This window comes from Ascaphus truei, chromosome 11 (genome assembly GCF_040206685.1).
Source record: "Ascaphus truei isolate aAscTru1 chromosome 11, aAscTru1.hap1, whole genome shotgun sequence".
NCBI lineage: Eukaryota > Metazoa > Chordata > Amphibia > Anura > Ascaphidae > Ascaphus > Ascaphus truei.
This window is the reverse complement of record NC_134493.1, coordinates 43620034-43743287: the sequence shown is the minus strand read 5'-3', so window position 1 is coordinate 43743287 and position 123254 is coordinate 43620034. Positions and strand designations below refer to the sequence as shown.

The 123254-nt window shown below is 46.7% G+C and overlaps 4 protein-coding genes across 7 annotated transcripts in view; all 4 read left to right on the top strand.

Moving 5' to 3' along the window:
- The first annotated feature begins 2140 nt into the window (after positions 1 to 2140).
- LOC142463340 (cytochrome P450 3A29-like) lies at positions 2141 to 27477 on the top strand. Of its 2 annotated transcripts, XM_075565965.1 has the most exons (13): positions 2148 to 2508; positions 7394 to 7487; positions 8582 to 8634; positions 9695 to 9794; positions 15723 to 15836; positions 16386 to 16474; positions 17678 to 17826; positions 17998 to 18122; positions 18867 to 18948; positions 19719 to 19879; positions 20591 to 20817; positions 21178 to 21340; positions 24120 to 27477. In XM_075565965.1, the coding sequence occupies exons 1-13, from the start codon at positions 2438 to 2440 to the stop codon at positions 24213 to 24215; spliced, it is 1524 nt and encodes a 507-aa protein (XP_075422080.1). In that variant the 5' UTR covers positions 2148 to 2437; the 3' UTR covers positions 24216 to 27477. The 2 variants fall into 2 exon arrangements, with proteins under 2 accessions (XP_075422081.1, XP_075422080.1); XM_075565966.1 differs by lacking the exons at positions 18867 to 18948; positions 19719 to 19879 and having other exon boundaries at positions 2141 to 2508.
- Positions 27478 to 27915: 438 nt separating this feature from the next.
- On the top strand, positions 27916 to 50680 carry LOC142463341 (cytochrome P450 3A24-like). The gene is made up of 13 exons (XM_075565967.1): positions 27916 to 28101; positions 30451 to 30544; positions 31465 to 31517; positions 32593 to 32692; positions 38490 to 38603; positions 39153 to 39241; positions 40808 to 40956; positions 41128 to 41252; positions 41987 to 42068; positions 44340 to 44500; positions 45206 to 45432; positions 45793 to 45955; positions 47552 to 50680. Exons 1-13 carry the CDS (start codon positions 28031 to 28033, stop codon positions 47645 to 47647), a joined length of 1524 nt encoding a protein of 507 aa, XP_075422082.1. The 5' UTR covers positions 27916 to 28030; the 3' UTR covers positions 47648 to 50680.
- Positions 50681 to 51252: 572 nt separating this feature from the next.
- Positions 51253 to 100847, top strand: LOC142463339 (cytochrome P450 3A29-like). 2 transcript variants are annotated; one of them, XM_075565963.1, is made up of 13 exons: positions 51254 to 51430; positions 55879 to 55972; positions 57036 to 57088; positions 57403 to 57502; positions 83528 to 83641; positions 83998 to 84086; positions 85274 to 85422; positions 85588 to 85715; positions 87250 to 87337; positions 90147 to 90307; positions 90791 to 91017; positions 97791 to 97953; positions 100618 to 100847. In XM_075565963.1, exons 1-13 carry the CDS (start codon positions 51360 to 51362, stop codon positions 100717 to 100719), a joined length of 1539 nt encoding a protein of 512 aa, XP_075422078.1. In that variant the 5' UTR covers positions 51254 to 51359; the 3' UTR covers positions 100720 to 100847. The 2 variants fall into 2 exon arrangements, with proteins under 2 accessions (XP_075422079.1, XP_075422078.1); XM_075565964.1 differs by lacking the exons at positions 87250 to 87337; positions 90147 to 90307 and having other exon boundaries at positions 51253 to 51430.
- Positions 100848 to 109185: 8338 nt separating this feature from the next.
- LOC142463335 (cytochrome P450 3A24-like) overlaps positions 109186 to 123254 on the top strand; it is a 17029-nt gene continuing 2960 nt past the window's right edge. Inside the window, exons 1-9 of one of the 2 annotated variants that reach the window (XM_075565958.1) lie at positions 109186 to 109789; positions 112094 to 112187; positions 112766 to 112818; positions 115037 to 115136; positions 116005 to 116118; positions 116638 to 116726; positions 118851 to 118999; positions 119282 to 119409; positions 122469 to 122550. In XM_075565958.1, coding sequence (XP_075422073.1) covers positions 109719 to 109789; positions 112094 to 112187; positions 112766 to 112818; positions 115037 to 115136; positions 116005 to 116118; positions 116638 to 116726; positions 118851 to 118999; positions 119282 to 119409; positions 122469 to 122550 — 880 coding nt within the window. In that variant the 5' untranslated portion in view covers positions 109186 to 109718. The remainder of the gene's footprint in view (positions 109790 to 112093; positions 112188 to 112765; positions 112819 to 115036; positions 115137 to 116004; positions 116119 to 116637; positions 116727 to 118850; positions 119000 to 119281; positions 119410 to 122468; positions 122551 to 123254) is intronic. The other variant, XM_075565959.1, reaches the window with a different exon arrangement.

Genomic DNA, 123254 nt, shown 5'->3' with positions numbered 1-123254 from the left:
CCTTCACCATAGGAATAGCGTTATTATTTACATTCACTCATCACTTTTCCCCTCCTGTCAATGAATCCGGTGTGTGTGACACAATTGTCAGGAAGCAGGGCTCACGCAACACCTCCTTACCTGCCTCGGAGGTTGTTGCTGTCGCCCCTCGCTCCCCGCTGGTGTATCCCCGGCGTGGTGCCCGGCCACCATCTTGTCGGGGCGCGCGCAGGAGGAACTTACACAGCGCGCGCCTCCGACGGTAATTTATTCACCCCTCTGGGCTTCTGGCCACGCCCCCCTTCAACAGCTGCAGTCCCGCTCCAGCCTTTACTTTCCACAGCTGAACACAGGCAATGATTACTGCCTGCACCTATCGCAAAGCGCTCCAAACCTTTATATTTAATATTCAAGGACTCCATTTCTACAGGCTCAGAACCACAAGATTGGCGTAAAGCAGATGTGGTGCCTATATTTAAAAAGGGAGCTAGATCACAACCAGGAAATTACAGACCTGTAAGCCTGACTTCAATAGTAGGGAAACTACTTGAAGGTTTAATACGGGATAATATTCAGGAATACCTAATGGAAAACAAAATTATTAGTAATAGTCAGCATGGATTTATGAAGGATAGATCTTGCCAAACTAACATTATTTGTTTCTTTGAGGAGGTAAGTAGGAATTTAGACCAGGGTAATGCAGTTGATGTGGTCGACTTAGATTTTGCATAGGCTTTTGATACGGTTTCACACAAGAGGTTGGTGTACAAAATAAAGAAAATTGGACTCAGTAATAATATATGCACCTGGATTGAAAACTGGTTAAAAGACAGACAACAGAGAGTTGTCATAAATGGAACTTTTTCAGGTTGGGCTAAAGTCGTGAGTGGAGTGCATTTGGGATGCAAGAATAAAAAGGCGACTTACAAATTAAATGGGGATAAATTGGGGGAATCCTTGATGCAGAAGGATTTAGGAGTGCTTATAGACAAGGCTTAGCAATAGTGCCCAAAGTCATGCAGTAGCTGTAAAGGCAAACAAGATCTTATCTTGCATCAAACGGGCAATCAATGGAAGGGAAGTAAACATAATTATGCCCCTTTACAAAGCATTAGTAAGACCACACCATGAATATGGAGTACAATTTTGGGCACCAATCCTAAGAAAAGACATTATGGAACTAGAGAGAGTGCAGAGAAGAGCCACCAAATTAATAAAGGGGATGGACAATCTAACTTATGAGGAGAGGCTAGCTAAATTAGATTTATTTCCATTAGAAAAGAGGCGTCTAGGAGGGGATATGATAACTATATACAAATATATTCGGGGACAATACAAGGAGCTTTCAAAAGAACTATTCATCCCACGGGCAGTACAAAGGACTCGGGGCCATCCCTTAAGGATGGAGGAGAGGAGATTTCACCAGCAACAAAGGAAAGGGTTCTTTACAGTAAGGGCAGTTAAAATGTGGAATTCACTACCCATGGAGACTGTGATGGCAGATACAATAGATTTGTTCAAAAAAAGGTTGCACATCTTTTTAGATAGGAAAGGTATACAGGGATATACCAAATAAGTATACATGGAAAGGATGTTGATCCAGGGAGTAATCCGATTGCCAATTCTTGAAGTCAGGAAGGAATTTATTTTTCCCCATTGGATGATATGACTCTGGGGTTTTTTGTTTGCCTTCCTCTGGATCAATAAGTAAGTATACAGTAGATATAGAATAAAGTATTTGTTGTCTAAATTTAGCATAGGTTGAACTTGATGGACATACATCTTTTTTCAACCTCATCTACTATGTAACTATGTAACCATGTAACTATATGTAACCATGTAACATGTCAAAGTTCCTATAATTGAACTGCTACCAGTCCCTCAGCATGAGAGGCGTGTGTACTGGTTACTGTGTGATGTTTGTTCTTGTGCTTTTCAGTTACTTTGTAATTTAGAGATAATAAACATACTCAGGATAATAATCATTAGAAATTAAACAGAAGGGGTATGGCTGTGTGTTTTCCTTCATTGCAGCCTCACTATTTGTTGCTATGTAGGACTGCACGTGTTTCATGCCAACTCCAGACTCCAGTCCTCAAGTGCCACCCTGGAGTTGGCTCCCTGAACTACACTGTATCTCCTGCTCTTTCCCCTGTGCACACACCCAGCTAAAGTCCAGCCCAGAGAGTTACAACATAGCAAGAGCAGGAAATCTCCAACACAAACACTCAGGAGACGCAGAGAGAAATACACAGGAGGCGCAGAGAGAAATACACAGGAGGCGCAGAGAGAAATACACAGGAGGCGCAGAGAGAAATACAGAGGAGGCGCAGAGAGAAATACACAGGAGGCGCAGAGAGAAATACACAGGGGGTGCAGAGAGAAATACACAGGAGACGCAGAGTAAAATACACAGGAGACGCAGAGGTAGCAGAGTGAGAGCTCTGGAAGCAGAAAGATGAATCTCTTTCCAAACTTCTCTATGGAAACATGGACTCTGCTAATCTTATTCCTGACACTTCTATCTCTGTAAGTATGTGTGATGTGTACTTGTTCTTAATCTATTCAAAGTCTAATGTATGTATACGTTAATTAAAAACAGCAAGCACAGAGCTATAGAATAACGTTTAGGTAAAAAAAAAGACTTTTATATAAGAAATCAATGCTGGAATTATAATGTTATATAGAGAAGGCATTGGGTTGCCATGTGTCCAGTATTGAACCGAACTGTCCTGTATTTGGACACTCCATCCAGTACAAAATGAGAGGTAATACTGGACATGTACAGAATGTGTATACCAGTATTAACTCTCTGGGTGTGTATGTGTATACCAGTATTAACTCTCTGGACATGTATGTGTATACCAGTATTACTTCTCTGGGCGTGTATGTGTATACCGGTATTACCTCTCTGGGCGTGTATGTGTATACCGGTATTACCTCTCTGGGCGTGTATGTGTATACCGGTATTACCTCTCTGGGCGTGTATGTGTATACCGGTATTACCTCTCTGGGCGTGTATGTGTATACCGGTATTACCTCTCTGGGCGTGTATGTGTATACTGGTATTACCTCTCTGGGCGTGTATGTGTAAACTGGTATTACCTCTCTGGGCGTGTATGTGTATACCGGTATTACCTCTCTGGGCGTGTATGTGTATACCGGTATTACTTCTCTGGACGTGTATGTGTATACCGGTATTTCCTCTCTGGGCGTGTATGTGTATACCGGTATTACTTCTCTGGGCGTGTATGTGTATACCGGTATTACCTCTCTGGACGTGTATGTGTATACCGGTATTACTTCTCTGGGTGTGTATGTGTATACCGGTATTACCTCTCTGGACGTGTATGTGTATACCGGTATTACTTCTCTGGGCGTGTATGTGTATACCGGTATTACTTCTCTGGGCGTGTATGTGTATACCGGTATTACCTCTCTGGGTGTGTATGTGTATACCGGTATTACTTCTCTGGGTGTGTATGTGTATACCGGTATTACCTCTCTGGGCGTGTATGTGTATACCGGTATTACTTCTCTGGACGTGTATGTGTATACCGGTATTACCTCTCTGGGCATGTATGTGTATACCGGTATTACTTCTCTGGGCGTGTATGTGTATACCGGTATTACCTCTCTGGACGTGTATGTGTATACCGGTATTACTTCTCTGGGCGTGTATGTGTATACCGGTATTACTTCTCTGGGCGTGTATGTGTATACCGGTATTACCTCTCTGGGCATGTATGTGTATACCGGTATTACTTCTCTGGGTGTGTATGTGTATACCGGTATTACCTCTCTGGGCGTGTATGTGTATACCGGTATTACCTCTCTGGGCATGTATGTGTATACCGGTATTACCTCTCTGGGCGTGTATGTGTATACCTGTATTACCTCTCTGGGCGTGTATGTGTATACCGGTATTACCTCTCTGGACGTGTATGTGTATACCGGTATTACCTCTCTGGGCGTGTATGTGTATACCGGTATTACCTCTCTGGGCATGTATGTGTATACCGGTATTACCTCTCTGGGCGTGTATGTGTATACCTGTATTACCTCTCTGGGCATGTATGTGTATACCGGTATTACCTCTCTGGACGTGTATGTGTATACCGGTATTACCTCTCTGGGCGTGTATGTGTATACCGGTATTACCTCTCTGGGCATGTATGTGTATACCGGTATTACCTCTCTGGGCATGTATGTGTATACCGGTATTACCTCTCTGGGCGTGTATGTGTATACCGGTATTACCTCTCTGGGCGTGTATGTGTATACCGGTATTACTTCTCTGGGCGTGTATGTGTATACCGGTATTACTTCTCTGGGTGTGTATGTGTATACCGGTATTACCTCTCTGGGCGTGTATGTATATACCGGTATTACCTCTCTGGGCGTGTATGTGTATACCGGTATTACCTCTCTGGACATGTATGTGTATACCGGTATTACCTCTCTGGGCGTGTATGTGTATACCGGTATTACCTCTCTGGGCGTGTATGTGTATACAGGTATTACCTCTCTGGGGATGTATGTGTATACCGGTATTACCTCTCTGGGCGTGTATGTGTATACCGGTATTACCTCTCTGGGCGTGTATGTGTATACCGGTATTACCTCTCTGGACGTGTATGTGTATACCGGTATTACCTCTCTGGACGTGTATGTGTATACCTGTATTACCTCTCTGGGCGTGTATGTGTATACCGGTATTACCTCTCTGGACGTGTATGTGTATACCGGTATTACATCTCTGGGTGTGTATGTGTATACCGGTATTACCTCTCTGGGCGTGTATGTGTATACCGGTATTACTTCTCTGGGTGTGTATGTGTATACCGGTATTACCACTCTGGGCGTGTATGTGTATACCGGTATTACCTCTCTGGACGTGTATGTGTATACCGGTATTACATCTCTGGGTGTGTATGTGTATACCGGTATTACCTCTCTGGGCGTGTATGTGTATACCGGTATTACTTCTCTGGGTGTGTATGTGTATACCGGTATTACCTCTCTGGGTGTGTATGTGTATATCGGTATTACCTCTCTGGGCGTGTATGTGTATACCAGTATTACCTCTCTGGGTGTGTGTGTATACCGGTATTACCTCTCTGGGCGTGTATGTGTATACCGGTATTACCTCTCTGGGCGTGTATGTGTATACCGGTATTACCTCTCTGGGCGTGTATGTGTATACCGGTATTACCTCTCTGGGTGTGTATGTGTATATCGGTATTACCTCTCTGGACATAGTGACCTGACCGGCTTGGGGGGCAGCGGGATTTCCCTGAGCAGGGTGAGAGCAGGGCTGTTGTTAGGAGGCTGGGCAGCTTCCTCCATCCTGATTGGCTGCTGCTGGGTAACGCAGCCAATCAGGAGAAGTTGTCAGGAGCCTGGGGGTGGGACCAATGAGAGGAGCAAACAGCATGGAGCAGCGAGTGGAGAGAGAGGTGTGTGTGTCTCGAGCGTGTGTTTCTCTCAAGCGTGTGTGTCGAGCGCGTCGCACCTTTCACTATTGTGTCCAGTACTTTTGGAGAAGCCGCCTGGCACCCTAAAGGCAATGCAGCTTCTACACTGCATGTTACAATTTGTCATTAACAACTGTTACCTTATGTGCCCCCGCCCCTCCACCCAAAAAATGTCGGTTCCAGATTTGGGGTAGAAATTGAACTTTAAACTATATCTGAACAATTCGGACACTCCGGCGGTTCGGTTTCACTTCACTTTTTTAAAAGGCAGAATCCAACAATACTAGCGATAATGAACAGATATGCGGGTTTCCTGTGGGCTCAGTGATATCACACTGCATTCTATATTAACCAGCCTTTGTAGAAGGAAACCACAAGATGCATTACAATATTACACCTGCACCTGACACTAATATATATATATATATATATATATATATATATGTAGCGGTCATGTAAAATGCCTACAGTCATCTCTCCTGCTGGCAGTAAGGCCTGGTAAGTATGGGCATGCCAGTATTAATCATGGAGGTTTTCCCTCACACCCTGGTGGGGTGCCCTGTGTATGGCTGGGACTGGTCACATGCTCTGACTCCATGGTTAGTGATGTCAGAGGTGTGTCAGCCTCAGAAGCTTACATAAGGCACAGCACTGTGTTCTAAAGTTAGTTGAGGAAGGAGTTCAAGTCTGGGAGGAGTTAGGGTTCAAGTTCTACTAGCATGCAAGTTATGTTATAGTAACTCCATGGGAGGCTGTGTCCAGGGACCTGGCACAGGACAGTGATTCCTGCGGGAATAGTGAATCCCTGATCTAGGTGACCTACCTAACTAAAGGGAGCACTGGCGAGATGAGCGGCTGAATATACCCCATTGTGGAGGGCAGCTGGCCCACCGAGTCAATAAAGATGTGTTCAGTCAGAAACCCTCTCGTGTACCTGTGTGGAATGAGTGTACAGAGAGGAGCACCACGGAGGAGTTCCTCGTCAGGATCATCCCTTTGCGAACGCAGGGACCCTGGTGAGGTGGAGGCGCTGCACTGGAACTAGGTGAGACTCAGCACACTACCTCAGCTGCCTGTCTGGACGGGTCCTCCCCACACACCATCATGCGGGAGACTCAGGAGTCCTGTAGCCAACAGGTGCACCACCAGACATACCTACACTGTAATGGGGGCTGGTTAGACCACAGGGGCCAATGTGAGATTGGGTGGGTCAGACCAGAGTACAAATACCGTTACATATATATATATATATATATATATATATATATATATATATATATATATATATTATATTCCAGTTTGCATTGTCTGCTCATCTCACACCTTGTCCTCATCTGTCTGACTGTAACAAAGTATTGGATTATATCGGTAACAGCCAGTAACACAGGGATTAGGACATCGTTAGCACTATATTGGATTATATCAGTAACAGCCAGTAACACACAGATTAGGACATTATTAGCACTATACTGTATCATATCAGTAACAGCCAGTAACACACGGATTAGAACATTATTATCACTATATTGTAACATATCGGTAACAGCCAGTAACACAGGGATTAGGACATTATTATCACTATGTTTGCTCTAACAGTTTGAGCTTCATTTCTTATTTTCATGCATAGTCTTGTATGTCTAAGCTCTGAAATCTTTCCTCTGTGGGAGACTGAACACACAATATATCTGTTGAATCAAGAAATAATAACTCTGCTCAGCAGCATTCATGAGGTTATCTGACACGATTTCCAGAGGCAGCAGAGTATCAGTTATTAGCTGTTATAAGACTGTCCACGTAAATATAACACCAGGAAGAGGAGAATGAATTCTGTACGAGTGAGCAGCATGTCGTCTGTGTCTTTTCTATGTCAGTTTTCTTTCTCTGACCATGCACATTTTCTGCTTGTAACGCTTGTTTATCTTCTGTTTCCTCCTCAGTTACGGGATCTGGCCATATGGGTTCTTTAAAAAGTATGGGATCCCTGGCCCCCGGCCCCTGCCTTTTATTGGGACCTTTCTTGAAAATAGGAAAGTGAGTATGAGACACCTCCTCGCCCTGCTCACAGGCACATTATGTTCCTGTCACTCTGTGTGTGTCCTGAAAATAATTAGCCATGAGGAATAACAATGCCTATTATCAAATAATGAATGATGTATTTGGGTTATGTATACTGTATTAAGAACTACTGTTAATAGTAATAATGACAACTAAAACAATACAGCTGTAATCTACACTACACAATCAGTTTTTATTATCTAACTGGGGAAATGTCAATATTTGATAATGGTTATGATGTGTATCGTATTACAAAATTCTCCTCCTCACTTTTAAGGCTATCTAGGGTGACCAGATGTCCCGGTTTAGTCGGGACAGTCCCGTTATTTTTGTCCCCTGTATTTTTATTATGTATTGGGGAGGGGGGGGTGTGTATTTTATTATGTATTGGGGAGGGGGTGTATTTTTATTATGTATTGGGAAGGGGGTGTATTTTTATTATGTATTGGGGAGGGGGTGTATTTTTATTATGTATTGGGAAGGGGGGGTGTTTTTATTATGTATTGGGAAGGGGGGGTGTTTTTATTATGTATTGGGGAGGGGGTGTATTTTTAATATGTAATGGGGAGGGGGGTGTATTTTTATTATGTATTGGGGAGGGTGTGTATTTTTATTTATTCGGGAGGGAGGTGTATTTTTATTATGTATTGGCGAGGGGTGTGTGTTTTTATTATGTATTGGTAGGGGGGGAGAGATGATGAGGGATGATGAGGAGGAGGGATGGGGAGAGATGAGAGAGAGGATCAGGGAGAGGATGGGGGGAGGGAGATCAAAAATTGCAGTCTGTATTAATATTAATGGGGTCCTGAAATTGTTTTGTCTGGGGGCCCGTGCATATCTAGCTACGCCACTGCTCCTACTGTCTCTGTAAGCTCTTCCTACGCACCACTTAGCCTGTAAGCTCTTTGGGATAAGGACTTTTTCCTATTGTTTGTCTGAAGCGCTTATTCGCATTCTGTGTTATATTATTATGTCACGTGTGTTACTGCTGTGAAGCGCTGTGTGCATGGATGTTGCTATATAAAGAGATATTTATATATATACCTAACTTTATTTGTCTTGTTTCGCAGGGCCAATTTGAATTCGACATGGAATGTTTCAAGAAATATGGAAATCTTTGGGGGTGAGTTCAGGTCTCATTTCCCATCTCCTTGGAAGGGAGAGGGGGGAGGGACCGGGTGGAGAGAGGGGGGTTTGGGGAGCCCTGGGGGTGAGATGGTGGATCTGGGGGAGAGGGGGATGGGGGGCCTGGAGGAGAGAAGGGGGATGGGAAGGAAGAGGAGGAGGGGCCTCGGGAGTGAGTGGGGATGGGGGGGGGGGAGAAGGGGGATAGGGAGCCTGGGGGAGAGAGGGGTGACGGGAAAGGGGGGAGGGACCTGGGGGAGAGAGTGGGGATTGGGGATGAGTTCAGGTTTCTTGTCCCATCTCTTTGCCAATCCTACATACAATGATTACTCTGAACACACAGGGCAAAAGAAGGGTGTATCACAGAGGCATACATCCCCTCTAACAGAAGAATGTGGTGTGTGAGGATAGGTACAAACTGAACTTGTTTTTTAAAATATTTACCAGAAATATAATTTAGCAGAAATACTGTCTGGAAAAAAAATATTATACAATCTGTGGGCCTCAATTATAAAAAGAATGGAAAAAAATGACTGTAAGCTCCGGTGGGGCTGGGGGAACCTCTGTAATAATTATCTGGTATTCACAATTGATTTTACTTTTAACTAATGAAAATGTATTTAATCCCAATACAAGTCAAAGGAATAGTATGAGCTCCTTGTCTACCTGAAATCAGCCAACAGGAGTTGTTCCAAACCACAGAGTAATCAAATTAACAGTGAGGAACTTCAGGAGCCAGAGAGGGGAAAAGGGGTATTAGTGGTCATCAGTGGCGTGGCCGGTTGCCACAATGACACAGCGTCACCTGATGCCGCAACGTCATGGCGGAGGGCGGCTCTGTTACAGAAACCCGCGCTCTCCCCGGCAATCCGTTTCATTGCTGTGGGGAAGCACACGGGGTGCCTGTAATCGCTTGGGGGGGGGGTCATCAAAAGTCCGGAGGGAGGGTCCCGACTCCCTTCGGGCCCCTCCCTGAGCTGGGGCCCCCGGGACATGTCTAGAGGGAGGAGTGGTGTATATTCTGTGTCTAAATAAGGAGAACTTTGGTTTTCCCCCAGGATTTATGATGGCCGGAAGCCGGTACTCGCCATAATGGATCCTGTAATCATTAAAGCTATTCTAGTGAAAGAATGCTTCACCCTCTTCACTAACAGAAGGGTACGTCCCACCCGAGGCTGGATTTCTGTTTTCATTTTTTATTTCAGAATCAAACCGGTTAAAGTCCCAAGGACCTTCCAGCATTACGGCACAGATCCAAAATCTCCGTTACGTGACGTAACGTCATGTTAAGCCTTACCGCAGATCTTCAACGGACAATAATGTAACATGGAGCCATGGTTTCTCACATGACGAGCATTGTGTTCACTATGGCGCCCGTTAGTTATAATGACATGCAAAGGTGCCCTAATATTGAGTATCCACTGAAGGCTTTTAAGGTTAATGCAAAGACTTAATATTTAAGTCATTCCTAAACAGCGTCACTCCCATCCAGACCCTGAAATAGGAGAGAGAGAGTTTGGGATAGAAGTATACAGAATAAGTCAATGGGTTCTTTACTCAAATAGACTCTTCTCTCCTTCTTTCTCTCTCACCTGCAGTCTCTTGCTCTCCCTCCTCAATCTCCCCTCTGACCCCCACTGTTCTTTCCTCCCTACTCTCTCTCCTCTTTCTCCCTTCTCTTTCTCTCCCTCTCTCTTCTGCTGTCTCCCTCTCTCCCTCTTCTCTTTCTCTCCCTCCTCTCTCTCTCTCCCTCCTCTCTTTCTCTCCCACCTCTCTCTATCTCCCTCACACTCTCTCCTCTCTCTCTCCCCCCTTTCTGTCGCTCCTCTCTCTACCGCAATGTTCTTTTCTCTCTCCTCTCCCCCTCTCTTCTCTCTATCTCCTGCTGTCTCTCTCTCTCTCTCTCTCCTCTCTTTCTGTCCCCCCTCTCTCCTCTCTCTCCCTCGCCATTCTTTTCTCTCTCCTCTCTCTATTAGCTTTGTGTATATGTGTTAACCTCGAAAAATAACGTCACATATTTCTAATACATGGTAATAGCTCTGTAATGGTCTTAAGTACATAAAAAAAATAGTTCACTTCTGAAGTTGCACCAAGACTTCAGAAATGGATTAGAATGCATTACCTTAAAGTGGCATTACGTCTTGACTAGGTGGGAAGAAGTTGGTCCCGGAAGCTGACCCGCGTTCATTTCAGCTCTGGGAAACTCCTGCTTTTCGAGATATTTACACCTCAGGGGGCTGCAGGCCAATAGGAAGCTGTGACATCATCCCTTGCAGCTTCCTATTGGCCCACGTGATACGGGACCTTTAAACAGCAGTTACATAGTTACATAGTTATATAGAAGATGAGGTTACAGTTACATAGTTACATAGTAGATGAGGTTGAAAAAAGACGTACGTCCATCAAGTTCAACCTATGCTAAAATTTAGACAACAGATACTTTATCCTATATCTATACTAACTTATTGATCCAGAGGATGGCAAACAAAAAAACCCAGAGTCATATCATACAATGATATCTCATAAGGGGAAAAATAAATTCCTTCCTGGCTCCAAGAATTGGCAATCGGATTAATCCCTGGATCAACATCCTTCCCATTTATACTTATTTGGTATATCCCTGTATACCTTTCCCATCTAAAAAGATATCCAACCTTTTTTTGAACAAATCTATTGTATCTGCCATCACAGTCTCCATGGGTAATGAAATCCACATTTTAACTGCCATTACTGTAAAGGACCCTTTCCTTTGTTGCTGGTGAAATCTCCTTTCCTCCAACCTTAAGGGATGGCGCCGAGTCCTTTGTACTGCCCTTGTAATGAACAGTTCGTTTGAAAGCTCCTTGTACTGTCCCCGAATATATTTGTATATAGTTATCATATCCCCTCTTAGACGCCTCTTTTCTAATGTAAATAAATCTAACTTAGCTAGCCTCTCCTCATAAGTTAGATTGTCCACCCCCTTTATTAATTTGGTGGCTCTTCTCTGCACTCTCTCTAGTTCAATAATGTATTTTCTTAGGATTGGTGCCCAAAATTGTACTCCATATTCAAGGTGTGGTCTTACTAATGCTTTGTAAAGGGGCATAATTATGTTTACTTCCCTTCCATCCATTGCCCGTTTGATGCAAGATAAGATCTTGTTTGCCTTGGCAGCTACTGCATGACTTTGGGCACTATTGCTAAGCCTGCTGTCTACAAGCACTCCTAAATCCTTCTCCATCAAGGATCCCCCCAATATATCTCCATTTAATTTGTAAGTCCCCTTTTTATTCTTGGATCCCAAATGCATAACCTTACATTTATCTGTATTAAACCTCATCTGCCATTTACCTGCCCACGTTTCCAGTCTCTCCAAGTCCTTCTGGAGAGAAATTACATGCTGCTCTGATTCTATTACCTTACACAATTTAGTATCATCAGCAAAGATGGAGACTTTGCTTTCGATCCCAACCTCAAGGTCATTAATAAACAAGTTAAAAAGCAGGGGTCCCAGTACCGATCCCTGAGGTACTCCACTCACGACTTTAGCCCAACCTGAAAATGTTCCATTTATGACAACTCTCTGTTGTCTATCCTGCAACCAGTTTTCAATCCAGGTGCATATATTATTACTGAGTCCAATTTTCTTTATTTTGTACACCAACCTCGTGTGTGAAACCGTATCAAAAGCCTTTGCAAAATCTAAGTAGACCACATCAACTGCATTACCCTGGTCTAAATTCCTTCTTACCTCCTCAAAGAAACAAATAAGGTTAGTTTGGCAAGATCTATCCTTCATAAATCCATGCTGACTATTACTAATAATTTTGTTTTCCAATAGGTATTCCTGAATATTATCCCGTATTAAACCTTCAAGTAGTTTCCCCAGTCAGGCTTACAGATCTGTATTTTCCCGGTTGTGATCTAGCTCCCTTTTTAAATATAGGCACCACATCTGCTTTACGCCAATCTTGTGGTACTGAGCCTGTGGAAAGGGAGTCCTTGAATATTAAATATAATGTATATAGACGGGTGAACAAGGAGTTAACCCACCAGGTGCTCAGAAGTATAAGAGTAGCTGTTGAATGTTGCTTGATACAGTTTTAGGGATATTCGTCATGGCAAACTCCAAACAAGTGAATATGAATAGTCTTTTCCAGCAACTGGCTCTTGATGAGCACTAATGAGGTTGAGATAAAAAGACTCACGTTTGAATGGAGTATATGGCGCCTTGCCCTTGCGATTCTCATGTAGCCCAACCAGCCGCTAACCCTCTCGTAATAGCTCCGTCACGGTGGGTGGTCACATGACCGGCGGGGACTGCGGTATGGATGAAATGTATGGCGCTGTATCATCACGATCCTCAGAAGATTCGTTCAACCGCCAACCCTCCTGCAGCAGCTCAGTCACAGTGGGTGGTCACATGACCGGCGGAGACTACGTTGCTTCCGGAATAGCGGAGAGAACAGCAACGGCCCGGCGTGCTATCGGCAATAGACAGGAACACACAGGAACTCCTCCCACAGGAGGCATAGACGAAGCACAGCCGGAATAGAAGAACGATGGAAGGCTGATGAAGTGACGGAAATTTTTTATTTAGCACAGTGTACTGACGGATTCTCTGACGCGTTTCAGCCCATCAGGCCTGTTTTTCACAGGAGGCATAGACGAAGCACAGCCGAAATAGAAGAACGATGGAAGGCTGATGAAGTGACTCAAAAACTTTATTTAGCACAGTGTACTGATGGATCCTCTGACGCGTTTCAGCCCATCAGGCCTTTGACAAAGGCCTGATGGGCTGAAACGCGTCAGAGGATCCGTCAGTACACTGTGTTAAATAAAGTTTTTGAGTCACTTCATCAGCCTTCCATCGTTCTTCTATTTCGGCTGTGCTTCGTCTATGCCTCCTGTGGGAGGAGTTCCTGTGTATTAAATATAATGGTTTGGCTATTACTGAGCTTAACTCCTTGAGAACTCTTGGATGTATGCGATCGGGGCCAGGTGCATTATTTACTTTAATTTTTTCAAGTCGCTTATGAACTTCTTCCTCAGTTAACCAATTGGTCATTAATATGGAGGTTGTGGCTTCCTCCTGCGGCACTACTATTGAACTTAATTCTTCCCTGGTAAACACAGAGGCAAAGAATTTGTTTAATACCTCTGCTTTTTCCTTATCTCCAATTATCTGCCTACCCATCTCACACTGAAAGGGTCCTATATTTTCTTTTCTCATTTTTTTGCTATTAAGTTACTTAAAGAACTTTTTAGGGTTGACCTTACTTTCTATTGCAGTCCTTTTTTCATTATCCATTTTTGCTAATTTGATTGCCTTTTTGCAATTTTTGTTACATTCCTTATAATTCTGATACGATGTCTCCGTCCCTTCTGACTTCAAGAATCTAAACGCCTTCCTCTTCTTGTTCCTTTCCTCCTCCACCTGTTTATTTAGCCACATTGGTTTTGACTTATTTCTTTTATACTTATTAGCCAAGGGTATACACTGATAAGTGTGCTTTTCTAACAATGTTTTAAAGACTGCCCATTTATCTTCTACATTTTCCCTGCAAAAACATCATCCCATTGTATTACTTGTAGATTAGACCTCAGTTTATTAAAATCTGCCTTTCTAAAGTTTAAGGTCTTTGTTGAACCCAAGTAATCTGTTTTTTGATCATTTATTCCAAATGAGACCATGTTCTGATCACTGTTACCCAAATGTTCCAGGACTTGAATATTTGTTATTACTTCTACATTGTTTGATATGACCAAATCCAGAACTGCCCCTCTCCTGGTTGGTTCCTCAATAATTTTGGTCATATAATTGTCTTTACGCACCCCCAAAAACCTGTTTCCTTTTGTTGTAATGCTTATCTCATTGCCCCAGTCTATGTCTGGATAATTAAAATCCCCCATTATGCAAACATGATCCAGTTTTGAGGCCTTCTCCATTTGCAAAAGTATTTTAGCTTCCTCAATCTCACAGATATTTGGTGGTTTATAGCATATTCCCACAAACATTTTCTTTATACTTTTACCTCCACTGCTAATTTCCATCCACAAAGTCTCTACATTTTCATCATTCCCTTCATAGACATCATCCCTTATAATAGGTTTTAGATCCGGTTTAACATATAGACATACTCCACCTCCCCTTCTATTTGTTCGATCCTTCAGAAAAAGAGAATAACCCTCTAAATTAACTGTCCAGTCATGAGTTTCATCCCACCATGTTTCAGTAATGCCTATGATATCATACTGCTCTTTTGCAGCTATTAATTCAAGCTCTCCCATTTTATCTGTCAGGCTTCTTGCATTAGCAAGCATGCATTTAAGTTTTTTTTCAGCCTGTACTATTATCTTATCTGCTCCTTCCTTTCTGCGCCCACTTGGTTTAGTCTTTAGAAGTTTTCTAGTATTATCTGTATTTACTATGGGTGTCTCACTGCTTGTCAAACTTGCACTTGCCCCCATTCTACCTCCATACCACCTTGTATCCTCCTCTATTCCATTTAGTTAATTATCTGTTTAATTCCCCTCCCCCCTTCATCCTAGCTTAAAATCTCCTCCAACCTTTTTAGCATTCTCCCCCCTAGCACAGAAGATCCCTCTTCATTGAGGTGCAATCCGTCCCTAGAATATAGATGGCACCTCTCAGAAAAGGAGTCTCAGTGCTCTAAAAGCCCAAACCCCTCCTTCCTGCACCACTTTCTTAGCCATGCATTAACCTCCCTGATCTCTGACTGTCTCCCTGGGGTAGCGCAATCAACGGGTCAGGTTTTCAGGATATCCCTGCTTCAGCACAGGTGGCTCAGTCTAAGACTGAGCCTCTGATTGAGCCATCTGTGCTGAAGCTGGGAATCCTAAAAACCTGACCTGTTGGGGGGCTTGAGGACTGGAGTTGAGCACCCCTGCACATTACTGCCCCCTTTCTTCAATGAGGAACCAACACCGATTAATAGCAGGGTGTGTTATATACTCAGAAATAATCATGGTTAGGTTTCAGGGTGTACATGACTGTGGTTTCATGTTAAAGCATAAAAGTGAAGATATTGAACTTATAATTGACATCATTCGCCATTTGACACCCCTCCTCTGCGCTCTCAGAGTTTCGGTCTGAACGGGCCCCTGGAATCTGCCCTCTCTTTCGCTGAGGACGAGCAGTGGAAGAGAATCCGCACTGTTCTCTCCCCCGCCTTCACCAGCGGCAAACTCAAGCAGGTAATAAATATATATCCCATTACAGATATGTATTGACAATACGACCAAGTGTGTATCCAAAATACTCCCAACGGGGTCTGTTTTAGTGCAAAAGTAGCCTGTAATATAAGAGACTTGTTTTAATGGTTACGATGGGCTGTGTCTCTTCTCTTTTACCAGGTACATCACAATATACATGTATATACACAACAAGAAGTCAGTGTATGATGAAATGTATGAAAATATGAAAACTCTAAAATTAGGGGTGGCCAACTCCAGTCCTCATGGGCCACCAAAAGATCAGGTGTTCAGGATATCCCTGCTTCAGCACATGTGGCTCAATCAGTGGCTCAGTCTTCAGATGTACTGAAGCAGGGATATCCTGAATACGTGACCTGTTGGTGGCCCTTGAGGACTAGAGTTGGCCGCCCCTGATCTAAATGTTTAACTAACCTGCTTTCAACATCTTGGGTTACGGGCAAAATAGACTCACACCCACAATACTCTGTGGTGTATTCTTTATTTTACTGGTAACAGGAAGCATAGATCCTCTCCCATGCTGTATTTCAGATGTTCCCTTTGATGAAGCACTATGGAGACCTTTTAATGCAGAATGCCACGAAGAAAGTAAATAACAAAGAGACGATCGTTATGAAGGAGTAAGTATATAGCGAGCAAGAATGATACGGTGAATCTTGCCTTGGGAAGGTCTCACAGCCTATATATATATATATATATATATATATATACAGTGTTCGACAAACCTATACATTTGCTCGCCCCGGGCGAGTGGATTTAACCCCCGGGCGAGTAAATATTGGCCCAAGCAGCACACGTTTGGTACTAGGTGGCGAGTAGATTTTTTGGTGATTTGTCAACCACTGTATGTATATATATAAGGCGGGGTTGCAGACCTGCCTAAGACATGCAGATGAGCATACAGTTATATTTGCATATTTGCTTTCCTGTGGAGGGTTTTTGTCACTTTTTTTACTCACCATAACTTAACTCGGTATATATATATATATATATATATATATATATATATATATATATATATATATATATATAACTGTAACCTCATCTACTATGTAATTGTAAACTCATCTACTATGTAACTGTAACCTCCTCTACTATATATATATATATCCCAATACTGTATTTCCAAACCAAATGCAAAGTTTTACAGTCATTTTGGGTGGGATTGGGGGGGGGGAGTTCTGAGAGGAAAAGAGAAAGTGAATGTTTTTATAGTGAAATGATATACTGAGAACAAACAGGGCAAGATGATTTGTTACTGTTGTTACATTGTTACATAGTTACATAGTAGATGAGGTTACAGTTACATAGTTACATAGTACATGAGGTTATAGTTATATAGTTACATAGTAGATGAGGTTACAGTTACATAGTTACATACTGTAGTAGATGAGGTTACAGTTACATATTTATACTGTAGTAGATGAGGTTACATAGTAGATGAGGTTACAGTTACATAGTAGATGAGTTTACAATTACATAGTAGATGAGGTTACAGTTACATAGTTACATAGTTACATAGTAGATGAGGTTACAGTTACATAGTTACATAGTAGATGAGGTTACAGTTACATAGTTACATAGTAGATGAGGTTACAGTTACATAGTTACATAGTAGATGAGGTTTAAAAGAGACATACGCCCATCAAGTTCAACCTAGGCTAACTTTAGATGACAGATACTTTATCCTATATCCGTACTTACAGTATATTGATCAAGAGGAAGGCAAACAAAAACCTCTGTAAAATATCTTATCAGTGATATGTCATAAGGGGAAAAATACATTCTTTCCTGACTCCAATATTGGCCTTTTGTCTGTTCAGTATCTTCTCAGCATACAGCATGGACGCTGTCCTAGGTACCTCGTTCAGTGTGAATGTCGATTCCATAAACAACCCCAATGATCCCTTCGTCATCAACGGCAGGAAGCTATTTGACTTCAGCTTTTTAAGTCCTCTGATCATATTGACGGGTGAGTTTCTGCCACGTCATCGTCTCCTTGCCAAAATTTCCACATGTGGATCCTGTCTTTCGATATTCTCGTGTTACTCTGAAGTAATTTTCAACACCGGCTGTTATTTCAGATTCTAAATCGCGACAGGTTTGCGGGTGAATATTAAATCCTTTCCCTCTTCCTTCCCAGTGCTGTTTCCATGCATCATCCCTGCTTTGGATAAAATGAATTTTTGTTTCTTCCCAACGAGTGTTATTCAGTTTTTCACGGACGCCATCAAACGTTTCAGAAACACTCGGCAGAAAGGCATCCAGGTAAGCTGTAACCGTATGTTCATTACACTCACAAAACACGTGTTATTGAACTTTTCATCTGAGATATTAAAGATCATTTAATTGCCATTATTTGGAGTCAGGAAGGAATTTTTTTCCCCTTATCAGAGAGCATTGGATAATGTGTTACTGTGTTACTGGGGGTTTTGTTTGCCTTCCTCTGGATCAAAATACTGTAATACAAATATAGGATAAAGTATATGTCATCTAAATTTAGCATAGGTTGAACTTGATGGACGTATGTCTTCTTTCAACCTCATCTATGTAACTATGCAACTATATTTAATTTGGCCAAATATTCAAAGCCACGTAGGACTAGTTAAAACTGGATGATCTCTTAACTAGATGGAAGAATGAAGTATTTTTTTGTTTTTTGGTAAAGATTGCCGTGACAATGTTTGTAAATTTAAGGTGAACATTTTGGTCTTAATCTGTGCCACTTTTTTAATCCTGACCCTAAAACGTGGTCTGGGATTCCAGACATCTCATTAACCTTCCACTGAGGAGGACCAGACAAGAGCGACAATCACCCCCCTTACCCTGTTCAGAGAACCCGGTGTAATACTTAGCGGGGCCCCTGTGTTAGGTGTAATAGGACTTCATTGTCATAAGTGGGACTTCACCTTTATTCTGCCCATGCTCCATACCTAATCTGAATCGGTGACCCCTGAGTGTATCCTTTCATTCCACACTGTGCACATCCATCACTCCCCTTCCCTCCTTCAGGAGCGAGTGGATTTTCTGCAGCTCATGATTGATTCTCAGACCAATGAAAACGATTCAGAGGAGGAAAAGCATGGCTATAAAGGTAATCAAATGCAGAGATTTGATTGGCTGCTGCTTCTGTCAATTGTGCAAAATAAGGCGGGGCCAACACAAGTTAAATCTCGGAGGGCACAAACTGTGCAGCAGAAAAAGAAAATGCACTGAAATTAGTATTTCAATGTTCTGCTCTACAGATTAAAAGATTGAGGGTAGAAAGGAGCCTCCCATTGGAGAGGGCGTTTGGTTCATTCAAGCTGTTACCAAAACATGCCAAGGTACTGTCAAGGGACTTCAAACACTGGTAACAGAAGCAAAAGCCATGTAAGGCCAGATCCCTCGCTGGGACGCTTAGTGTGAACATCACAACAAGTTCTGCACAATTTGGAACTACTAACGTCACAATAACCAACCAACGCCCTGGCCAGGGCCACTTACTCCGAACTTTTGTCATTCCAATCTGAAGATCCGGTTACATTGTATTAATAACAGGGACTCGATATCATTCATTCCACATGGGAATAAATGAGCATCTGTTCATAACTTGTTTCCGGGACCCAAGAGCTCGCTGATTTAGCAAGACAATAGTGAGTTTAGTGAGTCACTAAACATTAAAAGCTGCCAGTGATGGTTCGTGACTGAAGCCATAGTGGGCACCATAAATGAAAAGTGAAGAATAATAACATGAATAAAGTTGCTTCCTCCACATTTCATGAAGAAGGGCTTTGTTGTTGGGAAATATAACTAATACAAGCACAGTGGAATTATGGGTGAATAGGATTCCCAGACACACTTCCTGCCTTCATGCTCCTGCAGAACTGACGGACACTGAGATTACGGCTCAGGCGCTCGTCTTTATTCTGGCTGGATTCGAGACGACCAGCACTACACTCATGTTCTTGGCATACAACCTGGCAACCCACCCTGATGTCCAGAGGAAGCTGCAGGATGAGATAAATACATTGCTACCCAATAAGGTCAGAGAGCAGCGGGGATCCCAGGGTTTTCAGCAGGGTATGAGAATAGGAAGTCTCGGAATTTAACATGGGTTGAACATGATGGACATATGTCTTTTTTCAACCTTATCTACTATGTGACACGAGGCAACCCTGGTGTCCCGCACGATATCACCCTGCTAGTGGGTCAGAACAACTGTATGCTAAAGCAGTGGCAGAAAATTCTGAATATAAGAAAATGACAAGGATTTGTCACCATAAGATTTTTTATTAAATGTCTAGAATAGATGCAGGTCTAAGACAAATGACAGCTGGCATTTAGCCGCAAGTGACCTCGCTGCAGGGACACTCAGCCACCGGGCGTTTTGCCACCAAGGTAAATCCCTAACTTTAGCCCTCACCCTAAAACCCCCTAATCTTAACCCCTAATACTAATGCTACCACTTGCACTAAAAACCTTAACCCTTTACCCTAAACCCATGCTCCCTTATCCTAAACCCTTACCCTAAACCATTCCCCTAAGCCCTTAACCTAACCACGCAACCAAATGTCCCGTTTCGATAGATTCAAACTGCACATGGAGTCAAAAGGTGATATAGCAGGTGCATTACAAGGGGGGAGATTCTTCCTAAAATGCAGTGTAGGCCAAGCTTCAAACTGCGTTTAATACAGGCTGATCATACACAGAGCAGGGCAGAGCCTAATAAGGATTCTGCGATTATTTCTCCGCAGGCTCCTCCAACCTACGATGCTCTGACGCAGATGGAATATCTCGATATGGCGATTAACGAGACTTTGAGACTCTTTCCAGCAGCTGGAAGAATTGAGAGAGTTTGCAAACGCACAACCGAGATAAACGGACTAACCATCCCGGGTGGCGTCGTGACCATGATCCCAGCCTATGTTCTGCATCGGAACCCCGAGTTCTGGCCAGAACCGGAAGAATTCCAACCCGAAAGGTACCATAAACCATGAGGAAGTTATTGGGTTTGAAGTCCTGGTGAATTGAATTTGTTCTTAGAATCGAAGACTGAGCCTCTGATTGAGCCACCTGTGCTGAAGCAAGGATATCCTGAAAACCTGTCCTGTTGGGGAATGTTAGAGAACTGGAGCTGAGCACTCTCTGTCCATACTATACTTTATTTTAGCATTCATTTTTCTTTATATAGAATTCTGTATATTTGGCATGGAATGTGCAGAATGGCATTTAATGAGTGTGCAGAACATCTTGGAATACAGACTCAGGATTTGGGGAGTTTCATTTTTTAAGACCAGCCGTAACCGCACAGTTTAGATTCACTTTCTCTCCCTATTCCCAGGTTCAGTAAAGAGAACAGAGAGACCCAGGAACCGTACACCTTCCTGCCCTTCGGAGCTGGACCCAGGAACTGCATCGGGATGAGATTCGCTCTCCTGAACATGAAAGTGGCCATCACTGTCCTGGTGCAGAACTTCACCTTCCAGCCTTGCAAGGAGACTCCGGTGAGACTACGGACATTACGCATACAAATTCTTAAAGTAGACATGCATGTGAAGTTCCCGGTGATAAAGTGGTTTTCAGCGTTGCATGATTCTAGTAATCATTATTCTACCATCGCAAACACCAACAGTTCTATACAAGAAAAGGACATTTCAATAATACCAAGGCAGACCACCTACCCCCACTAATACCCTACATGGGCCGCTCTAGCAAGTACAGGATTTTCTATTAGACCCTAGTGTGGGTTAAAGGGCAGAGTGTGCTGGCAGAAGGTCAGACAGGTGACCTTGGCAAGAGTATGTGTGTCAGAGCTTGAACAAAAGAAGCTTATGTTTACATGTATGTACAGTATGTATGTTTGTTTGTATGTATGTATGTATGTTTATGAGCAAGTAGGTATAGTGGCACTCCACTGCAAAAGCCTTTATCTGCCTGGGTGCTGACTGCAAACACAAATAGTAATACAGATGCGTAGAAGAAACGCATACCAGGTCTTGTAGTAGAAGGTACAAATAGTTTATTCAAATAAATCAACGCTTTGGCCCGCTACGCACCCTTTCTCAAGAGGGTACGTTGTATCGTCTACAACTACAAGACCTGGTGTGCCTGCTTTCTACTCGTCTGTATGGGATGAATGAAGTTCAAATCAATAGTTCTAAAGGATATAATAAGTGCAGTGACAGGTCCGCAACTTCTGAGGGTATGAACCACATCCACGGATATCTAAGTGAAAAGAGAAGAAAGAAGCACGTGCCACATTGAATAAATCTGGGGTGACATTTATTATCACAGTAAATAGGCGTCTAAATACGACTCACAATTGAACCAAGAACAAGCGTATCTGAGAGATATAAATTCTCACGATGGTGGTGATCTTCTCACGGTGCCGTATGGAGAGCTGACGTCCCGCTTGGTGATCCGGTGTCCTTTCACTCAGTCGGGCCCTGATGAAATTACGTTGTGTGATGAAACGCGTTGGACCCTGTTGATTGCGTGCTATGTCACCACGCTGTTGGGAGTGGCTGTGCTCAGACATACTAGCACCACCATCTGTGGTTAATCAGCTGCCTTCGATTGGTTGGACACTTTTCGCTATAAACAGTGTGTCACTTTCCCTTGGACGGCCTGGGGGTAACCCCTATCCCACTGACTGAGTGGAAGGACCCCGGATCACCTAGCGGAACGTCGGATCTCCATGTGGCTCCGTGAGATGATCACCACCATCGTGAGAATTCATATGTTCTTGGTACACTTGTGAGTTTGCCTATTTAGACGCCTATTTATTTAGATAATAAATGTCACCACAGATTTATGCTACAGTGTCACACGCTTCTTTCTTCTCTTATATATCGAGAGAGAGAACAAAGAAGCGCATGCTCCATAGATGAAGCACATATTGTAATCACTGTTTTCATGTTTGTACTGACACAGTATTGCATTTGTATTTATTTACCCAGGCTCATACATGTGACTGCACTCATTCAGTATATATAATATAATACAAACAATATTAGCGCAAATAAATATACACTCAATGAATATATTGGAGAAACAAGAGAAAAAGCGCCCGATCCATGTGTAAAATCTGCTAACAAAATTTTAATAAAAAATCACAAGACAAATGCACACTCACAATTTGTCAATGCAAAGTAAGCATTGTATGGGTAAACCCATGCGCCAACAAGTAGCTGCTCGCCGAATGTTTACTTCAGTACATCAGACCTCACTGCTACCGGTGCAACACAGTCAGATGTCCCTCCGGAAATTCAGGTATACAGTCTGTTGTTCCAGCATTAGATGCTGTGTATGGTTCAGGGAACGTCCTCCCTCTCCTTTCATCAGGGGATGAAATCCGTCAATCGGAAGAAACACGTAGGGCACGTGGTTTCAAGGAGCTACGTTTGGTGGAATAGCTCGTGCGTCTGCTGCCAGGAGAGGGAGGACGTTCCCTGAGCCACGCACAGCATCTAATGCTGGAACAACAGTCTGTATACCTGAATTTCCGGAGGGACATCTGACTGTGTTGCACCGGTAGCAGTGAGGTCTGATGTACTGAGGTAAACATTCGGCGAGCAGCTACTTGTTGGCGCATGGGTTTACCCATACAATGCTTACTTTGCATTGACAAATTGTGAGTGTGCATTTGTCTTGTGATTTTTTATTAAAATTTTGTTACCAGATTTTACACATGGATCGGGCGCTTTTTCTCTTGTTTCTCCAATAGAATTTGCTGGGAGGTTGCTGACCCCAAAGAAGAAGCTGCCCGGACGTTGTAATCTCCATACAAAATCATCTACTTTTTTTGTGGAAAACATATTTTTTTAGGTTTTTTTTAGTTAATTTTGTATACGGTTTTAATCATATTTTTTTAGTGTTTTTTGCAATAATAGTTCATCATTCATCATTTTTTATTCAATATATTTTTTTTAACACACTACAAATATACATATACAATTTTTACATTTTTTATATTTTACACACACTCACCATCATTACGTATGACCACCATCTGAGTTCCTATATATATTTTATAACAATACAGCTTTACAATTGTTTTATACGGGTCATCTGTGCTAACATTTGTTGCGGTCTGTTTGTTGTCAGGAGTTTACTGTGGGGCTAGTGCACAGCCAGGCGCTGTTGAATCTTTCAATTAATGTGTGTGTGTGTGTGTGTGTGTGTGTGTATCCCCACATATATATACATACACACACCGTGTCGACCTGTTTAAGGACCTGTAGATCACTCTTATTTACGCCGCTATGTGATGTTCTTGTGCAGATCCCTCTGGAAATTGACTCCCTGGGAATCCTGAAGTCCAAGAGGCCGATTATTTTGAATCTAGTCCCTAGAACAGCCCAGGACACGGAGGAATAAATCAGTAGGAAGCATCAAAAACAACGAAACATGAAGCGGATTCTCCATTGTGGACATTCCTGATCATTTGTGCTGAGAATAATGGGAAATATGGGAGAATGAGCGTGTAAATCTTTAGAATGCAATGGAATGGTGCAAAAAGAAATGCTTTCTATAAAGAAGTTCATATGTAATAGTTAAAATGAAAGCAGTGTGGCTACAAAAGTGATGGTATGTACTAAAAATGGTGAAAATCAGTTTAAAAAACACAATTAAGGGATAACAATTATCCAGAGAAAAATAGTGACTATCATATATCAACAGCCTAAAAACATATATAAAGTCCTTTGAAAAAGATATTAATCAAATGGTGATCTTATCTGTGGGGATAAAAAGTTCCAATTCTGAAATAGAAGCGAGTCCCGGACGTGTGCTTCTCTCCGGGGAGGTTTTCCACTCCTCCAATGCGAGAGAAAAGAGGAACTGCACAAAACGCCCATGGTATAACAGGGATTTAATCAAATATCACTAAAAAAACAAGTCATATTGCATTCGCAAGGTTTTGCCATTAAATGATTACAAATATCTCATTTCATAATATACCAAGAGAGTAAAGTATTGCAGAAGCTGCCACACACATACAGTACGCATAGAATTCATATAATAGACCGTCCCAAAAATGAGTTTTGCACACAAGAAAATCAGACAGAAAATGATTCTGAAGGATAAAGACATCGGGCCATGTTTGCTAAGTGGTGCCCTGGCAGCTGGCGTCTTTACACGAAACAGGAGGGACAAGGAGGCAGAGTATCCGAAAATTAGGGAAAGGAACGGGGGGGATTGTAAAATGGGACTCTTTCATGTTTTCTGCTAAAAGGATAAATGTGTGTCTAATTTAATCACCATTGGGAAGTGTGCGGTCTGCTTTTGTTGTGACGTCCCGGAGAACTGAACAGTTGATCATGTTCTCTCGTTTACAACGGTTTTAATCTGAAGATAAAGATACTGGTGTGTTTTTTTCCCCGTTAGCTTTTCAGACGGCTCCTCCAAGGAGAGACTTACCTGAGTGCACCTTCCTTTGAACAATTAACATTATGGGAGATCTATGTACAGTATTTGGGTAGGATGAAGTATCAAACTCAAATCTAAATAGGAGAACGCAAAGTCCTTGGCGCAACCAGGGGTATAAAGGCCACTCCCGAACAGGTGTTGTAATCCGTCCAGGTACAAAGTCCTTAGATACACTTGATGTCCTCAGGATACGATATTTCCGCCCTCTTTGCGAGCCAATCAGCAATCGGATGTATGAGGTAGAAGGGTAAAATGGAGGGAGCTCCACCTGGGGGGCCCGAGGTAGCCAGGTTGCTCAGTAACTGCCCCTCGCTGTCAGGGGCCAATTGTCTGATGCATGTATCTAAGGACTTTGTACCTGGACGGATTACAAGTCCTGTGCGGGAGGAGTATTTATTCCCCTAGTTGCACCAAGGACTTTGCCTTCTCTTATTTTTATATCAGTTTTTCAGGCCATTGGATAGATTTGTTGTATTGGTCTTCGGCCGCCGTCCTATTTTTTCCAATTATAAATAATTAGGCTTTGTATCACACTAACACTTATTGATTGTTATTTTAGTAGTTTAGTCACTTTGCAATTCACTGTGCGCTCAATCTTTATATCACTTTATCACTCATTCAGTGGCAGTTAGCATTTCACCATTTTTGTATTAGGTAGAGAGCTTATTGTATGTTTTATTTAGTATTAGTTTTCAAATCTAAATAGGATGGAAACCAGTGACAACCACTAATTCAGCCACAAAACAAGGCTGTCTCACATGGAACGTGACCACTACACAGCAGGAAGTACCACACAAAATCAATTGGAACAATGTAGGAACGTGGAGGGATCAGGATGAGATAAAAGAGGGCGTTTGGGTCTCTGCGAGGTAACTCGGATACATCTCTGCTCAAAGTAACATGCAACTGCAGCTGAATCTCCCTCCCACGGCTTCACCTCCTTCCATTATTATATTGTCCATTTGTTTCCAATAAAAACTACACATTAGATGGACACCGTTTATTAATTTAAAGGAGCAATCCAAGCAATATCTTCCTACATGTTTTATTTTTTATTTTAAATAAATGCGGTCCTGTCGTATTAGATAATACTTACTACATTATTAGTAAGAAACAGATACATCAGAGCGCTCACCCTAGGTATCGTCCTGGTAGTTTAAATGTAGCAGGTGCAAGGAGGTGAGTATTTACCCGACAGAATACACCCAAGAAGGGTCAAAAGATTCCCCACATAATTGCACGCAGTGCTAGGACAAATAATATCAGCCTGCAATGGTTATATCAGACCATTGCAATGGTTATATCAGACTGCAATGGTTATATCAGACTGCAATGGTTATATCAGACTGCAATGGTTATATCAGACTGCAATGGTTATATCAGACTGCAATGTTTATATCAGACTGCAATGTTTATATCAGACTGCAATGGTTATATCAGACTGCAATGGTTATATCAGACTGCAATGGTCCATGCAGTCTGATGATAATTTGTCCTAGCACTGAGTGCAATTATCTGGGGAATCTTTTGACCCTTCTTGCGTGTATTCTGTTTGATACATTATTATTATTATTATTTAATTCAACTTGTAATGCCAATTTTAATGAGTTTTCATATACTGAGCACCCTTTGATTTCTATAGCAGGTTTTATCACACCTCCCCAGCAAATTTCCTGTTTGTGATCATTTGTTGCCAATATCCCCAGTAGTTTGAGCTGTAACAATAATGTCCCGTATTAAAATCAGGATACATTGTAGCTGCTGAGTCACACTGATTGAAGGAAGTGATTGAAATTGAAAGGCAGCCATTTAGAGAACCCTGGAAGCAGGATCATTGCTGATCAATCATGGGGAAACCAGTCAATCGACAGCTTAGATAATTAGTTTTCAGCAAAGGTAAACAAAGGCTGCATATATTAAAACAAATATCTCTTAAAGTGTTAATTGGATTGCCTCTTTAACATGGGAATAGCGTTATTATTTACATTCACTCATCACTTTTCCCCTCCTGTCAATGAATCCGGTGTGTGTGTGACACAATTGAGCAGGTGTTCATATGTTCTCCTAATTGTGTAATTTGCCCATTAAGCACTTTTTACCAAAAAAGCACTTTGCCAAACCAGAGATGACGCATCATGTGGTCAAAATACTGAGGAACAACAGTGATATTTCCACACACAAAATATTGCTAAATAAAACATTTTGTGCAGAACTTAAGTGTCCAAATTGTAATTTTCTAAAATGGCTTTAGAAATGCACTGTAACTTTGTCATCTGCTTTCATGTCAAATTTCTTATATCTGAGCTGCTTAATCAGTCCCTCAGCATGAGAGGCGTGTGTACTGGTTACTGCTGATATTTGTTCTTGTGCTTTTCAGTTACTTTGTAATTTAGAGATAATAAACATACTCTTGATAACAATCATTACAAATGAAACAGAAGGGGTATGGCTGTGTGTTTTCCTTCATTGCAGCCTCACTAGTTGTTGCTATGTAGGACTGCACGTGTTTCATGCCAACTCCAGACTCCAGTCCTCAAGTGCCACCCTGGAGTTGGCTCCCTGAACTACACTGTAGCTCCAGCTCTTTCCCCTGTGCACACACACAGCTAAAGTCCAGCCCAGAGAGTTACAACATAGCAAGAGCAGGAAATCTCCAACACAAACACTCAGGAGGAAGCAGAGAGAGAGAGAGTGAGAACTCTGGCAGCAGAGAGTGAAAGTCCAGGAAGCAGAGAGACAGAGAGAGAGACCCTGGACGCAGAAACATGAATCTCCTCCCAAACTTCTCTATGGAAACATGGACTCTGCTTATCTTATTCCTGACACTTCTATCTCTGTAAGTATGTGTGATGTGTACTTGTTCTTAATCTATTCAAAGTCTAATGTATGTATACGTTAATTAAAAACAGCAAGCACAGAGCTATAGAATAACGTTTAGGTAAAAAAAAAAAGACTTTTATATAAGAAATCAATGCTGGAATTAGAATGTTATATAGAGAAGGCATTGGGTTGCCATGTGTCCAGTATTGAACCGAACTGTCCTGTATTTGGACACTCCATCCAGTACAAAATGAGAGGTAATACTGGACATGTACAGTATGTGTATACCAGTTTAACCTCTCTGGGCGTGTATGTGTATACCGGTATTACCTCTCTGGGCGTGTATGTGTATACCAGTATTACTTCTCTGGGCGTGTATGTGTATACCGGTATTACCTCTCTGGGTGTGTATGTGTATACCGGTATTACCTCTCTGGACATGTCTGTGTGTACAGGTATTACCTCTCTGGGCGTGTATGTGTATACCGGTATTACCTCTCTGGGCGTGTATGTGTATACCGGTATTACCTCTCTGGGCGTGTATGTGTATACCGGTATTACCTCTCTGGGCGTGTATGTGTATACCGGTATTACCTCTCTGGACGTGTATGTGTATACGGGTATTACCTCTCTGGACATGTATGTGTATACCGGTATTACCTCTCTGGGCGTGTATGTGTATTCCGGTATTACCTCTCTGGGCGTGTATTTGTATACCGGTATTACCTCTCTGGGCGTGTATGTGTATACCGGTATTACCTCTCTGGGCGTGTATGTGTATACCGGTATTACCTCTCTGGGCGTGTATGTGTATACCGGTATTACCTCTCTGGGAGTGTATGTGTATACTGGTATTACCTCTCTGGACATGTATGTGTATACCGGTATTACCTCTCTGGGCGTGTATGTGTATACCGGTAATACCTCTCTGGACGTGTATGTGTATACCGGTATTACTTCTCTGGGTGTGTATGTGTATACCGGTATTACCTCTCTGGGTGTGTATGTGTATATCGGTATTACCTCTCTGGGCGTGTATGTGTATATCGGTATTACCTCTCTGGACGTGTATGTGTATACCGGTATTACCTCTCTGGACATAGTGACCTGACCGGCTTGGGGGGCAGCGGGATTTCCCCCAGCAGGGTGAGAGCAGGGCTGTTGTTAGGGGGCTGGGCAGCTTCCTCCATCCTGATTGGCTGCTGCTGGGTAACGCAGCCAATCAGGAGAAGTTGTCAGGAGCCTGGGGGTGGGACCAATGAGAGGAGCAAACAGCATGGAGCAGCGAGTGGAGAGAGAGGTGTGTCTGTCTCCAGCGTGTGTGTCGAGCGCGTCGCACCTTTCACTATTGTGTCCAGTATTTTTGGAGAAGCCGCATGGCACCCTTAAGGCAATGCAGCTTCTACACTGCATGTTACAATTTGTCATTAACAACTGTTACCTTATGTGCCCCCGCCCCTCCACCCAAAAAATGTCGGTTCCATATTTTGGGTAGAAATTGAACTTTAAACTATATCTGAACAATTCGGACACTCTGGCTGTTCGGTTTCACTTCATTTTTTTAAAAGGCAGAATCCAACAATACGAGCGATAATGAACAGATATGCGGGTTTCCTGTGGGCTCAGTGATATCACACTGCATTCTATATTAACCAGCCTTTGTAGAAGGAAACCACAAGATGCATTACAATATTACACCTGCGTCTGACACTAATATATATATATATTATATTCCAGTTTGCATTGTCTGCTCATCTCACACCTTGTCCTCATCTGTCTGACTGTAACAAAGTATTGGATTATATCGGTAACAGCCAGTAACACAGGGATTAGGACATCATTAGCACTATATTGGATTATATCAGTAACAGCCAGTAACACACAGATTAGGACATTATTAGCACTATAATGTATCATATCAGTAACAGCCAGTAACACACAGATTAGGACATTATTAGCACTATATTGTATCATATCGGTAACAGCCAGTAACACAGGGATTAGGACATTATTATCACTATGTTTGCTCTAACAGTTTGAGCTTCACATGCATAGTCTTGTATGTCTAAGCTCTGAAATCTTTCCTCTGTGGGAGACTGAACACACAATATATCTGTTAAATCAAGAAATAATAACTCTGCTCAGCAGCATTCATGAGGTTATCTGACACGATTTCCAGAGGCAGCAGAGTATCAGTTATTAGCTGTTATAAGACTGTCCACGTAAATATAACACCAGGAAGAGGAGAATGAATTCTGTACGAGTGAGCAGCATGTGGTCTGTGTCTTTTCTATGTCAGTTTCATTTCTCTGACCATGCACATTGTCTGCTTGTAACGCTTCTTGATCTTCTGTTTCCTCCTCAGTTACGGGATCTGGCCATATGGGTTCTTTAAAAAGTATGGGATCCCTGGCCCCCGCCCCCTGCCTTTTATTGGGACCTTTCTTGAAAATAGGAAAGTGAGTATGAGACACCTCCTCGCCCTGCTCACGGGCACATTATGTTCCTGTCACTCTGTATGTGTGTCCTGAAAATAATTAGCCATGTGGAATAACAATGCCTATTATCAAATAATGAATGATGTGTTTGGGTTATGTATACTGTATTAAGAACTACTGTTAATAGTAATAATGACAACTAAAACAATACAGCTGTAATCTACACTACACAATCAGTTTTTATTATCTAACTGGGGAAATGTCAATATTTGATAATGGTTATGATGTGTATCGTATTACACAATTCTCCTCCTCACTTTTAAGGCTATACTGTGGGTGACCAGATGTCCCGGTTTAGCCGGGACAGTCCCGTTATTTTTGTCTCCTGTATTTTTAATATGTAATGGGGAGGGGGGTGTATTTTTATTATGTATTGGGTACGGGGTGTATTTTTATTATGTATTGGGGAGGGTGTGTATTTTTATTTATTCGGGAGGGAGGTGTATTTTTATTATGTATTGGCGAGGGGTGTGTGTTTTTATTATGTATTGGTAGGGGGGGAGAGATGATGAGGGATGATGAGGAGGAGGGATGGGGAGAGATGAGAGAGGATCAGGGAGAGGATGGGGGGAGGGAGATCAAAAATTGCAGTCTGTATTAATATTAATGGGGTCCTGAAATTGTTTTGTCTGGGGGCCCGCGCATGTCTACCTGCGCCACTGCTCCTACTGTCTCTGTAAGCTCTTCCTACGCACGACTTAGCCTGTAAGCTCTTTGGGATAAGGACTTTTTCCTATTGTTTGTCTGAAGCGCTTATTCGCATTCTGTGTTATATTATTATGTCACGTGTGTTATTGCTGTGAAGCGCTGTGTGCATGGATGGTGCTATATAAATAGAGATATTTATATATATACCTAACTTTATTTGTCTTGTTTCGCAGGGCCAATTTGAATTCGACATGGAATGTTTCAAGAAATATGGAAATCTTTGGGGGTGAGTTCAGGTCTCATTTCCCATCTCCTTGGAAGGGAGAGGGGGGAGGGACCGGGTGGAGAGAGGGGGGTTTGGGGAGCCCTGGGGGTGAGATGGTGGATCTGCGGGAGAGGGGGATGGGGGGCCTGGAGGAGAGAAGGGGGATGGGAAGGAAGAGGAGGAGGGGCCTCGGGAGTGAGTGGGGATGGGGGGGGGGTGGGGGAGAAGGGGGATAGGGGGCCTGGGGGAGAGAGGGGTGACGGGAAGGGAAAGGGGGGAGGGACCTGGGGGAGAGAGTGGGGATTGGGGATGAGTTCAGGTTTCTTTTCCCATCTCTTTGCCAATCCTACATACAATGATTACTCTGAACACACAGGGCAAAAGAAGGGTGTATCACAGAGGCATACATCCCCTCTAACAGAAGAATGTGGTGTGTGAGGATAGGTACAAACTGAACTTGTTTTTTTAATATTTACCAGAAATATAATTTAGCAGAAATACTGTCTGGGAAAAAAATATTATACAATCTGTGGGCCTCAATTATAAAAAGAATGGAAAAAAATGACTATAAGCTCCGGTGGGGCTGGGGGAACCTCTGTAATAATTATCTGGTATTCACAATTGATTTTACTTTTAACTAATGAAAATGTATTTAATCCCAATACAAGTCAAAGGAATAGTATGAGCTCCTTGTCTACCTGAAATCAGCCGACAGGAATTGTTCCAAACCACAGAGTAATCAAATTAACAGTGAGGAACTTCAGGAGCCAGAGAGGGGAAAAGGGGTATTAGTGGTCATCAGTGGTGTGGCCGGTTGCCACGATGACACAGCGTCACCTGATGCCGCAACGTCATGGTGAGGGCGGCTCTGTTACAGAAACACCGCTCTCTCCCCGGCAATCCGTTTCATTGCTGTGGGGAAGCACACGGGGTGCCTGTAATCGCTTGGGGGGGGGGGGGGGAGATCATCAAGAGTCCGGAGGGAGGGTCCCTACCCTTCGGGCCCCTCCCCGAGCTGGGGCCCCCGGGACATGTCTAGAGGGAGGAGTGGTGTATATTCTGTGTCTAAATAAGGAGAACTTTGTTTTTCCCCCAGGATTTATGATGGACGGAAGCCGGTACTCGCCATAATGGATCCTGCAATCATTAAAGCTATTCTAGTGAAAGAATGCTTCACCCTCTTCACTAACAGAAGGGTACGTCCCACCCCAGGCTGGATTTCTGTTTTCATTTTTTATTTCAGAATCAAATCGGTTAAAGTTCCAAGGACCTTCCAGCATTACGGCACAGATCCAAAATCTCCGTTAAGTGACGTAACGTCATGTTAAGCCTTACCGCATGTCTTCAACGGACAATAATGTAACATGGAGCCATGGTTTCTCACATGACGAGCATTGTGTTCACTATGGCGCCCGTTAGTTATAATGACATGCAAAGGTGGTGGTACCCTATTATTGAGTATCCACTGAAGGCTTTTAAGGTTAATGCAAAGACTTAATATTTAAGTCATTCCTAAACAGCGTCACTACCATCCAGACCCTGAAATAGGAGAGAGAGAGTTTGGGATAGAAGTATACAGAATAAGTCAATGGGTTATTTACTCAAATAGACTCTTCTCTCCTTCTTTCTCTCTCACCTGCAGTCTCTTGCTCTCCCTCCTCAATCTCCCCTCTGACCCCCACTGTTCTTTCCTCCCTACTCTCTCTCCTCTTTCTCCCTTCTCTTTCTCTCCCTCTCTCTTCTGCTGTCTCCCTCTCTCCCTCTTCTCTTTCTCTCCCTCCTCTCTCTCTCTCCCTCCTCTCTTTCTCTCCCTCCTCTCTCTATCTCCCTCACACTCTCTCCTCTCTCTCTCTCCCCTTTCTGTCGCTCCTCTCTCTACCTCAATGTTCTTTTCTCTCTCCTCTCCCCCTCTCTTCTCTCTATCTCCTGCTGTCTCTCTCTCTCCTCTCTTTCTGTCCCCCCTCTCTCCTCTCTCTCCCTCGCCATTCTTTTCTCTCTCCTCTCTCTATTAGCTTTGTGTATATGTGTTAGCCTCGAAAAATAACGTCACATATATTTCTAATACATGGTAATAGCTCTGTAATGGTCTTAAGTACATAAAAAAAATAGTTCACTTCTGAAGTTGCACCAAGACTTCAGAAATGGATTAGAATGCATTACCTTAAAGTGGCATTACATCTTGACTAGGTGGGAAGAAGTTGGTCCCTGAAGCTGACCCGCGTTCATTTCAGCTCTGGGAAACTCCTGCTTTTCGAGATATTTACATCTCAGGGGGCTGCAGGCCAATAGGAAGCTGTGACATCATCCCTTGCAGCTTCCTATTGGCCCACGTGATACGGGACCTTTAAACAGCAGTTACATAGTTACATAGTTATATAGAAGATGAGGTTACAGTTACATAGTTACATAGTAGATGAGGTTGAAAAAAGACGTACGTCCATCAAGTTCAACCTATGCTAAAATTTAGACAACAGATACTTTATCCTATATCTATACTAACTTATTGATCCAGAGGAAGGCAAACAAAAAAACCCAGAGTCATATCATACAATGATATCTCATAAGGGGAAAAATAAATTCCTTCCTGACTCCAAGAATTGGCAATCGGATTAATCCCTGGATCAACATCCTTCCCATGTATACTTATTTGGTATATCCCTGTATACCTTTCCCATCTAAAAAGATGTCCAACCTTTTTTTGAACAAATCTATTGTATCTGCCATCACAGTCTCCATGGGTAATGAAATCCACATTTTAACTGCCATTACTGTAAAGGACCCTTTCCTTTGTTGCTGGTGAAATCTCCTTTCCTCCAACCTTAAGGGATGGCCCCGAGTCCTTTGTACTGCCCTTGTAATGAACAGTTCGTTTGAAAGCTCCTTGTACTGTCCCCGAATATATTTGTATATAGTTATCATATCCCCTCTTAGACGCCTCTTTTCTAATGTAAATAAATCTAACTTAGCTAGCCGCTCCTCATAAGTTAGATTGTCCACCCCCTTTATTAATTTGGTGGCTCTTCTCTGCACTCTCTCTAGTTCCATAATCTCTTTTCTTAGGATTGGTGCCCAAAATTGTACTCCATATTCAAGGTGTGGTCTTACTAATGCTTTGTAAAGGGGCATAATTATGTTTACTTCCCTTCCATCCATTGCCCGTTGGATGCAAGATAAGATCTTGTTTTCCTTGGCAGCTACTGCATGACTTTGGGCACTATTGCTAAGCCTGCTGTCTACAAGCACTCCTAAATCCTTCTCCATCAAGGATCCCCCCAATATATCTCAATTTAATTTGTAAGTCCCCTTTTTATTCTTGGATCCCAAATGCATAACCTTACATTTATCTGTATTAAACCTCATCTGCCATTTACCTGCCCACGTTTCCAGTCTCTCCAAGTCCTTCTGGAGAGAAATTACATGCTGCTCTGATTCTATTACCTTACACAATTTAGTATCATCAGCAAAGATGGAGACTTTGCTTTCGATCCCAACCTCAAGGTCATTAATAAACAAGTTAAAAAGCAGGGGTCCCAGTACCGATCCCTGAGGTACTCCACTCACGACTTTAGCCCAACCTGAAAATGTTCCATTTATGACAACCCTCTGTTGTCTGTCCTTTAACCAGTTTTCAATCCAGGTGCATATATTATTGCTGAGTCCAATTTTCTTTATTTTGTACACCAACCTCGTGTGTGAAACCGTATCAAAAGCCTTTGCAAAATCTAAGTAGACCACATCAACTGCATTACCCTGGTCTAAATTCCTTCTTACCTCCTCAAAGAAACAAATAAGGTTAGTTTGGCATTATCTATCCTTCATAAATCCATGCTGACTATTACTAATAATTTTGTTTTCCAATAGGTATTCCTGAATATTATCCCGTATTAAACCTTCATGTAGTTTCCCTACTATTAAAGTCAGGCTTACAGGTCTGTATTTTCCCGGTTGTGATCTAGCTCCCTTTTTAAATATAGGCACCACATCTGCTTTACGCCAATCTTGTGGTACTGAGCCTGTGGAAATGGAGTCCTTGAATATTAAATATAATGTATATAGACGGGTGAACAAGGAGTTAACCCACCAGGTGCTCAGAAGTATAATAGTAGCTGTTGAATGTTGCTTGATACAGTTTTAGGGATATTCGTCATGGCAAACTCCAAACATGTGAATATGAATAGTCTTTTCCAGCAACTGGCTCTTGATGAGCACTAATGAGGTTGAGATAAAAAGACTCACGTTTGAATGGAGTATATGGCGCCGTGCCCTCGCGATTCTCATGTAGCCCAACCAGCCGCTAACCCTCTCGTAATAGCTCCGTCACGGTGGGTGGTCACATGACCGGCGGGGACTGCGGTATGGATGAAATGTATGGCGCTGTATCATCACGATCCTCAGAAGATTCGTTCAACCGCCAACCCTCCTGCAGCAGCTCTGTCACAGTGGGTGGTCACATGACCGGCGGAGACTACGTTGCTTCCGGAATAGCGGAGAGAACAGCAACGGCCCGGCGTGCTATCGGCAATAGACAGGAACACACAGGAACTCCTCCCACAGGAGGCATAGACGAAGCACAGCCGGAATAGAAGAACGATGGAAGGCTGATGAAGTGACGGAAATTTTTTATTTAGCACAGTGTACTGACGGATCCTCTGACGCGTTTCAGCCCATCAGGCCTTTGACAAAGGCCTGATGGGCTGAAATGCGTCAGAGGATCCGTCAGTACACTGTGTTAAATAAAGTTTTTGAGTCACTTCATCAGCCTTCCATCGTTCTTCTATTCCGGCTGTGCTTCGTCTATGCCTCCTGTGGGAGGAGTTCCTGTGTATTAAATATAATGGTTTGGCTATTACTGAGCTTAACTCCTTGAGAACTCTTGGATGTATGCCATCGGGGCCAGGTGCATTATTTACTTTCATTTTTTCAAGTCGCTTATGAACTTCTTCCTCAGTTAACCAATTGGTCATTAATATGGAGGTTGTGGCTTCCTCCTGCGGCACTACTATTGAACTTAATTCTTCCCTGGTAAACACAGAGGCAAAGAATTTGTTTAATACCTCTGCTTTTTCCTTATCTCCAATAATCTGCCTACCCATCTCACACTGAAAGGGTCCTATATTTTCTTTTCTCATTTTTTTGTTATTAAGTTACTTAAAGAACTTTTTAGGGTTGACCTTACTTTCTATTGCAGTCCTTTTTTCATTTTCCATTTTTGCTAATTTGATTGTCTTTTTGCAATTTTTGTTACATTCCTTATAATTCTGATACGATGTCTCCGTCCCTTCTGACTTCAAGAATCTAAACGCCTTCCTCTTCTTGTTCCTTTCCTCCTCCACCTGTTTATTTAGCCACATTGGTTTTGACTTATTTCTTTTATACTTATTAGCCAAGGGTATACACTGATAAGTGTGCTTTTCTAACAATGTTTTAAAGACTGCCCATTTATCTTCTACATTTTCCCCTGCAAAAACATCATCCCATTGTATTACTTGTAGATTAGTTTATTAAAATCTGCCTTTCTAAAGTTTAAGGTCTTTGTTGAACCCAAGTAATCTGTTTTTTGATCATTTATTCCAAATGAGACCATGTTATGATCACTGTTACCCAAATGTTCCAGGACTTGAATATTTGTTATTACTTCTACATTGTTTGATATGACCAAATCCAGAACTGCCCCTCTCCTGGTTGGTTCCTCAATAATTTTGGTCATATAATTGTCTTTAAGCACCCCCAAAAACCTGTTTCCTTTTGTTGTAATGCTTATCTCATTGCCCCAGTCTATGTCTGGATAATTAAAATCCCCCATTATGCAAACATGATCCAGTTTTTAGGCCTTCTCCATTTGCAAAAGTATTTTAGCTTCCTCAATCTCACAGATATTTGGTGGTTTATAGCATATTCCCACAAACATTTTCTTTATACTTTTACCTCCCCTGCTAATTTCCATCCACAAAGTCTCTACATTTTCATCATTCCCTTCATAGACATCATCCCTTATAATAGGTTTTAGATCCGGTTTAACATATAAACATACTCCACCTCCCCTTCTATTTGTTCGATCCTTCAGAAAAAGAGAATAACCCTCTAAATTAACTGTCCAGTCATGAGTTTCATCCCACCATGTTTCAGTAATGCCTATGATATCATACTGCTCTTTTGCAGCTATTAATTCAAGCTCTCCCATTTTATCTGTCAGGCTTCTTGCATTAGCAAGCATGCATTTAAGTTTTTTTTCAGCCTGTACTATTATCTTATCTGCTCCTTCCTTTCTGCGCCCACTTGGTTTAGTCTTTAGAAGTTTTCTAGTATTATCTGTATTTACTATGGGTGTCTCACTGCTTGTCAAACTTGCACTTGCCCCATTCTACCTCCATACCACCTTGTATCCTCCTCTATTCTATTTAGTTAATTATCTGTTTAATTCCCCTCCCCCCTTCATCCTAGCTTAAAATCTCCTCCAACCTTTTTAGCATTCTCCCACCTAGCACAGAAGATCCCTCTTCATTGAGGTGCAATCCGTCCCTAGAATATAGATGGCACCTCTCAGAAAAGGAGTCCCAGTGCTCTAAAAACCCAAACCCCTCCTTCCTGCACCACTTTCTTAGCCATGCATTAACCTCCCTGATCTCTGACTGTCTCCCTGGGGTAGCGCAACCAACGGGTCACGTTTTCAGGATATCCCTGCTTCAGCACAGGTGGCTCAGTCTAAGACTGAGCCTCTGATTGAGCCATCTGTGCTGAAGCTGGGAATCCTAAAAACCTGACCTGTTGGGGGGCTTGAGGACTGGAGTTGAGCACCCCTGCACATTACTGCCCCCTTTCTTCAATGAGGAACCAACACCGATTAATAGCAGGGTGTGTTATATACTCAGAAATAATCATGGTTAGGTTTCAGGGTGTACATGACTGTGGTTTCATGTTAAAGCATAAAAGTGAAGATATTGAACTTATAATTGACATCATTCGCCATTTGACACCCCTCCTCTGCGCTCTCAGAGTTTCGGTCTGAACGGGCCCCTGGAATCTGCTCTCTCTTTCGCTGAGGACGAGCAGTGGAAGAGAATCCGCACTGTTCTCTCCCCCGCCTTCACCAGCGGCAAACTCAAGCAGGTAATAAATATATATCCCATTACAGATATGTATTGACAATACGACCAAGTGTGTATCCAAAATACTCCCAACGGGGTCTCTTTTAGTGCAAAAGTAGCCTGTAATATAAGAGACTTGTTTTAATGGGTACGATGGGCCGTGTCTCTTCTCTTTTACCAGGTACATCACAATATACATGTATATACACAACAGGAAGCCAATGTATGATGAAATGTATGAAAATATGAAAACTCTAAAATTAGGGGTGGCCAACTCCAGTCCTCATGAGCCACCAACAGGTCAGGTGTTCAGGATATCCCTGCTTCAGCACATGTGGCTCAATCAGTGGCTCAGTCTTCAGATGTACTGAAGCAGGGATATCCTGAATACGTGACCTGTTGGTGGCCCTTGAGGACTAGAGTTGGCCGCCCATGATCTAAATGTTTAACTAACCTGCTTTCAACATCTTGGGTTACGGGCAAAATAGACTCACACCCACAATACTCTGTGGTGTATTCTTTATTTTACTGGTAACAGGAAGCATAGATCCTCTCCCATGCTGTATTTCAGATGTTCCCTTTGATGAAGCACTATGGAGACCTTTTAATGCAGAATGTCACGAAGAAAGTAAATAACAAAGAGACGATCGTTATGAAGGAGTAAGTATATAGCGAGTAAGAATGATACGGTGAATCTTGCCTTGGGAAGGTCTCACAGCCTATATATATATATATATATATATATATATATATATATATATATATATATATATATATATTGTGACAAACGGCTTACTCCGGGGCTCCGCCGTCTGTCCGGGACTGTTAGAACACGGTCTTTTAGGGTAGGTTAAATGATGAGACGTCACGTACTGTTCCTTTAAACAGGCTATACCTGGTTTATTCAGTCCCAGGCACTGAGACTGCCACAGTGTAAACAGAAAACAAAGCCAAACAAAAAGCTGCTCGTCTGAGCGATAACTTAAAACTTAGATGTCCCTGACTCAGAGTTGGAAGTGGCTTGTCCACTTCCACCAACAAAATAAGTACCTTTGCAGTCTTTAGACAAACGAACAGAATGATTGAAGCGGTTTGGGAAAGAGGCTTTCTCTCCCCTCTGCAGTTCAGCAGCCTTCCAGGCTCTTGGGGAGGGGCAGAGGAAACAGGAAACAGGTCTTATATACCTGAACTCTAATCAGCATGACAGGTGACAGAAAATAGGCAGCAGACAAACTGTGGAATGGAGTGCCTGTACTACGAGGCTGCCCTGTTCAGCTTAGACAGGACAGAAACTGTTCAGTATCCTGGGAGCCCTGTATATGGAGCTTATTACCAACCCCTGGTTTCTGTCACAATATATATATATATATATAATATATATATATATATATATATATATATATATATATATATATATATATATATATATATAACTGTAACCTCATCTACTATGTAATTGTAAACTCATCTACTATGTAACTGTAACCTCATCTACTATATATATATATATCCCAATACTGTATTTCCAAACCAAATGCAAAGTTTTACAATCATTTTGGGTGGGATGGGGGGGGGGGGAGTTCTGAGAGGAAAAGAGAAAGTGAATGTTTTAATAGTGATGTGATATACTGAGAACAAACAGGGCAAGATGAGTTGTTACTGTTGTTACATTGTTACATAGTTACATAGTAGATGAGGTTACAGTTACATAGTTACATAGTACATGAGGTTACAGTTACATGGTTACATAGTAGATGAGGTTACAGTTACATAGTTACATACTGTAGTAGATGAGGTTACATAGTAGATGAGGTTACAGTTACATAGTAGATGAGTTTACAATTACATAGTAGATGAGGTTACAGTTACATAGTTACATAGTTACATAGTAGATGAGGTTACAGTTACATAGTTACATAGTAGATGAGGTCACAGTTACATAGTTACATAGTTACATAGTAGATGAGGTTATAGTTACATAGTTACATAGTAGATGAGGCTACTGTTACATAGTTATATAGTAGATGAGGTTTAAGACATACGCCCATCAAGTTCAACCTAGGCTAACTTTAGATGACAGATACTTTATCCTATATCCGTAGTTACAGTATATAGATCCAGAGGAAGGCAAACACAAACCTCTGTGAAATATCTTATCAGTGATATCTCATAAAGGGAAAAATTCATTATTTCCTGACTCCAAATATTGGCCTTTTGTCTCTTCAGTATCTTCTCAGCATACAGCATGGACGCTATCCTAGGTACCTCGTTCAGTGTGAATGTCGATTCCATAAACAACCCCAATGATCCCTTCGTCATCAACGGCAGGAAGCTATTTGACTTCAGCATTTTAAGTCCTCTGATCATTTTGACGGGTGAGTTTCTGCCACGTCATCGTCTCCTTGCCAATGTTTCCACATGTGGATCCTGTTTTACGATATTCTCGTGTTTCTCTGAAGTCATTTTTAACACCGGCTGTTATTTCAGATTCTAAATCGCGACAGGTTTACGGGTGAATATTAAATCCTTTCCCTCTTCCTTCCCAGTGCTGTTTCCATGCATCATCCCGGCTTTGGAAAAAATGAATTTTTGTTTCTTCTCTTCGAGTGTTATTCAGTTTTTCACGGAGGCCATCAAACGTTTCAGAAACACTCGGCAGAAAGGCATTCAGGTAAGCTGTAACCGTATGTTCACTACACTCACAAAACACGTGTTATTGAGATTTTCATCTGAGATATTAAAGATCCTTTAATTGCCATTGTTTAGAGAGAAAAAAATTCCTTATCAGAGAGCATTGGATAATGTGTTACTGTTTTACTGGGGGTTTTGTTTGCCTTCCTCTGGATCAAAATACTGTAACACAAATATAGGATAAAGTATCTGTCGTCTAAATTTAGCATAGGTTGAACTTGATGGACGTATGTCTTCTTTCAACCTCATCTATGTAACTATGTAACTATGTTTAATTTGGCCAAATATTCAAAGCCACATAGGACTAGTTAAAACTGGATGATCTCTTAACTAGATGGGGGAATTAATTATTTTTTGTTTTTTGGTAAAGATTGCCGTGACAATGTTTGTAAATTTAAGGTGAACGTTTGGGTCTTAATCTCTGCCACTTTTTTAGTCCTGACCCTAAAACGTGGTCTGGGGTTCCAGACATCTCATTAACCTTCCACTGAGGTGGACCAGACAAGAGCGACAATCACCCCCCTTCCGCTGTTCAGAGAACCCGGTGTAATACTTAGCGGGGCCCCTGTATTAGGTGTAATAGGACTTCACTGTCATAAGTGGGACTTCACCTTTATTCTGCCCATGCTCCATACCTAATCTGAATTGGTGACCCCTGAGTGTATCCTTTCATTCCACACTGTGCCCATCCATCACTCCCCTTCCCTCCTTCAGGAGCGAGTGGATTTTCTGCAGCTCATGATTGATTCTCAGACCAATGAAAACGATTCAGAGGAGGAAAAGCATGGCTATAAAGGTAATCAAATGCAGAGATTTGATTGGCTGCTGCTTCTGTCAATTGTGCAAAAGAAGGCGGGGCCAACACAAGTTAAACCTCGGAGAGCACAAACTGTGCCGCAGAAAAAGAAAATGCGCTGAAATTAGTATTTCAATGTTCTGCTCTACAGATTAAAAGATTGAGGGTAGAAAGGAGCCTTCCATTGGAGAGGACGTTTGGTTAATTCAAGCTGTTACCAAAACATGAACAAAACAAAGAAAATAACCCCTCCAAAAGTGCTAACCTACACTAAACTAAGTGCTAACAATATTGTGCTAAACAATGATAGGTGCTCGTGCAACATCAAATTAATATCAAAAGTGACTTACACAATGCTGTGAGAAAAAAGCAGCTAAGTGACAATAATAACAGGTATTTCCAAACCTGATATACACAGTGAACAAACAAACATAAAGTCCCCAGCGCTAAAGTCCAAGATACCGTGATCTTTAAGGCAGTCTCTAGTCTTTAAGGTGGTAGTTGGGCTCTGATATAGATGCTCCAGATGGGATGATGTCCTTGATGTAGATGGATACACCGTCTGAAATAACAGATAAACAGACACTCCTGATTGCGCAGTGTGTTACAGCAATCAGAGCCCTATCTGGATTGTGAAAGAATCCTACTCACATAATGAACGCCAATATATTCAGTGGAGAGGATCTGTGCTTGCTCCCCTTCTAATCAGCTCCTCACACCAACCCCACGTGGAGACAGCTTACTGGAGACAGCTTACAGGATACACCCTCTATCCTCAATGGCGTCGGGGATGCGTCCGTTACGACACCTCCTCCACCAATGTGAGACAGGAATATGTACAAGATAGTGTAGTATGAACAGACCTTTATTTCTTAAAACACTATAAAACGTGATAAAATACACTCACATGGTGCAATAACAGATGGTATTGCTCAATATACCGTCCGCAGCTTGCATTTCCTGATACCACACCGGAGAGGATCACTGCACACAGACACGCTGTCGACTTGGCGTGTGACGTCAGTGCTATAGGAAGCTCTCCCTGCGGCAGGACTACAGTGGCCGGAGGAGCTTAGTCTTTTGAACCATCCCGGCCACTGTAGTCCTGCCGCAGGGAGAGCGTCCTATAGCACTGACGTCACACGCCAAGTCGACAGCGTGTCTGTGTGCAGTGATCCTCTCCGGTGTGGTATCAGGAAATGCAAGCTGCGGACGGCATATTGAGCAATACCATCTGTTATTGCACCATGTGAGTGTATTTTATCACGTTTTATAGTGTTTTAAGAAATAAAGGTCTGTTCATACTACACTATCTTGTACATATTCCTGTCTCACATTGGTGGAGGAGGTGTCGTAACGGACGCATCCCCGACGCCATTGAGGATAGAGGGTGTATCCTGTAAGCTGTCTCCAGTAAGCTGTCTCCACGTGGGGTTGGTGTGAGGAGCTGATTAGAAGGGGAGCAAGCACAGATCCTCTCCACTGAATATATTGGCGTTCATTATGTGAGTAGGATTCTTTCACAATCCAGATAGGGCTCTGATTGCTGTAACACACTGCGCAATCAGGTGTGTCTGTTTATCTGTTATTTCAGACGGTGTATCCATCTACATCAAGGACATCATCCCATCTGGAGCATCTATATCAGAGCCCAACTACCACCTTAAAGACTAGAGACTGCCTTAAAGATCACGGTATCTTGGACTTTAGCGCTGGGGACTTTATATTTGTTTGTTCACTGTTACCAAAACATGCCAAGGTACTGTCAAGGGACTTCAAACACTGGTAACAGAAGCAAAAGCCATGTAAGGCCAGATCCCTCACTGGGACGCTTAGTGTGAACATCACAACAAGTTCTGCACAATTTGGAACTACTAACGTCACAATAACCAACCAACGCCCTGGCCAGGGCCACTTACTCCTAACTTTTGTAATTCCAATCTGAAGATCCGGTTACATTGTATTAATAACAGGGAATAAATGAGCATCAGTTCATAACTTGTTTCCGGGACCCATGAGCTCGCTGATTTAGCAAGACAATAGTGAGTTTAGTGAGTCACTAAACACTAAAAGCTGCCAGTGATGGTTCGTGACTGAAGCCATCGTGGGCACCATAAATGAAAAGTGAAGAATAACAACATAAATAAAGTTGCTTCCTCCACATTTCCGGAAGAAGGGCTTTGTTGTTGGGAAATATAACTAATACAAGCACAGTGGAATTATGGGTGAATAGGATTCCCAGACACACTTCCTGCCTTCATTCTCCTGCAGAACTGACGGACACTGAGATTACGGCTCAGGCGCTCATCTTTATTCTGGCCGGATTCGAGACGACCAGCACTACACTCATGTTCTTGGCATACAACCTGGCAACCCACCCTGATGTCCAGAGGAAGCTGCAGGATGAGATAAATACATTGCTACCCAATAAGGTCAGAGAGCAGCGGGGATGCCTGGGTGTTCAGCAGGGTATGTGAATAGGAAGTCTCGGAATTTAACATGGGTTGAACATGATGGACATATGTCTTTTTTCAACCTTATCTACCCTGGGTCCCGCACGATATCACCCTGCCAGTGGGTCAGAACAACTGTATCCTAAAGCAGTGGCAGAAAATTGTGAATAGTAAGAAAATGACAATGATTTGTCACCATAAGATTTTTTCTTAAATGTCTAGAATAGATTCAGGTCTAAGACAAATGACAGCTGGCATTTAGCCGCAAGTGACCTCGCTGCAGGGACACTAAGCCACCGGGTGTTTTGCCACCAAGGTAAATCCCTAACTTTAGCCCTCACCCTAAAACCCCGTAATCTTAACCCCTAATACTAATGCTACCCCTTGCACTAAAAACCTTAACCCCTTACCCTAAACCCATGCTCCCTTATCCTAAACCCTTCCCCTAAGCCTTACCCTAAACCCTTCCTCTAAGCCCTTACCCTAACCACGCAACCAAATGTCCCGTTTCGATAGATTCAAACTGCACATGGAGTCAAAAGGTGATATAGCAGGTGCATTACAAGGGGGGAGATTCTTCCTAAAATGCAGTGTAGGCCAAGCTTCAAACTGCGCTTAATACAGGCTGATCATACACAGAGCAGGGCAGAGTCTAATAAGGATTCTGCGATTATTTCTCCGCAGGCTCCTCCAACCTACGATGCTCTGACGCAGATGGAATATCTCGATATGGCGATTAACGAGACTTTGAGACTCTTTCCAGCAGCTGGAAGAATCGAGAGAGTTTGCAAACGCACAACCGAGATAAATGGACTAACCATCCCGGGTGGCGTCGTGACCATGATCCCAGCCTATGTTCTGCATCGGAACCCCGAGTTCTGGCCAGAACCGGAAGAATTCCAACCAGAAAGGTGCCATAAATCATGAGGAAGTGATTGGGTTTGAAGTCCTGGTGAATTGAATCTGTTCTTAGAATCGAAGACTGAGCCTCTGATTGAGCCACCTGTGCTGAAGCAAGGATATCCTGAAAACCTGTCCTGTTGGGGAGTGTTTGAGAACTGGAGCTGAGCACTCTCTGTCCATACTATACTTTATTTTAGCATTCATTTTTCTTTATATAGAATTCTGTGTATTTGGCATGGAATGTGCAGAATGGCATTTAATGAGTGTGCAGAACATCTTGGAATACAGACTCAGGATTTGGGGAGTTTCATTTTTTAAGACCAGCCGTAACCGCACAGTTTAGATTCACTTTCTCTCCCTATTCCCAGGTTCAGTAAAGAGAACAGAGAGGCCCAGGACCCGTACACCTTCCTGCCCTTCGGAGCTGGACCCAGGAACTGCATCGGGATGAGATTCGCTCTCCTGAACATGAAAGTGGCCATCACTGTCCTGCTGCAGAACTTCACCTTCCGGCCTTGCAAGGAGACTCCGGTGAGACTACGGACATTACCCATACAAATTCTTAAAGTAGACATTCATGTGAAGTTCCCGGTGATAAAGTGGTTTTCAGCGTTGCATGATTCTAGTAATCATTATTCTACCATTGCAAACACCAACAGTTCTATACAAGAAAAGGGCATTTCAATAATACCAAGGCAGACCACCTACCCCCACTAATACCCTACATGGGCCGCTCTAGCAAGGACAGGATTTTCTATTAGACCCTAGTGTGGGTTAAAGGGCAGAGTGTGCTGGCAGAAGGTCAGACAGGCGACCTTGGCAAGAGTATGTGTGTCAGAGCTTGAACAAAAGAAGCTAATGTATGTATGTATGTATGTATGTATGTATATGAGCAAGTAGGTATAGTGGCACTCCACTGCAAAAGCCTTTATCTGCCTGGTTGCTGACTGCAAACACTAATAGTAATACAGATGCATAGAAGAAAGGCATACCGGGTCTTGTAATAGAAGGTACAAATAGTTTATTCAAATAAATCAACGCTTTGGCCCGCTACGCACCCTTTCTCAAGAGGGTACGTTGTATCGTCTACAACTACAAGACCTGGTGTGCCTGCTTTCTACTCGTCTGTATGTGATGAATGAAGTTCAAATCAATAGTTCAAAAGGATATAATAAGTGCAGTGACAGGTCTGCAACTTCTGAGGGTATGAACCACATCCACGGATATCTAAGTGAAAAGAGAAGAAAGAAGCACGTGCCACATTGTATAAATCTGGGGTGACATTTATTATCACAGTAAGTAGGCGTCTAAATAGGACTCACAATTGAACCAAGAACAAGCGTATCTGAGAGATATAAATTCTCACGATGGTGGTGATCTTCTCACGGTGCCGTATGGAGAGCTGACGTCCCGCTTGGTGATCCGGTGTCCTTTCACTCAGTCGGGCCCTGATGAAGTTACGTTGTGTGATGAAACGCGTTGGACCGTGTTGATTGCGTGCTATGTCACCACGCTGTTGTGAGCGTCTGTGGTTAATCAGCTGCCTTCGATTGGTTGGACACTTTTCGCTATAAACAGTGTGTCACTTTCCCTTGGACGGCCTGGGGGTAACCCCTATCCCACTGACTGAGTGGAAGGACTCCGGATCACCTAGAGGAACGTCGGATCTCCATGCGGCTCCGTGAGATGATCACCACCATCGTGAGAATTCATATGTTCTTGGTACACTTGTGAGTGGGCCTATTTAGACGCCTATTTATTGAGATAATAAATGTCATCACAGATTTATGTTACAGTGTCACACGCTTCTTTCTTCTCTTATATATCGAGAGAGAGAACAAAGAAGCGCATGCTCCATAGATGATGCACATATTGTAATCACTTTTTTCATGTTTGTACTGACACAGTATTGCATTTGTATTTATTTACCTAGGCTCATACATGTGAGTGCACTCATTAATTGAGTGTATATTTATTTGCGCTAATATTGTTTGTATTATATTATATATTGTGTGTGTGTGTGTGTGTATATCCACACATATATATATACATACACACACCGTGTCGACCTATTTAAGGACCTGTAGATCACCCTTATTTACGCCGCTATGTGATGTTATTGCGCAGATCCCTCTGGAAATTGACTCCCTGGGAATCCTGAAGTCCAAGAGGCCGATCATTTTGAATCTAGTCCCTAGAACAGCCCAGGACACGGCGGGATAAATCTGTAGGAAACAACGAAAACAACGAAACATGAAGTGGATTCTTCATTGTGGACATTCCTGATCATTTGTGCTGAGAATAATGGGAAATATGGGAGAATGAGCGTGTAAATCTTTACAATGCACTGGAATGGTGCAAAAAGAAATGCTTTCTAGGAAGAAGTTCATATGTAATCGTTAAAATGAAAGCAGTGTGGCTACAAAAGTGATGGTATGTACTAAAAATTGTGAAAAACAGTGTAAAAAACACAATTAAGGGATAAGAATTATCCAGGGAAAAACAGTGAATATCATATATCAACAGCCTAAAAACATATATAAAGTCCTTTGAAAAAGATATTAATCAAATGGTGATCTTATCTGTGGTGATAAAAAGTTCTAATTCTGAAATAGAAGCGAGTCCCGGACGTGTGCTTCTCTCCGGGGAGGTTTCCCATTCCTCCTTCAATGCGAGAGAAAAGAGGGACCGCACAAAACGCCCATGGTATAACAGGGATTTAATCAAATGTCACTAAAAAAAACAAGTCATATTGCACTCGCAAGGTTTTGCCATTAAATGATTACAAATATCTCATTTCATAATATACCAAGAGAGTAAAGTATTGCAGAAGCTGCCACACACATACAGTACGCATAGAAGTCATATAATAGACCGTCCCAAAAATGAGTTTTGCACACAAGAAAATCAGACAGAAATTATTCTGAAGGATAAAGACATCGGGCCATGTTTGCTAAGTGGTGCCCTGGCAGCTGGAGTCTTTACACAAAACAGGAGGGACAAGGAGGCAGAGTATCTGAAAATTAGGGAAAGGAACGGGGGGATTGTAAAATGGGACTCCTTCATGTTTTCTGCTAGAAGGATAAATGTGTGTCTAATGTAATCACCACTGGGAAGTGTGCGGTCTGCTTTTGGTGTGACGTCCCGGAGAACTGAACGGTTGATCCTGTTCTCTCATTTTTAGTTGTAAATGTTACAACGGTTTTAATCTGAAGATAAAGATACTGGTGTGTTTTTTTCCCCGTTAGCTTTTCAGACGACTCCTCCAAGGAGAGACTTACCTGAGTGCACCTTCCTTTGAACAATTTACATTATGGGAGATCCATGTACAGTATTTGGTTAGGATGAAGTATCAAACTCAAATCTAAATAGGCGAATGCAAAGTCCTTGGCGCAACCAGGGGTATAAAGGCCACTCCCGAACAGGTGTTGTAATCCGTCCAGGTACAAAGTCCTTAGATACACTTGATCTCCTCAGGATACGATATTTCCGCCCTCTTTGCGAGCCAATCAGCAATCGGATTTATGAGGTAGAAGGGTAAAATGGAGGGAGCTCCACCTGGGGGGCCCAAGGTAGCCAGGTTGCTCAGTAACTGCCCCTCGCTGTCAGGGGCCAATTGTCTGATGCATGTATCTAAGGACTTTGTACCTGGACGGATTACAAGTCCTGTGCGGGAGGGGTATTTATACCCCCAGTTGCACCAAGGACTTTGCCTTCTCTTATTTTTATATCAGTTTTTCAGGCCATTGGATAGATTTCTTGTATTGGTCTTCGGCCGCCGTCCTATTTTTTCCAATTTTGAATAATTAGGCTTTGTATCACACTAACACTTATTGATTGTTATTTTAGTAGTTTAGTCACTTTGCAATTCACTGTGCACTTTAATCTTTATATCACTTTATCACTCATTCAGTGGCAGTTAGCATTTCACCATTTCTGTATTAGGTAGAGAGCTTATTGTATGTTTTATTTAGTATTAGTTTTTCAAATCCAAATAGGATGGAAACCAGTGACAACCACTAATTAAGCCACAAAACAAGGCTGTCTCACATGGAATGTGACCACTACACAGCAGGAAGTACCACACAAAATCAATTGGAACAATGTAGGGAAGTGGAGGGATCAGGATGAGATAAAAGAGGGTGTTTGGGTCACTGCGAGGTAACTCGGATATATCTCTTTGTTTCTCAATAAAAACTACACTGTTGGGCACCGTTTATTCATTTAAAGGAGCAATCCAAGCAATATCTTCTTATATGTTTTATTTTTTATTTTAAATAAATACGGTCCTGTCGTATTAGATAATACTTGCTACATTATTAGTAAGAAACAGATACATCAGGGCACTCACCCCAGGTATCGTCCTGGTAGGTTAAATGTAGCAGGTGCAAGGAGGTGAGTATTTACCCGACAGAATACAGTACACCCAAGAAGGATCAAAAGATCCCCCACATAATTGCACGCAGTGCTAGGACAAATGATATCAGACAGCAATGGTTACATCAGACAGCAATGGTTACATCAGACAGCAATGGTTATATCAGACTGCAATGGGCCATCAGACCATTGCAATGGTTATATCAGACTGCAATGGTTACATCAGACTGCAATGGTTACATCAGACTGCAATGGTCCATGCAGTCTGATTATAATTTGTCCTAGCACTGAGTGTAATTAGGTGGGGAATATTTTGACCCTTCTTGGTTATATTCTGTTTGATACATTATTATTTAATTCAACTTGTAATGCCAATTTTAATGAGTTTTAATATACTGAGCACCCTTTGATTCCTATAGCAGGTTTTATCCCACCTCCCCAGGAAGTTTCCTGTTTGTGATCATTTGTTGCCAATATTCCCAGCAGTTTGAGCTGCAGACTGTAACAATAATGTTACCGTAGTAAAATCAGGATACATTGTAGCTGCTAAGTCACAGTGATTGAATGATTGATTGAAATTGAAAGGCAGCCATTTAGAGAACCCTGGAAGCAGGATCATTGCTGATCAATCATGGGAAAACCAATCAATCGACAGCTTAGATAATTAGTTTTCAACAAAGGTAAACAAAGGCTGCATATATTAAAACAAATATCTCTTAAAGTGTTAATTGGATTGCCTCTTTAACATGGGAATAGCCTTATTATTTACATTCACTCATCACTTTTCCCCTCCTGTCAATGAATCCGGTGTGTGTGACACAATTGAGCTGGTGTTCACATGTTCTCCTAATTGTGTAATTTGCCCATAAAGCACTTTTTTTTCCAAAACAGCACTTTGCCAAACCAGAGATGTTGCATCATGTGGTCAAAATACTGAGGAACGACAGTGATATTTCCGCACACAAAATATTGCTAAAAAAAAAACATTTTGTGCAGAACTAAATGTGTCCAAATTGTAATTTTCTAAAATGGCTTTATAAATGCACTGCAACTTTGTTATCTGCTTTTATGTCAAATTTCTTATATCTGAGCTGCTTAATCAGCCCCTCAGCATGAGAGGCGTGTGTACTGGTTACTGTGTGATATTTGTTCTTGTGCTTTTCAGTTACTTTGTAATTTAGAGATAATAAACATACTCAGGATAATAATCATTACAAATGAAACAGAAGTTGTATGGCTGTGTGTTTTCCTTCATTGCAGCCTCACTAGTTGTTGCTATGTAGGACTGCACGTGTTTCATGCCAACTCCAGACTCCAGTCCTCAAGTGCCACCCTGGAGTTGGCTCCCTGAACTACACTGGATCTCCTGCTCTTTCCACTGTGCACACACCCAGCTAAAGTCCAGCCCAGAGAGTTACAACATAGCAAGAGCAGGAAATCTCCAGAGAGAAATACACAGGCGGTGCAGAGGAAGCAGAGAGAGAGTGAGAGCTCTGGAAGCAGAGAGTGAAAGTCCAGGAAGCAGAGAGACAGAGAGAGAGACTCTGGAAGCAGAAACATGAATCTCCTCCCAAACTTCTCTATGGAAACATGGACTCTGCTAATCTTATTCCTGACACTTCTATCTCTGTAAGTCAATGAAATGGTTAATTGTTCTGTATTTCTTCAGGCTGTCCACTTCATAAGAGTTAGTTAATAACAGAGTGATCACTGATCTAAACCACTGATTTAAAGGTTTCTCTGATATTTGTGGGGAATTTCTGCATTTATTTTTTTTCACATGAATATTTTATGCATACCAGCTCTAATTAGAAAAAGATGGGTCAGCAAGGTTGAAAACAACAGAAAAATAATTTAAATGACTAATTCTGATACCTTTTTGTTCAGTGTGAACACAACCAGATACTGTATCTGAGAGATTAGAACAGGCTGGGAGGGTTATATGAGGACACAGCTTGTGTGTTTATCACTGCTGCACTTTCTTTTGTATATATGAGGTGAAAGATGATTGGAAACACTGCCAGTTGCTGTTCTGCCTGGGAGCGCAAAGGGTTAAAATCGTTTGACCAGATTTTCAAAAGCAGAAACCGGGACACATGAAAGGAATTATTTATAAAGCAAATGACATCACTTAAAAATAAATATTATAATTGCATTAGTCTACAAGCGTCCCCAATCAAGCTGTAATATTGATTTATTTCAGTGTCCTCACATAACACGAACTCTCGGTTTGGTTTATATTAATAAATCATTTAATTAGACTTACCAATATATTTAAAATGTTTACTCTCATATGATTGATCACATGAACACATGCCATGTCTACTTTTCCAGTTTTAAAGCTGCAGTTCAGTCAATATCCTGCATGTGTGCTTTTTTTAAATAAATCAGTTCTGTAGTAAGAAAAAATACTTTTAGCATTTTCTGTTTTAAAAAAAACAACTTTGAAAGACCAATTTTCTTGTATTCTATTTTAACAAGCATGCTTGTTCCTATAGCAACGATTTACATTCCCCATATTTAAAGATGTCGCCAAACTTTGCCGATCAATAGACGGAGAACGAATTGACCGGCAGCTATGCAGTTCTTTAGGTAATTAGAGATTGCCCACATCAAACTATTGAAGTAAAAAAAAAAAAAAAATAAAAAAAGACTGAACTGCAGCTTTAAGTGATTTCCACCAGGGAAAAGCTTAATTTAAAAAAAAAAATCACGGACATTTGAACTATTTTGAGAAAATTGGCGGGACAGCGGGATGTTTAATGAAAATGTGGGACTGTCCCGGCTAATCCGGGAATGGTGGTCGCCCCAGGTTAACGAGTTGGTATCTTGAATTGTTTTTCTATAGTGCAGAAAGAGGCACCTGTGGAGGAGAAACCCCATTCTCCTTCTCCTGACAAGGAGACAAACTCAAAGCGTTGAGGTTTCATTGTTTCCGCCAATGGATTTGCCCGCCATAAACATACCAAGCCCTCCAACTCTTCCCTGCTCACCTCTTCCGAGACGTTGAGTTCCACCAAGGCCTTTTTGTGCCGAGGGAACATGTTTGTTTTGTTATATTTGTTTAATATGATCTTTGATCCACTCATTTTGCTTCTCACTCCCACATATCAGTATCAGTTCCCAATCATAGTTTTCCTCAGACACTCACTGTCCAGGCTAAAGAGTATTCATGTTTTCATTTTCTAAATTTTCCACTTGTTTAACATTGTTTCCCTTATCTGATCCTTCCCCAGCTCTATTGCTGCTGCATACTGAGTATTCATCCTTTTTTCCCCAAGCCACCATGGATAATTATCCATGTATATTTGGGGTCCTTCTTCCTAAAGTACATAATTCACTCCAATATTCGTAGTCATATTTTTTCTTATCATTGGGTTCTGCCTATTCCGGAAATCTTCAACACTTCTGGAATTTGTGTGTCAAAAACTGTATGTTATATTGTGTTATTGGTTTATAGTCATTTGTTTAAAAATATTGCTTCATTCTGTGGGCTGGATTCACTAAAAGTTGCTATAGTGGCATTCTTAAAAAATAGGATTGCAGCAATTTAATTTTTTGGGGGAATTAACGCCACGTTCACTAGGAATTTTGTATCGATTTTGAAATGGGTTTGCGATGCGCAGCTCACTTGCAAACGTGAAAAATGCATGAACTCTGCGGTAAATATAACGATACAAATAAGCATGGACTCACTGAGATCATTGTACATCATCAGCGGTAGCGATGCAGTTATGTGTGCGGGGGGGATATCACACTTATGTACCATAGGGTTAGGTAACAGGATTTCTTACGAAACCTTATGGCAGGAAATAATTTAACCTTATGCCTGAGGCTACCAATACATTGCAAAGGACGGTCTCCAGCACAGAAGGGGTTAACTTACAACAAATGAAACCCCAAAAGCCTAACCCGCATACATGCAAATATTAACTACCCTAGCTGCGCAAGTGGGCCGCTAGTCATTGGGATGACCATGGTTAGTTGACCGGTTAAGGGGTTAATACATAAAAAAAGGTTGTACTTTGTTAATATGTAATTTTATCGGCTATTCTCGGGTCTTATCTTGCCTATGTATACAGTGGTCATTATATATAAATGCACAATAGGCTTACTGCCAGCATGGGGCAGGCGATGATAATAATTGGCAGGGCTTTGTGGCGCTAGTCTGATCTCTCCAGATATCGAAGTATACTAAGAAAAATAGAAAAGCAGCGCCAGACCAATCACACAATGCAAGCATAGGTGAAATATTAAAAAAATTTAAAAAATAATAAAAAAATAAAATAAAAAAACATATATATATATATATATATATATATATAATATATATATATATATATATATATATATATATATATATATATATATACAGTCCCGCAGCTAGAGTCCAAGGAGGTTATTCAAACTCATCCACAAATAAGACGTGTAGAAAAACAGATTCCTCCAGCGCTTGGTTCAATTTTTCTTCATCTCCAGTGTATCTGTAGGAGAGAAAACACAGACCACAAACGAGTGGTGTAATATAGGTAGGTGTCACGTTAAACACTTGCCTGTGCTTAGTTCCCACTAGATGTACTCCTCCACGTTACTCTTAGTGGTGACTTGAAAATACAGAGGAGGAGAAGAATATAGCATAATAACGTTTTAATCAGGTTTATTTTTTTGTGTGTGTCATTTAAAGTGATTCCTACCTATATTACACCACACGTGTGGTCTGTGTTTTCTCTCGTTTCTCTCCTACATATACACTGGAGATGAAGAGATAGAGCCACGCGCTGGAGGACTCTGTTTTTTCTAGATATACTAAGTATAGTGGCTAGCATATGAATGAGTCATTTGACATTTAACTGCATTAAAAATAATAGTGACCTATTGCAGAGGTAAAAAGCCCCTTATCACTGCTATACTGCTGGCAATATGGCTTTAGCGATTAGGTTAATAAAATTGACTTAATAAATAAACACCATTTCCTCCTCCCCCCCCCCCCTCCCCATTTATTGACCTTTAGTGAATCTAGTTTATAAATGCAATGTTGGTTGTAAAACTAAGAAAAGTAAAAGAAAATTCTGACACGATTATTATGAGGACAGGAGTTCAAAGAATGGGGGAAAATACCGGGGAACTCCAAATACAAATACATTTACTGTGTGAGCTCACAATAGAAAATGTGAAAAAACGCACCTACGCGTTTCGTGCGCAAGCACTTTATCACTTCACAAAGTGCTTGCGCACGAAACGCGTAGGTGCGTTTTCCCCCCCACCTTATCCATTGTGAGCTAACACAATAAATGTATTTCTTTTTGAAGTTGCCCTGGTATTTTTCATTTTTTTTCCATTCCTTGGACTCTGGCTGTGCTCCTGTAACTCTACACTTCTTCCTGTCTACTTATCAATGGAATGCACGCCCTGGGGTGACTGGATTACCTTGGCAGGTAATGGGCTATAGCCCTGCATCGCCTTGTGCTGATTACTCATAGCATTATCCCTTATGGAGGAAAGTATTGTGGCCAATTGTTGTGGTTGTCAAGTGGACACCATGCGGTCCTTATCTCTCCTGGGCTATATATTATATGGACTGCCTTATTTGGGATATCTACACAGCACTTACGGATCTAACATCATTATTTGAATAGAGTATATGTGTGATTTCTGAGCACTGTCTTCCAAACAAACGCACGATTATTATGAGTATCAATTATTAGGGGTTAATATGTCTTTTCACGTAAATATAACACCATTAAGAGGAGAACTAATTCTGTACGAGTGAGCAGCATGTAGTGCAGCGGTGGGGAACTCCAGTCCTCAAGGGCCAACAACAGGTCAGGTTTTCAGGATAACCCTGCTTCAGCACAGGTCACTCAAAGACTGAGCCACTGATTCAGCCTCCTGTGCTGGAACTGGGACTGATTGAGCCACCTGTGCTGAAGCAGGGATATCCTGAAAACCTTACCTGTTGGTGGTTCTTGTAGACTGGACTTGCCCACCCCTGATGTTTTCAATGTCAGTTGTATTTCTCTGACCATGCACATTTTCTGCTTGTAACGCTTGTTGATCTTCTTCTGTTTCCTCCTCAGTTACGGGATCTGGCCGTATGGGTTCTTTAAAAAGTATGGGATCCCTGGCCCCCGGCCCCTGCCTTTTATTGGGACCTTTCTTGAAAATAGGAAAGTGAGTATGAGACACCTCCTCGCCCTGCTCACGGGCACATTATGTTCCTGTCACTCTGTGTGTGTCCCGGAGATCGTGAATGACAGTCTGGTAATACGTACAGATGAAACCAACATTACTGCAACCCCTGACACATTCCGTGGGTGAAACAGTGATAGCCCAGCCCCCTTTAATGGCCACCTGTGCGCTGTGTATGTCCCGCTGCAGAGCACCACGGGATCCAAAAATGTTGGCTCAAACTTACTACGAGGCACGAGTTCATGCGCGGCACGGTTTCATGCGCGGCACGGTTTCATGCGCGGCACGGTTTCATGATGTGAAGGTGATGTTCTTAATTATTACACACGCACACGCACGCACAATCACTCGCACACCACTCCGAATACTATAACAATACATTGCACAGCAATGACGATAGAAAGGTGGCGCACAGCACAATGAAACGTCATATACAATGCACAGGCAGACTTTCCAGAGATGCCTACAATTAAAGCAGCAAAACATGTGAAATCTTGTGGGTTTAAAAAAAAAAATTTATTTTAATAAATCAGTTCTGTAGTATTAGATAATAGTGACTTTTTTTAAATTCAGCTCTTACTGCCATTTTGAATTAGTTTTAATATTCTGGGCATCCTTTGATTTCTATAGCAGGCTTTATCCCACCTCCCCAGCAGTGCAAGATATTTGCAACACTTTCCTGTTTGTGATAATTTGTTGCCAATGATCTCAACAGTTTGAGCTTTAAACTGTAACAATAAAGTTAGCAATATCAGGATACATTGTAGCTGCTGAGTAACACTTACTGAAGGATTGATGGAAACTGAAAGGCGGCCATTATGTTAAGCACACAATCGGGATTTTGACAGATTTATAACAGGCTTAGGTAAGAATGCAGAATTATACATTGTCACGTGTTTTACATATACAAATAAGAAGTATTGCTGAGTTTTTATTATAGAGTGTGTGTGTGTGTGTGTGTGTGTGTGTGTGTGTGTGTGTGTGTATGTGTGTAATGATACTGTGTATATTGTTTGTATCTGACTTTGTGAAACCACTTTTTCAGGGTCTCCTGCATTTTGACATGGAGTGTTTCAAGAAATATGGGAAATTCTGGGGGTGAGTTCAGTCTGTCTCAACGTTCACACCGATTTATTAAAATTCGCCACCAAACCTCCACTCCCTCCTTCCTTCTGCCGTGTGGCCTTGTGAGGGATATTGTAACTCAACATGTGCATCAGAAGGCCATGAGTACAAGAACGGAGTAACTGTGTTGGTGTTCTGCAAAGACAATATGCTGGCAGATGAGATGTCATCCTTGTAAATGAAGAATTTGTTTAAAGCGCCCATATCATATAAATAATGTAACATTAAACACCTGTTTTACAATGTAACGTTATGAAGGCTGTCGGCTGTTTTTTGTTTTTTCCCAGGATTTATGATGGACGGAAGCCGGTACTCGCCATAATGGATCCTGCAATCATTAAAGCTATTCTAGTGAAAGAATGCTTCACCCTCTTCACTAACAGAAGGGTACGTTCCATCGTATTTCAATATTGCAGCACTACCCCCGCTTATTTTCCTACGCCTCCAGCAGGGAAGGAGATCTCCGCTCTGTTTTATTTATAAAAATGTTTTACCAGGAAGTTAGAGGCTCTCTGTGTTTGGGACGAGAGTACAATGTCCCGCACACACGCAGCGTTAGAGGCTCTCTGTGTTTGGGACGAGAGTACAATGTCCCGCACACACGCAGCGTTAGAGGCTCTCTGTGTTTGGGACGAGAGTACAATGTCCCGCACACACGCAGCGTTAGAGGCTCTCGGTGTTTGGGACGAGAGTACAATGTCCCGCACACACGCAGCGTTAGAGGCTCTCGGTGTTTGGGACGAGAGTACAATGTCCGCACACGCAGCGTTAGAGGCTCTCGGTGTTTGGGACGAGAGTACAATGTCACACACACACGCAGCGTTAGAGGCTCTCGGTGTTTGGGACGAGAGTACAATGTCCCGCACACACGCAGCGTTAGAGGCTCTCTGTGTTTGGGACGAGAGTACAATGTTCCGCACACACGCAGCGTTAGAGGCTCTCTGTGTTTGGGACGAGAGTACAATGTCCCGCACACACGCAGCGTTAGAGGCTCTCGGTGTTTGGGACGAGAGTACAATGTCCCGCACACACGCAGCGTTAGAGGCTCTCGGTGTTTGGGATGAGAGTACAATGTCCCGCACACACGCAGCGTTAGAGGCTCTCAGTGTTTGGGACGAGAGTACAATGTCCCGCACACACGCAGCGTTAGAGGCTCTCAGTGTTTGGGACGAGAGTACAATGTCCCGCACACACGTAGCGTTAGAGGCTCTCGGTGTTTGGGACGAGAGTACAATGTCACACACACACGCAGCGTTAGAGGCTCTCTGTGTTTGGGACGAGAGTACAATGTCCCGCACACACGCAGCGTTAGAGGCTCCCTGTGTTTGGGACGAGAGTACAATGTCCGCACACGCAGCGTTAGAGGCTCTCGGTGTTTGGGACGAGAGTACAATGTCACACACACACGCAGCGTTAGAGGCTCTCTGTGTTTGGGACGAGAGTACAATGTCCCGCACACACGCAGCGTTAGAGGCTCTCTGTGTTTGGGACGAGAGTACAATGTCCCGCACACACGCAGCGTTAGAGGCTCTCTGTGTTTGGGACGAGTACAATGTCCCGCACACACGCAGCGTTAGAGGCTCTCTGTGTTTGGGACGAGAGTACAATGTCACACACACACGCAGCATTAGAGGGTCTCTGTGTTTGGGACGAGAGTACAATGTCCCGCACACACGCAGCGTTAGAGGCTCTCTGTGTTTGGGACGAGAGTACAATGTCACACACACACGCAGCATTAGAGGCTCTCTGTGTTTGGGACGAGTACAATGTCCCGCACACACGCAGCGTTAGAGGCTCTCTGTGTTTGGGACGAGAGTACAATGTCACACACACACGCAGCATTAGAGGGTCTCTGTGTTTGGGACGAGAGTACAATGTCCCGCACACACGCAGCGTTAGAGGCTCTCTGTGTTTGGGACGAGAGTACAATGTCCCGCACACACGCAGCGTTAGAGGCTCTCGGTGTTTGGGACGAGAGTACAATGTCCCGCACACACGCACTGTTAGAGGCTCTCTGTGTTTAGGACGAGAGTACAATGTCCCGCACACACGCAGCGTTAGAGGCTCTCTGTGTTTGGGACGAGAGTACAATGTCCCGCACACATGCAGTGTTAGAGGCTCTCGGTGTTTGGGGCGAGAGTACAATGTCCCGCACACACATGCAGCGTTAGAGGCTCTCGGTGTTTGGGACAAACGTACAATGTCCCGCACACACGCAGCGTTAGAGGGTCTCGGTGTTTGGGACGAGAGTACAATGTCCCGCACACACGCAGCGTTAGAGGGTCTCTGTGTTTGGGACGAGAGTACAATGTCACACACACACACGCAGCGTTAGAGGCTCCCTGTGTTTGGGACGAGAGTACAATGTCCCGCACACACGCAGCGTTAGAGGCAGTCTGTGTTTGGGACGAGAGTACAATGTCCCGCACACACGCAGCGTTAGAGGCTCTCTGTGTTTGGGACGAGAGTACAATGTCCCGCACACACGCAGCGTTAGAGGCTCTCTGTGTTTGGGACGAGAGTACAATGTCCCGCACACATGCAGTGTTAGAGGCTCTCGGTGTTTGGGGCGGGAGTACAATGTCCCACACACACGCAGCGTTAGAGGCTCTCTGTGTTTGGGACGAGAGTACAATGTCCCGCACACACGCAGCGTTAGAGGCTCTCTGTGTTTGGGACGAGTACAATGTCCCGCACACACGCAGCGTTAGAGGCTCTCTGTGTTTGGGACGAGAGTACAATGTCACACACACACGCAGCATTAGAGGGTCTCTGTGTTTGGGACGAGAGTACAATGTCCCGCACACACGCAGCGTTAGAGGCTCTCTGTGTTTGGGACGAGAGTACAATGTCACACACACACGCAGCATTAGAGGCTCTCTGTGTTTGGGACGAGTACAATGTCCCGCACACACGCAGCGTTAGAGGCTCTCTGTGTTTGGGACGAGAGTACAATGTCACACACACACGCAGCATTAGAGGGTCTCTTTGTTTGGGACGAGAGTACAATGTCCCGCACACACGCAGCGTTAGAGGCTCTCTGTGTTTGGGACGAGAGTACAATGTCCCGCACACACGCAGCGTTAGAGGCTCTCGGTGTTTGGGACGAGAGTACAATGTCCCGCACACACGCACTGTTAGAGGCTCTCTGTGTTTAGGACGAGAGTACAATGTCCCGCACACACGCAGCGTTAGAGGCTCTCTGTGTTTGGGACGAGAGTACAATGTCCCGCACACACGCAGCGTTAGAGGCTCTCGGTGTTTGGGACGAGAGTACAAGGTCCCGCACACACGCAGCGTTAGAGGGTCTTTGTGTTTGGGACGAGAGTACAATGTCCCGCACACACGCAGCGTTAGGGGCTCTCTGTGTTTGGGACGAGAGTACAATGTCCCGCACACACGCAGCGTTAGAGGCTCTCGGTGTTTGGGATGAGAGTACAATGTCCCGCACACACATGCAGCGTTAGAGGCTCTCGGTGTTTGGGACAAACGTACAATGTCCCGCACACACGCAGCGTTAGAGGGTCTCGGTGTTTGGGACGAGAGTACAATGTCCCGCACACACGCAGCGTTAGAGGGTCTCTGTGTTTGGGACGAGAGTACAATGTCACACACACACACGCAGCGTTAGAGGCTCCCTGTGTTTGGGACGAGAGTACAATGTCCCGCACACACGCAGCGTTAGAGGCACTCTGTGTTTGGGACGAGAGTACAATGTCCCGCACACACGCAGCGTTAGAGGCTCTCTGTGTTTGGGACGAGAGTACAATGTCCCGCACACACGCAGCGTTAGAGGCTCTCTGTGTTTGGGACGAGAGTACAATGTCCCGCACACACGCAGCGTTAGAGGCTCTCGGTGTTTGGGGCGGGAGTACAATGTCCCACACACACGCAGCGTTAGAGGCTCTCTGTGTTTGGGACGAGAGTACAATGTCCCGCACACACGCAGCGTTAGAGGCTCTCGGTGTTTGGGACGAGAGAACAATGTCCCGCACACACGCAACGTTAGAGGCTCTCGGTGTTTGGGACGAGAGTACAATGTCCCGCACACACGCAGCGTTAGAGGCTCTCGGTGTTTGGGACGAGAGTACAATGTCCCGCACACACGCAGCGTTAGAGGCTCTCTGTGTTTGGGATGAGAGTACAATGTCCCGCACACACGCAGCGTTAGAGGCTCTCGGTGTTTCGGACGAGAGTACAATGTCCCGCACACACGCAGCGTTAGAGGCTCTCTGTGTTTGGGACGAGAGTGCAATGTCCCGCACACACGCAGCGTTAGAGGCTCTCTGTGTTTGGGACGAGAGTGCAATGTCCCGCACACACGCAGCGTTAGAGGCTCTCGGTGTTTGGGACAAACGTACAATGTCCCGCACACACGCAGAGTTAGAGGGTCTCGGTGTTTGGGACGAGAGTACAATGTCCGCACACACGCAGCGTTAGAGGGTCTCTGTGTTTGGGACGAGAGTACAATGTCACACACACACGCAGCGTTAGAGGCTCTCGGTGTTTGGGACGAGAGTACAATGTCCCGCACACACGCAGCGTTAGAGGCAGTCTGTGTTTGGGACGAGAGTACAATGTCCCGCACACACGCAGCGTTAGAGGCTCTCTGTGTTTGGGACGAGAGTACAATGTCCCACACACACGCAGCGTTAGAGGCTCTCTGTGTTTGGGACGAGAGTACAATGTCCCGCACACACGCAGCGTTAGAGGCTCTCGGTGTTTGGGACGAGAGTGCAATGTCCCGCACACACGCAGCGTTAGAGGCTCTCGGTGTTTGGGACGAGAGTACAATGTCCCGCACACACGCAGCGTTAGAGGCTCTCAGTGTTTGGGACGAGAGTACAATGTCCCGCACACACGCAGCGTTAGAGGCTCTCTGTGTTTGGGACGAGAGTACAATGTCCCGCACACACGCAGCGTTAGAGGCTCTCTGTGTTTGGGACGAGAGTACAATGTCCCGCGCACACGCAGCGTTAGAGGCTCTCAGTGTTTGGGACGAGAGTACAATGTCCCGCACACACTTAGCGTTAGAGGCTCTCGGTGTTTGGGACGAGAGTACAATGTCCCGCACACACGCAGCATTAGAGGCTCTCTGTGTTTGGGATGAGAGTACAATGTCCCGCACACACGCAGCGTTAGAGGCTCTCTGTGTTTGGGACGAGAGTACAATGTCCCGCGCACACGCAGCGTTAGAGGCTCTCGGTGTTTGGGACGAGAGTACAATGTCCCGCACACACGCAGCGTTAGAGGCTCTCGGTGTTTGGGACGAGAGTACAATGTCCCGCACACACGCAGCATTAGAGGCTCTCTGTGTTTGGGATGAGAGTACAATGTCCCGCACACACGCAGCGTTAGAGGCTCTCGGTGTTTCGGACGAGAGTACAATGTCCCGCACACACGCAGCGTTAGAGGCTCTCTGTGTTTGGGACGAGAGTGCAATGTCCCACACACACGCAGCGTTAGAGGCTCTCTGTGTTTGGGACGAGAGTGCAATGTCCCGCACACACGCAGCGTTAGAGGCTCTCTGTGTTTGGGACGAGAGTACAATGTCCCGCACACACGCAGCGTTAGAAGCTCTCAGTGTTTGAGACGAGAGTACAATGTCCCGCACACACGCAGCGTTAGAGGGTCTCAGTGTTTGGGATGAGTACAATGTCCCGCACACACGCAGCATTAGAGGCTCTCTGTGTTTGGGACGAGAGTACAATGTCCCGCACACACGCAGTGTTAGAGGCTCTCGGTGTTTGGGACGAAAGTACAATGTCCCGCACACACGCAGTGTTAGAGGGTCTCGGTGCTTGGGACGAGAGTACAATGTCCCGCACACACGCAGCGTTAGAGGCTCTCGGTGTTTGGGACGAGAGTACACTGTCACACACACACGCAGCGTTAGAGGCTCTCGGTGTTTGGGACGAGAGTACAATGTTTCGCACACACGCAGCGTTAGAGGCTCTCGGTGTTTGGGACGAGAGTACAATGTCCCGCACACACGCAGCGTTAGAGGCTCTCTGTGTTTGGGATGAGAGTACAATGTCCCCCACACACGCAGCGTTAGAGGCTCTCTGTGTTTGGGATGAGAGTACAATGTCCCGCACACACGCAGCGTTAGAGGCTCTCTGTGTTTGGGACGAGAGTACAATGTCCCCCACACACGCAGCGTTAGAGGCTCTCGTGTTTGGGATGAGAGTACAATGTCCCGCACACACGCAGCGTTAGAGGCTCTCTGTGTTTGGGACGAGAGTACAATGTCCCGCACACATGCAGCGTTAGAGGCTTTCTGTGTTTGGGACGAGAGTACAGTGTCCCGCACACACGCAGCGTTAGAGGCTCTCAGTGTTTGGGACAAGAGTACAATGTCCCGCACACACGCAGTGTTAGAGGCTCTCGGTGTTTGGGACGAGAGTACAATGTCCCGCACACACGCAGCGTTAGAGGCTCTCGGTGTTTGGGACGAGAGTACAATGTCCCGCACACACGCAGCGTTAGAGGCTCTCGGTGTTTGGGACGAGAGTGCAATGTCCCGCACACACGCAGCGTTAGAGGCTCTCAGTGTTTGGGACGAGAGTACAATGTCCCGCACACACGCAGCGTTAGAGGCTCTCTGTGTTTGGGACGAGAGTACAATGTCCCGCACACACACAGCGTTAGAGGCTCTCTGTGTTTGGGACGAGAGTACAATGTCCCGCACACGCGCAGCATTAGAGGCTCTCGGTGTTTGGGATGAGTACAATGTCCCGCACACACACAGCGTTAGAGGGTCACTGTTTGGGACGAGAGTACAATGTCCCGCACACACGCAGCGTTAGAGGCTCTCTGTGTTTGGGATGAGAGTGCAATGTCCCGCACACACGCAGCGTTAGAGGCTCTCGGTGTTTGGGACGAGAGTACAATGTCCCGCACACACGCAGCGTTAGAGGCTCTCGGTGTTTGGGATGAGAGTACAGTGTCCCGCACACACGCAGCGTTAGAGGCTCTCTGTGTTTGGGACGAGAGTACAATGTCCCGCACACACGCAGCGTTAGAGGCTCTCGGTGTTTGGGATGAGAGTACAGTGTCCCGCACACACGCAGCGTTAGAGGCTCTCTGTGTTTGGGACGAGAGTACAATGTCCCGCACACACGCAGCGTTAGAGGCTCTCAGTGTTTGGGACGAGAGTACAATGTCCCGCACACACGCAGCGTTAGAGGCTCTCGGTGTTTGGGATGAGAGTACAATGTCCCACACACACACAGCGTTAGAAGCTCTCGGTGTTTGGGACGAGAGTACAATGTCCCGCACACACACAGCGTTAGAGGCTCTCTGTGTTTGGGACGAGAGTACAATGTCCCGCACACACGCAGCGTTAGAGGCTCTCAGTGTTTGAGACGAGAGTACAATGTCCCGCACACACACAGCGTTAGAGGGTCTCAGTGTTTGGGATGAGTACAATGTCCCGCACACACGCAGCGTTAGAGGCTCTCTGTGTTTGGGATGAGTACAATGTCCCGCACACACGCAGCGCTAGAGGCTCTCGGTATTTGGGATGAGAGTACAATGTCCCGCACACACGCAGTGTTAGAGGGTCTCGGTGCTTGGGACGAGAGTACAATGTCCCGCACACACGCAGCGTTAGAGGCTCTCGGTGTTTGGGACGAGAGTACAATGTCACACACACACGCAGCGTTAGAGGCTCTCGGTGTTTGGGACGAGAGTACAATGTCCCGCACACACGCAGCGTTAGAGGCTCTCGGTGTTTGGGACGAGAGTACAATGTCCCGCACACACGCAGCGTTAGAGGCTCTCTGTGTTTGGGATGAGAGTACAATGTCCCCCACACACGCAGCGTTAGAGGCTCTCTGTGTTTGGGATGAGAGTACAATGTCCCGCACACACGCAGCGTTAGAGGCTCTCTGTGTTTGGGATGAGAGTACAATGTCCCGCACACACGCAGCGTTAGAGGCTCTCTGTGTTTGGGACGAGAGTACAATGTCCCGCACACACGCAGCGTTAGAGGCTTTCTGTGTTTGGGACGAGAGTACAGTGTCCCGCACACACGCAGCGTTAGAGGCTCTCAGTGTTTGGGACAAGAGTACAATGTCCCGCACACACGCAGTGTTAGAGGCTCTCGGTGTTTGGGACGAGAGTACAATGTCCCGCACACACGCAGCGTTAGAGGCTCTCTGTGTTTGGGACGAGAGTACAATGTCCCGCACACACGCAGCGTTAGAGGCTCTCGGTGTTTGGGACGAGAGTGCAATGTCCCGCACACAAGCAGCGTTAGAGGCTCTCGGTGTTTGGGACGAGAGTACAATGTCACACACACACGCAGCGTTAGAGGCTCTCGGTGTTTGGGACGAGAGTACAATGTCCCGCACACACGCAGCGTTAGAGGCTCTCGGTGTTTGGGACGAGAGTACAATGTCCCGCACACACGCAGCGTTAGAGGCTCTCTGTGTTTGGGATGAGAGTACAATGTCCCCCACACACGCAGCGTTAGAGGCTCTCTGTGTTTGGGATGAGAGTACAATGTCCCGCACACACGCAGCGTTAGAGGCTCTCTGTGTTTGGGATGAGAGTACAATGTCCCGCACACACGCAGCGTTAGAGGCTCTCTGTGTTTGGGACGAGAGTACAATGTCCCGCACACACGCAGCGTTAGAGGCTTTCTGTGTTTGGGACGAGAGTACAGTGTCCCGCACACACGCAGCGTTAGAGGCTCTCAGTGTTTGGGACAAGAGTACAATGTCCCGCACACACGCAGTGTTAGAGGCTCTCGGTGTTTGGGACGAGAGTACAATGTCCCGCACACACGCAGCGTTAGAGGCTCTCTGTGTTTGGGACGAGAGTACAATGTCCCGCACACACGCAGCGTTAGAGGCTCTCGGTGTTTGGGACGAGAGTGCAATGTCCCGCACACACGCAGCGTTAGAGGCTCTCAGTGTTTGGGACGAGAGTACAATGTCCCGCACACACGCAGCGTTAGAGGCTCTCTGTGTTTGGGACGAGAGTACAATGTCCCGCACACACGCAGCGTTAGAGGCTCTCTGTGTTTGGGACGAGAGTACAATGTCCCGCACACTCGCAGCATTAGAGGCTCTCGGTGTTTGGGATGAGTACAATGTCCCGCACACACGCAGCGTTAGAGGCTCTCGGTGTTTGGGATGAGAGTACAGTATCCCGCACACACGCAGCGTTAGAGGCTCTCTGTGTTTGGGACGAGAGTACAATGTCCCGCACACACGCAGCGTTAGAGGCTCTCGGTGTTTGGGACGAGAGTACAATGTCCCGCACACACACAGCGTTAGAGGCTCTCGGTGTTTGGGACGAGAGTACAATGTCCCGCACACACACAGCATTAGAGGCTCTCTGTGTTTGGGATGAGAGTACAGTGTCCCGCACACACGCAGCGTTAGAGGGTCTCTGTGTTTGGGACGAGAGTACAATGTCCCGCACACACGCAGCATTAGAGGCTCTCTGTGTTTGGGACGAGAGTACAATGTCCCGCACACACACAGCGTTAGAGGCTCTCTGTGTTTGGGACGAGAGTACAATGTCCCGCACACACGCAGCGTTAGAGGCTCTCTGTGTTTGGGACGAGAGTACAATGTCCCGCACACACGCAGCGTTAGAGGCTCTCAGTGTTTGAGACGAGAGTACAATGTCCCGCACACACACGCAGCGTTAGAGGCTCTCTGTGTTTGGGATGAGAATACAATGTCCCGCACACACGCAGCGTTAGAGGCTCTCGGTGTTTGGGACGAGAGTACAATGTCCCGCACACACGCAGCGTTAGAGGGTCTCAGTGTTTGGGATGAGTACAATGTCCCGCACACACGCAGCATTAGAGGCTCTCTGTGTTTGGGATGAGTACAATGTCCCGCACACACGCAGCGTTAGAGGCTCTCGGTGCTTGGGACGAGAGTACAATGTCCCGCACACACGCAGCGTTAGAGGCTCTCGGTGTTTGGGACGAGAGTACAATGTCACACACACACGCAGCGTTAGAGGCTCTCGGTGTTTGGGACGAGAGTACAATGTCCCGCACACACGCAGCGTTAGAGGCTCTCGGTGTTTGGGACGAGAGTACAATGTCCCGCACACACGCAGCGTTAGAGGCTCTCTGTGTTTGGGATGAGAGTACAATGTCCCCCACACACGCAGCGTTAGAGGCTCTCTGTGTTTGGGATGAGAGTACAATGTCCCGCACACACGCAGCGTTAGAGGCTCTCTGTGTTTGGGACGAGAGTACAATGTCCCGCACACACGCAGCGTTAGAGGCTCTCAGTGTTTGGGACGAGAGTACAATGTCCCGCACACACGCAGCGTTAGAGGCTCTCGGTGTTTGGGACGAGAGTACAATGTCCCGCACACACGCAGCGTTAGAGGCTCTCGGTGTTTGGGATGAGAGTACAATGTCCCGCACACACACAGCGTTAGAGGCTCTCGGTGTTTGGGACGAGAGTACAATGTCCCGCACACACGCAGCGTTAGAGGGTCTCGGTGTTTGGGACGAGAGTACAATGTCCCGCACACACGCAGCGTTAGAGGCTCTCTGTGTTTGGGACGAGAGTACAATGTCCCGCACACACGCAGCGTTAGAGGCTCTCAGTGTTTGGGACGAGAGTACAATGTCCCGCACACACGCAGCGTTAGAGGCTCTCGGTGTTTGGGATGAGAGCACAGTGTCCCGCACACACGCAGCGTTAGAGGCTCTCTGTGTTTGGGACGAGTACAATGTCCCGCACACACGCAGCATTAGAGGCTCTCTGTGTTTGGGACGAGTACAATGTCCCGCACAAACGCAGCGTTAGAGGGTCTCGGTGTTTGGGACGAGAGTACAATGTCCCGCACACACGCAGCGTTAGAGGCTCTCAGTGTTTGAGACGAGAGTACAATGTCCCGCACACACGCAGCGTTAGAGGGTCTCAGTGTTTGGGACGAGAGTACAATGTCCCGCACACACGCAGCGTTAGAGGCTCTCTGTGTTTGGGATGAGAGTACAATGTCCCCCACACACGCAGCGTTAGAGGCTCTCTGTGTTTGGGACGAGAGTACAATGTCCCGCACACACACGCAGCGTTAGAGGCTCTCTGTGTTTGGGACGAGAGTACAATGTCCCGCACACACGCAGCATTAGAGGCTCTCGGTGTTTGGGACGAGAGTACAATGTCCCGCACACACGCAGCGTTAGAGGCTCTCTGTGTTTGGGATGAGAGTACAATATCCCGCACACACGCAGCGTTAGAGGCTCTCTGTGTTTGGGACGAGAGTACAATGTCCCCCACACACGCAGCGTTAGAGGCTCTCGTGTTTGGGATGAGAGTACAATGTCCCGCACACACGCAGCGTTAGAGGCTCTCTGTGTTTGGGACGAGAGTACAATGTCCCGCACACATGCAGCGTTAGAGGCTTTCTGTGTTTGGGACGAGAGTACAATGTCCCGCACACACGCAGTGTTAGAGGCTCTCAGTGTTTGGGACGAGAGTACAATGTCCCGCACACACGCAGTGTTAGAGGCTCTCGGTGTTTGGGACGAGAGTACAATGTCCCGCACACACGCAGCGTTAGAGGCTCTCTGTGTTTGGGACGAGTACAATGTCCCGCACACATGCAGCGTTAGAGGGTCTCGGTGTTTGGGACGAGAGTACAATGTCCCGCACACACGCAGCGTTAGAGGCTCTCGGTGTTTGGGACGAGAGTACAATGTCCCGCACACATGCAGCGTTAGAGGCTCTCTGTGTTTGGGACGAGAGTACAATGTCCCGCACACACGCAGCATTAGAGGCTCTCTGTGTTTGGGACGAGTACAATGTCCCGCACACACGCAGCGTTAGAGGGTCTCGGTGTTTGGGACGAGAGTACAATGTCCCGCACACACGCAGCGTTAGAGGCTCTCGGTGTTTGGGACGAGAGTACAATGTCCCGCACACATGCAGCGTTAGAGGCTCTCTGTGTTTGGGACGAGAGTACAATGTCCCGCACACACGCAGCGTTAGAGGCTCTCGGTGTTTGGGACGAGAGTACAATGTCCCGCACACACGCAGCGTTAGAGGCTCTCGGTGTTTGGGACGAGTACAATGTCCCGCACACACGCAGCGTTAGAGGCTCTCTGTGTTTGGGATGAGAGTACAATGTCCCGCACACACTCAGCGTTAGAGGCTCTCGGTGTTTGGGATGAGAGTACAATGTCCCGCACACACGCAGCGTTAGAGGGTCTCGGTGTTTGGGACGAGAGTACAATGTCCCGCACACACGCAGCGTTAGAGGCTCTCGGTGTTTGGGATGAGAGTACAATGTCCGCACACACGCAGCGTTAGAGGGTCTCGGTGTTTGGGACGAGAGTACAATGTCCCGCACACACGCAGCGTTAGAGGCTCTCTGTGTTTGGGACGAGAGTACAATGTCCCGCACACACGCAGCGTTAGAGGCTCTCTGTGTTTGGGACGAGAGTACAATGTCCCACACACACAGCGTTAGAGGCTCTCGGTGTTTGGGACGAGAGTACAATGTCCCGCACACACGCAGCATTAGAGGCTCTCGGTGTTTGGGACGAGAGTACAATGTCCCGCACACACGCAGCGTTAGAGGCTCTCTGTGTTTGGGACGAGAGTACAATGTCCCGCACACACACAGCGTTAGAGGCTCTCGGTGTTTGGGATGAGAGTACAATGTCCCGCACACACACAGCGTTAGAGGCTCTCGGTGTTTGGGACGAGAGTACAATGTCCCGCACACACGCAGCGTTAGAGGGTCTCGGTGTTTGGGACGAGAGTACAATGTCCCGCACACATGCAGCGTTAGAGGCTCTCTGTGTTTGGGACGAGAGTACAATGTCCCGCACACACGCAGCGTTAGAGGCTCTCGGTGTTTGGGACGAGAGTACAATGTCCCGCACACACACAGCGTTAGAGGCTCTCGGTGTTTGGGACGAGAGTACAATGTCCCGCATACACGCAGCGTTAGAGGGTCTCTGTGTTTTGGATGAGAGTACAATGTCCCGCACACACGCAGCGTTAGAGGCTCTCGTGTTTGGGACGAGAGTATAATGTCCCGCACACACACAGCGTTAGAGGCTCTCTGTGTTTGGGACGAGAGTACAATGTCCCGCACACACGCAGCGTTAGAGGCTCTCGGTGTTTGGGACGAGAGTACAATGTCCCGCACACACGCAGCGTTAGAGGCTCTCGGTGTTTGGGACGAGAGTACAATGTCCCGCACACATGCAGCGTTAGAGGCACTCGGTGTTTGGGACGAGAGTACAATGTCCCGCACACACGCAGCGTTAGAGGCACTCGGTGTTTGGGACACGAGTACAATGTCCTGCACACGCAGTGTTAGAGGCTCTCTGTGTTTGGGACGAGAGTACAACGTCCCGCACACACGCAGCTTTAGAGGGTCTCGGTGTTTGGGACGAGAGTACAATGTCCCGCACACACGCAGCGTTAGAGGCTCTCGGTGTTTGGGACGAGAGTACAATGTCCCGCACACACGCAGCGTTAGAGGCTCTCGGTGTTTGGGGCGAGAGTACAATTTCCGCACACACGCAGCGTTAGAGGCTCCCTGTGTGTGGGACGAGAGTACAATGTCCCGCACACACGCAGCGTTAGAGGCTCTCAGTGTTTGGGACGAGAGTACAATGTCCCGCACACACGCAGCGTTAGAGGCTCTCAGTGTTTGGGACGAGAGTACAATGTCCTGCACACGCAGCGTTAGAGGCTCTCAGTGTTTGGGGCGAGAGTACAATGTCCCGCACACACGCAGCGTTAGAGGCTCTCGGTGTTTTGGACGAGAGTACAATGTCCCGCACACACGCAGCGTTAGAGGTTCTCGGTGTTTGGGACGAGAGTACAATGTCCCGCACACACGCAGCGTTAGAGGCTCGGTGTTTGGGACGAGAGTACAATGTCCCGCACACACGCAGCATTAGAGGCTCTCGGTGTTTGGGACGAGAGTACAATGTCCCGCACACACGCAGCGTTAGAGGCTCTCTGTGTTTGGGACGAGAGTATAATGTCCCGCACACACGCAGCGTTAGAGGCTCTCGGTGTTTGGGACGAGAGTACAATGTCCCGCACACACGCAGCGTTAGAGGCTCTCTGTGTTTGGGACGAGAGTACAATGTCCCGCACACACAGCGTTAGAGGCTCTCTGTGTTTGGGACGAGAGTACAATGTCCCGCACACACGCAGCGTTAGAGGCTCTCGTGTTTGGGACGAGAGTACAATGTCCCGCACACATGCAGCGTTAGAGGCTCTCTGTGTTTGGGACGAGAGTACAATGTCCGCACACACGCAGCGTTAGAGGCTCTCTGTGTTTGGGATGAGAGTACAATGTCCCGCACACACACAGCGTTAGAGGCTCTCTGTGTTTGGGACGAGAGTGCAATGTCCCGCACACACACAGCGTTAGAGGCTCTCTGTGTTTGGGACGAGAGTGCAATGTCCCGCACACACGCAGCGTTAGAGGCTCTCGGTGTTTGGGATGAGAGTACAATGTCCCGCACACACGCAGCTTTAGAGGCTCTCGGTGTTTGGGACGAGAGTACAATGTCCCGCACACACGCAGCGTTAGAGGGTCTCGGTGTTTGGGATGAGAGTACAATGTCCCGCACACACGCAGCGTTAGAGGCTCTCTGTGTTTGGGACGAGAGTACAATGTCCCGCACACACGCAGCGTTAGAGGCTCTCGGTGTTTGGGACGAGAGTACAATGTCCCGCACACACGCAGCGTTAGAGGCTCTCTGTGTTTGGGACGAGAGTACAATGTCCCGCACACACACAGCGTTAGAGGCTCTCTGTGTTTGGGATGAGAGTACAATGTCCCGCACACATGCAGCGTTAGAGGCTCTCGGTGTTTGGGACGAGAGTTCAATTTCCCGCACACACGCAGCGTTAGAGGCTCTCTGTGTTTGGGACGAGAGTACAATGTCCCGCACACACGCAGCATTAGAGGCTCTCGGTGTTTGGGACGAGAGTACAATGTCCCGCACACAAGCAGCGTTAGAGGCTCTCTGTGTTTGGGACGAGAGTACAATGTCCCGCACACACGCAGCGTTAGAGGCTCTCTGTGTTTGGGACGAGAGTACAATGTCCCGCACACACGCAGCGTTAGAGGGTCTCGGTGTTTGAGATGAGAGTACAATGGCCCGCACACACACACACAGACACGCAGCATTAGAGGCTCTCGGTGTTTGAGATGAGAGTACAATGTCCCGCACACACGCAGCGTTAGAGGTTCTCAGTGTTTGGGACGAGAGTACAATGTCCCGCACACACACAGCGTTAGAGGCTCTCGGTGTTTGAGATGAGAGTACAATGTCCCGCACACACGAAGCGTTAGAGGCTCTCAGTGTTTGGGACGAGAGTACAATGTCCCGCACACACGCAGCGTTAGAGGCTCTCTGTGTTTGGGACGAGAGTACAATGTCCGCACACACGCAGCGTTAGAGGCTCTCTGTGTTTGGGATGAGAGTACAATGTCCCGCACACACACAGCGTTAGAGGCTCTCTGTGTTTGGGACGAGAGTGCAATGTCCAGCACACACACAGCGTTAGAGGCTCTCTGTGTTTGGGACGAGAGTGCAATGTCCCGCACACATGCAGCGTTAGAGGCTCTCGGTGTTTGGGATGAGAGTACAATGTCCCGCACACACGCAGCGTTAGAGGCTCTCGGTGTTTGGGACGAGAGTACAATGTCCCGCACACACGCAGCGTTAGAGGGTCTCGGTGTTTGGGATGAGAGTACAATGTCCCGCACACACGCAGCGTTAGAGGCTCTCTGTGTTTGGGACGAGAGTACAATGTCCCGCACACACGCAGCGTTAGAGGCTCTCGGTGTTTGGGACGAGAGTACAATGTCCCGCACACACGCAGCGTTAGAGGCTCTCGGTGTTTGGGACGAGAGTACAATGTCCCGCACACACACAGCGTTAGAGGCTCTCTGTGTTTGGGACGAGAGTACAATGTCCCGCACACATGCAGCGTTAGAGGCTCTCGGTGTTTGGGACGAGAGTACAATTTCCCGCACACACGCAGCGTTAGAGGCTCTCTGTGTTTGGGACGAGAGTACAATGTCCCGCACACACGCAGCGTTAGAGGCTCTCGGTGTTTGGGACGAGAGTACAATGTCCCGCACACACGCAGCGTTAGAGGGTCTCGGTGTTTGGGACGAGAGTACAATGTCCCGCACACACGCAGCGTTAGAGGCTCTCTGTGTTTGGGACGAGAGTACAATGTCCCGCACACACGCAGCGTTAGAGGCTCTCAGTGTTTGGGACGAGAGTACAATGTCCCGCACACACGCAGCGTTAGAGGCTCTCGGTGTTTGGGATGAGAGCACAGTGTCCCGCACACACGCAGCGTTAGAGGCTCTCTGTGTTTGGGACGAGTACAATGTCCCGCACACACGCAGCATTAGAGGCTCTCTGTGTTTGGGACGAGTACAATGTCCCGCACAAACGCAGCGTTAGAGGGTCTCGGTGTTTGGGACGAGAGTACAATGTCCCGCACACACGCAGCGTTAGAGGCTCTCAGTGTTTGAGACGAGAGTACAATGTCCCGCACACACGCAGCGTTAGAGGGTCTCAGTGTTTGGGACGAGAGTACAATGTCCCGCACACACGCAGCGTTAGAGGCTCTCTGTGTTTGGGATGAGAGTACAATGTCCCCCACACACGCAGCGTTAGAGGCTCTCTGTGTTTGGGACGAGAGTACAATGTCCCGCACACACACGCAGCGTTAGAGGCTCTCTGTGTTTGGGACGAGAGTACAATGTCCCGCACACACGCAGCATTAGAGGCTCTCGGTGTTTGGGACGAGAGTACAATGTCCCGCACACACGCAGCGTTAGAGGCTCTCTGTGTTTGGGATGAGAGTACAATATCCCGCACACACGCAGCGTTAGAGGCTCTCTGTGTTTGGGACGAGAGTACAATGTCCCCCACACACGCAGCGTTAGAGGCTCTCGTGTTTGGGATGAGAGTACAATGTCCCGCACACACGCAGCGTTAGAGGCTCTCTGTGTTTGGGACGAGAGTACAATGTCCCGCACACATGCAGCGTTAGAGGCTTTCTGTGTTTGGGACGAGAGTACAATGTCCCGCACACACGCAGTGTTAGAGGCTCTCAGTGTTTGGGACGAGAGTACAATGTCCCGCACACACGCAGTGTTAGAGGCTCTCGGTGTTTGGGACGAGAGTACAATGTCCCGCACACACGCAGCGTTAGAGGCTCTCTGTGTTTGGGACGAGTACAATGTCCCGCACACATGCAGCGTTAGAGGGTCTCGGTGTTTGGGACGAGAGTACAATGTCCCGCACACACGCAGCGTTAGAGGCTCTCGGTGTTTGGGACGAGAGTACAATGTCCCGCACACATGCAGCGTTAGAGGCTCTCTGTGTTTGGGACGAGAGTACAATGTCCCGCACACACGCAGCATTAGAGGCTCTCTGTGTTTGGGACGAGTACAATGTCCCGCACACACGCAGCGTTAGAGGGTCTCGGTGTTTGGGACGAGAGTACAATGTCCCGCACACACGCAGCGTTAGAGGCTCTCGGTGTTTGGGACGAGAGTACAATGTCCCGCACACATGCAGCGTTAGAGGCTCTCTGTGTTTGGGACGAGAGTACAATGTCCCGCACACACGCAGCGTTAGAGGCTCTCGGTGTTTGGGACGAGAGTACAATGTCCCGCACACACGCAGCGTTAGAGGCTCTCGGTGTTTGGGACGAGTACAATGTCCCGCACACACGCAGCGTTAGAGGCTCTCTGTGTTTGGGATGAGAGTACAATGTCCCGCACACACTCAGCGTTAGAGGCTCTCGGTGTTTGGGATGAGAGTACAATGTCCCGCACACACGCAGCGTTAGAGGGTCTCGGTGTTTGGGACGAGAGTACAATGTCCCGCACACACGCAGCGTTAGAGGCTCTCGGTGTTTGGGATGAGAGTACAATGTCCGCACACACGCAGCGTTAGAGGGTCTCGGTGTTTGGGACGAGAGTACAATGTCCCGCACACACGCAGCGTTAGAGGCTCTCTGTGTTTGGGACGAGAGTACAATGTCCCGCACACACGCAGCGTTAGAGGCTCTCTGTGTTTGGGACGAGAGTACAATGTCCCACACACACAGCGTTAGAGGCTCTCGGTGTTTGGGACGAGAGTACAATGTCCCGCACACACGCAGCATTAGAGGCTCTCGGTGTTTGGGACGAGAGTACAATGTCCCGCACACACGCAGCGTTAGAGGCTCTCTGTGTTTGGGACGAGAGTACAATGTCCCGCACACACACAGCGTTAGAGGCTCTCGGTGTTTGGGATGAGAGTACAATGTCCCGCACACACACAGCGTTAGAGGCTCTCGGTGTTTGGGACGAGAGTACAATGTCCCGCACACACGCAGCGTTAGAGGGTCTCGGTGTTTGGGACGAGAGTACAATGTCCCGCACACACGCAGCGTTAGAGGCTCTCTGTGTTTGGGACGAGAGTACAATGTCCCGCACACACGCAGCGTTAGAGGCTCTCGGTGTTTGGGACGAGAGTACAATGTCCCGCACACACACAGCGTTAGAGGCTCTCGGTGTTTGGGACGAGAGTACAATGTCCCGCACACACGCAGCGTTAGAGGGTCTCTGTGTTTTGGATGAGAGTACAATGTCCCGCACACACGCAGCGTTAGAGGCTCTCGTGTTTGGGACGAGAGTATAATGTCCCGCACACACACAGCGTTAGAGGCTCTCTGTGTTTGGGACGAGAGTACAATGTCCCGCACACACGCAGCGTTAGAGGCTCTCGGTGTTTGGGACGAGAGTTCAATTTCCCGCACACACGCAGCGTTAGAGGCTCTCTGTGTTTGGGACGAGAGTACAATGTCCCGCACACACGCAGCATTAGAGGCTCTCGGTGTTTGGGACGAGAGTACAATGTCCCGCACACAAGCAGCGTTAGAGGCTCTCTGTGTTTGGGACGAGAGTACAATGTCCCGCACACACGCAGCGTTAGAGGCTCTCTGTGTTTGGGACGAGAGTACAATGTCCCGCACACACGCAGCGTTAGAGGGTCTCGGTGTTTGAGATGAGAGTACAATGGCCCGCACACACACACACAGACACGCAGCATTAGAGGCTCTCGGTGTTTGAGATGAGAGTACAATGTCCCGCACACACGCAGCGTTAGAGGTTCTCAGTGTTTGGGACGAGAGTACAATGTCCCGCACACACACAGCGTTAGAGGCTCTCGGTGTTTGAGATGAGAGTACAATGTCCCGCACACACGAAGCGTTAGAGGCTCTCAGTGTTTGGGACGAGAGTACAATGTCCCGCACACACGCAGCGTTAGAGGCTCTCTGTGTTTGGGACGAGAGTACAATGTCCGCACACACGCAGCGTTAGAGGCTCTCTGTGTTTGGGATGAGAGTACAATGTCCCGCACACACACAGCGTTAGAGGCTCTCTGTGTTTGGGACGAGAGTGCAATGTCCCGCACACACACAGCGTTAGAGGCTCTCTGTGTTTGGGACGAGAGTGCAATGTCCCGCACACATGCAGCGTTAGAGGCTCTCGGTGTTTGGGATGAGAGTACAATGTCCCGCACACACGCAGCGTTAGAGGCTCTCGGTGTTTGGGACGAGAGTACAATGTCCCGCACACACGCAGCGTTAGAGGGTCTCGGTGTTTGGGATGAGAGTACAATGTCCCGCACACACGCAGCGTTAGAGGCTCTCTGTGTTTGGGACGAGAGTACAATGTCCCGCACACACGCAGCGTTAGAGGCTCTCGGTGTTTGGGACGAGAGTACAATGTCCCGCACACACGCAGCGTTAGAGGCTCTCGGTGTTTGGGACGAGAGTACAATGTCCCGCACACACACAGCGTTAGAGGCTCTCTGTGTTTGGGACGAGAGTACAATGTCCCGCACACATGCAGCGTTAGAGGCTCTCGGTGTTTGGGACGAGAGTACAATTTCCCGCACACACGCAGCGTTAGAGGCTCTCTGTGTTTGGGACGAGAGTACAATGTCCCGCACACACGCAGCGTTAGAGGCTCTCGGTGTTTGGGACGAGAGTACAATGTCCCGCACACACGCAGCGTTAGAGGGTCTCGGTGTTTGGGACGAGAGTACAATGTCCCGCACACACGCAGCGTTAGAGGCTCTCTGTGTTTGGGACGAGAGTACAATGTCCCGCACACACGCAGCGTTAGAGGCTCTCAGTGTTTGGGACGAGAGTACAATGTCCCGCACACACGCAGCGTTAGAGGCTCTCGGTGTTTGGGATGAGAGCACAGTGTCCCGCACACACGCAGCGTTAGAGGCTCTCTGTGTTTGGGACGAGTACAATGTCCCGCACACACGCAGCATTAGAGGCTCTCTGTGTTTGGGACGAGTACAATGTCCCGCACAAACGCAGCGTTAGAGGGTCTCGGTGTTTGGGACGAGAGTACAATGTCCCGCACACACGCAGCGTTAGAGGCTCTCAGTGTTTGAGACGAGAGTACAATGTCCCGCACACACGCAGCGTTAGAGGGTCTCAGTGTTTGGGACGAGAGTACAATGTCCCGCACACACGCAGCGTTAGAGGCTCTCTGTGTTTGGGATGAGAGTACAATGTCCCCCACACATGCAGCGTTAGAGGCTCTCTGTGTTTGGGACGAGAGTACAATGTCCCGCACACACACGCAGCGTTAGAGGCTCTCTGTGTTTGGGACGAGAGTACAATGTCCCGCACACACGCAGCATTAGAGGCTCTCGGTGTTTGGGACGAGAGTACAATGTCCCGCACACACGCAGCGTTAGAGGCTCTCTGTGTTTGGGATGAGAGTACAATATCCCGCACACACGCAGCGTTAGAGGCTCTCTGTGTTTGGGACGAGAGTACAATGTCCCCCACACACGCAGCGTTAGAGGCTCTCGTGTTTGGGATGAGAGTACAATGTCCCGCACACACGCAGCGTTAGAGGCTCTCTGTGTTTGGGACGAGAGTACAATGTCCCGCACACATGCAGCGTTAGAGGCTTTCTGTGTTTGGGACGAGAGTACAATGTCCCGCACACACGCAGTGTTAGAGGCTCTCAGTGTTTGGGACGAGAGTACAATGTCCCGCACACACGCAGTGTTAGAGGCTCTCGGTGTTTGGGACGAGAGTACAATGTCCCGCACACACGCAGCGTTAGAGGCTCTCTGTGTTTGGGACGAGTACAATGTCCCGCACACATGCAGCGTTAGAGGGTCTCGGTGTTTGGGACGAGAGTACAATGTCCCGCACACACGCAGCGTTAGAGGCTCTCGGTGTTTGGGACGAGAGTACAATGTCCCGCACACATGCAGCGTTAGAGGCTCTCTGTGTTTGGGACGAGAGTACAATGTCCCGCACACACGCAGCATTAGAGGCTCTCTGTGTTTGGGACGAGTACAATGTCCCGCACACACGCAGCGTTAGAGGGTCTCGGTGTTTGGGACGAGAGTACAATGTCCCGCACACACGCAGCGTTAGAGGCTCTCGGTGTTTGGGACGAGAGTACAATGTCCCGCACACATGCAGCGTTAGAGGCTCTCTGTGTTTGGGACGAGAGTACAATGTCCCGCACACACGCAGCGTTAGAGGCTCTCGGTGTTTGGGACGAGAGTACAATGTCCCGCACACACGCAGCGTTAGAGGCTCTCGGTGTTTGGGACGAGTACAATGTCCCGCACACACGCAGCGTTAGAGGCTCTCTGTGTTTGGGATGAGAGTACAATGTCCCGCACACACTCAGCGTTAGAGGCTCTCGGTGTTTGGGATGAGAGTACAATGTCCCGCACACACGCAGCGTTAGAGGGTCTCGGTGTTTGGGACGAGAGTACAATGTCCCGCACACACGCAGCGTTAGAGGCTCTCGGTGTTTGGGATGAGAGTACAATGTCCGCACACACGCAGCGTTAGAGGGTCTCGGTGTTTGGGACGAGAGTACAATGTCCCGCACACACGCAGCGTTAGAGGCTCTCTGTGTTTGGGACGAGAGTACAATGTCCCGCACACACGCAGCGTTAGAGGCTCTCTGTGTTTGGGACGAGAGTACAATGTCCCACACACACAGCGTTAGAGGCTCTCGGTGTTTGGGACGAGAGTACAATGTCCCGCACACACGCAGCATTAGAGGCTCTCGGTGTTTGGGACGAGAGTACAATGTCCCGCACACACGCAGCGTTAGAGGCTCTCTGTGTTTGGGACGAGAGTACAATGTCCCGCACACACACAGCGTTAGAGGCTCTCGGTGTTTGGGATGAGAGTACAATGTCCCGCACACACACAGCGTTAGAGGCTCTCGGTGTTTGGGACGAGAGTACAATGTCCCGCACACACGCAGCGTTAGAGGGTCTCGGTGTTTGGGACGAGAGTACAATGTCCCGCACACACGCAGCGTTAGAGGCTCTCTGTGTTTGGGACGAGAGTACAATGTCCCGCACACACGCAGCGTTAGAGGCTCTCGGTGTTTGGGACGAGAGTACAATGTCCCGCACACACACAGCGTTAGAGGCTCTCGGTGTTTGGGACGAGAGTACAATGTCCCGCACACACGCAGCGTTAGAGGGTCTCTGTGTTTTGGATGAGAGTACAATGTCCCGCACACACGCAGCGTTAGAGGCTCTCGTGTTTGGGACGAGAGTATAATGTCCCGCACACACACAGCGTTAGAGGCTCTCTGTGTTTGGGACGAGAGTACAATGTCCCGCACACACGCAGCGTTAGAGGCTCTCGGTGTTTGGGACGAGAGTACAATGTCCCGCACACACGCAGCGTTAGAGGCTCTCGGTGTTTGGGACGAGAGTACAATGTCCCGCACACATGCAGCGTTAGAGGCACTCGGTGTTTGGGACGAGAGTACAATGTCCCGCACACACGCAGCGTTAGAGGCACTCGGTGTTTGGGACACGAGTACAATGTCCTGCACACGCAGCGTTAGAGGCTCTCTGTGTTTGGGACGAGAGTACAACGTCCCGCACACACGCAGCTTTAGAGGGTCTCGGTGTTTGGGACGAGAGTACAATGTCCCGCACACACGCAGCGTTAGAGGCTCTCGGTGTTTGGGACGAGAGTACAATGTCCCGCACACACGCAGCGTTAGAGGCTCTCGGTGTTTGGGGCGAGAGTACAATGTCCGCACACACGCAGCGTTAGAGGCTCCCTGTGTGTGGGACGAGAGTACAATGTCCCGCACACACGCAGCGTTAGAGGCTCTCAGTGTTTGGGACGAGAGTACAATGTCCCGCACACACGCAGCGTTAGAGGCTCTCTGTGTTTGGGACCAGAGTACAATGTCCCGCACACACGCAGCGTTAGAGGCTCTCAGTGTTTGGGACGAGAGTACAATGTCCTGCACACGCAGCGTTAGAGGCTCTCAGTGTTTGGGGCGAGAGTACAATGTCCCGCACACACGCAGCGTTAGAGGCTCTCGGTGTTTTGGACGAGAGTACAATGTCCCGCACACACGCAGCGTTAGAGGTTCTCGGTGTTTGGGACGAGAGTACAATGTCCCGCACACACGCAGCGTTAGAGGCTCGGTGTTTGGGACGAGAGTACAATGTCCCGCACACACGCAGCGTTAGAGGCTCTCGGTGTTTGGGACGAGAGTACAATGTCCCGCACACACGCAGCGTTAGAGGCTCTCTGTGTTTGGGACGAGAGTATAATGTCCCGCACACACGCAGCGTTAGAGGCTCTCGGTGTTTGGGACGAGAGTACAATGTCCCGCACACACGCAGCGTTAGAGGCTCTCTGTGTTTGGGACGAGAGTACAATGTCCCGCACACACAGCGTTAGAGGCTCTCTGTGTTTGGGACGAGAGTACAATGTCCCGCACACACGCAGCGTTAGAGGCTCTCGTGTTTGGGACGAGAGTACAATGTCCCGCACACATGCAGCGTTAGAGGCTCTCTGTGTTTGGGACGAGAGTACAATGTCCGCACACACGCAGCGTTAGAGGCTCTCTGTGTTTGGGATGAGAGTACAATGTCCCGCACACACACAGCGTTAGAGGCTCTCTGTGTTTGGGACGAGAGTGCAATGTCCCGCACACACACAGCGTTAGAGGCTCTCTGTGTTTGGGACGAGAGTGCAATGTCCCGCACACACGCAGCGTTAGAGGCTCTCGGTGTTTGGGATGAGAGTACAATGTCCCGCACACACGCAGCTTTAGAGGCTCTCGGTGTTTGGGACGAGAGTACAATGTCCCGCACACACGCAGCGTTAGAGGGTCTCGGTGTTTGGGATGAGAGTACAATGTCCCGCACACACGCAGCGTTAGAGGCTCTCTGTGTTTGGGACGAGAGTACAATGTCCCGCACACACGCAGCGTTAGAGGCTCTCGGTGTTTGGGACGAGAGTACAATGTCCCGCACACACGCAGCGTTAGAGGCTCTCGGTGTTTGGGACGAGAGTACAATGTCCCGCACACACACAGCGTTAGAGGCTCTCTGTGTTTGGGATGAGAGTACAATGTCCCGCACACATGCAGCGTTAGAGGCTCTCGGTGTTTGGGACGAGAGTTCAATTTCCCGCACACACGCAGCGTTAGAGGCTCTCTGTGTTTGGGACGAGAGTACAATGTCCCGCACACACGCAGCATTAGAGGCTCTCGGTGTTTGGGACGAGAGTACAATGTCCCGCACACAAGCAGCGTTAGAGGCTCTCTGTGTTTGGGACGAGAGTACAATGTCCCGCACACACGCAGCGTTAGAGGCTCTCTGTGTTTGGGACGAGAGTACAATGTCCCGCACACACGCAGCGTTAGAGGGTCTCGGTGTTTGAGATGAGAGTACAATGGCCCGCACACACACACACAGACACGCAGCATTAGAGGCTCTCGGTGTTTGAGATGAGAGTACAATGTCCCGCACACACGCAGCGTTAGAGGTTCTCAGTGTTTGGGACGAGAGTACAATGTCCCGCACACACACAGCGTTAGAGGCTCTCGGTGTTTGAGATGAGAGTACAATGTCCCGCACACACGAAGCGTTAGAGGCTCTCAGTGTTTGGGACGAGAGTACAATGTCCCGCACACACGCAGCGTTAGAGGCTCTCTGTGTTTGGGACGAGAGTACAATGTCCGCACACACGCAGCGTTAGAGGCTCTCTGTGTTTGGGATGAGAGTACAATGTCCCGCACACACACAGCGTTAGAGGCTCTCTGTGTTTGGGACGAGAGTGCAATGTCCCGCACACACACAGCGTTAGAGGCTCTCTGTGTTTGGGACGAGAGTGCAATGTCCCGCACACATGCAGCGTTAGAGGCTCTCGGTGTTTGGGATGAGAGTACAATGTCCCGCACACACGCAGCGTTAGAGGCTCTCGGTGTTTGGGACGAGAGTACAATGTCCCGCACACACGCAGCGTTAGAGGGTCTCGGTGTTTGGGATGAGAGTACAATGTCCCGCACACACGCAGCGTTAGAGGCTCTCTGTGTTTGGGACGAGAGTACAATGTCCCGCACACACGCAGCGTTAGAGGCTCTCGGTGTTTGGGACGAGAGTACAATGTCCCGCACACACGCAGCGTTAGAGGCTCTCGGTGTTTGGGACGAGAGTACAATGTCCCGCACACACACAGCGTTAGAGGCTCTCTGTGTTTGGGACGAGAGTACAATGTCCCGCACACATGCAGCGTTAGAGGCTCTCGGTGTTTGGGACGAGAGTACAATTTCCCGCACACACGCAGCGTTAGAGGCTCTCTGTGTTTGGGACGAGAGTACAATGTCCCGCACACACGCAGCGTTAGAGGCTCTCGGTGTTTGGGACGAGAGTACAATGTCCCGCACACAAGCAGCGTTAGAGGCTCTCTGTGTTTGGGACGAAAGTACAATGTCCCGCACACACGCAGCGTTAGAGGCTCTCTGTGTTTGGGACGAGAGTACAATGTCCCGCACACACGCAGCGTTAGAGGGTCTCGGTGTTTGAGATGAGAGTACAATGGCCCGCACACACACACACAGACACGCAGCATTAGAGGCTCTCGGTATTTGAGATGAGAGTACAATGTCCCGCACACACGAAGCGTTAGAGGCTCTCAGTGTTTGGGACGAGAGTACAATGTCCCGCACACACGCAGCGTTAGAGGCTCTCTGTGTTTGGGACGAGAGTACAATGTCCCGCACACACGCAGCGTTAGAGGCTCTCTGTGTTTGGGACGAGAGTACAATGTCCCGCACACACGCAGCGTTAGAGGCTCTCGAATAAACACTTCAGGACTTTGGAGGCAATGAAACGGTTATGGTTGGAGTTGTTATTTTTAGCACAGAGATTTCACATTGACACTAAAAAATGTAATGATCCATTTACAAATCTCAGTATTTTTCAGCCTCTTGCAATCCCCCGAGCAGCGCCGGCACTTTCAGTTCGTGCTTTATAATGCGCAGGGCGATCTCTATTTGACAGTAACCTCCGCATTCTGAACTTCTTCTTAGTCTTTCGGTCTGAACGGGCCCCTGGAATCTGCCCTCTCTGTGGCTGAGGACGATCAGTGGAAGAGGATCCGCACGGTTCTCTCCCCCGCCTTCACCAGCGGCAAACTCAAGCAGGTAATAAATATAGCATTTATATTTAATCTAACAACTGCGGCAAATACATTCTTTGCCCATTCTTTTGAAGTTCTTTGGTAACTGTCGGGAGGGGAACGGGACAGTTACATCCAGTTCTGCCTTTTTTCTGAGATTTAAATTAAAAAAACAGGACTTGGTCCATCTTTTCGCTCAGATTGAAGCCATGAAAAAAACCCTCCCCACCACAGGGAACTCTACGTACACAGACAACCTCTTTGTTGGGTGATCAGATCAAACCCAAGATCGTCACTCTTAGGGTTTCCTTATATGTAATACGTTGTCTGCCATTGTGTGATATGGAACATTTACACGCTGTTGTTTTGTTGCCATTTCAGATGTTTCCTATAATAAAACACTATGGGGATCTATTCATAAAAAATGTCCAGAAGAAAGTGGCTAACAAGGAGAAGCTGGTAATGAAGGAGTAAGTCCAGAGCAATGAGACCTCTAACAGGGAATTCTCGCATCTTAAATGAAGTGTGTAGCGTTTGGCAAGCGTCTGTCTGGCGGGGCAGTTATCGTGCAGGATGCTAGCTTTAGTTAGTCTTTGTAATAAGAGGGGTTTGTTTTATCCACTTGATTTTTTTTTTTTAATTGTTAAAAAAAATGTTTTAATAAGTTTGGTAAAATGACAACGCGTTTACTTCCAAAACATCACTTTTGGGGAGGATTCAATATTTCTAAGTATCACTAAGGAATGAAATAAGATGTAATTAAAAATTGTTACAACAGAAAATCAGATAATTCGTTTCACCAAATTCCACTACTTTTTTCTACTGACGAAGGGGACTTCTCCCACCAAACGTCACCCGTTTGTCATACCGCAATAATAACTTTATTTTGTATAGAGCTTGTCTGCCAATGGGACTCAAAGAGCTTCACAATTACAGTACATACAGTAGGATTATTTTTTACAGACACAGTCCCTGCCTAGGTGAGCATAGAATCTATGATTTTGGTGCCTGAACCACAGGGAGATAAAGTGACTTTCCAAAAGTCACAAGGAGCCGACCAGGCTCTCCTGATTCAAACTCAGTGTTATTGTTTACCGTCAGCCTTTACTCACTGAGCCGCGCCTTACCCTCAAACTTCTCTCTGTGTGGGACACCCCTTGACTGCTACTTCTAACAGGTGTGTTTATCCCTCATTGATTATACTGGAAGCTGCTGGCATTGATCTGCTTCAAGTTTAGCACCAACAGAATTAATTTTGTTGCATGTCTAGAACTTTTGAGCGCATACATCCTATCCCTGATTATAATAATTGGTAGTTTCATCCTTGGTCGAGTTGCTAAACTTAAAAAAAAAAAAAAATCTAAAGTAGTTACTTCCAACACAGCATTTTTGGGGGATTCAACATATCAAAGTATCACAAGAAAACTACAGGAGATAAATAAAAACTGATCCAACAAAAGAAAAAAGATCAGCCGTACAAATTGACAAAGTTCCATCAGTACTTGCTTGTCATTTATATGGGAGGGGAGTGTGCAATAATAATGAACCCTGAGAAACAAACAAACACGCAAAGAGATTTTCTCACTGTGTTTTTTACAGTTATAAACTTACATGTGCTTGTTGTCCATGGCCAAAGAGAACGTTTTCTTTTGTCCAGGCTCTTTGGGGCATACACCATAGATGTCATCCTGAGTACCTCGTTCAGTGTGAATGTTGATTCCATAAACAACCCCGATGATCCCTTCATCATCAACAGCAGGAAACTTTTCAGCTTCACCTTCATAAGACCACTGGTCATATTGACAGGTGAGTTTCTGACACTTTTTCACCGGCTTACAAACATAGCCGATAGCACCAAAGCAGAGGACAACCAGTCTGGACCACAGGTTATACTTTTTTTTCTGGTTACTGTAACCTCATGGCTTTGACATTTGGTTTGTGGCTGAATATTAAATACTATTCTTCTTCCAGTGCTGTTTCCTTTCCTTGTTCCCATTCTGGAGAAGTTCAATGTTTGCTTTGTTCCTGCCAAAATCATGAATTTTTTTGAGGACGCGGTCAAACGAATCAAGGAAGACAGGAAAAAAGGCTGCCACACGGTGAGTGCTCACTGGCTGTAATAATATATAGGACTACATATGCAATGGTAAATAATAGTGATTACATGTTCAGCCGGATTTCCAATCTCATGGGTATCTGTCTGATCACCTCTCGGTTTATGTTGCTGCGAAAAAACTCCGAAAATAAAATCTGATATGAGGATTGTAAATGACGTGTGCAGAGGTACGCAATGGAGACCGTTTAAAGTGAAACTAAAATTAGACTTTATTGCGCCTGTCCCTTTAACACAGCAAAATATTTAAATGAAGGCAAAGAAAACCTACTCCACTTTGGAGAATATCTACACATGTAGTCCAGCCCTCTAACTGGGTGGTTAGCTAAGCTAATTACCAACCCCAAATATATATTTATTTATACACATATATAACAGTTCCAAAGGAAAGTCTTATCTGTCTCTTGTAGCTGTAGGGGAAGCCTCTCTGCTCTCCTGGGTCAGCACCCTTGTGTGCTATGGAAATGTCTGTCCAGGTATAGAGGGTCTGGTCCCCTTGTCTTGCTATCAGCATACAGTCCTTCTGCAGCTCAAGACATCTGTTCCTCTGGTCAGTCAAGTGTCCACTAAGGAAATCCTCTGGTCTGTCTTTCCTAGGTCAGCTCCAATTGTGAGCTCAGGAATCCTCCTTTCCTTTCTCAGAACAGGCTATTTCTGAGAGAGCTCTAATCAGCCAGGTTGAAGTTGGTTAATTGCTGGTGTGCAATTAACCAGAACAAAGGAATGGAAGCAGGCACACGGTCTTTCTAAACTGCACCTTTAGAAAGACCGTGTGCCTGCTTCCATTCCTTTGTTCGAGTACCTCTGGGATGTCTGGACCTCCCTGGATAGAGCGCACCGGCAGATAAGTACCCCCCTCCAGCACCTACCATGCTTCTACATATGAGTGCAATTAACCAGCACACTGCTGGATTAGAGGCAAGTTTGTTAACAGGGATAAGTCCCTGTTACAAGGATGGAAGCGCAATTTTGAAAAATGCTTCATTTTCCACCATGAATGTTTCTGGTGTATGACAAAGTGCATGTGCTGTGTAGGTGAGTTTGTAGGCTCTCAGTACATCAGTGTACAGTAATAGATAAAGTTATTATTTCATATAGCGCCTTTCTCCCAATGGGACTCAAATCGCTTCACAATTACAGTATAGCGCGCAGTACCCAGCACATAAAATTGTTACAGACCATCCCTTCCCGGACGAGCTTACAATCTATGTTTTTGGTGTCTGAGGCACAGGGAGATAAAGTGACTTGCCCAAGGTCATAAGGAGCTGATTCACACTCCGTGTTGTCGTTATCAGTCATTGCCTTTACTCGCTGCGCTGCTCCTACTCCCAGTAGCTCTGGGCTGCGCAGTGTCAGGGAAGGGATATTTACAACATAAGGTTACAAAGCGTTATACAGGTTTAATGTCCGATAATTAGACACATGGACATTGCTACCCCTTGTGACTTCTCATTCACTGGTCTTTCAATGTCACTACATTTGAATTTCATTGGTCTCTCCAACCTTCTCCTTTCCTCCAGGAGCGAGTGGATTTCTTGCAGCTCATGGTTGATTCTCAGACTGCAGACAATGATCCGCTGTCTGAAGGGGGAAATCATGGTTATAAAGGTAATAAAATTCAGAGAACGGATTGGTTGCTGCCTCTGTCAGTCTGAGAGAGAATAGCAACAGGACGTCACAGCACAAGGACTCTCCGTGGTTCATGAAAAAGACAAGATGGACATAGTGCAAATGTGCTAATAATAATAATAATAATAATAATAAAAATAATAATAGCATGTTCTTGTATAGCGCTGCTAGTTTTACGTATCGCTTTACAGAGACATTTTGCAGGCACTGGTCCCTGCCCTGTGGAGCTTACAATCTATATTTTTGGTGCCTGAGGCACAGGGAGATAAAGTGACTTACCCAAGGTCACAAGGAGCCGATACTGGGAATTGAACCAGGCTCCCCTGCTTCAAACTCACTGCCAGTCAGTGTCGTTACTCACTGAGCCGCTCCTTAACAAAGATGAAGATGTTGAAGAACGTTTAAATGCCCACTCACGTGTTGGTGGGTTAAACCAAGGGTGTACAGATAAATGCAACGAGGATCTCAGTGGGATGAAGTGTGACTGGACCTCCCAATGGCATAAAAGAGCGAAACGATGGACATGGTACTGTGTCGACCAATTGTATGAATATAATACAAATGAGCAGTGAGCTCAAACAACTCACATGCTCCCAATGTTTAAACAGCAATGGGACCGCTCTGGGTCCTGCAGTAGTGGTGTCCCGATCAGTCGCTTGAGCATTGACAAGCTTTTATTCTCTGTAGCTCTGTGGCGCTTCCGGGTTCCGCACAGGTGACGCGTCCAGCAGCTGAGATGCGGCCAAAAATACCTCGCGGCTTCTTCTGACAGTCTCTCTTTTTTTTTTTGCATTATGTCCATCTTGTCTTTTTCATGAACCACGGAGAGTCCTTGCGCTGTGACGTCCTGCTGCTATCTACCCTGTGAGATGCCGGGAAACATCTCCCGAATCGGATGCACCCTCCTGTAGGGTAATTTTTATTTAAAAAAAAATTTCCACAAAATTTTTTTCACTTGATTTCACGTCAAATTTGACCAATTAATCACAGCGTGTTCTACCCTTTTGGTGATACTAGGTTTGCGCATGTTTCTCTTGGTACACAGTCTGTGAAAACGACGGGACCTGATACACTAAGCTTTGTTAGGCTGTTTAGCCTAACACTAACCTGAATTAATGCAAGGTTAATTTTTTTTTTAATTACTATTATCATTTATTAATAAAATGTGTTACCAGGAAGTAATACATTGACCTCTCGTTTTCACGTATATGTCCTCGGCACAGAGTTAAGATGACAAATAATACATGGTTACAAATACATGGTTACATAAGTGAGCAGGTTAATAGTAACTATAGCAGGGGGGGGCCACCAACAAGTCGGGGTTTCCGGATATCTCTGTTTCAGCACATGTGGCTGAGCCATCTGGGCTGCAGCAGGACAGTCCTGAAGACCTGCTGGTGGCCTTTGAGGACTGGGGGTGGCTACCCCTGTACTGAAGGGAATAACTTGAACCCAGTTCTCTCTCTTCTCTTTTTTTCTCTTCTCTCACTTCTCTTTTTTCTCTTCTCTCCCTCTCTTTCTATCCCCCCCTATCTCTATCCCCCCTCTCTATCTCTCCCCCTCTCTCTATCCCCCCTCTCTATCTCTATCCCCCCTCTCTATCTCTCCCCCTCTCTCTATCCCCCCTCTCTATCTCTCCCCCTCTCTCTATCTCTCCCCCTCTCTCTATCTCTCCCCCTCTCTATCTCTATCCCCCCTCTCTATCTCTCCCCCTCTCTCTATCCCCCCTCTCTCTATCCCCCCTCTCTATCTCTCCCCCTCTCTCTATCCCCTCTCTCTATCTCTATCCCCCCTCTCTATCTCTCTCCCCCTCTCTCTATCTCTCTATCTCTCTCTATCTCTCTCCCCTCTCTATACCCCCCCTCTCTATCTCTCTCCCCCTCTCTCTATCTCTCTCCCCCTCTCTCTATCCCCCCTATCTCTATCTCTCTCCCCCTCTCTCTATCCCCCCTATCTCTATCTCTCCCCCCCCCCCCCCCATCTCTCCACCATATCCCCTCTATCCCCTCTATCCCCTTTTCTCTTAATGAGTTAAACAATGGCTGTTGTTTTGCATATAATTACCTTTGTGGATATGTGTTAAACTCGGGGGGGGGGGGGGGGGGGGGGGGGGGGGGGGGGAAATAACCATTACTATTTTAGGTAACCCAACGTTATTGATTTAACAAAGCTTTGTGTATCTGTCAGGAATTTGCAAAATGGGCAGCAGAACAATTAACACAAAACATATGGTCTGATGCAGGGGGGCACAAACTTTTTTCCCTGCGCCCCCCTACCGGCAGTCTCCTCACTCCCGCGCCCCCACTAACCTCCACTTACCTGCGCTCCGGCGTCATGACGTCACGTTGCCATGGCGACGCAGGAAGGAAGCCGCCGGAGCCAAGGTAAGTTAGGTTTAGAGGCCCTGCAGCTCCCCCGGCACTTAATTTAAGTGCCTTCGGGAAGCGCGCGGGGCCACTGTAAACCCAGCGCCATCCCCCCCCCCCTGCCGGCAGTCTCGTCCCCCAGTTTGCGCACCGCTGGTCTGATGGATCTATAGAGACAATTTAGTTTGATAATGTCCTGTTTCATATAGAATTAAAGTAATTTGCTAATCAGTGTCTCCAGAAGTGTTAGGGCCAACATGGTAGATCTATAGAGCTAACAGAGGTGAATCTATTCTAAACAAGGCTATTGTATATAAGTTGATATTTGTTTAAGATATGAATGGAATAAGTGCCTAGTTGCCCACGGGAATTCTGGGCGGATATGGTTCCCAGACTCTCTCCCCGTCTTCATTCTCCTGCAGAACTCACGGACACAGAGATTATGGCTCAGGCGCTCGTCTTTATGCTGGCCGGATACGAGACGACAAGCACCGCACTCATGTTCTTGTCATATAACCTGGCAACACACCCCGATGTCCAGTGCAAACTGCAGAATGAGATAGATAAATTTCTCCCCAACAAGGTCAGAGAGCAGCAGTGGTCAGCAGGATATGGGAATATGGCATCTCGAAGACGGTGTATGGCGTCATTACCATTTGCTTGGTTAAAAACACCCATTGGCTGTAAACCAGTGGTGGCCACCTCCAGTCTTCAAAAGCCACCAACAGGCCAGGTATTGGGGATATCCCTGCTTCAGCACAGGTGGCTCAGTCTACAACTGAGCCACTGATTGGGCCACCACCTGGGATGAAGCAGGAATATCTTTAACAACTGACCGTTTGGTGGCCCTTGAGGACTGGAGTTGGCCGCCCTTGCTCCAAACCGTCTGTAACCTCTTGCCTGCATTACATAGCTGTGTTTCCTTCTCTCGCCCTCCCCTGCTTATTTTTAGCTAGACAATATCAATCTTTCTATGATTTTGTCGAAGCCCTTATGCCACTTGAAGAGAACTGGCTTCATTAGCAGGTCGGAGCCTAATAAGGATTCTGCGATTATTTCTCCGCAGGCTCCTCCAACCTACGATGCTCTGATGCAGATGGAATATTGTGACATGGTCATTAACGAGAGTTTGAGACTCTTTCCAGCAGCTGGAAGAATTGAGAGAATTTGTAAAAAAACCACAGATATAAACGGACTGACCATCCCGGCAGGAGTCGTAACCATGATCCCAGCTTTTGTTTTGCATCGGAACCCCGAGTTGTGGCCGGAACCGGACGAATTTCAACCTGAAAGGTGCTGGGGAAAGGGAAAAATTTTATTTTGGTAAATTGAGTTACAAGCAGCAAAACATGTGAAATCTTCTATGTGTTTTTTTTTTTTAATCAGTTCTGTAGTATAGATCATCAGTGCGCAAATTGGGGGGCGCCAGACTTTACTGGGAGGGCGCGGGTTGCGCGGCGGTTACAGAGGCCCTGCGCTAAGAGCGCGAGGCCTCTGTAAATTTACTTACCGGCTTCTTTTCCACACGTCTCCATGGCAACGCGGCGTCAAATGACACCCGTTACCATGGAGACGTAACGTCAAATGACGCCGCACGTGACGTGACATGACCCGCAGCATCATTTGGGGCGAGGGGGGGGGGGCGACTGAGGAGGCAGGAGGTAAGGGGGGCAGGATCAGGGAGTTTGCGCACCGGCTGGTATAGATAAGTGACTTTATTTATTATTTTTTTTAAATTGTAATGCAATTTTTATTGCGATTTTTAAAGCATCCTTTGATTTCTATAGTAGGTTTTATCCCACCTGCCAAGCAGTGCAAGATATTTGCAACACTTTCCTGTTTGTGATCATTTGTTTCCAATGTTCCCAGCAGTTTAAACTGCAAACTGTAAGAATAGATCATGTTACCTTAGTAATGAAAGGATATATTGTAGCTGCTGTGTTCCATTGATTGAAACTGAAAGACGGCCAGTATGTTAAGCCAGCGGTGCGCAAACTGGGGGGTGCGAGACTGAGTGCAAGGGGGCGCGGGGTTTACAGAGGCCCCGCGCGCGCTTCCCGAAGGCACTTAAATTAAGTGCCGGGGGTGCTGCAGGGCCTCTGTAAACCTAACTTACCTTGTCTCCGGCGGCTTCTCACACGCGTCGCCATGGCAACGTGGCATCAAATGACGCCGCGAGGTCATGTGACCTCACATTGCTATGGCAACGTGATATCATGACGTTGTGTTTGGGAACGTCTATAGTGTGTGCGCCAGCGTGCCTGTGAGCGTCGGGAAGAGCAAAGCTAGAGGAGACCAAATTATTTTGACTATTTGTCTTTGTAGCGTGATGGGCAGGTCACGTGAGCGGCGAACCAGCTCCGTGAGGTCATGGCCACGCCCCCCCCCCCCCCCCCCCCCCATCGCGTCTACCTTCAGGACAAAAATCTCTCCTACAGCAGGCGTGCGTGATGCTGCTCGAGCGCACAAACCATGGACGCGGCCTCACGCTGCCACCAGCATATTCTGCGTTATATTGTAACAGATTTGTTAACCTATTCATACTTCAAAGTAGCAAACGCTAAAGCTGAAACTGAAGTAATAATAACTTTTATTTAATATAGCGCTTTTCTCCCAATGGGACTCAAAGCGCGTCACAATGACAGCATAGCGCGCAATACGCAGCACACAGGATTGTAATAGAGACGTCCCTGCCCAGGTGAGCTTACAATCTGTTTTTGGGGCCTGTAACATACTCCGCTATAGTAAGCTGCTGTACATTAGTTCATGTTTTTCTCTTTTTCCCCTTGCTGTGATTTTACTTGTTTTTTATATTTTCTTTTGTCAACACAATTACAGGATTTAAAATGATCTGCATAAGGCTGAGTCCATGGTGACTGCAGCCGTGTGGAGGCGCGCTGAGGCTGAGGAAAAGCGGGTGCTTTCTCTGGCCTTAGTTCACGCGCTGTCCGGGGGTATGTCGGGGGGCGGGCCAGTGACGTCACGGAGCTGGTTTACCCTCATTGGGCGAACCGCTCACGTGTCCGGCCCTGCGCTCCCATGAGCGCTCAAACTAAAAAATTAATGTCGGCTACGCTTCCGCACGCTTGCGGAAGCGTGCACGAGCCCCTGCTAAAGCCGCTCTAATTGCGGCTGCAGGGGCTCACTGCCGAGCGTGAGCGCGGCTCAGGCGCTGATCATGCCCGCAGCCTAACTCAGGACAAACTTCACATTTAGTGGGGGGAGGGGGCGGGGCACGTAATGTTTTTCCCAGCAGGTAGAAATTATTGCTGCTTTACTTTGTTTTTACTGTGAACAGTTATTACTAATTTATTTCACACTAGCTGAGAGACCCGGCGTTGCCCGGGATGTAATTTTGGGGGGGGCGTACGACAGGGTTAGGCTCCCCCCCCCCTTGACAGCTAGGTGGGTGACTGAGTTGACTGAGTGTGTGGGTGACTGTGTGGGTGGGTGACACTTGACTGAGTGGGTGGGTGGGTTGGTGACTGAGTGGGTGACTTTGGGTCGGTGACTGGGTGGGTGACTTTGGGTCGGTTTGACTTTGGGTCGTTGGGTGGGTGACTTTGGGTCGGTGGGTGGGTGACTTTGGGTCGGTGGGTGTGTGACTTTGGGTCGGTGGGTGTGTGACTTTGGGTCGGTGGGTGGGTGACTTTGGGTCGGTGGGTGGGTGACTTTGGGTCGGAGGGTAGGTGGGTGACTTTGGGTCGGTGGGTGGGTGGGTGACTTTGGGTTGGTGGGTGGGTGACTTTGGGTCGGTGGGTGGGTGGGTGACTTTGGGTCGGTTTGACTTTGGGTCGGTGGGTGGGTGACTTTGGGTCGGTGGGTGACTTTGGGTCGGTGGTTGGGTGGGTGAGTTGGGTCGGTGGGTGGGTGAGTTGGGTCGGGGGGTGGATGACTTTGGGTCGGTGGGTGGGTGACTTTGGGTCGGTGGGTGGGTGACTTTGGGTCGGTGGGTGACTCTGGGTTGGTGGGTGGGTGGGTGACTTTGGGTGGGTGGGTGACTTTGGGTCGGTGGGTGGGTCGGTGACTGGGTGACTTTTTCAGGGTCGGTGACTGGGTGGGTCAGTGACTGGGGTCGGTGACTGGGTGGGTCGGTGAGTGGGTGGGTGGGGTCGGTGAGTGGGTGGGTTGGGTCGGTGACTGGGTGGGTGGTTTTGGGTGAGACTGGGTGGGTGAGTGTGAGACTGAATGGGTGGGTGAGTGTGAGACTGAATGGGTGGGTGAGTGTGAGACTGAATGGGTGGGTGAGTGTGAGACTGAATGGGTGGGTGAGTGTGAGACTGAATGGGTGGGTGAGTGGGAGACTGAATGGGTGGGTGAGTGGGAGACTGAATGGGTGGGTGAGTGGGAGACTGAATGGGTGGGTGAGTGGGAGACTGAATGGGTGGGTGAGTGGGAGACTGAATGGGTGGATGAGTGGGAAACTGAATGGGTGGATGAGTGGGAAACTGAATGGGTGGGTGAGTGGGAAACTGAATGGGTGGGTGAGTGGGAAACTGAATGGGTGGGTGAGTGGGAAACTGAATGGGTGGGTGAGTGGGAAACTGAATGGGTGGGCGAGTGGGAGACTGAGTGGGAGACTGAGTGGGAGACTGAGTGGGAGACTGAGTGGGAGACTGAGTGGGAGACTGAGTGGGAGACTGAGTGGGAGACTGAGTGGGAGACTGAGTGGGTGGGAGACTGAGTGGGTGGGAGACTGAGTGGGTGGGAGACTGAGTGGGTGGGAGACTGAGTGGGTGGGAGACTGAGTGGGTGGGAGACTGAGTGGGTGGGAGACTGAGTGGGTGGGAGACTGAGTGGGTGGGAGACTGAGTGGGTGGGAGACTGACTGGGTGGGAGACTGACTGGGTGGGAGACTGACTGGGTGGGTGAGTGGGAGACTGACTGGGTGGGTGAGTGGGAGACTGACTGGGTGGGTGAGTGGGAGACTGACTGGGTGGGTGAGTGGGAGACTGACTGGGTGGGTGAGTGGGAGACTGACTGGGTGGGTGAGTGGGAGACTGACTGGGTGGGTGAGTGGGAGACTGACTGGGTGGGTGAGTGGGTACTGACTGGGTGGGTGAGTGGGAGACTGACTGGGTGGGTGAGTGGGAGACTGACTGGGTGGGTGAGTGGGAGACTGACTGGGTGGGTGAGTGGGAGACTGACTGGGTGGGTGAGTGGGAGACTGACTGGGTGGGTGAGTGGGAGACTGACTGGGTGGGTGAGTGGGAGACTGACTGGGTGGGTGAGTGGGAGACTGACTGGGTGGGTGAGTGGGAGACTGACTGGGTGGGTGAGTGGGAGACTGACTGGGTGGGTGAGTGGGAGACTGACTGGGTGGGTGAGTGGGAGACTGACTGGGTGGGTGAGTGGGAGACTGACTGGGTGGGTGAGTGGGAGACTGACTGGGTGGGTGAGTGGGTGACTGACTGGGTGGGTGAGTGGGTGACTGACTGGGTGGGTGAGTGGGTGACTGACTGGGTGGGTGAGTGGGTGACTGACTGGGTGGGTGAGTGGGTGACTGACTGGGTGGGTGAGTGGGTGACTGACTGGGTGGGTGAGTGGGTGACTGACTGGGTGGGTGAGTGGGTGACTGACTGGGTGGGTGAGTGGGAGACTGACTGGGTGGGTGAGTGGGTGCCTGACTGGGTGGGTGAGTGGGTGACTGATTGGGTGGGTGAGTGGGTGACTGACTGGGTGAGTGGGTGACTGACTGGGTGGGTGAGTGGGTGACTGACTGGGTAGGTGACTGACTGGGTGGGTGAGTGGGTGACTGACTGGGTGGGTGAGTGGGGGACTCACAGGGTGGGTGAGTGGGTGACTCACTGGGTGGGTGAGTGGGTGACTGACTGGGTGGGTGAGTGGGTGACTGACTGGGTGGGTGAGTGGGTGACTGACTGGGTGGGTGAGTGGGTGACTGATTGGGTGGGTGAGTGGGTGACTGACTGGGTGAGTGGGTGACTGACTGGGTGGGTGACTGACTGGGTGGGTGAGTGGGTGACTGACTGGGTGGGTGAGTGGGTGACTCACAGGGTGGGTGAGTGGGTGACTCACAGGGTGGGTGAGTGGGTGACTGACTGGGTGGGTGACTGACTGGGTGGGTGGGTAAGTGGGTGACTGGGTGGGTGAGTGGGTGACTGACTGACTGAATGGGTGGGTGACTGGGTGACTGACTGAATGGGTGACTGAGTGACTGGGTGGGTGACTGAGTGGGTGGGTGAGTGGGTGGTTGACTGAGTTGACTGAGTGGGTGGGTGACTGAGTTGACTGGGTGGGTGGGTGGGTGACTGAGTTGACTTGACTGAGTTGACTGGGTGGGTGGGTGGGTTACTGGGTGGGTGGGTGACTTTGACTGGGTGGGTGGGTGACTGGGTGGGTGACCATGGGTGACTGGGTGGGTGACACGTGACTGGGTGGGTGACTTGACTGAGTGGGTGGGTGGGTGACTAAGTGAGTTTTTGGGTGACTAAGTGAGTGGGTGGGTTACTGAGTGGGTGGGTGCCTGAGTGGGTGGGTGGGTGACTGAGTGAGTGGGTGGGTGACTGGGTGAAAGTGACTGGGTGGGTGACTTGACTGGGTGGGTGACTGGGTGGGTGGGTGGATGACTGAGTGGGTGGGTGGGTGACTGAGTGGGTGGGTGACCGGGTGAAAGTGACTGGGTGGGTGTGTGGGTGACTGGGTGGGTGACTGGGTGACAGTGCGTGGGTGGGAGACGGTGGGTGACTTACCTTGACCCCATGGCATCTGGCTGGGGCAGGAGGTGAGTTCAGGAAGCTGGGGGGGGGGCAAGAGTGGCAGGAGTCCCGCGCCGCGCTTCCCCTCCGTCCGGGAGCCGGCGCACGTGATGGGGAGTCTCGCGCCGCGCTTCCCCTCTCCGGTAGCGGCGCACGTGAGGGGGAGTCCCGCGCCGCGCTTCCCCTCCGTCCGGGAGCCGGCGCACGTGATGGGGAGTCCCGCGCCGCGCTTCCCCTCTCCGGTAGCGGCGCACGTGAGGGGGAGTCCCGCGCCGCGCTTCCCCTCTCCGGTAGCGGCGCACGTGAGGGGGAGTCCCGCGCCGCGCTTCCCCTCTCCGGTAGCGGCGCACGTGAGGGGGAGAGCAGGATCCCCTCTACGGTAGCGGCGCACGTGAGGGGGAGAGCAGGAGGCCCGGCCCGCGCTTCCCCTCTCCGGTAGCGGCGCACGTGAGGGGGAGAGCAGGAGGCCCGGCCCGCGCTTCCCCTCTCCGGTAGCGGCGCACGTGAGGGGGAGTCCCGCGCCGCGCTTCCCCTCTCCGGTAGCGGCGCACGTGAGGGGGAGTCCCGCGCCGCGCTTCCCCTCTCCGGTAGCGGCGCACGTGAGGGGGAGAGCAGGATCCCCTCTACGGTAGCGGCGCACGTGAGGGGGAGAGCAGGAGGCCCGGCCCGCGCTTCCCCTCTCCGGTAGCGGCGCACGTGAGGGGGAGAGCAGGAGGCCCGGGCCGCGCCGCGAGGGGGGAGGAGCCTGGAGTTTGCTGCTGAGCAGGAGGGCCGCGGCGCACAGTGAGGGTGATGGTGCGGCTGGGGATGTTGCGGAGCGTGGGGATTTGGGTGAGGTGGGGGGAGAGAGTGAGGGGCACCGGGAGAGGAGGGGGGGGGGTGTGTGTGGAAGGTGAGCTGCGGTCCAACTGACGGGGGAGAGTGAGGGTGTGTGTGTGTGTGAGGGGGGGGTGTGTGTGTGTGTGTGTGTGTGTGTGAGGGGGGGTGTGTGTGAGGGGGGTGGGGTGTGTGAGGGTGTGAGGGTGTGAGGGTGTGAGGGTGTGAGGGTGTGTGTGTGTGTGTGTGTGTGTGTGTGTGTGTGTGTGTGTGTGTGTGTGTGTGTGTGTGTGTGTGTGTGTGTGTGTGTGTGTGTGTGTGTGTGTGTGTGTTTTTGACCGTCACTCTGCCTCAGGCCAATTAGAGGTGCGGGGGCGGGCAGGCCAAGGGACCAATGAGATTGCCGCTAGGGACGCAGACATACAGTGCTTTCAGAAATATATAGTAGATGTAGGAATTCGTTTCAATGTTAAACGATGCAAAGCTCAACGCAAACCCAGCTGTGCTAACTCCATTCCCCTCCTGATATTGCAGGTTCAGTAAAGAAAACCGGAACGCCCATGACCCCTACACCTTCCTGCCTTTTGGGGCTGGTCCCAGGAACTGCATCGGGATGAGATTTGCTTTGATCAACATGAAAGTGGCAATCACGGTCCTGCTGCAGAACTTTCATTTGCGACCTTGCAAAGAGACTCCGGTGAGACATCAAACATCCGTGCTTTGCAACCACGGTTCCTGGGTTCCCCGAGCATTCCTTAAGGGCGCTTTGCAATTTTCAGGCTGTTTGTAAATTCTTCTGTATTTGGTACAATTTTCAATGCATCTGATCTCAGACGCGCTATTGGAGAAGGTTGGGGTTCCTTGCAATGTATCTGATTCCAGACGCGCTATTAGAGAGGGTTGGGGTTCCTTACAATGCATCTGATCTCAGACGCGCTATTAGAGATGGTTGGGGTTCCTTACAATGCATCTGTTCTCAGACGCGCTATTAGAGAGGGTTGGGGTTCCTTACAATGCTTCTGATCTCAGATGCGCTATTAGAGGGAGTTGGGGTTCCTTACAATGCATCTGATCTCAGATGCGCTATTAGAGAGGGTTGGGGTTCCGCAGAATTTCACCATATCATTTATGGGTTCCTTAACCAAAAAAAAGTTTCAGAAGACTGCTCTAGACACGTGACAAGTAAACTCGGCGGCAGCATTTCAAGCTCAGACATAAACACACACATCTCATATACAGTCTTAGAAATGTAAGCTTAGGAGCAAGTGTCTTTTCCAGCCTGAATATGGCAGTTGTAAAATTATAACCAACCCAATGAGATGTGCTTCTCTTCAATCAGACTTCCATATGTGCAGGGGAATCTGTCTCATAAAGCCCCATAGTGACCCCAATAGTGTGGCCTCTGACAGCCCCCCCCCGTACGTCCTACCCCCCCCCCCCCCATACACACACACACCACTTCTATCGAACTGAAAAATAAAAAATATTAGGTATAACATTCATACACACTCCCCCTCTCTCTACCTGTCACTCTTGTTCCCCCTATCTCCCTGTAACACTCCCCTTCTCTCTCCCTCTCTCTCCTCTCTCTCCCTCTCTCTCTCATTCTCTCTCCTTATTCTCCCTCCTCATCCCCCCCCCCCCCTCATTCTCCCCGTCTGTTATTCATTCTCTCTCTTCTCTCTCAATCAGATCAAATAAGCTTTATTGGCATGACAAAATAAAATTTCAGTATTGCCAAAACGTGAATAATAGGGGGTGGGGTACAATGATTACATAGTACATGAATAACAGGGCGTAGGGTATAATGGTTACACAGTATATGAATTATAGAAGGTAGGGTATAATGATTGCACGGTACATGGGTACCAGTTACACACAGGGATGTTGGGGTTAGTGGGCGTCTCTCAGCCTGTGACAGGTGCTGATATAGTGTGCAGCCAGTTCTGCTGGGGTTTCATCTTCTCCCAGGAGGATCGCTATTTTTTGGTTCTCTTCTATATTATTAAAGTTCTGGATAAGAGCTGTGAGTTTTTCCAGGTGGGCACTCCCCACTTCAGAGTATTGTGTGCTGTAACACAGCAGGAAGTGTGTTTCATCTTCTACCTCTCCTAGCGCACATCACTGGCACAGTTTCATCTCCCGGGGCTTCCAGTTCTGTCTGTGTCTGCATGTTTCTCTCACACACACCTCTCCGAACTCACATCGCTGGCACAGTCTCATCTCCCGGGGCTTTCAGATCTCTGTGTCTTCCTGTTTCTATTTCCAGGCTGTGGGCGCTCATTCTGTACTGGCCCAAGGTCTGTCTCTGCTTTGGGTCTTTTACCTTCAGTAGGTAGGGTGCCAGAGTGTATTCTCTCTGTAGGCTGTGGTAGGTCTCCAGCTTCTTTGAGCGCTGGATATCATTTTCCCACATAGTCTCACATACTGCTTCTTCATTTCGCTGGCGATTTGAGTTGATTTGTTTTTTCGGCAGGCTGTTGATCTGTGTGGGGTTTTGTTCTTGGACTAAGAGGACAAGTTGTTTGATGGTGCAGGGTTTAGTGAGGAGGTCCTGATTTTGCATTGCTCTGTAGCAGTAAGACTGTGGATGGCTGGTGTTTAGGTGAACCCAGAATGTCAGTGCTCTCTTCTGTACAGTGAGCAGTAGAGGAAAGCGGCCCAGCTCAGCCCGGCATGCATTGTTTGATGTACTCGTGTGTACTTGGAGAAGGTGTTTTGCAGAATTCCAGATGCAGTATTTCGGTTGGGCTGGCATCCCATTCTCTCTCTGTCTCTGTCTCTCTCTCTCTCTCTCTCTCTCTCTCTGTCTCTCTCTCCCCCCCCCCTCCCCCTGCTCTTTGTCATTCTCTCTCTCCCCCTGACACACACAGGACAGCCACAGAAAACACACACATACACAGGACAGAGAAGAACACACAGTGACACACACACACACCCCTCTCTCTGGTCCATGCTTTTTTTTCCTCCTCTGCTTAGCCCCACCCCCAGGCTCCTGACACCACCTCCTGATTGGCTGCATTACCCAGCATCACCGAATCAGGATGGAGGAAACTGCCCAGTTCTCTCCCTGCTTGGAAATCCCCCTGCAGCTAGAAATCTGCTGCCTTAGGCAGCCGCCTAGTTGGTCTAATGGTAGAACCGGCCCTGCCGACAGCAAACTGTCCCAATATACACAAGACTCACACGTCACACCCCACACAAGGCGCGGCTGATGCAAATCAAAGAACGTTTACCGGTGCAAGCAAATCAGCGGAGGTGTTTAGTGACACACAGCTTCTGTAACAGTTTTCCTTGCTTTATATTGCTTATTTACAGAATGTTTCTCTGGCTAACACCAATATGTGCTATTATTGTGCAGATCCCTATGGAACTTGACACACGAGGATTCTTGCAGCCCACGAAACCCATCATATTAAATCTGGTCCCTAGAACCACCCAGGAGACCGAGGAATACATCTAGAAGAGGCCAAGGAGGCGACGAAAGGTGGATCTGTTTCTTTCATAAAGGATCAATGAGCATTGTGTGATTATATAAATGTTGTAATAAATACATTGGCATTAAATGCATGGTCAGTGCACAGACGATGACTTCATTTGTTTTGAATAACTGGTTTTATATTTGCTTTACATTGAGTTTCCCTATAGTTTGTTACTTTATACTCATATTTTCCCCTCCAGCTGCGTACATTGTGTCAAATCAATATCACTGATGACGGCGCCAAGACTTGTTTCCCAGTAGACATGACTAGGTGGCTTAAGGAGAAGTCCCGTTTGTATTAAATGTCTGAGTGTTTTAGTTATTTGTTCAACCTCCTTTTGGCTATTGTTGTCAAAGCAGTTTGTGGCAAAGTGGTTAGCATTTTCTAGAAGATCAACCGATCTGATCTGATCTCAGACGCTATTAGAGGGGGTTGGGGTTCCTTACAATGCATCTGATCTCAGGCGCGCTATTAGAGAGGGTTGGGGTTCCTTACAATGCATCTGATCTAAGTCGCGCTATTAGAGAGGGTTGGATTCCTTACAATGCATCTGATCTCAGATGCGCTTTTAGAGAGGGTTGGGGTTCCTTACAATGCATCTGATCTAAGTCGCGCTATTAGAGAAGATTGGGGTTCCTTATGTAACCTAAAGGGTTATTAGCAATACTAGTGCATGCTGAGCCACACCCTGGTGGCTATGGGGATAAATACATCACACAGAGGTAGTTAAGGAGGAGGGACTTTTCGGGAAGGTTAGGTTCTTGGTGGTCTAGAGGACCAGAGCCTCAAGATGGCCGAGGAACCCCTGTTGAAAACCACTGTCCTATAGAGTTGAACATTAACCAGCAGTGCTACATGGTCGCTTAGTGATCTCATCCAGTACAGGCTACAAAGTCCAGCAGATATTGAATGGTTGGGTTACTGATGTTCTGCTGTAACGTATTGATATTTAATCTCTGTAGCTAGGTGCAGCAGCCCTGCTTGTGACACGGGAGAGATAAGAGACCATATGTTTTCACCTCCTGGTTTCCATATGTCTCACGTGATGACCTTTTTACTGTACATTGTGCTACTCATCTGAACAAGAATCCTACAAAACACAGAGGAGATATTTTACTGGACTTCTGCTTCCCAAATGGTGTTAAACTGATCAAAGTCTCCAGTGTGTGTGTGTGTGTGTGTGTGTGTGTGTGTGTGTGTGTGTGTATAGAAAATAATTCAGCCCTTGGGTGCCAGAGGAACAACATACTGGTCCCTTTAGCACTCAAGGGGTTAAAGCGATTTGGCATAGCTTGTGTTTTTTATGGACACCCAGTTGTTGTGAGATGGACAAGTTATTAATTTCCCACAGTGCCTGGTTTTGAACTCTCATTTGGCAAAAAACATCACTGAAAATAACTAATATTCAGGGAAATAAGATACACATAATACACTATAATCCTGGGAGTTGATCCCTTCAACTCTTCTACAGATACATCAAATATAAGGCTATCTGTATCACTGCAGCTCTGGAGATCAGAGGTTTCCCAGAGTTCTTGGTGCTGCCTGAATCAGAGGTTCCCTCTGAATTACATGACTGCGCTTCTGAATGGTTGATGTGATAACAATTGGGACCTACATGATTTGGACAAACGAGACCTGTCTGCCAGCAGTGAGAAACAAAAAACGCATTGGAGTTTATTTACTGGAGTCTCCCAGCTGCGGCTAAACCAGTGCAAATGATTTTCCCCAGGGGTGCCAATTCCAGTCCTCAAGGGTCACAAATAGGTCAAGTTTTCAGGATATCCCTGCTTCAGCACAGGTGGCTTAATCAGAGGCTCAGTCTTAGACTGAGCCTCTGATTGAACCACCTGTGTTGAAGCCGGGATATCTTGAAAACTTGACCTGCTGGTTGCCCTTGAGGACTGGAATTGGCCGCCCCTGATTTACACCAAATGTATCAACTGAAAAACTCCAACTGATTTCAATGGAATTCCTTTTCTTTGATAAATATTGTACACAATTTTTCACAGGTTTTGCCCCGATTTTGCACCTGGGAGAATTTAGTAAATAATCATCAATGTTCTAGAACCTTCATATCATGAAATTCTATGCTATTTGGATAAGCAACGTGCAGAAGCGTGTGGATAAAAATATGCCATGCGCCATGAAACCATAAGATCAAATGGAGGTGGCGACCCCCGTTTGGTGACATTGAGTTTGACAGCAAGTCTGACAAAGCAATAGAAGTGAAATGTCCCCAAATCTAAGCTACGAACCGTATGTATTGAGAAAAGAACATTTATACCAACATATCCGCTGAAAAGTTTGTTTTTCTCTGTGTATATCCTGTATCGTTCATTCAGTGGGACCATTGACCCCTTAAACCAACAAAATGACTCATTTGTTATCAACATCAAGAAGTTCCTTATGTTGTGTTTTATTTCAACCCATTAGGCTGGGGCCATGGTACCGCAGACCGTGCGGAGGCGTCCGCACGGTGAGCAGACAGACTGCCTTAAGGCAGTGTTCGCATCCATGCGACATGCGGGAGGGGGCGCGCGTTGCACAAGAAATCAGTTCAAACTGATTTTTTGGCGCGACAGGACGGTCACGTGAGTGGTTCGCCAAATGAGGGCGAACCAGCTCCGTGATGTCACTGGCACGCCCCTAGACACGCCCACGGACCATGGCCCGAAAAATGCACCCACTTCAAGCGGGTGACGTCACGTACGCCTCCGCATGGGCGAAGGCACCATGTCCTCAGCCTTACACAGGATTAAAAAAAAAAAAATCAAAGCACATAAATCCTTAGAATAAATAAGAGTTAGTGATAAGTGCTGGGGCAAATTAGTGAAAAATAATGAAGTAATACCACCCTTTTTAGGTTCTGAGATGCTGCTCCTTCATAGAGACCTTCCATGTGGTCTTCCAACAAACTATGGACAAGAGTTGGATCGCAACTCCCAGGAACCACATATGGGATAAAGACAAACACACAAATGGTGCCATTCTGTGTAACACAGTGTGAACTGACTCATAGTTGAGTAACGGATACACTCACAAAGTGGGTGTATAAAATAGGCAGGTATTGCCCTCAGGCTTGAGGGGTGATATCCAACTTCACGTGATAGCAAAGATGAAAGTCTGGAGCCCGTTGGTAATAGAAAGTTATCCAGGGGAACAGTTGCTTATAAATGTATCAGATGGTCCAGCTAATATTTTGTAGAGCAGAGAAAGTGGACACAGTGCAGTAGTGTTTTTATAAAGATTAAAAAAGTAAGCATAGGTAATCACACTCGCATGCTTCACAACAAAGAAATCACGTTTAGACCACCGACGGATAGTACCATCTCGTAATGGAGCAGGAACAATACCGGTCCTGGTCGGCGAAGAAAGGTCCCAGCGGTTAATGTCCAGCATTTCCCATGATTGAAGGTACAGTATGGTACGACTTAATTCCTTCACACAGCTAGAGATGGATGAGTTTGTTAAATTTGGATCCTCAGCGGATCAGTCGGTTCCTTTTGGTCCACGGATTTCAGCAGATCAATCTCATAAAGAGGGATACGCGTTTTGCGACTTTTTTATTATTACCGAAACACTCCACAGATTACGCAACCCGTTGGTGGATTCTTAAGATACAGGCAAACACAAGCCAGGTGTGTTTGTATACCTGTATACAGCATGTACAATGACTTGCTGAATATGTTAATTATGATGTATGCTGGTTTCGCTTCAAGATTAGGTAACCCATATTGGCGACAGTTTATTGCATAAAGGGAACCTTTCTAATTCACTTAGAATACCTGAATGATGAAGGGAGGTTCTACCACCAGAAGCTTTGGAGCTAGAAGAGTGCGGCTGTTCTTCTTTCCGTCAAGGCGGAATGTGCTGCCATGTAAAGATCTCAGACACCAGACATGGCGCACCATGTATAGATCATACTGCTCCGGACATGGAAACATTGGTATCTCTGCATTCAAACTCCGGAAACGTTCTTCCCAATGCACAGGTCCTGCACCAAATGAGATGGACTTGTTGATTGGACACCCCATGTATTGGAAATAATTTCCCAGAGGAGTTTCTGCTGGTTCAGAGTTAGCGAAATGTAAGGGGATTGGCTTTTCTGTTATAAGCCTGAAGATAAAGTGTTACAAATTAAATCAGGACAAATATTGAAAATATAGGATATAAGGACAATCATTTAATTACATAGGAATAGAAAATATCCCAGATTAAGTACAAGTTCAGTAACAAGGGCAACTGTTTACAGGACGTGTAACGGACAGACAGGACCAGATTGTGTTACCTTTGTGTGGTGTAACATCCGCCCGAGACAGAGATTAGACAAGGTAATGCTGACACAAACCTGCCTCAGTCAGTTTTCCTGCACTACAGGTTACACGCCATAAATACTGTAGGTGTGTGTGTGTGCTGGTGGGTTTATAAGTGTGTATTTGTGTACTAAGTATAGTGTATGAAGATGTGTTTTTTTGTTGGTGGCTGTATAAGTGGAGTGTATGAAGGTGTGTGTGTGTGTGTATATGTTGCTGGGTCCTGGGTGTATAAGTGTAGTGTGTGTGTCTGTATGTCTTGGTGGCTGTATAAGTGTAGTATGTATCTATGTACAGTGCGTGTCAATAAGTGTATAGTGTGTGTCTTGGAGTGTGTATTTGTGTGTGTTGGTCAGTGTATCGGCGTGTATGTGTGTCGGTGAGTGCATAAGTGTGTATTTGTGTTTGTTGGTGGGTGTACAAGTGTATAGTGTCTGCATGTCAGTAAGTGTATAGTGTGTGTGCATCAGTGGGTATAAACTGTGTTTATGACACACTGATCCTTGCATTATTACTCTCTCACGCGATTGTTACTGTCTCCCGTTTGCAGATTGTTGCACAAGTTCTTTATGTGACATCACTTATTAACCCCTTCCCTCTCCCTGAGCTGCCACCGCTGCTTCTCTGCTCTTTGTTATACTGATAAATCGCATTAGTTAAAAGGCTTGTTAACCCCGTCACTGCCGGCGCTGGCGGCATTGCACAGTGCAGAATTAATGCAGACACAATGATAGAAACTTGCCAAGAGCGGAATAGAACATTGGATCGTGGCCGTCTTGCCACGACCAAGTCTGCGCCCGCGTTTGGCCGCTGAGGGACCCTTCCCACAGACGCTCAGCAAAACGGCCATGTCCAAATGTCCTAGGCCGTGACCAGAGACGCACCTGTGATCACATCATTAAACCAGCGCTCGGCTTTGTGAGTGGCCGAGTGGGTGACAGTGTAACAACGCACTCTATACAGCCGGACCAGCACTTCATCTCTAATTACTATTACATTCCTGACAAGGTCCTCCAGAGCTCAACCCCACCATCACCAGCTACGGTGACCCCGCTTCCCCTTTCCCAACAAACTGACTGGTTTAGTGGCCTACCCTTTATAGAAATTAAAATGGCCGCCATATCTCGTGGGCTTCGCCGGCTAATAGAAAGACACGTGATTGGCCAGGTGATGTTGTGGTCTTCTATTAGACGACCAGCTAAATGTCGTGGAAGTAAAACCGACGACTGAATTGGTAATTTTCAGATGATTGCAAAAAAGAGCAGAAGCCTGAGATAGGGGACAGGGGCCCGGAAATGTTGTTATTTGTTTTGCAATAATGTGTCTAAACCCGTTTTAATTTAATATCTATATTAAACAGATAACGCCAAAAAGAGGACAACAAGAATCAAGTGAGTTTATTTTTACTAATATTTTGTTTCTGAGTCCCGGTCCAGCTGTATATTGTTCTTGAGTTGAAGTTGTTTCTGAGCGCCGGTCCAGCTGTATAGATTGTTCTTGAGTTGAAGTTGTTTCTGAGTGCTGGACCAGCTGTATAGATTGTTCTGGAGTTGAAGTTGTTTCTGAGTGCTGGACCAGCTGTATAGATTGTTCTTGAGTTGAAGGTGTGTAAAATGTCCTTTATCTCTTTCTATAGATTACTCCAGCATAACAGTACTCAGCATTCTGGTGTTAACACATAAAAAGAAACGTTTATTTTGAAGATAAATACTCACATACAAAAATAGCACAAAATTGCAGTGACGTTCAAATAAGTCATAATATCTTCAAAGATAGTTGTATATTATTCTGTTGCTGAGTGGAATACTTGTGTTTGATCTTGGTATCAAGATATTAAACCTGATTCCTCCTTTCTCCTGGTATTAACCCTTCTCTCTTCCATCTTGGTGTAATCCCTCTGATTACACCCAGGAGGGTGACATTCTGTCCTCCACTACAAACTACATCTATCAGTATTTATCCAGATAATGTCCCTTAGTCAGCCCTTACCACCGCTAACTGGATTACCAAATAAGGTCTTGCAGCTTGAAACTGATGTCATATCTGCTAAGGAAAACTACCCACCTGTAGTGTATAAAATTATTACCAAATATGGTATGTCTTCATGTCTTCTGAAAATATTTTATAACTCCTGTCAATCCAATACCAACACTCTCACGATTGCATCAGCCCCAACCACAGTTGTCGATAATCAGTCAAATGTCACCCACAGGTTGTCTGAACACAGCTGCAATCCTATTGTAACTCCAAATTCTATACTAATTTGACTGAATCTATCAAAGGATACCAATTAACCACCATTACATATCATATGTATGATCTAATATGTATTAAAGAAAGAATTGTTGCAAATCAGGCAATATCATACGGTATGTGTGGCAATTTGATTTTGTACCCCGGATTCAAACCTAATTATAATATACTAATGTAACTGAACTGGAATTCTTATAAGTTGCTTCTGAGTGCTGGTCCAGCTGAATAGATTGTTCTTGAATGGAAGTTGTTTCTGAGTGCCGGTACAGCTGTATAGATTGTTCTGGAGTTGAAGTTGTTTCTGAGTGCTGGTCCAGCTGTATAGATTGTTCTTGAGTTGAAGTTGTTTCTGAGTGCCGGTCCAGCTGTATAGATTGTTCTGGAGTTGAAGTTGTTTCTGAGTGCTGGTCCAGCTGTATAGATTGTTCTGGAGTTGAAGTTGTTTCTGAGTGCTGGTCCAGCTGTAAAGAGTGTTCTTGAGTTGAAGTTGTTTCTGAGTGCCGGCCCAGCTGTATAGATTGTTCTTGAGTTGAAGTTGTTTCTGAGTGCCGGCCCAGCTGTATAGATTGTTCTGGAATTGAAGTTGTTTCTGAGTGCCGGTCCATCTGTATAGATTGTTCTTCAGTTGAAGTTGGGTAAAATGTCCTTTATCTCTTTCTATAGATTACTCCAGCATTACAGTACTCCGCATTCTGGTGTTAACACATAAAAAGAAGCGTTTATTTTGAAGATAAATACTCACATACAAAAATAGCACAAAATGGCAGTGACGTTCAAATAAGTTATAATATCTTCAAAGGTAGTTGTATATTATTCTGTTGCTGAGTGGAATACTTGTGTTTAATCTTGGTATCAAGATATTAAACCTGATTCCTCCTTTCTCCTGGTATTAACCCTTCTCTCTTCCATCTTGGTGTAATCCCTCTGTCACCCTCCTGGGTGTAATCATTCTGTCCTCCATTACAAACTACATCTATCAGTATTTATCCAGATAATGTCCCTTAGTCAGCCCTTACCACCGCTAACTGGATTACCAAATAAGGTCTTGCAGCTTGAAACTGATGTCATATCTGCTAAGGAAAACTACCCACCTGTAGTGTATAAGTTTATTACCAAATATGGTATGTCTTCATGTTTTCTGCAAAGATTTTATAACTCCTGTCAATCCAATACCAACACTCCCACGATTGCATCAGCCCCAACCACAGTTGTCGATAATCACTCAAATGTCACCCACAGGTTGTCTGAACACAGCTGCAATCCCATTGTAACTCCAAATTCTATACTAATTTGACTGAATCTATCAAAGGATACCAATTAACCACCATTACATATCATATAATATCATATGTATGATATAATATGTATTAAAGAAAGAATTGTTGCAAATCAGGCAATATCATACGGTATGTGTGGCAATTTGTTTTTCTACCCCGGATTCAAACCTAATTACAATATAATAATGTAACTGAACTGGAATTCTTATAAGTTGCTTCTGAGTGCTGGTCCAGCTGAATAGATTGTTCTTGAATGGAAGTTGTTTCTGAGTGCCAGTCCAGCTGTAAAGATTGTTCTTGAGTTGAAGTTGTTTCTGAGTGCCGGTCCAGCTGTATACTGTAGATTGTTCTTGAGTTGAAGTTGTTTCTGAGTGCCGGTCCAGCTGTTTAGATTGTTCCTGAGTTGATGGGCTTTGCTCTGAGGTTGCAGGACCTGAGGACCAGGGAATAATATCTATGGAGAAACCATTGAAGGGAGAGTTGGTGAGTGCAAGTTCTATCTTTTGCTCAGTATAGCAGCGCACACAATCAGAGTCGTGATGATCAGTGGGGCTTAAAGCAGCAATCCTGGCAAATTTCAATAAATACATTTATTTTACAGAATTCTAACCGAGGCTCTGCGGAGATGACCACGCTAGTTACAGCTCCACCTGTGCTGAAGCAGAGATATCTTTAAAGCCTGACCTGTTGGTGACCCTTGAGGACTGGAGTTGGCCACCATTGGAGTAGGGCATGGCAGGACCCAATGTCTTCCATACGCACATGGAAGAGATTACAGGAGCCAGAGGACAATGCGCAGGTTACATTGAGCTCAATCAGTGGCTCAGTCAAAGACCACCACCTGTGCTGAAGCCGGGATATCCTGAAAATCTGACCTGTTGGTGGCCCTTGAGGATTAGCATTGCCCAGCCATGATATAGTGTTTATAGTGACCAGCTCTGCTCAGTGAGGAAGGAGTTACATGCAAAGAAGGCTGGATATACAAATGGCCAGCCCATGAGATCATGTGACTGAATCTGACCCTGGACCTAGATATAAAGGAAGGCGTGGGAGACTCACAGGGAATAACATACAGAGCGACACTTACATACATACATACACACTGCCCTCCTTCCCCATCATTAGGGTCGGATCATGAACTTCATCCCAGACCTCTCCACCGAGACCTGGATTCTCCTGGCTGCTTTCTGGGCGCTCTGGTTTCTGTGAGTATTGTGACTGCTCCGTGTGCTGCTCCTGAACACAAAGTCTGGGGCAGTAACTAGGACTAACTCCAATAGAAATACTTTCACTTCCACAAACCAATTATTTCTATGATTTTAGATCACTTTCTCTGATGCTGTTCTCATTGCACATAGCTTAGCGTGTTCTCATTAGTATGTTCCTCACACAGACCTGTAGCATGTTCCTTCACACAGACCCTTAGCATGTTCTCAGTAGTATGTCCCCTCACACAGACCTGTAGTGTGTTGTCATTAGTATGTTTCCTCACAGAGCTGTATTGTTATCTTTAGTACGCTCCCTCACAAAAAAAGTTGAGTGTGCTTAGCACGCGCATTTTAAGTGAAACGTCTTTGGTCACTGTTTTGTCACAGATATTATATTTGTGATGGTGATATTTTTAATTAAAATTAAAAACACAATGTCCGTGGCAAAACGCAAAGAAGTTTGACTTAGAACGCGCGTGCGCGGCACACACCTGTTTTAGCTATTTGCACTTATATAGTTATACTAACTGGCTCTGTGTGTGCATCTGTGTGTGTGCGCGTGCGTCTCTGGTGCCTCTGTGTGCGTGCGTGTCACTGTGTGTGTCTGCCTCTGTATGTGTGCGCCTCTGTCTCCCAAGCGCTGCCACTGCGCATGTGCGCCAGAGTCCGGTTTCCGCTGCGCATATGCGGCGAGACCCGGCAGTGTTTTTTTTGCGCATGCGCAACGGCAACACTTGAAGGTCGCGAGCGACAGCGCGCGCCTATTAGTACCATGACGTCACTCGTGTTACGTTTTTTTCGTCACAACGCAAGGATTTTTCCCCATGAAAACCCTGTAGGCGCCAGCAAAGAAGTTTTACTTCAAAACCTGTAGCGTGTTGTCATTAGTATGTTCCCTCACACAAACCTGTAGCGTGTTGTCATTAGTATGTTCCCTCACACAAACCTGTAGCGTGTTGTCATTAGTATGTTCCCTCACACAAACCTGTAGCGTGTTGTCATTAGTATGTTCCCTCACACAAACCTGTAGCGTGTTGTCATTAGTATGTTCCCTCACACAAACCTGTAGCGTGTTGTCATTAGTATGTTCCCTCACACAAACCTGTAGCGTGTTGTCATTAGTATGTTCCCTCACACAAACCTGTAGCGTGTTGTCATTAGTATGTTCCCTCACACAAACCTGTAGCGTGTTCTCATTAGTATGTTCCCTCACACAAACCTGTAGCGTGTTCTCATTAGTATGTTCCCTCACACAAACCTGTAGCGTGTTCTCATTAGTATGTTCCCTCACACAAACCTGTAGCGTGTTCTCATTAGTATGTTCCCTCACACAAACCTGTAGCGTGTTCTCATTAGTATGTTCCCTCACACAAACCTGTAGTGTGTTCTCATTAGTATGTTCCCTGAGCCACCTGTGCTGAAGCTGGGACTGATTGAGCCACCTGTGCTGAAGCTGGAATATCCTTAATATCTGGCCTGTTGGTGGCCCTTGAGGACTGGAGTTAGCCACCCCTGGTCAACCCCATCCTGCCTCACTGGATCGTCACCTATATTTACCATCACTTCAGGGAACACACATTATTCAGTAACTCAGTGCTTCTCAAATCTCTCTTCTGGGCTCTGAGGCAGTTTAAGCATATGTAATAGGTGTTCATTCATCTGTGTGCACGTGTGTGTGTTATTCTTAAAACCGTGTGTGTATGTGTGTATAAATCTCTATCAAATGGAAATATTACTGTGTGCTCATTTGCATGTCTTAGACAGGTTTGCGCCTTTCACCATTATCACCCAGCACACAGCAGTGAAAGGCGGGGTTGCAGACCTGTCTAAGACATGCAAATGAGCACACAGTAATATTTCCATTTGCTATATGCTTTACAGTGGAGTGGTTTTGTCACTTTTTTTACCCAACATAACTTAACTGTGTGTGTTTGTGTATACACACACACACAGACACACAGACACACAGACACACAGACACACACAGACACACACAGACACACAGACACAGACACACACACACACACACAGACACACACAGACACAGACACACAGACACAGACACACAGACACAGACACACAGACACAGACTAATCCATTCTGGAGTATGGAGTACACAGTAGCATGGCTTAGTACAAATAGCCAAGAATGTCTGCACAGCGTCAGGATGCTGTAAGCAGGGCACTGGGAAAATTAGAATTCCCGACATGTCCTTCTTTGGAGAGAAAACACTGGATGTTGTACCTTGTATTAAAGTTGGGTGAAGACGTCTCTCACACTACATGGTCATTTCTTCCCCAGGTACGGGATCTGGCCATTTCGATTCTTTAAGAACTTGGGAATTCCTGGACCCATCCCGTTCCCGTTTATAGGGACCTTTCTGGGATATGGCAAAGTGAGTATGTGGCTGGCACCAGAGCAAAATGCAGAAGGTGTAGTAGGAGGAAGAGGACAATGCTGGTGGAACAGTTTTGGAAGGTTGTGGGGACAGCGCATTATGACAATCAGCCCTCTGCGCAGCTCACATAGAGCAAGAACACACGCTGCTAATTAAATTCACCATCTCTGCCCAATTAATCTCAGATATGCCATAAAATATCCCAATAATAGAGCCCTGTGCTGCAAAGTGAAACATTGTATCTGTGTAACCTTGTGGGATGCTGGAGTCAGACCTACATACAATGTAGTTCCCTCCATGGAGTACCCAGGACTCAATAACTGGAGGATTACAGCAGGCTTATTTTACCCACATCACTAGCAGAAGCCCCAAGTCCATCGTCTCTGCGATGTGTATTTGCTGAGTGGTACACATGGTATACAGCAGCACAAATATTCATTCGGATACTTCCTGCCAGTGTTCTTGTTCCTGAACAAACAACAAATGTAATAAGTATATTTATTTGTATCCATTTATCTTTATTTAGGGATGGCGCTGTGTATGATGGCATGTTCTGTATATCCGTGTCTTTGCAGGGTGTGGTGCAGTTTGATATGGAATGTTTCAAGAAGTATGGAAAGATGTGGAGGTGAGTATAATATCCACAAAAGAGACACGCGTGCATCAAGCTTGCCGGGGTTTAATTTCCTTTAGTGGAGCAAGACATGGGGGACGTGTGTGTGTGTGTGCATGGAGCGGGACACGGGGGGCCTGTGTGTGTGTGTGTGTGTGTGTGTGTGTGTGTGTGTGCGTGGAGTGGGACACGGGGGGCCTGTGTGTGTGAGAGGAGCAGGACGCGGGGGGGCCTGTGTGTGTGTGAGAGGAGCGGGACACGGGGGGGCCTGTGTGTGTGAGAGGAGCAGGACACGTGGGGGCCTGTGTGTGCATGGAGCAGGACACGGGGGGGGCCTGTGTGTATGAGAGGGGAGCGGGACACGTGGGGGCCTGTGTGTGTGTGAGAGGAGCGGGACACGGGGGGCCTGTGTGTGAGAGGAGCGGGACACGGGGGGGACCTGTGTGAGTGAGAGGAGCGGGACATGGGGGGCCTGTGTGTGAGAGGAGTGGGACACAGAGGGTCCTGTATGTGTGAGAGGAGCGGGACACGGGGGGGGCTGTGTGTGTGAGAGGAGCAGGACACGGGGGGCCTGTGTGTGTGCAAGGAGTGGGACATGGGGGGCCTGTGTGTGAGAGGAGTGGGACACGGGGGGGGGCCTGTGTGTGTGAGAGGAGCGGGACACGGGGGGCCTGTGTGTGTGAGAGGAGTGGGACACAGGGGGCCTGTGTGTGTGCAAGGAGTGGGACACGGGGGGGCTGTGTGTGAGAGGAGTGGGACACAGGGGGCCTGTGTGTGAGAGGAGTGGGACACGGGGGGGGCCTGTGTGTGTGAGAGGAGCGGGACACGGGGGGCCTGTGTGTGTGAGAGGAGTGGGACACGGGGGGCCTGTGTGTGTGCAAGGAGTGGGACACGGGGGGCCTGTGTGTGAGAGGAGCGGGACACGGGGGGGCCTGTGTGTGTGAGGAGCGGGACACGGGGGGGCCTGTGTGTGTGAGGAGCGGGACACGGGGGGGCCTGTGTGTGTGTGTGTGTGAGAGGAGCGGGACACGTGGGGGCCTGTGTGTGTGAGAGGAGTGGGACACGGGGGGGGGCTGTGTGTGTGAGAGGAGTGGGACACGGGGGGGCCTGTGTGTGTGAGAGGAGCAGGACACCTGGGGGCTTGTGTGTGTGAGAGGAGCGGGACACGGGGGGCCTGTGTGTGTGAGAGGAGTGGGACACGGGGGGGCCTGTGTGTGCGAGGAGCGGGACACGGAGGGGCCTGTGTGTGTGCGAGGAGCGGGACACGGGGGGGCCTGTGTGTGTGTGAGGAGCGGGACATGGGGGGCCTGTGTGTGAGAGGAGCGGGACACTGAGGGGGCCTGTGTGTGTGAGAGGAGCAGGACACGGGGGGCCTGTGTGTGTGAGAGGAGCGGGACACGGGGGGGCCTGTGTGTGAGAGGAGCGGGACACGGGGGGGCCTGTGTGCGCGAGGAGCGGGACACGGAGGGGCCTGTGTGTGTGCGAGGAGCGGGACACGGGGGGGCCTGTGTGTGTGTGAGGAGCGGGACACGGGGGGCCTGTGTGTGTGAGAGGAGTGGGACACGGGGGGGCCTGTGTGTGTGAGAGGTGTGGGACACGGGGGGCCTGTGTGTGCATGGAGTGGGACACGGGGGGCCTGTGTGTGTGAGAGGAGTGGGACACAGGGGGGCCTGTGTGTGTGAGAGGAGTGGGACACAGGGGGGCCTGTGTGTGTGAGAGGTGTGGGACACGGGGGGGCCTGTGTGTGCATGGAGTGGGACACGGGGGGCCTGTGTGTGTGAGAGGAGTGGGACACAGGGGGGCCTGTGTGTGTGAGAGGAGTGGGACACAGGGGGGCCTGTGTGTGTGAGAGGAGCGGGACATGGGGGGCCTGTGTGTGTGAGAGGAGTGGGACACGGGGGGCCTGTGTGTGAGAGGAGTGGGACACATGGGGGCCTGTGTGTGCATGGAGCGGGACACGGGGGGGTCTGTGTGTGCGTGCATGGAGCGGGACACGGGGGGGCCTGTGTGCGGGACGCAGGATACTGTGTTAGGAGTATACGTGAGACACTAGGAGGGGGTCTGCGAGGGAAATGTCTGAATTTGGCGACCATAACACCAAATTCTAGTAAAAATCTGTAGCCGTGGAAGTAGTCGGCTGCGTAAGTAACCGCTCCCCAAATGCAGATTTCCCCTGGCTCTCTCCCTGACACGGAGTAGCCGTGATGCCTCTGTGCCCTGTGCTTTGCTGCAGGCTTTATGATGGCAGAGTCCCGGTGCTCGCTGTTTTGGACCCGGTTATAATTAAATCCATCCTGGTGAAGGATTGTTACAGTAACTTTACCAACCGGCGGGTAAGATTATTTTTATTGCTATTATCCTGTGATAGAAATGTGCATTACGCACAGGATCCTGCACCTGATCTGTCTGACCAATCAGGGCTCCCTGCCTGAGGTTCTGAGCACATGACTCTATGAGCTTTGCGTTATGCAGCACTCTGATTGGTTGATGTCCTGCTGTGTAAGGCTGGGGACATGGTGCCTTAGCCCGTGCGGAGGCGTGCGCGGCCGTGACGTCACCCGCTTGGAGTGGGTGGTTTTTTTGGGCCATGGTGCGCGCGACGTCCGTTGGCATGTCTGGGGGCGTGCCAGTGACGTCACGGAGCTGGTTCGCCCTCATTGGGCGAACCGCTCACGTTACCTGTCTGTCGCGCTGATCAGTTTAACTGATTTCTCATGCAACGCGCGGCACCTCCTGCTCCCACATGGACGCGAACACTGCCTTAGGGCTGTCTGTTTGCTCAGCGTGCGGCTGCCTCTGCACGGTCTCCTGTACCATGGCCCCAGCCTTAGGCCAAGCTCAGGCAGGCTGTAATGTCCGCGCCTCCGCCGTGCGCTCCTGCAGTCCAACGATCTGTGCTCAAACTGCAGGAGTTGGGTCGCGGCGTTTGGGGGCGTGACGAACACGTCACGGAGCTGGTTCGCCTTTATTGGCTGAACCAGCTCACGTGACGCGACTGCAGCCCCAAATGTCAATTTGGGTTGTGGCGGCAAAATGTTGCAGCGTCAACGCTGTAGTTTGCCATCACAAGCCGTTTCTAGTGTGACAACTGTCATTCACGCAAAGAGTGACGGACGTGCGCGTGCACGTCGCATAGCATCCTGTCTGATCTGGACCTAACCCGCTGTTGGGTAACTTGCGCCCTCTTTCTGTCTCATGCAGCATATCAGTCTGAGCGGCCCCCTAAACTCTGCTGTCTCTTTCGCTAAGGACGAGCACTGGAAGAGAATTCGCACGGTTCTCTCACCCACCTTCACCAGCGGCAAACTCAAAGAGGTAAAGAGCCCATGGGGGGCATCTTATTCCCCGATATGTAGGAAGACGGTGAATCACTGAGCGCTGCGTGCTCTGGCGCACACAAGTCTTCAGGCGAACGATCATTAGCATTCAATCTAGACCATCATAAAGACCACTGTCTTTTAATAATTATACTTGTTTAATACACAATATGTTAACGCCCAGAGATATCATAATCTACCAAAAGATGAAGTAGATGAGGTGAGTCCATGATGTGTAATCAAAAGCTTTGGTGTATATTCACTGAAGTGGGATCACGTTAATGAGTGGTAATGGTGGATAATAACCATTGAGAGGCAGTAGGTATTGCACCTTAATGAATATACCGTTGTCTTTCAAGATGAAGGATCGAAAGGAAACACGGTTGGGTGATTTATTTTAGTTTATTAATAAATGATTCATATTTTATTTGAATGACCCCATACACATGGAGATGAGCACCGTAGGTCCCTAGAAGAATCTGTTCAGCTGTCACAGATGTGTTCTCCTCTTTTTCAGATGTTGCCGATCATGCAACATTGCTCAAATGTTCTGGTAAAGAATATGCGGATGCACATGGATAAAGATGAACCATGTGTCATGAAGGAGTAAGTCGCTTTGTACCGATTGGAACACATTAATGGATTTAACCAATTTCCCTCTTAGTTGAGAACACAGTCAATTTTTGTCCTGGGCTGATTGGTGATCAAAGTGTAAAATAATTTCCTGTATCTTTTTCTAGATGTCAAACACCTGAGTCCCATCACACAAACCCCACAACCTCCTCTGCAAAACCAAATCTTTAATGTTTTGCTTCTGTTAGTCAATAGAAATCAAACTGATTCAAATCAGGACAGTACTTTGAAAAACATGGCGTCCAAGAATATGTCTGACTGCAGTATCTCCCCTTCTGCACTTTGTGATCATCTTGTCTCCTTTATGCTCTCACAATTCCTCTTTCTTCCCCCGCTACATTCATACCTTGCATTCCACTGAACTCTCCGCCCTGAAATCCACCCTGAACTTGAGCCACTCTTCCTTTGACTCTACCTATAACATTGATCCTGTTGTCAATATATATAATGTTATCCTTTGCCACTCTAATCCCCAACCTTGGCGTAACACACTTCCATGCTCCTGCACTCCCTTCTCTGAGCACCTCTGGAGGAAATCTCGCACTCACGCTGACTTCCTCTACTACACATTTCTGCTTCCCGGTTCTAACTCTGCCCTCTCTCAGGCTATACAACAATACTTCTCTACAATGATTAACTCTCACAACCCCACGTTGTCGTATCTATTTCCGACTCTCTCCTGTGACCTTCTTTTACCTTTTTCTTGTAAACGAGCCTCTAATCTTACAAATTCTTCCATTTTGGGATCCATAAAAAAGCTCTCTCCTGGTTCTGCTCGTATCTTTCTAATCTTGCCATTGCTAGCTCTTCTGCTTCTCCTGTTGGCCTTCACTCCAAAATTTCACCTCTATGCAGATGACACACAACTGAATCATTCAGCCCAAAGCTTAGACATGCAGTCCCAAATCACTGGTTGCAATTTCAGGCTGGATGTCCCTACGTCATCTGAAACTAAACACGTCTAAAATGGAGCTCATCATAATCCCACCTAAACCAGGCCCAATTACTCCATTTTGTGTCACCATTAATAACACTAGCATTCTTCCATTCTCCCAAGCCCGCTGCCCAGATGTAATATTTTCCTTCTCGCATTCATGCTGTTGCTAAATCTTGCCAATATTGTTCCACCGCAACATTGCCAAATCCGCTCTTTCTTTTTCTTGCTCTACCACTAAAAATCACCCATTCTGTCATTATCTCCCGACTTGACTATAGAAACCTTCTCGTCTCCCAGCTCTGCCTATGCACTGACCAATCCGCGTCCCTCCCCATCTCCAAGTCACGCCTACAATCTCACCTCGTCCACAAAGCAGTTGGTTAGTTTGGACCTGCGGTTACTCGCATTCCTGATGCACTGATATACCCCTCAACTATAACAAGTACGGGTGGTAGGCAGCACTCCACCGTATCTAGAAAAGAAATCAATAGAGATATGGTGCAAGGGAACTTAGAGGGACCTCAAACCGTCCTAACAATGTAATATGTGGATATGGGGGTTCCCAGCACTCAAAATTGATGAAAAAATGACAAAAGAGGTTCAATGCCGATAAATAAATAGTTTGTATTTGTGAACATATGATGAGTAGGTTACAGAGAGCCTAACTAATTAAACAGATATCAAGAGGGGGGAAGGGAAAACGTGTTCCCTTCTCTCCCCTCCCCCTGTATATATTGTTTATATCTGTTTAATTAGTTAGGCTGCCTCTCTGTAGCCTACGGCTTGCTTTATCATCATATGTTCACCAAATACAAACTATGTATTTATTTATTGGCATTGAGCCTCTTTTGTCATTTTTCATCAATTTTGAGTGCTGGGAACCCCCATATCCACATACCCCCTCAGCTATGTTTTATACTGCACTTGCCCCTACTGTATTAAGTGAGCCTCCCATTATTCCATTTAGATTAAGTCTGCAGACCAGGGACTCCCTAATTCCCATTGCCACTTTGCATAATATCTCACGGCACTGTCTTGCTAGTTCTGCAAAGTTCTGTGTACATTGTTACTGCTGCATAAATAAAAATATACATATTTAATTACCTCAAAGGCTGAGCTGTATCTTTCCAGGCAATGCATCCCTTTCTCTGATCTCCTAGTATCCTTGGAGCTTACAGCATGGACGTGATCACCGGCACCTCTTTCAGTGTGAATATTGACTCCCTGAACAAACCAAATGACCCGTTTGTTACCAAGATCAAGAACATGCTGAAACCTGGATTATTTAGCCTATTGCTCATCCTCGTAGGTAACGTGTTTTACAAAATGACAGCGTTCTGCGATTTATTTCTCACATTTTGCTATAACCAGCTTACCCTGCTGAAGATCAGCATCGACATCTTTGGTTATAATTAAATAATTTCTTGTAATGGTAAAAAGAAGCAGATTGGGATGACTCGGTGCTGGATACATCCTCAGGTGTTTTTTGTTGACCAGTTAATTGCTGTTTTTAGTTTCCTGGGTTTTATCTCTTGTGTTTGTATTTTCCACATAAATTGATTTTGTTTTTTTTTAATGTTTTTTCTTGCAGTGCTTTTTCCGTTCGTTATTCCAATTCTTGAAAAACTGAACGTGCATTTTTTCCCGAAAGACTTCATTGAATTTTTCATGAAAGCAGTTACCAGCTTCCAGGAGAAGAGGCAGAAAGGGGACCACTCCGTGAGTTCACAACTGGATGATTTGTACAATTGTGACACAAGTCTCTTTTCAGACCATGTTTGACATTTTACACAGCAATTAATGTGCTGTGTGCTTATTTAAATACAGACAAAAGCAGAAAGGCCAGCGCAACATACAAAGTGACACAACATATAGTACAATACTTCAGTGCTTATCTGCTCATGAGTAAGGGTCATTTAGTTAAACCCGTTGGCCAAAGCATTATAAGCCGGCAGCCACGTCACAGCATGACCAGTATGCAGCCACGTCACGGCATGACCAGTCTGCAGGTCCTAACACTACCTGGCACAATTCTCACGTACCTCTCTTTACTGCTGGAGGGAGAAAGACCATACTGGGTCCGTGATGCACAAGATCATGATAAAAACTGCTAATTGGAAAGTGGGGCGGGGCGACCATTAAACCCTGGGGAGGAGGGGCCACACCTCCAAGCAACAAGCGCTGTGTAACCCATCAAGCTCCAGAACCCCCAAACCCACCCTCACATCATATATACAGCATATATATTAGTGTCAAAAAGCAGTGCTACAGAGCGTGGCAAGATATACAAACAAAAGCAGAAAGGCCAGCGCATCATACAAAGTGACACAACATATAGTACAATACATCAGTGCTTTTCTGCTCATGCGTAAGGGTCATTTAGTTAAACCCTTTGGCCAAAAGGTTACAAGCCTGCAGCCACTTCAAGGCATGACCAATCTGCAGGTCCTAACACTACCTGGCACAGATTTCAAGAACCCTTTGTCTCACCACAGCTGGTAGCCACTCATTTATTTCCAGAGATGATCCACACTACACAATTGGCTGCACACTTGTGTCACTTTCATTCTGTCTAAGTGCTGTCACAAAGCACCAGAAATATCGACTGAATTAATATTTTGTCTCATTGTCGTGAAACCCATTATTCTCAGGAAATGATGGGACAGTTTGGAAAGTAATAACCTCAAAGTAATGGCATCTGTGTTGTAGATGTATGTGCTGTCAATTATTTGATGGGCCTCCAAGTGGCTTTTTTTTTTTTTTTTTTAACTTAAATTTTTATTAAACATTTTTTTTTCATACAAAAGAAAAATTAACAAAACATATAACATATAAAAGGGGGGATAGGGGAGGGGGGAAGGGATAGCATTTGTAAAAAATATAGCATTGTACACAGCAATTTAACTGTCACATATATCACTCTGTTCCAAGTATTCTAATCTATGTATGGGGATATACCTGCATGGCGAAACCAAGGAGCCCAAATCTCAGAGAATTGTGAGGTCGAGCCATTCAGATAGGCTGAGAGTTTTTCCATATAAACTATATGCCAGATTTTATTGTTTATTTGGTTTAAGGATGGGGGGGCAGGTTGTTTCCAATTTTTGGCAATTGTACACCGTGTAGCATTTAACATTTGGGTTAGTACTCTAGCTTTTTTTACTCCAACTAAATTTTGACTTTAAATGGAATGCGAACCATATTAAATATCTAGGGGTTCAACTACCAAGTGGCTTTTATCAAAATAATAAAAATACATTTGAGAGTATTGTGCACCTTGGCACCAAAAAACCATCACAGACGTGTGTCCTGATGCTGCTTAGAAAACATTGAGGTTTTACTTCTGTTTAGAATCAGGGGCGTAACTACACTACTGCAAAACCCTGGAATGCAGGGGAGGGGCCCCGATTGGCCAGAGGTCGGGCCCAAACTCTGTGTCGGGTTGTCGGGGCCTTTTTGCTGTAGGGCCCTCATGCTGAGACCACCCTCCCCCTGCCGGTGTACCCATGTCCCAGTCAGCACCAGAAGTTGGGCCCGCCCAAAAGTTGGGCCCAACCTCTGGGCCCGCGTGGCCCAGCTTCATACTGACACAGACCTGAGGCCTCTCCCCTGTCCCGCATTGCCCATAAGGCAAGTTAAGATGCGAGAGGAGTTGAGTGTGAGAGGAAGGGGGAGTTGAGTGTGGGAGAGTGTAACAGGAAGGGGAATCTAGTGTGACAGGAGGGGGAATAGAGTGTGAGACTTAGAGAGGAAGGAGAAGCATTAGAGTTAGAGGGGCGAAGAGTGAGAGAGTTGGTGGGGAAGAGTTAGAGAGCAAGGTGGGAGAGAGAAGGAAGGGGGGGGGGAGAAAGAGAAGAGGAATAGAGAGAGTTGTAGAAGTGAGGGGTAGAGTTAGGCTAAGGCCCCGCTCCCTCCGTCAGTGCTCCCGCACTGCAGACAGGCGGGGCGCTGACATACACAGACCGCGATATGCGGTCTGTAGGGAGCAGGAGCCGGAGCGGGAGGTTGGCGGGAGTGGGAGGCTTGAGCAGGAGGGGGGGGCGTGGCTTGAGCGGAGGGACCCGCTACTCTCCCCTCCCCCCCTCCCTCCATGGGCTCGGGCTGGAGCAGCTGATTGAAGGTAAATAAAGCAACACACACACACAGGCACTCATACACACGCACGCAGGCACTCATACACACACACACACGCAGGCACTCATACACATACACACACACACAGACAGAGGCAGGCACTCACGCACTCAGGCACACACATACACAAACACAGACAGGCACTCAGACACACACATACACACACACACAGACAGGCACTCATGCTGCTGTCCCTCCACACTCCTCCCCGCTCCCCGAAGCCTCTCCTCCTCCCAAAGCCTCCCCTCCTCATTGGCTCACAGCCACACCACGTGACGCGTCGCCGCTTGGGATCACAATTCTCTTGTATCCCGTAGCGGCTGACGCGTCACAGCGTGTAGTGAGCTGTGCAGCCAGGGGGGACCGGGACCGGCTCGGGAGGATTCCCCTGCTGGTGGGGAAAGCCCGTGCAGCCGCCCGCGCCGCCGAGCGCAGCGGGACCGAGGCCTTAGACAGGGGTAGAGTGACAGAGTGACAAAATTGTAGTTACGCCACTATTCAGAAATGGAGGTTACATTTCCAAATCCAACTCACATTTTATGGTGAGACCAGAGCTTTGTGTTTTCATTCTGTTGGGTTTACAAAATCTCACATCAAATGGGAGTGAAGCTGCAATGTGACTACATCTAAACTTCTACCCACAGGGCCGTGTGGATTTCCTGCAGCTGATGGTCGATTCGAAGACAACAGATGATGGAACCAATGGAGTAAATGATGAGCGCAAAGGTAATTCAATGGGTTCATCAAACACACAATTTTCAGGACTGGGTTGGGATTATTCTCTAACAGACATTTCACACCGTGAATGCAAACCTTGTTCGAATGTGGTACAGTATCTGCGAGTGTAAAAAGATAATTTTACTCCATTTCAAAAACAGCGTGAATTACTCCACTATATATTTTTTCTTTCCTGTTTGAGGACATTATAACGATTTGTGAGACTGGACAGTCTGGGCTGAGCAGCACCCATCTGTCCGACAAATAGTTCTGTTTTCCTTCCATTTCGAAATTTCTTTTTTCACATTTGGTGCGACAATATTTCATTGTTTTTAAACACCTATTTCACATAGGAAATGGCAGATAAAAATACCACTTGTGAGCGCAGTCCCACGTCTCAAACAGGTCTATGGACACGCCTTTCCCAATTATCTCTCAGCATACAGTGCTTCCACTGCAGCAAGGAATTCTGGGAAATGACATGCAAATGGGTACAGAGTCGCCTATTGCTTCTTATCCATTTTAACATGGAACCCTATAAGCGTATGCCTGTCGCATTAAATAGGAAACATTCATTCTTGGGAGAATTCTGACACTTGTTTACAAATTATATTTAAGCTACGCCCTTTATTTTTGTTTTGTAAAAAGTACCTTTACTGCACAATACCAAATGCCAGAATGAAGCCTAGAGACAGGATTTGATAGCAGATAAG

Bases quoted from the DNA above. Each gene is read 5' to 3' on its own strand.
- LOC142463341 (XM_075565967.1), top strand. From the start codon at position 28,031: ATGAATCTCCTCCCAAACTTCTCTATGGAAACATGGACTCTGCTTATC. The intron at 30,545-31,464 runs GTGAGTATGAGA...CTTGTTTCGCAG, and splicing joins CCTTTCTTGAAAATAGGAAA to GGCCAATTTGAATTCGACAT. The intron at 44,501-45,205 runs GTCAGAGAGCAG...ATTTCTCCGCAG, and splicing joins ATACATTGCTACCCAATAAG to GCTCCTCCAACCTACGATGC.
- LOC142463339 (XM_075565963.1), top strand. From the start codon at position 51,360: ATGAATCTCCTCCCAAACTTCTCTATGGAAACATGGACTCTGCTAATC. The intron at 55,973-57,035 runs GTGAGTATGAGA...CCACTTTTTCAG, and splicing joins CCTTTCTTGAAAATAGGAAA to GGTCTCCTGCATTTTGACAT. The intron at 90,308-90,790 runs GTCAGAGAGCAG...ATTTCTCCGCAG, and splicing joins ATAAATTTCTCCCCAACAAG to GCTCCTCCAACCTACGATGC.
- LOC142463340 (XM_075565965.1), top strand. From the start codon at position 2,438: ATGAATCTCTTTCCAAACTTCTCTATGGAAACATGGACTCTGCTAATC. The intron at 2,509-7,393 runs GTAAGTATGTGT...TTTCCTCCTCAG, and splicing joins TTCCTGACACTTCTATCTCT to TTACGGGATCTGGCCATATG. The intron at 16,475-17,677 runs GTAAGTATATAG...TTGTCTGTTCAG, and splicing joins GAGACGATCGTTATGAAGGA to TATCTTCTCAGCATACAGCA.